The 144,179-nt window shown below is 39.5% G+C and overlaps 3 protein-coding genes across 11 annotated transcripts; 1 reads left to right on the top strand and 2 right to left on the bottom strand.

Annotated features, from left to right (window-relative positions):
* Positions 1–4,802: 4,802 nt before the first annotated feature.
* LOC137259898 (potassium voltage-gated channel protein Shaw-like) lies at positions 4,803–23,812 on the bottom strand. The gene is made up of 3 exons (XM_067797543.1): positions 23,684–23,812; positions 13,648–15,104; positions 4,803–7,589 (listed from the first exon to the last, which is right to left on the bottom strand). The coding sequence occupies exons 2-3, from the start codon at positions 14,218–14,220 to the stop codon at positions 6,534–6,536; spliced, it is 1,629 nt and encodes a 542-aa protein (XP_067653644.1). The 5' UTR covers positions 14,221–15,104; positions 23,684–23,812; the 3' UTR covers positions 4,803–6,533.
* A 15,519-nt stretch (positions 23,813–39,331) lies between these two features.
* Positions 39,332–95,881, bottom strand: LOC137259221 (pyruvate kinase PKM-like). Of its 9 annotated transcripts, none has more exons than XM_067796835.1 (14): positions 95,789–95,877; positions 90,301–90,378; positions 70,361–70,517; positions 68,960–69,051; positions 67,234–67,353; positions 66,313–66,499; positions 62,699–62,841; positions 61,329–61,456; positions 60,893–61,043; positions 60,013–60,165; positions 58,659–58,825; positions 57,894–58,012; positions 47,600–47,617; positions 39,332–42,506 (listed from the first exon to the last, which is right to left on the bottom strand). In XM_067796835.1, exons 2-14 carry the CDS (start codon positions 90,376–90,378, stop codon positions 42,217–42,219), a joined length of 1,803 nt encoding a protein of 600 aa, XP_067652936.1. In that variant the 5' UTR covers positions 95,789–95,877; the 3' UTR covers positions 39,332–42,216. The 9 variants fall into 9 exon arrangements, with proteins under 9 accessions (XP_067652936.1, XP_067652937.1, XP_067652934.1 ...); XM_067796836.1 differs by lacking the exon at positions 95,789–95,877 and adding an exon at positions 95,564–95,643; XM_067796833.1 differs by lacking the exon at positions 95,789–95,877 and adding an exon at positions 94,841–95,027.
* A 9,963-nt stretch (positions 95,882–105,844) lies between these two features.
* On the top strand, positions 105,845–115,979 carry LOC137259218 (uncharacterized). The gene is made up of 7 exons (XM_067796827.1): positions 105,845–105,981; positions 109,958–110,085; positions 111,273–111,408; positions 112,536–112,709; positions 113,572–113,770; positions 114,241–115,137; positions 115,457–115,979. Exons 1-7 carry the CDS (start codon positions 105,909–105,911, stop codon positions 115,902–115,904), a joined length of 2,055 nt encoding a protein of 684 aa, XP_067652928.1. The 5' UTR covers positions 105,845–105,908; the 3' UTR covers positions 115,905–115,979.
* Positions 115,980–144,179: the final 28,200 nt, after the last annotated feature.

The following is a 144,179-nucleotide window of genomic DNA, read 5'->3' as shown; positions in this document are numbered from 1 at the left end:
AGGGTTACATGTAACAACAGGTAACAGTAAGTATATATGTATACAATTACGATACGTACATTGCGTAAATTATGTGTATATGTTAAAATTGCATTTTCTGCTCGTACAGTTAGCTAATTAGACCTGAACTCTAAATGCGTTCTTCCATATAGTCATTGCTTTCACGTTGGGAAATGAACAGAAGGGAGGTAACTCCTACATTCTTGTCCTGCCTTTTGCTCTGATTTTATTACTGAAGAAACTTATTTTGATGTCACAGAGATTTCCCAACACAGAGGTAACACGGAATCACGGTAGGGGCGTGGTCATAGACTTCTGGAAAGTATTCCAGAGCGTTAGGTTAATATGTAACCTAAAATGGTACCGAGGTTACAGGGAATCGAAAGAGTGACTAAATGAGTTAATATTTATCGTCATATCAACACTATTTCATCCATATCGTGACGAAATCAATGAATTATCAATAAAGATCAATAATATTTAGGTTATAAATCTGTTATAACACTATTGACATTGAATAGTAATACTATTTGTGTATCACATAGATAGAGATATAAAACTAGCATGGAACTATTGGTAAACACATATAAGATGATCCACGACCTGCCAGATGACCCCAATTTGCATACTTGAGAACGCCCCACAGAACGATCCACTTGAAACAAGAGGGAGACAGGTTGTCTGATAAATATCGAAATCTGTTTAACAGTATTGAGATAGGTGTAAAACAGTAGCGAGACAGGTGTTACACGGTAGCGAGACGGGTGTTAATCAGTAGCGGTGTTGATTTCATGTCACGGTTAGCATGTATTGCACGTGCATAATCGTCAAACTACCTGTAGCAGCCAAGTGTACTCCCCCAATTCTTTGTACCGCCGTACTATAATGCTAACTATTATCATTATATGGACAATGCAATAAAATGTACACTATAAATACGGCCTATAAATTATCAACACCTGAAGGTAGGTCATCATAATGGAAGATCATGGGTACTTACAGTGTCTTTCATAAATGCATGGACCCAAACTGAATTCACACCGTCCCTTAGACGCTGGTGATTCTAGGACAAATTTAGCCGTATTTTAAAAGAACAAACAAACTAGTGTTACGGTTAAGAATTTACCGTGACAACAATTTAAGAAATCCCCTGTGAACCAGCAAAACAGAACAAAGACAAGTCACAAACGTTCAAATTCTATTATTATGAACTGAGAGCAAGGTATACAAAGTCACAAGTCAATATAACAATGCTGATTACAAATAAAATTCAAGAGAGACAAAATCTAAGTCAGTGGGTCACAAAAATATAATATATCAAACTCACCAAAGTCTCAGTACGAGAGGTAATCAACTATGCAGAATGTCAACACAGCGATCTGTCTGACAGCAGAGAACGTAGGGCAAGCGTTGACGGGTTTCATGATCAAGCGTGGCGGTGATGTAACTCTAGCAAATATGAATGAGTGTGTGTGTGTCGCCCTCAACACGGCAACCAGCCTTTATATATATTTACTAAGTCATTCCCGAAAGTTCGAGCACAAACGAAGATCGTCAACACTGTAGAATGCCCTAGAATAAGTCCCCTGGAAGTAAACACATCGAAAACTAGGAGCAGATAAATCCCGGAAAACCAGAATCCTAAAAGTGTTGACAATCAATTAAAACGAAATGTGACCCATCATAATTAATATTCAAAACTCGAAATGTTGTGACCCAGTAATAATTATTACTGAATTAATAACAAAATATACAGAAAATACACGATAAAAACGACTGTAAATTGTTAAAATAACTGTCAGTCTGTTTATAAATAGCTAAAACACATCTCTTGTACACAACACGTCTATTCCCAGTGAATACTTGCAATTTCATTTCGTATTTAGTAAAAAAGAAACCTCGAATGTATACGAAATGAATTGGAAACTGAACATAAAGTCAGTCGTATCAAATTAGGGGTATAAAAGCTGGCCAGATTTATCCTCTTACACCATGCTAATCTGTTACGGTAAATGCGTCAAATCAGGAAATGTTTAAATTTCCTTGAATATTTAGGAAATTTAAATATTTCCGGATTCACTCAGTATATGTACACATTTCCTAAATATTCCAGGAAATTTTACAAATTTCCTCATTTTAGGGCCTGTCTTTTTTACTCATTTCCTGAACATTTAGTTTGCAATGGACGCAGGAGAATGAGCCAATGCGAATTCTTTAAACGCAATCACAAAACATACAAGTCAAAACGAAGTAACAGCAATGTTTAGAGGATAATTAGGTTATAATAACAAAGTGTTTAATCCTGTTGCCAGGGAATGTGCTAATTATTTGAAGCCAGTCATACAGGCAGAAACTGTAGAGGTCATCTTTCGTCGCAGCTGCCAGAAAAGAAACAGTCTGATGGAAAATCAGTGCTCCTCGCCAAAGGAGAGCATTTTTCATTGGTGGATTAACTTAGCAAGACTTTAGTACTGCTTGTAAAAAGTCGAACTACAAGTACGACATCCTTGGTCAGTCTGAAATCCTGCACTGTGGATGCAGAAAAGTTGGTTCGAGAGTGTTCTGATCCTTCCCAACCTCTTTGGAAATTTGCACACACTGATGGCATTTTCGACATCGTGATACGTGTCCGCATTTTCACAGGTCATGGTGGGAGAGACAAAATGATCAAAGAGTTAGATATGTGTGCCAAATCCCTACGTGTCCAGTGCACGTAACCACCAAGGGTATGTTTGTAAGACCAATTTTCTCTAAAGACTTTGGTTTACGTCCACAGACTGACCTCACTGATATTCAGTCAAAGGCTAAATGTAACCACCTTTTGATCATGGTGTACCAGGGCCTTCTAACAAAATATCATGGGTGTGATATTGGATAGAAAAGAGGACTTGTATCGAGTTGCTGTGAGATCTGGTATCCTGAAGGAGCGTTACTGCAGAAGCCAAAACAGAATCTTTTGTCCATGTCTGATGTACAAACTGACAAAGAAATTGGGCTGCGTCAAGCCGTGCAACAAGGCTCAATCTGTGGTGGTCAAAGACACATTAAGTGCAACTGTGCACAAAGTGTTAAGCAGTGCGAAAACAACAAATGTAAATGTTGCATAGCAGGACTTAGGTGTATGAGCCGTTGTCTTTCAAGCTCGAATTGCCACAATAAATGAGTTCGTGTAAATGGATGACTTTGTTTGCCCGTTAAGAACCTCAAGCCAGGAAATGTATAAAAAGATCAGGTCCTCAAATCAGGAATATTTAAGAACTGTGTACATTTACTGAGTGATTCAGGAAATGTTTAAAATTCCTAAATATTCCAGGAAATTTACGTATTTCCTGATTTGACACATTTACTCTGTCAATTCGCTTGACAACCAAGACTATGCCTCGTTTAACACCAGAGTAGAGGGAGAGAACTATCGCTATGTTACAGATGGAACAGACACAAGAGCATGTGGCTAGGACCATGGGACTGTGCCAATTCACCGTCGGAAGACTTGTCACACGTCTACGACAGACTGGCAGTATTGCAGGCAGGCCAAAGAGTGGTAGACGGAAGGTCACTACCCAGAAAGGGGACCGGTACTTACATCTGTTTCACTTGAGGAACCGATACGTCACTGTGACGTCACAACATCGATGCTAACCATGCCGTTATACATCGTCGGCGGCGACGTCATTATCATCATCGTCGTCGTCATCGTCATCATCATCATCATCATCATCATCATCATCATCATCACCCTCCTCCTCATCGTCATCACCATCATTATCATCTGAGGTAGAAAAGAAAGGGTACACCTGGTGTTTTGATATCAATTCCACAAACACCAAATTTAAACATGACATTCCCCATGACTTGTGTTCGAATTGTAGCATTATCATAGCATATCATTGCCGGAATGAAATCACTACATAAACTTAATACGGGAGCGGTCAATAACAGCTGACCGAATTATATACTGGTAGCATCATGACGTTGTATCTCGGAGAACCAATCGACTCGAGTATGTGTCTGTGACTCGTTGAGAAGAGTTGCGCCCCTTGGCGTGCCAGGAGCATATGATCTTAATGTCGAATCCCTTTCCATATCCGTGCCAAAGTGGTAAACGGCTAAAACTGGCATCACTGGACAGTTCTGTGACATTATTCCTACTAGTCGGGGTACTACTGTATACGTCTAACGTTCTAAAAGGCGGTGGATCACCGGGGTAGCCTAGTGGGTAAAGCGTTCGTTTGTCGCAATGAAGATTCGATTCCCAACATGAGTTCAATATGTGAGGCCCATTTCTGGTGTCTCTTGTGATGTTGCTGGAATATTGCTCAGAGCGGCGTTAAACTAAATTCACTCACCGGAATATATAAACACTGAAAGGATTACGATTTCGTGTCCACAATACCCGGTTATATGTAATGACCTTCTTGGACGTTTAGCCAGATAAATCCTCTTTAGGGCGGCCGGTTATGCCTTGTTCGTTCGCCAGGAGAGAGGAAGGTGGGTGGGTCGATCCGTGCAGGGTTATACGTTAAACTATGTAACTTGCTGGCATTAAGATGATGAAAAGGGCTTTGGGCTCGAACAATTGGCCTAATTGGGGAATATACGTTAAACGGCCTGGCAGTAGAAAAATCGAGGAGTAGTACAATCAGCAGTCTCCATAACCCTTCCACAACCATCCATCCACACACACACAAGCGCGCGGACGCACGCACGCACTATACGCGCACGAATGCACTCACATATGCGCATGCACGTCACTGTTTTGACACGTGTGATTACGGCTTAAATTACGACGAATGACTCAAAAGTTCTTTCAGCACTGTTTATTTGGCAGTTTAAATGCATAGTAACCATGGACACAATACCTCTGGAAAATCCGTACAAAAGTAACCATCTGTACAAAATGCATAGATTGTGTGTGTGTGTGCGTGCGTGCGTGCGTGCGTGTGTAAGAACCAAATTGGTTCACAAATGCACAAACACTATCATTGTATATCAAATCTGAAGATGTAGCAATTCATTTAAAACAATTATAGTGAAAACATTTTCCATAAAACGGTTGCATGACGTAATTGTGTGGATCGGTTTTTCATGATGTCTATCACTGGTCCAGTCTCGATCATTAAAACAAAATTTCAGTCAAGACCTTCACGTTGATGGACGTTTTAGGGAGATAGTGTCTATTGGTTTGAAACATGCCACACCTACGTCCAATCAGGGAAATACTATTCGATATCGCATGCTTATCTGAACAGTACAATAATAGTAGCACTCTCTCTCTCTCTCTCTCTCTCTCTCTCTCTCTCTCTCTCTCTCTCTCCACGTGTACAACAAAGAGACAGATACGACGTCATCCCTCAATTCAAGCACGTCGTCAATTACGACGTCACTCCTCAATACGCGGACGTCATCAATTACGACTTCAATACAATGACGTCACCGTGAAAGCATCATTGGCAAGCAACTTGCTAACGCATTTTGAACGAAACAATTTCCAGGGTAAAAATCTGTTTCAAGCAATCCGTGCGTGCACCACTTACATATGTTTTCATGGACCGTCAGACCCTTTCTGGGTCTGTTAGTCATTCTTCACCACACAAGGCTGATGGCAGATATGTGGAGACATTTCGGAACCTGAATCATCAGTATAAACAATGATGCAATTCTATTTTATACCTGTACACAACTGACATGTTTTTGAGACGGGGTGGACCAGAATGGAGGATAGGCTCACCTTTCAGTGAGTGAGTGAGTAAGTTTAGTTTTACGTCACACTTAGCAATATTCCAGCTATATGGCGACGGTCTGAAAATAATCGAGTCTGGACCAGACAATCCACTGATCAACAACATGAGCATCGATCTGCGCAATTGGTAACCGATGACATGTGTCAACCAAGTCAGCCAGCCTGACCACCCGATCCCGTTAGTCGCCTCTTACGACAAGCATAGTCGCCTTTTATGGCAAGCATGGGTTGCTGAAGGCCTATTCTACCCCGGGACCTTCACGGGTCGCTCACCTTTCGGCGAACAGCTTGTATCAGCACTATTTCACAGTGATCTATAGTATCTCATCATGATATCTTCCGAACTGTATAGTTCACAGCTTGTAGTCAGAGATCCCATGGGATCGTTTTCACTTTTGTAAGTCAATTCTCATATTAAGACACTATTTCACAAATCCTGACACGACCTTATTGAACAGCTATACTGTCGAGTTTTCTGCTTTGTGATACTTAACGTAGTGTGCAACAACTATTGCCAATAAATGGTCTAGATTGCCAAGCAGTATGATGCTACATGAGTTTGCAGGAATGACTTCATGAGTGAGTTCGGTTTTACTCCATTTTCACCAATATTCCAGCAATATCACGACGGTAGACTCTAGACATAGACCTCACATATTGTACTGATACATGGAAGCGAACCGGGCTTCTGCGCTAGAAACAGCAGGACAGGATCGCCTCACGCGAATATTCATTAATGTCTGACAATTAACTGACTCTTGTTTTGTTTCCTTCGAAAGGGTTTGTGCCTTAATCAGTTTTGCGGGCAGTTCGTGTTGGAATCTCTCATCAGTAGGTCTGTTTCCTCTCTAGGAGTTGAAACCGGCGAAGAAGATTCCGAACAATCTTCCTCCAGTTTCTTTGACAGGTGCCTGGAGGCATTGTCCGCCATGGATGCTAGCCGCGAGCCAACATCATCATCATTGGGCTGAAACTTGGACCGAATAGAGAGTTTGAACAAGCTGGGTCTTCGTCTTTTGGTCTCAGCTTCCAGCTGCTTTTGTCTTCTAACTCGCTTCCGTTCTCTCACCAGTGCTGACTGGGTGTGGTGATAGTACATGACGAAATTGTTGACAAGGATTGGTACAGTGAACCCAATCATGAGTAACCCAGACACGGCCGTCACTGAACCCACCAGGTAACCTAGGTTGGTCACCGGAAACATGTCACCATATCCGACCGTTGTCATGGTGATAAGCGCCCACCAGAATCCGTGGGGGATACTGGTAAATGTGCTTCTGTCGTCCGCAAAGTAGATGAGGGATGAATACACAAGCATCCCCACGAACAAGAACAACAGCATGAGGAGCAGCTCTCTTAAACTCGCCTTGAGGGTGTAGAACAGGATCCACAAACCTGGAATGTGACGCATGAGGCGGAAAATACGGAAGATCCTTGTGATGCGCAGAACCGGAAGTACGTCGAGAGTGTCACGCGAGTAATAGTTTGAAGTAGACAGACGATACAATATCTCGACGATGTCTGGTATCAGAGCTGTGATATCAATTATGGTCATTGGTAGAATGAAAAAGCTTCCTTTCTTTGGGGAAAACACAAGTTTTAAAATGAACTCAAGCAGGAAATATACTGTACACACAACGTCAATGATGAATAATGATGGATGGACCTGAACTGCCGGTTTACCGACACCGTCGCCCTTACTGTCTGAGAAACCGACGGAGGTGTTGTTGGTACGACTGACGTTAGTGCTGGAGTTTTGGAAAACATAAGTCTGGAAACTTCTGTGTGTTTCGGCGCAGAATGAAAATATGGAGAGGACCACAAACAGCATCGAAACTGCCCCAAAAACCTGGAACAAATAGAACAGTAGATGCTTAAAGAGTGAGTGAGTGAGTGAGTGAGTTTAGCTCACCTTATCAACAGACTTTCAAAGAACGATTATATTCTCACGGTATGTTCGTAATACATAATACTTCTTGTATTGAAAGGTGTTATTATTATGTATCTTGCCACACACATAAATGTCATTTTCTCATTGGTTGAGCGTTTTTCTATCATTTTCAATGTACCATCTACACCATTTACAGTACACTGCTGGAAATACCCAACTCATTTGGTACTTCATGGTAGTAATTCTTTACCTCAGATTTATACATTGATTCATGATGTACGGAAATTACCGATGTTTTGCAAATGCAAATCGATGAAATGGAGACAACTCTAAATCATTTTTCTCTTACTGTCTGCAAAATCCAGCGACCGCTAAGAAAAGTTTTGTACCCGGGCTTCAAACAATTCAAAATTAACATTGAGGTGGTCGGTAAGATGAAAATGTTGTTCATTGGTCCCACGGGGGCCCATGGGTATTCTTGAAAAGGCTTGTTGACAAGTCCTCAGTACTACGGAATATATAGCTTTGCAACCTAAGCAATAACAGCACCAGAAGGAGCAAGTGAATGTTGTTTTATCACTGACACGTTTGCATGTTGGTCTTCAAGAACAGGCAAACAATCCCAAGTGTGATTTCAGTGGGTAAGACACTTGGCACAAGCGTTTGTTACCACTCAAGTACATGGCAAGACGGCACCCAGTCGCCTTAAACTTTTCTGGGTAATGAAGTGTTGCGTCCCACCCCTTTCTCAAAACGCTGTACCCGACCCTGACCAGATGCATTCCCGAGCTCGAGGAGTTCAATATCTACGTTACATCCCGCCTTACACCATAGCATGTGATAACTGAGGGGAATATGATTTCATGCCGCTTCCAGCAATATTTCAGCGCTACATCGACGTGGAAGACTGACATGAGCGTCATAGACAATTAAGGGATATTCTTTAAAGCGACGTTAATCCTATCCAGTCAGGTTTACAGACAAACGTATGTTGAAGTCAAACGAACTATATCTCCTCCGGAGCTAGGACGAGTCCATATATTCTACCCGGGTACCTCACCCCCTATTACCATTTCCTACCCGGATACCCATTATGTTACTTCCTGACATAAAATTTGCAAGAAATAGCAATATATTCTTCAGTTTCAAGGGTTTTTTTTGAAAAAAGATATTTAACCATGTAATAATTTTACATAATGCCCGTATATTAAGTAAATCTCCAGATACCATACAACCTTTTAATCATGAAAGAATAACATATTCCATAGTTCAATCTTTGGTCGCATGATCATAACAGGTCGGGGTATTGCGACGGTTACCCGGGTCTATCTCATGTCCCACCTCACCATATCCACCTCAACTTTTGATTTGGTGACTGAGTTATTTCATACTGTTAAACTTCAAACAGCGGATTAAATGGCATAAAGATTGCATAACAATTGTAAGAATGATGAAAATGAGACTTCGCCAAGACAACGATATCCATCCATCCATCCATTCATTCATTCATTCATTCATTCATTCATTTATATCAGAGAGATCAGTCACCCTCAGTCCCCGTCCGAACATTCCTATGAAAGACTAAGGCAAATAAGTTCGTACCACACAGACAGGAGTATGGGTTGGTATTATTACACCTCGACAAGATGATATCATATATTATTTCACCTTTAAGGTGAACGACACATACAGAGTTGTTTCCTTAAAGGGTTCGTTTGGAATCTCGGAGATCTTATCGTGATGGAAAATTATGTATAAGTATATTATTACTGTGTTGGTGGGGGTAATTGACCTGTTTACCTCAGTGACTGTATAAAGGGGCGCCTAGCACAGTTACCACCCACTCACGGAAACATCGTTTGAAATAGTTCCATGGTTTGTGATTTGGCAATTCACGTGCAGCAGAAAATATTAAGAGTTAAGTGTTGTATTAAGTTAGGAGTAGAGTCGGGTGGGGTAGGATTGGTGTGAGCGGGTGGGTAAGGTGGACTGGATGTGTGGGTTGGGTAGGGTTGGTGTGAGCGGGTGGGTAAGGTGGATTGGATGTGTGGGTTGGGTACGGTTGGTGAGGAGGGGATGGGTGGGTTGGGTAGGGCTGGTGTGTGGTGGGAAAATATCTAAACTAATGATTGATAGCATGAACACATATTGTCGTCTATGGGTAACTCTGTATCAGTGTCACAGCTATTTAGTTGTGTGACCATAATAAACCACGACGACGACGACGATGACGATGACGGAGACGAAGACGAACCTAGTCTCGGTCACATGCTCTATATTTATTTCGAAATGCTCACAACTAACAACGTTTACACTGAACTAGGTCAGGTGATAGTTAAATGTCCTGTCGTCAGAGTTCGATTCCTCACATGGGTACAATGTGTTATGAACAGTTCAGGTGTCCCCAACCGTGACAAACCTGGAATATTCCTAAAAGCGGCGTAAGACCCATCCTCCATATCTCCAGGGTATACCCTCCGATAACTCTCCACTACACCCTGGACGCATCCACGGCCCTGCCAGATGAATTTATTATCTCCCTTGGCTGGCATTTTACCCAATCAGGTGTCTACGCTGGGAAGTTGAACCAACCAATCACAACTCACTTTCGCTTTGTAAATTATCTAACCGATTAAACTTGGCAGTACAAATGATGCGGATGTACTTTTAAAAGTTTCGATCCTGTCAGTTTGTCTGCCTGATTTCCCCCAAATTTGAGTCGCACTGCAAACAAACCTTCGCAGTTATAATGGCTATCTTTGTTGACACCAGAGACCATCTATTAAATGTTCTCTGTTGACACTGACAAACTCAGGTGTAACGGCGGCTTAACTGATTGGCTACTGTGAGAATGTGGAGCCAGCCAAGGGAGATAATAAAATTATCGGACCGAGTCGTGGATGCATCCAGGATATAGTCGAGAGTTATCGGGACATATACGCTGGAGACATCGAAAAAAAAAACATGTTCACTCACTATAACAAGCTGACATCCGTGGTCCGTTTTGTTTCCTTATAACCGTAGTCTACTGTATCACCTCGCAGTGTCGAATTTTACCCGGACCGAAGGTCTTAGTGTCAGTCATTGTTATTTTATGTTTTTGTGCTATATCATTCAGACTGCTAGTGTTCGGGGAACAAACGATTCCTTCGTTCCTCATTGCCCCATTACCCTCTAAGTACACCTGCATAGTAACTGGCAGCCAGTTTTTGACTTCCCTCTCCTAATCTCTCCTAATCTTCGGTGCGTACAATAACTGCTTGACCTAGTGTTATGTACCATAAGCCAAATTAGCGTGTTACAATTTTGCGAAAGATAGCAGCAGGTACTTATGTACTCAGACTTAACGCAACAGTAGACCGTGAAAAATTTTGAATAGCTGTCAGATTTAATATAACATTCGTCACTGCGAGGCGATAAAGTAGGCTACGTTAATAAGGAAACCAAACGGGACCACGGATTTCAGTCTGTTATAGCGAGACAGTATGGTTCTACACCGCTTTTAGCAATATTTCAGCAATATCACAGTGTGTGTGTGTGTGTGTGTGTGTGTGTGTGTGTTGGTGTGTGTGTGTGTTGGTGTGCGTGTGTGTGTTGGTGTGCGTGTGTGTGTTGGTGTGTGTGTGTGTTGGTGTGTGTGTGTGTGTTGGTGTGTGTGTGTGTTGGTGTGTGTGTGTGTGTTGGTGTGTGTGTGTGTGTGTTGGTGTGTGTGTGTTGGTGTGTGTGTGTGTTGGTGTGTGTGTGTGTTGGTGTGTGTGTGTGTTGGTGTGTGTGTGTGTGTGTGTTGGTGTGTGTGTGTGTGTGTGTGTGTTGGTGTGTGTGTTGGGGGGCTGGGGGATTAGTTATGAGCTTTTCGACGTAAGTATAGAGCAAATACTCTTAGTTTGTTATAAATAAAGTTCCAAACTTTTGTCAATGTGTAAGGAACTGGGCCCAAGTTCGAAGCTTTCTCAGCGCTAAGAAAGTCGTAAGTGCCATACATTAACATTAACTTACGACTATCTTAGCGCTAAGAGAGCTGTGAAAACCAAGGCCCTGCATTATTCACTGTATGAACGTAAAATACAACGTAAATGCAGTTATCAACCCAACCAATGTACTGTGGGTAGATGTCAACTGTCCTTTTCACAATACTGTATGCTGTTATTTCAAAATATAATGAGTGTAGAATGATATCATATGTGAGCCTAGGTTATGGATCTAAAGAGTCCATACCAGACAATAATCAGCATCGATTATACCAAAAAGGAGATTCCGTTGGGCTGATAATAATACAGTGGATGTCTGAATGTGTTCACGCAAGGAATAAGCTCACACCCTCAATCTCTCGACCCCACGTCCCTCGTCCCCCTTACCAATCCCCCTCTCTTTTCGTATTCCCTCTCTGTCTCTCTTCTCTCTGTCTTTGACTCGTTTGTTCTGTCTCTCTTTCTTCCTCTTTCTCACTCTTTTTCTCTTCCTCTCTTCTCACCCTCTCTTTCTCTCTTTCTTTCTGTCTCACTCTCTTTCTCTCATTCTCTGTCCCCTTTTCTCTTTCACTCTCTTTCACTCTCTCATTCTCTTTCTCTCTCTTTCTTTCTCTTTCACTCCCCCCTCTCTCTCACACACACACGCGCGCGCGTGAACTGGGGTAGCCAAGTGGTTAAAGCGTCCGTTTCTCACTCCGAAGACCTGGGGTTCGTATATTCACCACGAGATCATTTCTAGTTGATGTTGCTGGAACATTGCCAAAAGCTTCAAAAGCCATATTTCCTCCCTCAGTAACCAGGATATATCAACAATACTGCGTGATGACGTCATGCAAGCTATCAAAACCAAATCATAAGGTGAGGAATCCATTACACGATAGTATCAGTTACCCGCCATCACGTCAATGCATACATGATCAAGACACCGAGCCCAACACCGGTCTTAATATAATATCCCTGTAAGCTGATGATTTATGTTCAATGTTATATTTGGTCTAAATTTCCGCAGGCTGGCTGACTTGGTTAAAACATGTCATCGTATCCCAGTTGCGTAGATCGAAGCCTGTTGATCACTGGATTGTCTGGTCCAGATTCGATTATCTACAGACTGCCGCCACATATCGCACACATGTGACGATTCGGGTCTTAGGCTTGACGATTGAATACTTTAACCACTAGGCAACCCCACCGCCTCTGCGTGGGAGGAAAGAAAATCCGAAACGATGTCTCAAACGTTTACAACCGTGAAACCACGAGCCCGGGTGCAAGCAAACCTAGAACCGTGAAACCACAAGCCCGGGTGCAAGCAAACCTAGAACAATGTAACCACGAGCCCGGGTGCAAGTAAACCTAGAATCGTGAAACCACAAGCCCGGGTGCAAGTAAACCTAGAACCGTGAAACCACGAGCCCGCGTGCAAGCAAACCCAGAACAGTGAAACCACGAGCCCGCGTGCAAGCAAACCTGGAAACGTAATCGCAACCATCCGGTATGGGAACCCACGGGCATAGGTTTAAGGCATATTGAGTTTCACATAAATCTGGGGTAAAACAATAAGTCAAATGATCGCGCATCAAATAAGCTTAATACATCTCCAGACGTTTCATTTACTTTCAGTCAAGAAAGCAGAGTTTGCACATTTGTCATTTCTGAATTTGTTTAAATTTAAACAGTGTAGAACTTGACTAATTTGAGAAATTCCTCTGATGTATTAACATGAATATGTGCAGTTACTTTAGTTTCAATATATTTGGAAATATAAATAACCAGACGCAGATATTTATCCTGTTGTTCACCGAAAAAATAATTTAGATCATTATAATCGCCTTATCATTTCCTTTTAAAGGGAACTATACGATACTCAAAGGCTGGCAGGCATATCCCACGTGATTTCTACAATCGTACTGTAATGTTTATTAGTGCCACGTAGTCCTAATATTGCATAAAAGACATTGCCCGGTCCAGGCTTGGTTATTAGCAAGTCGAAGTCACATAGCAAGAATATTTTAAAGGGATACTTTAAACAATTCAAAGTGTGTAATATTTACCCAAGCCCATCCCGAAGCTCTTGGGTTGTTCATGAGAGTCCATCCACGCTGGCAGAATCCCTTCCAGGGAGTTTTTGGACTCTTGTTGTTCTCATCAACATGTCCAAGTGCCCCCTTCCGGTTCTTCTCCAACTTCCTCAGCGCCTCCAACGTCGTCGTCCACGAGTTGTAGTTCGTCCAGCAACACTCCTCAATTTCATCCTCCTCAACGCCCCAAAACGCCAGCTCATTCTTAATCGAAGCTCCACAAAGCCAGGCAGGGAGGTGCAGCTCCCCAGTACGGAGGTAGTTCAATATTGCCTTGAAAACATCAGGATCTCTGTCGAAGAAGTATTCTTTCCTATCCTCCCTGTAATGTTTCTTCAGAAAGTCCTCATCCGCAAGAGGACTAAAAGGAAGGCGGTTTAAGGTGGATCTATATGTTTCAAACTGGGATCCTCCAACATTGAAGAGGATTGTTTCATTGGACGTTCCAACGTTAATGGTAATCTTTTTGTTGCCTTTGTTAATCCTCGCTCCTGGCATCAAAGCATGCAAGACATGTTCAGTGTCCTTGTCCCTCATCCTAAACATGCTGGAATCTATTTCAAATATCCTCTTCTGTGAAAAAGGTCCCTTTTAGAAACGTCAGCCGCTTGCTTGATGTCATGACGTCATGACGACTTGCCTGCAGCGCACCTGCTAAGGCGTCCCATACTAACCTGTATCAGATAACACGGGCATACGAGATGTTTTAAGATCCGTACAATAATATCGATTCAACAAGAGTCACATAAACATGAAATAATACGTTATTCAAAACATATCATTCACAGATTATAAAGAAAGAGCTGTTCAAGGCTATCCACGGGTATAACGGAGGGAGACCTCGAACGTGTCTTGAAGCTGAAGCAGAATACAATGAACAGCCAAATAACCGAAACGAACGCATTCGACGAATCACTATTATGTATGCGTCCTATTGCTTTAATTCATTCATGGCCTTCAGACGTTCTCCTGCATAAACTAACATGTCGGCGCAGTCAAACCGTATTGTCCATTCATGTCGTGATGGTACACATTAACATAGGTCCATGTGTTTGTTCGTCACAAAGTTGCATAGTCACTTCATGAGCTCACTCCTCTATGCTGGACCCGGATTTATGTTCAAGATAAAAACTTTTGACGGGAGTTCATGCACACACAGACACATACAAACACACATGACGTCCCGACCTTCTGTCCACATGTACGTTTCGGACAAGTATTATGTTGAAGCGATGAGGGTGATCTAAGGTCATACGTCAACTATCCCAGCGTGACTCTGTGGTCGGTGGCTGACTCCCACATCGAGGGAGAAGAAAGGAGACAGAGGACCAGAAGAAATAGCTGTTGCAGTCATCCACGGCCTTTAACCTTGTCGACGCACGCTTCAGTAGTTTCAAAACAGACGCACGGGACACTGGAGATTCAGCCACCTGAAAAAGGAAAGTTAGAGATGTTGACAAACGCATGTTTCACCGAATGCACTAAACAACCACCTCGGCTCTTAATTTGTTTCGAATTTGAATATTTTTGCTAATTTCTGTGACGGCGAAGGAAGCCAAAATGACATTCCCTAACAAGCAGAAGAGTCTCACCAAAAACCTTTGCAACCAAAAAGAAAAAAAAAGAAACAAGAGAAAAAAAAACACCCTTCACTCCAACACACACTCCCAGCTCCGTCACATCAAAGCATGTTCCAGGTTAGAAACCAGCAACGAGCAACGTTTTTCTTTCTGTCAAAAGAATGACTGCTTAGTAACTAACGGAGCAAGGAATTCAGTCTCACTAGTTGACACATGCCACCGTATCCTAGTCGCATAGTTCGATGCTCATAATGTCAGTCACTGGTTTGTCTGGTTACATAGCAAAAATAACGACTGTACGTGTTATGACCCTATCTGATACCTGGCACTGATCTAGGTTAAAATTGGTCTTCAGCAACCTATGCTTGTCGTAAGCGGTAACTAACGGGATCGAGTGGTCACGCTTGCTGAATTTTTGACACATGTTATCAGTTCCCAGTTGCGCAGATCGATGCTCATACTGTTGAACTCTGGATTGTCTTGCCCAGATTCGATTATTTACAGACCGCCGCCATAAAGCTGGAATATTGCTGAGTGCGGCGTAAAACCCAACTCACTCACTGACACACTCACACTACAGATCGCCGCCATATAGCTGTGCTGTTGCAGAGTTCGGCGTAAAACTCAACTCACTCACTCAAGTACTGGGGTTTTACATTACGCTGTGTCATCTTCACAGTCGCCTCGCCCCACAGAACCAGCACTATGTTAATGTAACCTAACTTGAACCTGTTACCACTATGCACGCATCTCTGAACAACAGGTGCACGCAAGTGCACACAACCGCTCTTTCAATACGTGTGGAAACTTTACCATATAATGACACAGTGACACAGAATGCGTTCATCCCTGGCCAAGAATGCATCTTGGAAATGTTTGAACAATTTGCACTGATTCCGAACACTACCTCGGATAATCGACAACAACTGTCTATTTTAAACACCCCACAGATTCGGTAGCTAGTCGAGGACTGTCGGAAGCCGTGTGGATAAAGCGTTCGTTCATCATGTCGAAGAGCTGGTTTGTTTGTTTGTTTGTTGCGGCCTATATGTGGAGTCCCAAGTATCCTGAGAATATTGCTGAAAGCGTCGGTAAAAGCATGCTCACTCACTTATTCACAGTGGTAACGTTGTGAGAGATATAAGGTCAACTCCACTTGTTTTCTCTTTTCATCTGTCTCGCACTTCACTGCATAGAGACTGGTCGGCTATCTTTCTCTCGGACAGTCTCAAACTGAAGCTTTGATCATGACCGGTCGCTGTGTATTTATATTAATAGAACCATTATATTAAAGGTCACATGCAACGTAAACCACAACTTTGCAGATTCTGGTACCTTTTGGTATGCAATTACCGAAACGAATAATAAAAAATGCCAATTCAATCTATAAAGTTGAAAAAAACGCGATGAAAAAAAAGCCCGCGAAATCGGAGTTCAAACGTTTCACTAAATTCCCCCCAGCGCTGGGGGGAAAACTGGTTTCAACAGCTGTGCTGCGCTGCGTCCATAACGCATGCGCAGTGAATAGATTCGCGGAGCTTGAAACAGTATGCATACTGAGGTCGTGAGCAGTAGTCTAATCTTGGTTGTGTACACAAACAAGTAAATAATCTGCTCGTTACGTAAAAAAAACATGTTGATTGTGGTGAGCAGTCTCTGTCACAGAGAAAGCTCAATGTCTGGTTTATTCACACCTATATGTCTGCCTGCCTGTCTGCTAAAGACAACATGCAATACACAGCTTCAGTCATTGACCACGTACGATTTGAACTTAACACCTATCAGACTATACGACATAAAGAAAATAAGCTGATTTATGACTCGTGCACCCGAGTCCCGTGTCTGCCACATTATGTAATTAGGCACGTGTGATACACATGACATGTTTTTATGTCTGTGGGTTGCAAACAAACTACATCCATTTTTTTCGGATGACTGGATCTGACGGAAACTGGTGTAAACTCTTGTCAGTTTCAAGTCCTGCCTTGTACTTGGACGAATGACAGATTCCAGCCGTGCAGTAGTTTACTATCTCTACTGACATTTTTTTTTTATTGGATAGAGCGCAAATTCAGAGAATATGTATTTTCCAAACCCAACATCTCTATATACATTCTTCATGGATAACAACTTCTTTTTAGTGTATATGATTTTGTTTGACAATTGTATATGAATCCATACTGAAACGACGGATCAAGTACACTAAAAGAAGTTGTTATCCATAAAGAATTTTACTTTCTGGTGACTGGCTATACTTCTAAAATGCCCATCAAACAGATCATCTTTCTGTACACACAATGAAACCTAGCATATCAGCAAATGAAACAGCCAATCGGAAGCCGTCGTTTCACTTGAGTGCATATCCACCCGCTATGGCTGGGTTCGGTCTCCCGAGGGCTTCGTTTCGGGGGAAGTAAGCCCAAGTACAAAATATTGCTCTTTTGAATCGCGATTGTACGCTTATAATTGTGTTTATCTGTTTTTTTTAAAGGAGCAGTGTATATTATATGTCATGAATAAGTGATATATGTGTTTAATTATGTTTGATTTTTTGGTTGCATGTGACCTTTAAAGACTGGTTCATGGGGATGAGTAGTATTCTGCAGAGAATACCTGTACTGCATTCCTAATCAAAAACACACTGTTTGGGCGTTCGCTCTTCACGCCGAAAACCCGGGTTCGATTCCCCCATAGGTACAATGTGTGAAGCCCATTTTCTTGTGATGTTGCTGGAATATTGCTAAATGCGGCGTAAAACTAAACTCACTCACTCACTCACTCACACGCTGTTTGGTTTGGTGGAGTAGCCCTGTGGTCAAAGCGATCTTTCTTCATTTGGATTCGATTTCCCACATGGGTCCAATGTTTGTCATCCATTGCTAGATCATACTCACTGCAGGGTTGTGCACACTTCATCTTCACCCACTTTGACGAGGGTTTCAATTAGGAGAATATATTTGGAACCGACGGCGTCACCCAGAGGTTTCAAATGAAATATTCATGTGCTTCAAATACTCAATAACACCCGGAAATTAGCCAACACATGTTGTTTATCGGCATTGTAAACAAAAAGTAAACTAAAGGGTTTTACTGTCTGTACTCTTTCACATCGTTTACAGCTGGCCGTTTCAGCTGGTTCCCATGGCAGCATCTAATTTGTGACGTCATTCCAACTTTACGTCACAATATGATTTGAATGACATCACCACTGTTGATGACACAACAAAAGAATTATATGCGATGTTTCTACGTGTCAATACGCAGTGAATAGTTTTGCAGTTTCCGGGAATCTAATACCATTTGATCATGTTTTTCAACCAAACAGATTACAGAACACAGTAACTTTTGGTTTACAATGGTCATTTAACAAATCAGGACAAAAGCGGGGCTGCGTACCACTGCACACCCACTCCCCCCTTTCTGGATCCGCCCATATATTGAATAATAATTTCACATGAGGTTTTGTGATTATCTCTGTAGTTTAAGGGGAGTTTCATTTCACCCTGAAGTTTTTCATCATAAATATATACAAAAAAATACAAAAATATATATAAATATATATAAAAAGAAAATTCAATGCTTCAAAATCAAATTTAAATTTGAGATTTCTGTTATCACAGCTAAATCATTTGCAAAATGTATTTGTAGTGCTTTAACATGCAGAAATTAGACTGTCCATGTACAACCAATATGACTAATTGTACAACATTGAAGCTCCTTATATATTGCACTACTGGGAATACAGGTACCAGAGTCACAAAATATTACAATACAAGCAATTCAGCAACACACATCTCTACATTTACATATATTTTTAGAAACACCAACGGGTTTCGTGAACTACATGACCTCCAACCTTTCTCAACACCTTCAGCCTCTGAACGCGTCTCAAAAACACATGATTACCCACGCTCCATTTCCTGTCATGTGTCGGGAACTAAACGTCACATGCACCGCCCTCAATATAACGCGCCTGTGTTGAAGACTGTGACAGACTCTTCAAGCAAACTGTCTCTTTAAGACTTTTATTTCTATGGCGATCTGTCAGTAATCTCATAAATATTCACAGATAACAGAATCTGAAAGACGGCACATTGCCTTATACTCCTGGTTCAAGTCGAAGTTTGTTCAACGTGGTTACAAAGAGCAAAATGTCAGCGCTGGATATTAATATTTTTCAGTTAGGATTATAGGCCAAATCAGACAATAGAAAAACAACAACAAACAAACAAACAAGCAAACAAACAAACAAACAAGCAAGTAAGCAAGCAAGCAAGCAAACAAGCAAGCAAGCAAGCAAACAAGCAAGCAAGCAAGCAAGCAAGCAAGCAAACAAACAAACAAACAAACAAACAAACAAACTGTGATCAAATTTATCTCAATGGATATCTGAAAAGTGTCTGAGTGAGTATGGTTTTATGCCGCTTTTAGCAATATTTCAGGAATCGAACTCTGGTCTCCGGCGTGAAGAGCGAACGCTTAACCACTAGGCTACCTCACCGCCCATGTTGGAAGCAGCGATGACACCGGGTGTTGTTTGCTAAGAATGAAGTGTTGCGCACTCTTTCGGAAGTACTCTTTTACGCTGCGGGGGATAGCGTAGCGTGTTGTTTCGGGCGAAGAACTGACTTGCCTCTGCATGTGTTTATGACGGGTGCTCACCTTACATAATACATACATGTACATACACATAATATAGTCGGAATTGTGCAATCAACTCTATGTCTAACGGGGCGGTGGGGTGGCATGATGGTTAAAACGTTCGCCGAAGAGCAGGGTGGGATTCCCAACATGGGCACAATGTGGAAGCCAATTTCTAGGGTCCCCCGCGGTGATACTGCTTGAATATTGCTAAAACGGCATAAAACCATACTCACACACTATATTTTTAACAGAAATGTATGGATGTGATAAGCGTCCTGTCGCTTGTATTATCCATACAGTTCTGCATCCATACAGTCCTCTCCCTGAATGAATCAGTTGCAGTTTTAGTTGATACTTTTGCCAGCCACAAAGGGCCTCCAAGGCGGTTTACCAATGTACATCGATATTCTGTTGGGCCCATTCTGTCCTTGGTCTGTTTAATGGGTAAGGAATGTAAACATTCGGCTAATCGCTCTAACCGTAAGCCCTTTCTAGGCAGGACCCTTAATCCTCGGTGCTGTATATAAATGCCAATTAACATGTATCCTTGCATGTACGGAAGACCTTGCACAGACTGTGTTATTCATCTACCTACAAAACCTGACTGACACAGTCAGTCACGTGAGTGAGTGAGTGAGTGAGTGAGTGAGTGTGAGCGAGTAAGGTTTTATACTGCTTTTACCATTATTCCACCAATATCTGGGGATACCAGAAATGGGCTTCACACCGGTCTACCAAGAGACGGGTCCAGATCCAGAGATGCGGTCGATTTCTTCGGTAAGCCACTGTTCTATAAGCATAAGCCACGAAGAATAATATACCTGTGCATAAGCCACCGTTCCATAAGCATAAGCCACGAAAAATAATGTACCTGTGCATAAGCCACCGTTCCATAAGCATAAGCCACGAAGAATAATATACCTGTGCATAAGCCACCGTCCAAATTAACGGCTATTTCGACGATGAAGAATAATATGCCTGTGCGTAAGAATAGTTTGGTTTGTTGTTTAACACCACGCTCAGCAATGTTACTGCTATATGTCATACAAAACCCAGTCTGCACGTGACAATACGGTGATCACTAGCATGAACATCAAGCTACCTAACAGAGATACAATACAGCGAGTTTTACCTCCCGATCCTGCTAGTCGACTCCTATCATTCTTGTTACCAGGTATATTGTCTTCAACGTGTACTTTTTCGAACGTCGACTACCATTTGAAGTGAGTGAGTTTAGTTTTACGTCGCACTTAGCAATATTCCAGCTATATGGCGACGGTCTGAAAATAATCGAGTCTGAACCAGACAATCCAGTGATCAACAACATGAGCATCGATCTGCGCATTTGGGAACCGATGACATGTGTCAACCATGTTGACCAGCTAGTCTGACCACCCCGATCCCCGTTAGTCGCCTTTTATGGCAAGCATGGGTTGCTGAAGGCCTATTCTACCCCGGGACCTTCACGGGTACCATTTGAAGAAATACAACGGCCCGTTATTAAATGACCTTAACATGATATTATTCCAAGGAGCCAAGATAATTAATCTTTTCATTTAAAAGAGACTTTGAGTAACGTCGACTAGCATGGACTTCGCTGTCGTCTTAAATTTCATTAATGAGTTTTGTCTGTCGTGGTTGTCCTGAGCTAACATCCGAGAGCAAACGTGTGCTCTTAGACAATAATAAGAGCTCGCGCCAAATAAACAACTACGACAGACAGCGTCTGTGTCAGTCGTGGTTTAAATCGGTGCATAAAAATTCGGGTGTTGGACAAGGTTGTTGCATATCCCCGTCTCCTTTAATGTTTACCGCGCACACTTGCAAGAGTTAAAGCTAAGGGAAATCGCCTTCATTCTCGTTGACACCTGTCACGCAGCTTTCTCGTTGGAGGTCTTCCTTCTGTAAACTCTGCAGGTTTTTTAAACTTTCCCGTTATTCAACTACGTCGGTCGCTTGTGATAAATGGATTCACGTAATTTTATCACACACGAAGAAGTACCATTATCCTGGAGGATTTCAAATTGAATTTTCTTCGACCTATTCGATTCTACCATAGCTATTCATATATTTGTGTGTTTGTGGTCAAGTTTATATTTTTTCCCCCTTCATATACCACTGGCACTATCAAATCGTTTTCTCAAGCGTTGATGCTTCATGCTTTTATGGCTGTAGACGTAATGTTGTTGTTATGCTGATATAAGGGGCTGTGGGGCAGCGCACTGGTTAAAGCGTCACGCCGAATATCGATTCGTCTCAAGAATACAATGTGTGACACCCGTTTCTGATGTCCTCCGTCGTGATATTGTTGATAAACTCCCAGGGGCGACATAGAGTCATACTCACTTTTCTGGTATAGTCCTAACCTAAACTGCTATGTTATTACAAAAATATAAATTCAGTGGACAACATACAATGAAAATGTTATTTTAGTCTGCTGTAACAACCTAATAAAAAAATACCATTATGATCTATATCTCACATTTGTAACGTCAGTGAACTAAATAGTTTCGGGGTGGACAAGGCTCTCATATGGGTGTTGGACTGTGATTGCAGCGGGGAGGGGGTGGGCTGTGCTATTCATGTCAGGGACATTGTCCGATTTCTATGCTGTCTCTCATTCAGCACAAAAACATTTATTCTCTGAAACGAGAAGCCGAGATACATTTTGCCAAAAGACCCTATTCACATTCAAATAAAATCTCTGCTGAAAGGAGTCGAGTGGACGATTCTGACTAAACCATGTGCATATGAATCACTATGGAATAGTACTGATGCCAGGTGTTCGGGAATAGGTGAGCGTCCACCCTTCCGCTGGCACCCGTCAGAAACTCAGTCAAAACAGGTCAATTTTTCAACTAAGAAAACACAGGCAAATCAGGTAGTAGTCAACACAGAGCGTTGCATCAGACATAATTTTTGTCAGCGTGGCGTCAAATTTGGAAATGTCACCATGTGTCTGAACGAAAAACGTTTTTCAATCTCTATCGCGACCATGAGTTTTGTTATCTTAAATAAACAACTGATATTTGTCATGACATCCTACACATGAAATCATTTTTGTTTCAAAACATGAAACAAAGGTATTTTTTCCATTTCACGCGCAAATCCCACCCACCCCTGCCCCAAACCACCACCCGGAGTACTAAATGTACCGTCTCGTAGCATGGAGAGTAACACAACCAACTACCAACCTTAATGTGATAAATCCTTCAACAAATGTAGCGTCTCGTCAGCACTATGTGTTTAAGCCTTGCCTGTACATTACAACAACGTGATCCCGTGACAAGGACAAAACCTCTCCCTAAATCTACTCAAGGCAGGAATAAATTGCACACATGTCAGTCATTCAGCTCGTTAGACTTACAACGGGCGTTGCTTATATCACAAAACATTCCTTTCCCATGTATGGGCCTTGTTAATGAAACCGCGTCAGTTTCATATTTTAGAAACAGCTATTACTCAGTTTAACATTACCTACGTAGTGCATTTCGATGCCCACGTCATATCTGATTTACATGGTAGCTGATACACAGTGGTGACTGTCCGTATTAATATGCGTATCATATATAGCATGATAAAGAAGGATAAGGATGTGTTAAATGAGGGGTTCATGGAAGTCGGTTTCAGGCGTTTAACACATTTAGCACATGCTTAAGAGGCTATATATATCATAAGACCAAATGTGACTTTCAAGCTCACAATGGTGCAAAATACTAATGTATATGTGACATTTTGTATAAACATTATTCAACCAAAAATACAAAAGAGGATTTATGACTAACCTTCGTCCAGCCAGGATGATAACAGGTAGGATTTGTGTCACGTTTCACTAACTTTGTTTTCCGGGAGGTGGCCGTGATTTGTCGCTACAGGGCACTTCACTGTGGACGTCCGCGCGCTCCTCGCAGTTTGTGCTACTGTACGGCAAGGTTATCGCTTTCCTCCCCCTCTGTTACCTCTTTTCCCGCGTAGGCTTAGCGACTCCCACAATCCATTGACGCTCCATATTACATTCGCGGAAAGAAAGACGAGAAACTATTTAACAAATTCTCTACCCTCCTTACTCAGGGTACCGACAGATTAGAATGCAGGTATTTTGTAATCTTTTTTTGTCACTGAATAGTTGTTTATGTTAAATGTGAATATCGAGAGAGTGCAGTAGGTATAGCAGGCCGAGAAAAACCCGACTTTCCAAATATACGTAGACGCTATACAAGTTGTGGTTTAACAATGCAAATTATATGCGATGTTGAAGTTATTGTGCCTCACTGCATGGAAGATAGGCAGTATTAGGTAACATGCTGTTTATAACAAATGGATCAATTCCATTTATTTACAATACGCAAAGCTGCACGTAAAGCAGAATTTGGGAAACGATTGTCTGCTAAATATATACTGATGGTAAAATCTGAGGCAACACTTGATTGACCGTAATGTAAATGAATACATTCAAACGAATATATTGAATGAATACCAGTTTTCATTGACCTATATATCCGTCTCTCCAGTTCAGAAAACAATATGCACGTGCATCACATGTTTTGCTCGTACATGCTGGTGAAATGCATGCATGTGCGCATTTAATAATACACTGCCACAGCGTCATCAGCAAGTTCGTGAAAAAAAACAACAAAAACGCCAGACAGTTGAAATCAAGGCTGCCGCTGGTCGAGGTCGACTGAAAAAGACCGACTTGATGGATGATAGACGTTTGCTACGAATGGCAAGTTAAGGAACCATTTTGGACTTCAAATTAACTCCGTGAAAGGTGGCAGCCACGACGGGAGTGAATGTGACACTGGAGCTGGTCAACGCTGAATGCAGAGAAGTATGGCCGTGACATCATCGAGAACATTTTGCTGCTGTCTACCATGACGACAATGATCGTCCTCATCGTAGGATCATCACCGACCTTAAGAGGCAGCACAACATTGAATCCCTCAACTGACCAAGCATAAGTCCGGATCTTAATCCGATCGAAAACGTGTTGGGCGCGATTGGTAGGCGTATGTCCGACAGGAACCAGCCCGTAGCTAACATTCGAGAACTCAGGCCGTGCTAGACGCATAGAGCAATCTGCTCAGGCCTTTTTCCGTGAACTCATGCTATCGATGAGGAGACAATGTCATAGGGTGATTCGGGATCATGACAAATGCACGCACTACTGATGACCCAGTTATTGTTTCAAATGTCAATTTCAACGAATTCCATTTCAAGAGATTCTATTGTTCCACAAAATATTAAAAGGTTGGCTAGATGAAGACACTTTCTTTATCAAAATGTGAATACCTCTTGGTACGGTGTGTCCGTTTTGTGAATTTAACACAGTATTTCTCCACGGAATAGATGAGTTGATTTAAGTGGACTTACCGTCATTTCGGCATTAGTCCATCCCACTGACGAGATCAAGTTGCATTTATTAATGTTCTGTGTCCAAGGTCCAAAAACATTTTGTTTCAGAAACATATATTTTCAGTTCACTATCATTTAAGACAGAAAATGCCATAGCATCAAATACAGAAGCAAACAATTTGTTACTTTCTTTACAGTTTATGATACAGGTCAACTTCCTCGAGGTAATTTACGATAAGATGCCCGCTCACACGGGAAAACAGATCTTTCAGATTTTTCGCAACACAGTGGGTACCCCCTGCAGTCGAAACGTTCACACAGTCAAGCAAAATATGCTTGATGCTGAACACTTCCTAGCAAGAGACACACATGGGAGGTCCCTCCCCATCCGTTTTCAACAGATAGTCATGAGTAAGACAGCTGTGACCAATACGATATCGTCGTAAAACTACTTAATCACGTCCTGACTAACAACCCTAGTAGGTACAACCGATTTTTGGCTTCATTTGATGAAGTTTATTTCTTCTTATCAGGGTGTCCCACCTTTTTCTGCATAAGGCTCCGAGTAAAACTCTTGATAGTGGGTTTGAAGTCACGGTACGGGATCAGCAGTTGATATATGGCTTGTGAAGAGCTACTTTAGCTGCAGCCTCTGCCTTTGAGTTACCTGCCATGACGAACTGACCTGGCAACCAGCAGAGGACGATGTTACACTGGCCAGTGGAAAGATCATTGTAAAGTTCTAAAATGTTTAGGAAGATAAGGTGACTTGAAGTAACATTTTGAAGTGCTTGAAGGTAAAATAATGAATCTGTAAAAACGATGAAGTTTCTCGATTGATCAAAACTGTGAATATGAACCTGTTCTGGGGGAGAGTGTTTGGGGATCTAATGACTGTAGCACTTGCAACCTGGCCATCATCCTTGGATCGGTCTGCGAAAATGGATCTGTTTGGTTTTATACATGGAACCTAGCTGGTTGTAATCCTGTTGGATCACCAGGAAAGGGGGGTTGTTGTTTCTAACTTTTTGAATGGTGACAAAATCAGTTAGACCACAGATATGTTCTAAATATTTTACCTGACGCATGGAAAAATACAATAACAAATCGCATATATATATATTAACAATATTTAACAACAACAATGCTCAGTATGTGTCATAAATGGGAAAATAATTTAGATGATACAAATTTTGATTTGCCAATGACTTTCTAGTTCTAAAGACAAGACATTAATGATGTAAAACTCTTAGATTTCCAATTTAATAAATTAGCCATGGTATTATCTATACCGGAAAGGAACCTTTAAAATGAACCTTATTCAAAGTGTCTTATGCAACTTTTGTAAAGATTAGGACGAAAACTTGTGCCATATTTATTGGGAATGTTGAGAAACTAAGAACTTCTGGAATCATCTTCAAATTTGATCTCTTATTTGATGCAAAAACGTTAATCTGACAAAATATTTGCTTAATATTGGTGCCTTAAGTAAAAACCCATTACTTAATCATATGATTCACGTCTCTTCTTTGAAAGGAAACATTCCAAAATGTAATAACTTTATAAAGACTTTGAAAGATATTTTAACTGTTGAAAGCTTCATTGTCAAAAGGAAGAATGAAATAAAGAAATTTGCAAATAAATGATATCATTACTCTCAGTGTTTAAAACTACCTGTGTATGCAGCAACTGCTTTTGTAAAGTCTTGAAAAAAACCCCCAAAAAACACAACATATTTTTGATATACAGTATCTGTCTGATAACAATATATATAACACGGTTGGTTGGACGTGACAGTAAATACTATATGATATGTCGGGTGTCGTGCTATATACAACAAGATATGTCAGATGTGGTGCCAAGTACACATGGTATGTCAGATGTGGTGCGGTATACGAAGTCATATATCAGATTTGTTTTGCAATATACAACATGATATGTTATAGATGGCGCTATTAACAACATAATATGCCGGAAGTGCTTGCAACATGCAACATATGCTTTGTTTGATGCAGTATAGCAGTAGAACATGTTAGATCAGATGTGATGCAATATACAATAAGGTATGTTGTATGCGATGCAATATGCAGCATGATATGTCAGATGTAGTGATGTAGAGAATATGATATGTCGTACATGATGTTATATGCAACATGACTCATCTCATGTTAATGATATGATGTTAAGATGTGTACTTTGTGATATATCAGGTGTAACACTGTTGTTAGCATGATATCATAGATGTTGTGACTATGTACAACATATGTCGGATGTAAGCCCATATACCATTGTATACAACATGATAAGTCTGATATGGTGCTATATACAACAATGCACCTGTGTGTTATGCTATATACAGTGTGATATGTCGAATGTAGCACATTAAAAAAATTAATAAAACAGAGGGTTTGTTTCTGACTGTTTGAGATTGGCGAGGGTAAAATCGATCTGTGACTTCACCATCTGCCAGAGTGGCGAAGACAAAAGCCGGTAAGGTGCTAAGACATCGAGATCAATTGTAGCGGCAGATATGTGGGGTTGAACTCTGATTCCGAGTGGTGGAACCAGACTTGGCACTTTAGAGAACAGGTTTTCAAATAGAGGATTGAACACACAATTGTAAGATGGACTGGACTCATTTGAACGCAGTTTAGTGATATATTGCAATGCAAATTTAATACGGCGTTGTTCAAGGGAGGGTTTGTTAGTCTCCACATACAGACTGTCTTCTGTCGAGGTCCTATAGGATCCAAGATAGAGCCTAAGGCCTTGATAGCAGATAGAATTCAATTTTTTAAGATTGCTTTTGCAGGCTCCATCGTAGACAAAGGAACCGTAATCTACAACGACCAATGATCTGTACGGGTTAAGGAGAAGTGATCCCCATCTGTATTTGAAACGACCTTCAGTAAGTCGAGGGCATTCAAACACTTTGTTTTCAAATATATTGTGTGTGGCAAGAATGCCAGGTGACGATCGAATATGTTTCCTATGAATTTGGCCTCGTCTACAACCTTGATAGGCGCACCATCGAAAGACAGGTCTGGATCATTGTGCGTGCGGTTTGTATTTACGGTACAAGTGAATACAGTTTGTTTTGGATTTTGAAAACTTAAAGCCATTTTCACGGGCCCATTTGTTTTATTTTGTTAAGGCACAGTTGTAGCGGCGTAGTATTGCATGCATATTCCTACCACGGCCCATGATTAAGCAGGGCTTCGGGAGTTGATCGTACAAGTTTTGAAGATGTGGAAGGGGGACAGTTGAGGATGGGGTAGGATGAACATAGTGTAAACCCTATATTCAGAGTGATGCGGATAGTGGCAGATGATAGGTTGATGTTTAGTGGCTCTGGGGGATACAATGCCTGACCAGAAAAAGTGCCTGCTGTAGCGTTTACACAGGAAGGAGAAAAGGAGTGGTAGGAACTGTACCTGCAGATGTCAAATGTATCAGATAGTTGCAGTATTGACAGAAGGGCGGGAGACGGCAGATGAGTAGAAGATGGTTGAAGGGGTTACAGTTAGCTTCATAAAAGTCGACTTTTTGTTTATGTTTGATCCCTGGTTTACGTTGCCACACTTGACTGAGCTTGAGCACTTCATTTGCTTAGTACAGTCATTGTCCTCACGACTGTCACCACAGCAGTAGCAGAAGCACAGAGGAACGACAGGACTTGGATCCATGTCCAAACCTTTTACTGTTGTAGCACGGGAGTGGATTGGGGGCGTACATCTCCACACCAGTGCTGCAATAACTATCTTTAATTGAGTTAGTATTAAATGTTCTCGTCACGATATGGCTGAGATATTGCCGATGTGACGTTAAATATTAACTCACTCACTCACTCACTCTTTAATTGAGTCAGGAATCTTTGCACGCGCGAACATAAAGGGATGGGTGTTTGTTGGTTGAACAACACCGTCCTTCTTGAAAATGAATCTTTTACAGCTGTGACAGACTGCTCTGAGAGATCTCGGATAATTTGTTCTCCAGTCATGTCGACGTCAGACAGCCATCGAGCTCTGTCCCGTACAATGCCTCTACACGAGGTAGTATTTTACCCTAACTTTGCCTAGACGGATGGCAGAATAGGACCGATTCTACCAATCGGCTGGTCACGCCGTGCCCTGAGCATGGAATGTTTATACAAAATTTGGTATGACATAACATTTTTGGCTTGCTCAAAGTGTTAACTGATATTCCGCCAAGACAAATCAGCTGTGCAGACCCATGCACAGGATGCGGTTGCTCATGGGCAATCTGGTGATGATAACCTCCGATTAGTGTACGCCTCCAATTGATTGTCTCTGACCGAACCATCCCGACCTTTCATCTTGTAGACAGCTACAGGTTTTCGTTTCAACATTGCAGGAGTATAATACCCCCTTATCCCTGGCCCTTGCAGCTCGGAGATCCGCTGCAGTACAAGATCGCCCCTATTCAATCTCCATGGTGGGTGGGGAGAGGGGATACAAGCGTCATGGATCTCAACAGCCAGGTTCAAAACGATAACACGTAGACTCCCACAATTCCTCATCTGATGAGAGTCCCCCCCTCCCACTACCTCTCCCCTCCCCCTCCCCCAGCCCATTTCTGATATACCCCGCCTGTTGAAATATTGCTAAAACTCACTCACTCACTCACCCACCCACTCACTCACTCACTCACTCTTTAAAACATCTTCTTAAATCTGATACAGAGCGAATATAAGATCCTGGGCCTTTGCAACGATGCACTTGAACAACACGGGACACACAAGGGCATAGGCCACTAACGGGATCTGGGTGCCCTTTTCACTTACTGGATTGATGCATGTCTTTAACAGATATGTATGTCTCAAGTCATTGCTCTTATTTCAATTATCAACAAATCACCTTCATGAAGTGGAGTGGAGTAAAAGTAAACTCACTTACTCACTCATAAACTGTAATATTGCAATGAACAAAGAAACAGACCACGGGTGCCGGGAATGAAAATAAAATTTGAAAAATTTAACAATGAGGAAAATAAACAGATACGTTTGTAATTCGAGTAGTACTTATCAGTGGCTAATCGAGATTGTAGTGTTGGTATGCTGTCAGTAACGTTATATTTAAGACCCAACTACGCTTTTCCTGGTGAGATACTGGTGGCGGATGTGTTCTGTAATGTACGTGTAAGGGGTTTACTGTGCAAATACTCACAGATGCAGGTATCAGTCCATTTATCCTTACATCGATCTCTTACATTTCCACATTTATCCATGCCCACGCCTAAGCACCACACCCACACCCGCACCCGCACCCGCACCCGCACCCGCACCCGCACCTGCACCCGCACCCGCAACCGCAACCGCACCCGCAACCGCAACCGCAACCGCACCCACACATCCACACCCATGGCTACTTCCCCTCACTGTTACACTCACACAAGAGTTCCCACCCCAAGTATTCACACCCACCTGAACACCTAAACCCACATCAGCATTCAAACCATTCTGTACATGCATACCATCACACGAACCCGATCCTAAATCCAGCCACAAAAATCACCGGAAATGTAGCTCAAAGCCAGTACTCCTACCCACATTCATAGACACGCCCAAACCTACATTAACCCCACGCGCCCCACAACACCTAAACCAGTATCAACACTCAAACTGACACCCACATCCGAACCGAACCAACATCCACAACTGCACCTTCTCCAACGTCAACACCTAAAGCTACACTCACAGCTACGCCCTATTTTGATAACCACTCATATACTCGCACCGATACCCATACAGTATAGCCACACCCACTCTCATGACAAACGTTTCACTGCACACTCATTCATATACTGAGAATAAAAGGTTAAGCGTCACCCTGTATATTTTACCAATATAGGTTGTCTGATAGGAAATCTTGCAGAAAAACAGACCCCAACTATTATCATATATTGGTTTAGTACTTTTCAGTTTAAAAACAGAACCATTGTTTTGATTTAAACAGGATGTATGCGCTTTGGGAAAACAGGCATTTTGTTTTCTTCAAACGAGTCACCTTCTTTTGAAATTTAAAAAAATAAAAAACATAACTATTACAGTCACGCGATTGTCATTTTTTAACTGTGTTGCATGAGCAGGATAGGAATAGTGTTGCTTTGAAAAGCAGAACCACATGTCTTTAAAAATATTTGCTTTAGTTTTAAATGCAAATGATTATGATATCCCAAAATCAGTCACTAGATCGACGAACCGTAATGAATATGGGTCGGTCTTCCCGATTGTTTTAACCTAACATTTCCACAGCATCACATCTTAGTTTTGCAACAGTCAGGCGCTTAACTTCATATTCTCGTTATATATGCGCACAAATATCCACAGTAAATCACTTTCATATTTTTCATCCATACCCACTTCAATGTGCCCACATCACCATCGTTACAGATATCCTTTACCCGTGAAACTGAAAGTTAAGAATTGATCTCAAGTAACCCATGCCTGTCGGGATAACCTTGTCAGACTTAATGACTTGGTTGACACACCTCATCGTATCCCAAATGCGGTCTGCGAAGCCCATGAAATCAGTCACATGATTGTTTGATCCAAAATCAATCATATACAGATTTACAGACATGAAGAAGAGAACTGCTGAGCCTGTCTTTAAACTACATACACAACAAAATACCAACAAAATACCAACAAAATACACAACAAAATACCAACAAAATACCAACACATGCAACTACTCGTACTTTTACCTGCAGAATAATTCCTACAGGCTAATTCAATATCTCCTTGCTTGTATACCTTTCCCTTTCTTACACCCGTGAAGATCCGGGTTGGACTGATCTTCAGGAACCCATGCTTGTCGTCAGACACGACTAACAGGATCGGGTGGTCAGGCTCACTGACTTGCTTGACACACATCGTCGCTTCCAAACTGCGTAGAACGATTGTCACACTGTTATCACTGGATTGCCATGGCAAACTAGATACAACTGATACAGACTAGATACAGACTAGATGTAGCGGAGTTAAACAACAACAACAACAACAACAACAACAACAGCAACAGCAACAGCAATAGCAGCAGCAGCAACAAAATCAACCTCTTAGACGAGGAGGCAATCGAATCAGTTAGGTAGGTAGTTACGTAGTTAGTTAGGTATGTAGTTACGTAGTTATTTAGTTATTTAGTTAGTTAGTTAAGGAGGTAGTTAGTTAGTTAGGTAGTTTGCTAGGTACTTAGTTAGGTAGTTAGTTAGTTAGTTTTTGTTTGCATTCAAGTTGTATACCTTCTTAAAACCTGTGACCGACATTTCTAAATCCAAACCTCGTCTACACTGGCTTGCTCGGAAAGTAATCTGTGAACACTCATTATTCATTTATAAAATATTCGATTCTCACTCAAATTGTTGTGAGAGATTTATGTACAGTTAATCTAAATCTGGCCATATATGTATTGGTATTTCTTCAAGAGAGAGTGATTATTGTTTCCAGGTATTTGATTTGGAGATAGCACGATAAATTTGACACAACTATTGTCAAGGCATTGATGTGACATTTTCGTCGGTTAATGATAGCCTGAAGATTACAAGTAGTTTAACAATGTTTATGTGTGCTGTAGTTGAAGTTCCATCAGAGAAACAAGAACAATGAACCATATATTTCTGGTCTTTTTGGTTCATGGCGTCCAGTGTATCTGCACAAGTCAGTGGACTGTTTTATCAACACTCAGCGTTGACACTTTGGGTGGCTTCTGGAACAGTTCAAGTTCAACCTTAATCGAGTGTGTCTTTGTGTGCTTACGCTCTTCGGGCTGCAAGGCAGTAGCTGCCAAATCAACTACCAAACCAAGAGAACGACTGTGCGTGATTCTGAAGCATGGACGTCTCCAGGGCAACAGCTCTATGTTCCTCAATCACACCAATGATCCAGAACCAACCGCAGAAGACTTTCTCCTCTATGTTCCTCGACACACCATCACCACGTCGAACAATCCGCTCTCAGCAGACATCATCAACAAAGCGCCACCTAGCACAAATAACAACAACTTTGATGGACTGGCACCTGAAGGACATCCAGGTGCCCAGGGAACTCAGAACAGAACCGTCACATCAAATCCTTTGGATTCATTTACGGAGCTCGGAAAGGCAGAGCAAGATCTTAAGGCAAGCCTATCTGGTTTGGTTGTAATTCAGCAATACAGTCATAGACCTAGAGGAAGAGCATTGTATACTTTAGATGAAGAGACGTGGACATTTCTTCGGCACAAAATGGACGTTAAGGGTACGATCACTAAGGTTGAGTTTGATCTCAAGAAGAACGTGATTTATCGAGTTGAGTGTGGCAGGTCCGGTAGTGACTGCAAACTGAAATCAACATCATTGAAGACACTTGTTGAGAGGCGCCTGTTTGATCTACCTTCAAGAAATGTGGATATTAATGTGCAAGATAATGGTCTGTACATTGTTACTGAAATTCGCATGGGGAGCATTTTGATGAAAAAAGAATTGTTCTACACAGGAAAGCATGATAGAACACTTTACACCTTTCCCTATAAAACTAATTTTGACCAAATGCAATCCCTTAAGGTGGACCCTATCCAAAACAAGGTCTACTGGTCAATACTGTCCAGAAGAAAGGCTCTCTTGTATATGGCTGACTTCAGCAGGAAAAGTAAACCAGATCGCATTAAGCTGGAAACAAGGAATGCGTACTTGTACCCATTTACTCATCTGTACTGGGCTGATGACCGGGGTGTATTGTCAGTTACAGATTTCAAAAGGAGCAAGCAACTTGCACGATGTGGTCGTCACGTTAACACTATTTCCACAGTTGGGAGATACAACGGCTATTGGTATCTGACTTGCCACGGTAAGAAAGGGACCAGGATATGTATCTATGATGGTGAAATGAAACTAATGAAAGAACTACAAGTGAAATTTAAAGGTATTGTTGCATCTGAATAGTGGGCCGACGTCAAGCATCGAATAGCATCGACCACGAAGACGTTGTCATAACATCCTTACGAAACAGTTAAGTCAATGCTCTCGAACTGTCTTCAATGTAAGCATTTCACAAGTTTTGTTGTACAATCTTGGGTCTTCTTTCGAAAATAGATTTCACAGAATTTTCCGTAGTAAATAATTTGATGTTGGTTTCTTAAGTAAAGAAAAAATATCAATGGCATTTCCAAAATTATGATGAAACTAGTGATGTCCGATGTATTTCCTTGTTTTGATGTGTAGAAAATGTTTCATTTCATGAGATCATATGACCTCCCTTTACATCTGTACACATGTAGCACCCAGAAGCGGTGGGGTAGCCTTGTGGTTAAAGCGTTACTTGTCAAGTTGAAAACTCGGATTCGACTCCCCACATGGATACAATGTGTGAAACCCATTTGTGGTGTTCCTCGCCGTGATATTGGTGCACCGTAAAACCCAATTCACTCACCCATTAACCCATTAACCCAGTGTTTTAAAAAGGCGCCCTTGTCTGCAAACAACGATATCACATTAGGGCTCTTTGCAGGGCAAGGGAGAGCATCAATAGCATTATTCCGCTGTGTCTTTCCCACAGCAGGGAAACGATGTGGAATTGCGTTGTCGTCCATGTCGTCCAAGGTATCCAATGGGTGGTGATTAAAATGAGACAACACCTACATCAAGAATGCCCATGATGTAGTGCTGGCCAATAAGATTTCCCCGTACAGTCACATGATGTAGTGCTGGCCAATAAGATTTCCCCGTACAGTCACATGATGTAGTGCTGGCCAATAAGATTTCCCCGTACAGTCACATGATGTAGTGCTGGCCAATAAGATTTCCCCGTACAGTCACATGATGTAGTGCTGGCCAATAAGATTTCCCCGTACAGTCACATGATGTAGTGCTGGCCAATAAGATTTCCCCGTACAGTCACAAGTGTCAGCTCAGTCAAGGAGACACCCCCACCCCCACCCCCACACACCTTACCGGAGCCTCTAACCACGGGAACAGTAAGATGAATGCTCATCGGCACACACACAGAGTAAAATTACATGCATTGTCACGACGAATTCCGCGTCAATGGAGGCAAAATTCGTGGAAGTGTCTGGGTGGCATTACACACCCTCAAACATCCATCCGTAACACCATAGACAAATGGATCCTTCACCAGAAGAGTCCAGTGCCGTCGATCAAAACACACATTGCCTTGTTCACGAGACAGTTGGACGCCTGTTGACTCCTTCTTACATCTAAACAAGAGCCGGTCATGGTTTTGGTTGAAATACATCTGTTGCTCACCCAGAGTTGTTTCAGTCGAGTGCTCCTTACGGAGGGTTCACGTCTCGGGCAAGAATGTGACCTTTAACTGCGGAGTGGTCTTCGTGAGCTTGGTCGATCCTTGACAGCACCTGTCTGCTGATGTTTTCAGATGGGTCTGCTGATGACAGGGTAGCAGTGACAAGGGGGATGGCCGATAACCTTTAATGACATGCCACCCACTATGAGTGGCGTGCAGATCGTTTGCGTTTTCACAAATGTTTTCAAAGTGAATGCTTGTTTTTCATTACCTGAATTGTGCTACAGTAACTGAACACTCGTATCATTAACATCATCGATAGCAACATCACTATGATGAACATTACTATGACGAAATGCATTATGACTCATTGCGTTCACAGTGGGTTGTAGCTATGGTAATGGCATATACAGTGTTCCCAGAAATTATTGAGAAAATCTTTGTTTTTTTTCTAATGATGCTAAGATTGGAAAAAGGGCTTTCACTATGCACTAAGCATACTAAATAAGGGAGACAACTCTTGAAGGCTTAGAAGGCAGCTTATTACGTCAAGAGTTATCTCCCTTGTCTGAGCAGACGGCTTCCTGTGTTGACATGGCAGAATTTACAGCAAGAGAGAAAAGAAAGCTCATTCTGGATGATTTTGAAAGGGGTGCAGCTGATGCTAAAGTGATAGCTTGTAGACATGGTATTCCTCTGTCTACAGTATACAGAACTTTGAAGAATATTCAAACAGGAACCGGGATAGAGCACAAAGCGGGGGCAGGTCGGCCTAGGAAATTCAGTGTTGTGGATCGCCGAAAACTTGGGCAGATTGTGAGTAGGGGCAAATTGAAAAGTGTTGAGAACATCAGAAATGAAATGATTAGCAGAGGAAGTCCTCAGGTATGCAATGAAACAGTTAGGCAGGAATTACAGAGACTTAATTGGGTGAAAAAACGTGGAATTCCCTCGCCGTTGATGAAAGATGCACAAAAGGAAAAACGTTTAAACTGGTATCGGGCTCATGAAAATCAAGATTGGGATAATGTTTTCTTTTCAGATGAAAGTTCTGTTTGGCTTTTCCCTAATTGTGTGAAAATTTGGACCAAAGATACTGTCAAACCCATCTACCAGCGACCAAAACATAGCCCGAAGTTTCACATGTGGGGTGGCATATCGGCTCGCGGAGTGACGCCATTGTGTGTTTTCACGGGAAACTTGACAAAAGAAAGATACGTTGACATTCTAAATGGTCACCTTCTTCCGACAGCACAAACATTGTATGAAGATGATTGGATTTTCCAGCATGATAATGACCCAAAACACAGTGCGCGCTACACAAAACAGTGGTTGTCGGGCGAAAATGTTCAAGTTTTAGACTGGCCCAGTTACAGACCAGACCTAAACCCAATTGAGAATGTGTGGGGAGTCATGAAGGACAGAATAAACCAAAAGGGACTGAGAAATATTGAAGATATGAAAGCCGAGGTGGTCCAATATTGGGATACCCTGTCACACGATTACCTACAAACTTTGATGGGTAGTGTGCTTAGGCGTATTCAGGCATGCATTGCTGAGCGAGGAGGTCTAACAAAGTACTAAAACAAGACTGAGACTGTAAAAGGATGATGTTTTAACATGTTTATGTAAGTAAAACGCCAGAAGTTAATAAACGTAATGAGTTACATGACTCAACATGATTCTCAATAATTTCTGGGAATACTATACACTGGTGCATTCTAGTAATGGAAGAGCGACCTTTCGTAATCGCATTATGAGGACCCGTGAAGGTCCTGGGGTAGAATAGGCCTTCAGCAACCCATGCTTGCCATAAAAGTCGACAGTGCAGTCGTAAGAGGCGACTAACGGTATGGTTGCCACACGTCATTGGTTCCCAATTGCGCAAAAAAGATGCTCATGTTGTTGATCACTGGATTGTCTGGTCCAGACTCGATTATTTACAGACCGCCGCCATATAGCTGGAATAGTGCTGAGTGCGGCTTAAAACTAGACTCACTCCCTCACTAATCGCATCATGAGCGTTTCATAATACACTCAAAGGTAAAAGTGTTTCAGGCCCAAATAACAAACATAATCAATGTTCAGCTCACAACAGAGTTTCAAAGGCATGTTCAAACGGTTATTAGCGTATGTTCACGTTGCGTATTGAAATATAAGCACGTCACTTTCGCCTCTTTGAGGCCACTAAATGTCGATAAAAAATCCAGTGGAAGATCATTCCATATACGAGGAGAGATCTGGCAGAGTCCTTGCAACGCTTCTGGAAAGATCGGCCGACGTGGTACACGTCGCTCCAACAAATAAGCGGATCCTGCTGGTCAGAGTAACAAATTAACTTCGTGATCGACAAGAAGCTGTACAACTAGCCTGGAGTTATCATTGTGTTTAAACGTTTGTTAGAAAAATGGTAAACTGCTAGTTGCCAAAACTCGACAAGGTTCTTCAAAGCATTCAAGGTCCCCTCATTAAACCAGCAACGGGTCTCCATTCACCAGCTGTTATCTCAACCCAAATCAAAACGCTAACATTTCCACTGCATGTTGTGAGGTTCATGCTCTGTAAACATCCGGGGTAGAATAGGTCCTAATGGGTAATCCATGCTTGCCACAAAAGGCGACAATAGTTGTCAGAGGCAACTCAACGGGATCGGGTGCGCAGACTCGGTGGGCTTGGTTGACCCATGCCATCGGTTTCCAGTCGCGCAGATCTATGCTCATGCTACTGAGCACTGGACTATCCGGTCGAGACTCAGTGAAGAAGAAAACGTGACCTGTTGTCTGGTCCAATGGAAATGTCGACGTTGGTGTTCTGGCATCGAAATTAGCTTTCTGGTTTGGCGTCGTGCATAGATGCTGTCTGTTGTCACAAATTTAAATCAGTTGGCCGGTATGCTACAGGCTGTAAGAGATGTTGACGTCGAAGGTTACATGGCCATCGATGTACCTACCTGAAACATAGTTCACCATCTCTTAATTTCTCAGAGTTGTGGCACGCCGAACTTGTTCCAGAACTTCTGCACTGTGTGGAAATAAGTGTGAATCCATTCCTTTCAAGGGGTTTAGCGATAACACGATCCTAACGCTATGGTCCTCGACACACAATGTACCTTATGTGGTGGGGTTTTTTTTGTTTTAAAAATGTGCTTCTGATCACTGTGAAGTGAACACTATGCGATGTCTGTGTGGTAGTTCACATTTTAGTGTCTTCCAGACGATTTGGGTAGAATTCTCAGTAAGGACTGAAAAAGAACACTCAGTGCCAGTGTTCAGGCAATAATGCACTGTTTTCAACCAGCCTTTGTCCATGGACCCGACACATTCCAATTAAGCACAATACCATTGGTTTCATTTTTGTTTGGTATTTTTTGTCAGGAGCACAGAAGGTTAAAGTGAACATGTCAGATGCGTTGGATCCCAAAGATTTTCATTGCCAAACTTTCTTCATCTGATAAAGATTTGATAACAAAACCACAGTGCTTAAAGAAACTTAATATATTTTATTTAAGATAATGTTTTTCAGTGGTGAGGTGGCTAAGTGGCTAGATAGCTGACATTATGTCACAGTAGATTAATGACTCTAGGTGAGGGTTCAGATCCGAAATGGGATTCAACAAAAGTAATAAAATGTGTAATTTACTGAGAAAGTATAATCCCAAAATATAACACCTTCGATTTGATAATGACTTTGACCCAACAAAATGTGACTGAACTGGCTACAATTAATCACCTTTATTACCAACAACAAAGACCATCTCCTCCTTTGTCCTGATGAAATAGTACCACTGAAGGGTTGAATGAAACAGAAAACGCAACACATATTTGCCACTCACTATAATGTTTATTTATGTTTAGATGTGTTAAGACTAAAGCAGGAGATAACAGCATAGGTAGTGAACTGTCTTATACATTGCACCTCTTGGTAAAACAAGCTCAGAGGGAGAGACACCAAAACATGTACAGATGCATCCAAAACAAGAGTGAATTCCTTAACTTGTCCTTGTCGCTGGTGAACTCACCCTCCTTGCTGTATCAAACACAACAAATAAGTCAGTTCTATAGATAACCAACAGCACTCATTAGATGACTTTGATGGATAAAAACAGCTTTGTCAGATATTGGTAACAATAAATTATCAGAGCCTAACCTGGTTTCCTTTGAGGCAACACCAGGAACACATAGTACAATATGTATTCAGACAAACCAATCTTTTTTTCCAAATCTTGAAATTAACATAATTTGCAACATCATTAGACACAGAATGCCCTGAAGTTTTCAAAGAAGTAATGAAATTGATTTTGTTCATTCCAACAGAAATGACAAGAAAATCATAAAAACAAATTGGGTTTGCCTGCCATTTTACAAACAATAAGCTTCTCATAATGGCGATTGTCCTTCCACTTGCTGTCACTTCTGTCCCCAACTTTTTGCTTGTGATTAGCTGAACTGTGAGCATAGTGCTGAACTGTGACAGTACATCTGGGAGAACAACTAAAATCTTGCAGGTAAAATATGTTGATAAATTCTTTGTTCAAAATGGCAAACATGCATTCTGATAATCTCAAGTCAAAAGTGTCAACAAAATAAACACACAATAAGAGTAAAATAGAAAAGATTGAAGGCTACTTCACAGATGAGATACTGACAACTATATTAAATCCATTAGTAGGGGTTTAAATAAACTTCAGTAATGCTAGGCAATGAACAAGTCTCCACACATAAAATGTCCTGAAAACGACTAGCTATGGCAGGTTATTTTGGAATATACACTTCTACAAGATGTACAGAATGTTCCACAATCATTCATATTCCATTATGCCATTCACACACAGACCATGTCCACACAATGGACTGACACCCTTCACTTTGAGGTATTAGATAAAGAAACTTTGGCAAATGTTTAAGGTTATTAAATGAGGAGTGTTGCACATCTGAAAAAACCAAACACTTAGCTGTAACAAACAAGCTTGCATCATTTGAAAACACAGGTTAAATAATTAAATCTAACCATCACCAGGTGTTTGCTAAATGCGTTAGGATAAGTCAGAAGAAAAACAGAAGTTTCATATGCAAAAAGCCTTTGGTACACATGATTTATACAAATATACAACAAGAGCATTCTAAAAACTGAAGTCTTCAAGAACAATGTAATTCTAGTCCAGAAACATAACTGTCACTGAAGACAACTTCTCAAGATCGAACAGTTACTACAGTCTCAGGTTTCTAGAAGAACCAAGCAGAGGAACTTAAAACTCTAGCAAAGTGCCAAAGTTACATATGCTACACCTTGTAAATATATATTTACAAGTCCATTTAAAGGTAACCTCAGAATTTGACCATATAAAATCATTTCACTTGAAATTTCAATTTGACCTTTCCAAATCAGTTCCCCATTTTAGAAAGTATAAGTTTTAATTTTAATTTTGGATGTATTAAATAGAAAGTGTAACTATAAGTGACCTTTAACCTTGCCAAAGGCATTCCCATTTGAAAGAATGAACAATAACCTTTATCATCAACTATTTTTGTGTAGCGGTCATTACCTAAACTGGCTGAGGTTCAATTCCAACAAAAAATTGTGTCATGTGGCTGAAAACAATGACATAAAACATAAACAAACAATTACTGAATCAGTTTCTTTTAGTGCAGTTCCTTTAGCAGTTGAATCTGCAAAATTTGTTCTCATAACAAGAAAATAATGACAATATTGATATCATGATAAAAAAAGAAAACAAATATACATGACATGTATGTTGCTTCATGTCTCCCTTTGCACTGATTCATTCACGTTATATCTTGTTCACTGATCCTCTATCACAGATCGTATATTCATTTCACAGGTTCCAGTATTCAACAACTGAGCAGTATTATTATCAGTGACCAACAACTAAAAACTTCACAAGATCAATCATCGTCTTTTGTATATTACTTGTATTGGTCAAGATACAGCCAGTGAGTCAAGACTAATCATCTAAACCTACTGACTTGCCAACAAATCAGGTTCAACTGTTTCCAGAAGTTAATTTCACTGTACCAACACTTCAAAGATCCAGCTTATATGAACAACACTGAATCTTGACAATCAAATCTTCCATTAAAATCTACCTCACTTACGTATTATTGACATTATCTATCAATGTTTTGTGAATATTGATTCAGTTCAAAAGTTGAATGACCCAAGATGAATTGTCAGCACAAAGCACATCTTTCACTGCCAGTTTCACATGTGAACCGAGCACGTAGACAGGATAACACTTTAAGAAATGAACCTGATCCATTATGACATGCCTTCAGCTACACACTACAACAAAGATGTGACACTCCTCCAAACCTTTCTCGATAGACACAATACAACATAGGTGTGAAACTCTTCCAAGCCTCTTCTCTGTGTAGCTTTAACAGAGAACCTACAACAAATGGCATCCTTGATTAAACGTTAAAACAGCACTAATTGACATGTAACCTAAACCACAATAGGGTAGGTGGGGACATATAGGCTATGGAAGTGGCTTGTGGGTGACATGGCTAGCAGAATCATGTGCCCTGAAGACACTGCAAGATTCTTCCTTCATGAGTACCTGATTGGACAGTTGGATTCTGTATACACTGACATGTTGTGCTGAAAAACAGTTACCAGCAAGGATACGGCTCCACCACCCAGGACATCCCCAAGCCAGATTTCAATGACCTACAAAAGATTTCTCCATTAGAAGAACTTGACATCCTTTCCTTTCTCTGCACTGGCACCTGCCTCAGACGCTTCCTTGCCGAAACTAGGAATGCTGGAGATGCCAACGATGGGTGGCAGGAGCTCCTTGTCCTTCATCTCAGTGGCAGTGATGATCCTCATGGTGTTGGTGGATCCAGACCCGGGCTTCCAGCCGGTCATCACCACAATTGAGTCTCCTTCTTTGATAAAGCCACGACCCATCCCAGAGCTGATGGCACTCCAGATGCGACGGTCAACATCGGCAGTCCATTCATTCATGCGTTCATCTGCAACAATTTGAGGACATTCTTCTTTATCGCATGCATACCTTCCCTCATACATTACAATATCTATTGATCTTTTGATAGGAGAGTGAATGAATGACATCTGCAACAATATATCCACAATATCATATTGAAATAGCACTCTTGACTTAACAAACCTGTGGCTAAAAGGATGAGCGACAAACCACATCTGCAGGCTGTGATGACAATTCGAAACAAGACAAAACCTCAAGTCATATCCCTTCACATGACAGAGCATCTGTATGTACCAAAGGGTGACTGAGGAATGGATTGTCGACGGACCCGTGACATGTTCACAATGACTTCCTGTGTCAGTTATTTGATCGCCTCTGTAGAATGTGTCAAGGTTTTGACAGGAATGCAGAGCATTCAAACAAACCACACAAAATAACATGGCCAGTTATTCACAGCCTGATTCCCTTTGTGTTGAAAGAATGCATCCTACACAAACACATGACAAACAGACATTGTAAACCAAAAGTCACTGTGGTCTATAATCTGATTGATTGAAAAACATGATCAAATGGTATTAGATTCCTGGAAATTGCAAGACTATTCACTGCGTATTGACAGTTGTTTCCAAATGCATTCACATGCTTCAAATACTCAATAACACCAGGAAATTGGCCAACACATGATGTTTACCTCCTAAATGTTATCATTTATCATTTGCTTAAAACTCTGGTTCCCTTGCATAATTTTGAAAGGAACATCTTCTACAGAAACAAATGACACTTTGGCAACTACATCAGGAATCCACTTTTCAGCAGTTGGGTTACCATACACAAGTTTTGGATGAACGCATTCTACACAAAGAAGACATACTGACAATATCATGGGTTAGTGTCAGATTACCATGCAGAGGTGATGTTTCTGGGTTCCACAACAACACATGCTACGCAAGCCTTTCTATGAGCATAAACAAAATAAACACCGACCAAAAGAACAGTGAAATAATGTTTACGTATATCACTAGCAAAAACTTGTAAGTGTATCTCATTTTTCAGAACACATGGAATTTAATGTAATTCATATCTATTGAAATGAATTTTTATACATCAGGCAAATCAGTGTCTACTTCAGGATGTGAAAGAAACAACAGACCAAGCCCAAAATATAACGATTGTGATTGTGATTGTGATTGTGATTGTGATTGTGATTGTGATTTTGGACAATTTTGGCATAGTAAAATATGCTGGACTTAACTAAAGTCAAACAGGCATTCATTTCAAAAGCCAACAGAGGATTCAAGGCTATCCAGCTGAATTAAGAGCTGGGTCCACTTGTAGAAAGAAAGGTCAGTACTAAAACTATTGTTGAAAACAGGAGCACTAACATCACATTGTGCAAAAGTACCCTGACCATTTGTCTAATTAGAACTGCAAGCTGCTGATCAGTCTGACATTTAATCATTAGATATTTTCCATTACTCATCATCAAACAAATTGGTCATAATAAACAATAAAACAAACCAAAACATTGGAACATTTCAAGCAAAGTTTGAATGTCTGCTGAAAGTGATATTTAACAATGAATAAATTATTCTTGGCTCTCATTGCTCTTTAGGCAAAGTACTTCTCTGTATTTTTCAGAGCAAACATGTAAATTTCACACTTTCAAAGCACTTTTATACATTTTACAAACAAGAATAGCTGCCAACCAACTGACATTTTAAAAGTCTTTAGCTGAGAACCAATGGCTATTCTTCAACACTATCTTCAACACTTGTCTGGAGTGACACAAAGGAACGGCAGAAGTTACAATCAAGCAAAACAAAACCCCAAAATAGAACAAGGCAATGTAATTTGGCCCCACTAGGAACAATGACAGTGAGACATGCATCAGCTATAAGATGTGGAGATCAATAGAGGACACATTCCGCAGCGTTTCTTTTCAGGAAAAACTTAGCACATCGGAGCATCGATTCTCATTCTTATGTGGGGAATCGAATTCAAGCCATCGCCACGTCGAGTGAACGTTACAAGGCTACTCTAGCACTCTGTCCATGATAAATGATGGGCATGATGACTGATGTGTATGGACACAGAAAAGGCTACAGTGGTCCGAGTGTTAAGCTTGCACCCTTAAGTTTGTTCAGTTCCACTAACTCAGCACAACAGTCAGGATGTGTTAAACAGAGAAGTGTATGAGTAAAGGCAACTGGATCAGCCATGTATCTTTAGTCCACCTCTGTCACAAAAGTCAGGATGTGTTGAGTGAGTGAGTGAGTGAGTGAGTTTAGTTTTACGTCGCACTTAGCAATATTCCAGCTATATGGCGATGGTCTGTAAATAATCGAGTCTGGACCAGACAATCCAGTGATCAACAACATGAGCATTGATCTGCGCAATTGGGAACCGATGACATGTGTCAACCAAGTCAGCTAGTCTGACCACCCGATCCCGTTAGTCGCCTCTTACGACAAACATAGCCACCTTTTATGGCAAGCATGGGTTGCTGAAGGCCTATTCTACCCCGGGACCTTCATGGGTCAGGATGTGTTAAACAGAGAAGTGTATGAGTAAAGGCAACAGGATCAGACTTGTATCTTTAGTCCACCTCTGTCACAAAAGTCAGGATGTGTTAAACAGAGAAGTGTATGAGTAAAGGCAACAGGATCAGACTTGTATCTTCAGTCCACCTCTGTCACAAAAGGAATTCCACGTTTGTGAGAAGAATGTCCATCAGAATATGACAAGGCAGGACTGCAGAAGGTGTGTTCTGATACTGTGTGGGCATAATGAAAACAGGCCATCAACAGCATCTTATACAAGACATTCAATGTGGCTTGTAACACTTGGCAACTTTCTTCACTACCAAAATCACAAAAGGGTCAGTTACCCTACATGAGTGTATTGACAACTATTAGTACTTATTACTGTGTGTAATTGTATATTTTCAGGTTTGTTTCATCTGTACTCAATGCAGAAATAAACAGTTCTAAGATGCTGGTAACATGCATACCTTACCATAACCACAGTTGTTGTGCTTTGGTTGCTTAGAGGAAAAGGGTGCTAAGCAGTAACACAAAACATGAACCTTCGAATGTCCAAACATACAGGTGTATGTTCATAATGTTTCCTGAAAAATTATGTTAAACCAGTTTTCAAAGCATACTCACAGTTAATCAGTCCTGGATTAATGTCTGATAAGCCAAATACAAAAAAGCATCAAATGTTTATGACACTTGAAGCAGTATTCTCCAACAGTGGTGGTAAGGGTGATAAGCAGGGAAAGAAAGGACAGATGGAAGTAAACGATTCTCATTCAATATTCAATCGATCTCCCCCAACTAAGATGAAATATGGACAAGCGATTTCTTGCGATAATTCTTGGAATTGTATTCATATATATGGAAATGCATTTATAATTTCCTTGGAACTTTTACCAAAAGATTCTTAGTTTTACTGTTCTTGATAATGATTTTGTTAACTACAGCTGAATCTTAAAACAAATTTAAGTTCTTATGAAGAGTTAAATAAGTACCCGATTTGTCAATTTTCCGAGAATCCAGGAGACTTAATGTGCCAAAAAGAGAGATTGACAAAGTTAGCATGGAGACCACAGACATGATAACTAGAGATAGTGGAGGGATGGTATAAAGTTAAACAAAGTCACTGCAGCTGGTCTTACTCTGATTGTAGAAGAGAATCTTGGCTCCCTCTGAATAATCAAGCATGTTCCGCAAACAGCCTTAAAGTGAGTGCTTAGTTTGATGAGGGAAAGCTTAGCCTCCTTAACCAGCCACCCCATCAGCCCTGTCACAATCTATATCCATTTCACCTGGCTCTGTTAGAAGGTATGAAGTGCTGTTCATGTTTCATATGGTCACAGGCAAATGTTTGCATTATTTGCTGGTTGTGATCCAGCTGCGTAAACTATTTGACCAATACCTTCTCACTTCTGGAAATGGTTGTGCAACTATCCAAAGATCTGCATTTCATTTTTCAGAAGGGTGTCATTTTGCTATCTGACTGATGATGTGGTTCCATAGTGCATGCTAGATACTGATGAGCAAGGGTTTGAATCCCAACTGTTTCTATTTCAGATTTTCTCAGTACCACACCTGTGCTCGTTGTTCGTGTTGGGAATTATTGGTCATTATTGATGATTGGTTCACTACAACCAATCAGTCATTGAGAATAATTGGTTAGTAGCATTTACAAAATATTTGGAAATTTTCTTTGCTCATCCTTGGCTATGCTACTGGAAAAAAAAATAAAGATAAATATATAAATAAAAAAAATTTGTTCTTTGCACAAATTACATTTAAAAAATTCACACCGTTTATGGATGAATGGTAGGTTATAGGTACAAGTATCTTGGAGTATTCATGGTAAATTCAATCTTGCCTTGGAACAAACTTGTACTGCTTATGAAATGAAATGAAACAGACAATACCAACCTTGTCAAAAACACTGTAATGCAAACAAGTGTTCTCGAATTGTTTGTGCTCGATTATGAGAAAACATGATCCATTGCTTGGTAGTTTATTCACTGCAACCACTCTTTGATTATTTTGATTATTTCAATTAATCAGACAACCACAAGTACTTGCTGGCTTCACCCAACCACCAGTACCCTCACAATTTCTCACTTTTCTCCCACATCAAGCTGATATGTCATGACATAGATGAAACATTGCTCAAAGCTCCATTAAATGCACTCACTCATTTCCATCATATGTTGCAACAAAAACAATGTGTATCCCCAAACCACAAAGCTCACAGGGTTAAATAAGTCTCCTGTTTCACACAGCTTTGAGCAATATTCAATCAATGCCACAGCAGGGGAAACCCAGGTCAAGAAGAGAACCCAAGAAATCAACATGACAAGTAATCACTTAAACCACGAGACCACCTGACAGTTGCCATGATTTTAGATGTAACACATGTTGTCATTCTGACTCCAAAGGTGGAAGTAAGACAAGCACAACTACACTAGATAATTCTTGTGACATAGAAAAACTAATTCTAAGCAGGCAAGACTCAAACAATTAATCGTATTAATCAGAGCATCCAAAGCTAGGGATTAATGAAGACTACATATTTAAAAAAAAAAAAGTTTCTAGTTACCCGAGCCGGCTGCTTCGTCTTGATTTGGGGGAAAAAGAGAGAGGACATGTCAATAAGCGCAAGTAAGGTCTTATCACTAAGGACACAACTCCATGCATTAACACAAAAAAAAAACATGTCATTTCTGTTAGGATCAGGTTCTGATGAATTAGGAGCACACAGGCAAATGACCGTCCCATTCCACAAAGAAATCTCATGTACTGTCACAAATTCAAAACGGCAAAAACAGAGGATTAGTCAGTGTCAAATACCTGTGAAACAAATTTCATGGGCCATAAAAGGACAAGGTGAAGTAGTGTACAGCATGTAAATCACGGAAAGTCAGTTATGACACCTGGGCCATATTTCACAAAGATCTTGTAAGCCTAGGATCTTGTAACTTTTCTCTTAGCATTCATACTTTTACTGTAACATGAGAGGTACAAATGCTATGGGAAACGTTACGAGACCTTAGGCTTCTGAGAGCTTTGTGAAGCGGGGCCCAGGTGTTTGCCAAGAGGTTAAGTATGTATTTTGTAAGATGATGAGACTGCTGTGTGGAACAAGCCAGCAGGATGGCAAGATAATGATGATCATGATGATGAAGACCATGATTCAGCATGTTGTTTAAAAAGAGAACATGCCACAGTCATGGTATCATGATTGCTATGCAACACAGACCCAAGAATTGAAGGCTTATTACAAATTTTGAGGATTCAAAATGTTTCCTGAAATACTTGTTTACGAGCTCACAATAAGCCGAGGTTGTTGTTTTTCGGGCCAGCACACCCATTTACACACTATCAAACTGCTTCACAAACCACAAAAGGGTTTGTAAACTCCCATCATTTGGCACAGGTTTACAGTCACCCTAGCTGAACATCACCCCGAGGAAAAGGGACCCGGTACACATATATGCATTACTGCACATCAGCTCCAACTGAACAACTTGTATTATTTAGTAATACTTGATTAATGTTTGGACACCGGAAATCACTGTGAAACCAACCCAAGACCCCTGTCCCCGCCAATAAAATAGATAAAACAAAATAAAAAACAATACCAAACAGTCCAAGAACAAACAAAACCCAAACATGAAACAAATTACCTGCAATCCACTTAATAATCTGGTCTTGCAGCATGATATTGTCATAGACATGAGAGTAATTGATTCTGAAACATACCTACCATTTAATACTAGCGGATGATCTGGAATAATTTGCTCCATGGGACTACTAATGCCCTAGGTTTACTCCCCCAAAATGTAAGTCCTCAGTGGATGTTGCCAAATGAAACATATTCTGATCTCCAATATATTATTTGAACTCCCTTCATAAAACAAAAAGAACTGTTTTCATGCAGCAGCAGCAATAACCAAGGCTATTATCCCATGGAAAGGTAAATCTTTTACCACTTTGGGCACGCTGACTAAATATTTCCCTGTCAAGGTTTTCAAGCAGAATTTACTTTCAACATCCGTGGTATGTTGTCAGCTAGAAATTCCACAGTACAGACCTGCCTCAGACCACATACTTGCTTCATTTTACCTAGTGGTTTGAATAAAAACTATCATGAGGATGCTGCAGATGATATGGCAATGCAATGAAATTCTCTACTCTGATTGCTTGATGAGATGGTCATGAGATCCATGCTGGAAAAGAATGTGCAATCAGCCAATACTAATTCACAACAACAAATACAACATGATGGACCTGTGAGTGAGTCAAGATCCTCCGGGATGAAGCCTCGATCTGCTGAAGAAAACATCTAGTTTAGTAAGTAAATCGATTGCTGCAGCCAAAAACAATGCAAATGCAATTAAAACCAAAAGGAAAAAGTGGCATAAACTATATTTTGTTTACAATGAACAAGATTATTAGCACCCGATATTTTTGTGTGTATCCTGTTTCCCCTAGCTGTTCACGTTAGTTTAACGCTGAACTGCAATATGACTGTGGTTTGTCTCAACTCATCAATTCAGGGCTCCATTTCACAAAGGTATCGTAGCTTTACAACTGTCATACCTCTTACACTGAGTGAGCGAGTTTACTTTTAGTAATATTCCAGTTACTTGTAAATAATAGAGTCTGGATCAGACAATCCAGTGATCAGCACCATGAGCATTGATCTGTGCAACTGGAAACCAATGACGTGTCAACAAAATCCTGTTAGTTGCCTCTTTTCCAACATGCATAGTTGCCTTTTGTGTCAGGTGTGGGTTGCTGAAAGCCCATTCTACCCGGGATCGTCACGGGTGTCCTCCCATACCGACACAGAGGCTTAGATGTGACACTTGCAACGCTACGACTGCTTTCTGAAATGGTGTGCTGAACTATACAATACAGCTGTTGACATGATGAGCATAGATATGTTCAACTTGTGTGAGATGACAAGCCTCAGCTGAGGCAGTCTGACTACCCAGTACTTTCTATACATCCTGACGCACAAAAACAGTCTCGGGATAAATTCTATAAAATTGTGTGTTCCATCATCACTATAAAAAACACCACCTACAGCGGTTATTCTCCATTGTCCATCCGTGATCGTTGACACATGTGAGATCAGTTGATCAATCATTCCAGCACTAACAATTACAACTTCTTGTTTGTTGGCCACACAGTAATGTTCCAGCTAAATGACAGTGTCCCGTAAGTAATCAGACAATTCAGTGATCGCAACCTAGATCTATGATCCACGCTAACATTACAGTTTCTAACCAAGGTCCACCTGAATGCCCTTTGCAACCAGCATGTATTACAGGGATGTTATTAAACACATCGATCACCTACAAAGATGTAGGTAAGAACTGGTCTTCAGCAAAACCCATGCAAGAGGCGACTGACTGAGACTCAGGTTCGCTGAGTTGGTTGGCACAGGTCCTTGCTCATGATCATCACTGGATTGTCTGGTACAGAACTGAGCACTACGATAGAACTGGAGTACTGTCGAATGTGGGGTTAAAAAACAAATCAAACACCAATCTTCAACAGCAGACTGAAACCTCAGAGAAGCTGAACCACCACAATGACCACTGGTAATCCTGTCAAGACTATTTCAAACCACACAGTGAAATAACAGATCAATGAATGCTTCCAAGTTTTATTTTTTCAATATTTGTGTTTAAAAAAAAGTTGCTGGTAAAATATTTCTAATGCAATGACCATATAAGAAAAGATATGTGATGAAAAAAGACCACTAAAAACTGTGATGCTTCACAAAATGCACTGAGCTATTTCTTGAGATTTCTTACGTCTAAGAAACTAACAAACAAACAAGCACACAAACAAACCCAGGGAACAGAATCATCTTCTACACCACAGAAGGACAAAACAACATGCTTCAAAACTGTTATATAAGCTACCTGACAACTCTGCTCCCATGTCCGTGTCATTTTGGTTGGTTGGTTGGTTGGTTGTTTTTAAAGCCACCCTCAACAATATTATAGCAATATGGCAGTGGTCTGTCTGGACCATACAATGCAGTTCTGACCCAATCCTTCTGGTCGCTTCTTATGACAAACATGGGTTGGTGACGCCCATGTCAAGTAAGATTTATGACCTCCCAAAATATGTCACAACAGTTCCCAAATAAGGTTTACACATTTATTTTTAATAGAACTGTAATTGTATGTGCTCCCTATCCATAACCTAACCAAACCACCCACTCACCCTAGCAACAATAAATGACCAGTACATTATTCCGTTTGATTTCAAGTCTGCAGTCGCCCTTCTTCTGTATAGCACATTTGTTGTTTCATTTTATAATATACAAGGACAAATAAAGCCTGGAAATTCTGACAAAGAACACCTTCAACAGCTGTACACAAACATACTATTTCCCTTGACAACACCATTGCAACATTAAAAAACATGGCTAAATTGATACTGGTCCTCACTGTAAACTTCAAACAAGGACCCAAAAGCTGGTCGTAACAAAGGAGCAGAAGGCAAGAGCTTTAGTTATGGTGCGGTGACAACAGAATATTGTTGTAATATATTGTTGTAAGTGAGTCAGTTTAGTTTTACTCTGCTTTTAGCAATATTCCAGCAATATCACTGCAGGGGACACCAGAAAAGGACTTCACACATTGTGGCCATGTGGGGAACCAAACCAGAGTCTTCAGCATGACAAGTGAATGCTTTAACCACTAGGCTACCCCACCACCCTGTGTTTGTAAGTACATGTATATGAACTCAAGATGTGAACCTTTCCATGCCAATATCTGACCTACACTCACTAAAAACATCTGATGATTCACCAGGATACTTCACGGGTATAACTGCCATTATTAAGGAATGCCTTTGACAAATCATATTTGCTAGTGACAAGTTATTGCAGCCTACTAGGTATTGCCAACACCTGGCCGTAGTGCTTGCATGGACAGCTTGATCTTAACTGGTGTAGCCTATCACTTTTGTGATGTGTCAATGTGTGAAATACATTGGAAGTATAATTAGGCCTTCCTTATTTGCCCTGAAACAAACACTGCACTCAACAAGCAAAAATGACACAATTTGTTGCTTATCCCAAACAAACAGAAGCATATAACTGAAGCCTGAACATATCTGAAGATGTCTAAAGATAAATCTCTCTATTTTAGCTTCAATATAGACCAAATTTTTGTTTCTATTGCTGCTTTACAAGAAACAGCATTCTTCAAGGTCAAGTTCATCAAAGACCTTCTGCATCAACAATTTCTAAACAAGTTTCTCACAAGATGCACATTTTAACATTCATAGCTGCACCCACCCCACAGGCCCTGTTGCAGAAAACCATCTTATCGCTAATGTAAAACCATGCTTAAATATAGGAGATACCATCAGCATAACGCTAAGATAGCTTTGTACAATGGAGCAAAGGTCCTTTGACTTTGTCTGAGCTCTTGGTCAGCTAGTCGTTGTAGTTCTTTACAATGGGTGTTCCCACGATGGGCATCCCATCCTGATCTGGGACGGTGATGATCCGCAGAGTGTTGGTGTATCCAGATCCCTGCTTCCATCCTGTTACAATGATCACACAGTCTTCGGGATGCAAAAATCCTCTGTCGCGCCCTAACTTGAGACAGCAAGCGATTCGTTTGTCCATGTCTTCGGTCCACACAGGTGTGCGGTCATCTAGTGTAATAAGCAGACACATGGAAGAAGGTGAAGGAGGAGACATGCCAAGAACTGCCCTGAGATGTCAGTCTTTTCTTGATAACTAAACCAGATATTTGCTACTGTACATTACAAATCCTTCATGGGTTTAATTACAATACATAGTCCATCATGATTCAATATATATCTTAATGTATTGCTTTGTCAGTGAAGCATGTCTATTTTTAGTCTGTTAATGAGCCTGTGATATACAAGAGGAAGTCGAAATAGCTCTACTTGTGCGTGAACTCTCGGCTAATCCGACTATTGCTAAGGTTAAGGAACATGTTGAGCAGAATGTAAGGCCTAGCTAACATATTCATGACTATATAGATCGTTTCCCACAAGAATTATAAATGATTGTCAGCATAAACATTGTGTCACCGATACTATATTTGCTAAACTATTAAAATGTGATTGCAGTTTTAACTTACAAACACAATACACAAATTTGTACCTATATTCACGGTCAGTTCTAAATTATGTTCATCTGAATTTTGTCTTTTCAATTTATCCATGCATAAATGTGTCATAACTCAGAACTGAAATGAAAAATGCCTTACAAAATTTTCTTGAATTTCTGCTTAGCATCTCTTCAGTACTTATTGATAATTGATGCACTTAGTTAACAAATATAGATTCATATTCATGACCAGACCTAATGAATACAATCTTGATTCCTTCTTACTGTAGCAAAACAGCTGCTTGATTTAGTGGTCAAACACAGACACCACAACACAGCAGATACCTGTTTGTGGGCAATAGAAGGATGTATTATATAAAAACCCATGAAGAACTTAGTAAACGTGCAGACTCAGCAATAATCAATCAATGTTTATGCCTCATTTTGTTCTGTTTTCTCACTTCCAGAAGCCTCATTCATTCAATTTTCATTCTGACATGGACAATCAAAACTTGCGTCTACTACTTACCTCATCACACTGGCACAGCTGACAACTTACAGTCAGTATTTTGTTATAGTCTCCAGACTGGGACATAAGAGCCTGAGCATGTTTAACCAATCAGTGTTAATTTCAACAGCAGCAACTTCTGAACATAATTCAGTGTCTCAACTGGACAAATTCAATGTAAGACTTCATACAAGTCGACAAACTAATGGGCTTGGTACCGTAGCTGCCAACATCAGGCTAAAGAATGACCCTCTCATTACAATACACCTTTGACATTTTCTCCATGCAGCTTGGCATATTATTTTAATGAAATCTTACTCCCTTTTTTGGTGTAAAATACATAACCTAAAACAAATGTGAGACAGTACTGTTGGTAGCTATGTTTGCTTGAAATGAGGTGAAGTATAGCTCACAAGATTAATTCACTTATACTACAGTTCTAATTTCAATTCACTAGTTTATTTAAAAAAAGACTTGACAACTCTGGGCAGTTCTTGAGGCACAATGAGCAAGGTAACACTGGGTTTGGAAGACAGATACAACACAAACACTCTCTCAGTAAGGTTAGAAATAAACACAGTAATCCTAGTCCAAGGTAGTTCAGGAAGGACAATTGACATTTTCGTGTGAAGAGCCAGTGTTATATTGATGGAATCGGGAAGTTTATGTTAATTTCTAATGATGTTTATTAAAACAAATGACAGTTCATGTTCATGTTGATGAAAGAAAGTTTGACTTGTTCTGAAATAGATCCATGACCCGATCAAGGTGAGACATGAAAATGGTGCTTTTTATGTCACCTGTTGTATTAGTGAGCACACACACTTAACCAGATTTGTACAGAAAAAATATAAAAATCCTCATCGCCCCCCTCTAATGATAAATTATGAACGGTCCCTAAGCTACAGTGGCAAATTAAAGCAGACATTGATACTACGGGTATGCTCATGGTGTCAGTCAGTGTGTTAAATACTCATGAATGAAGCTACTACCCCTTCCTATTTTACCTGCGTATTTCACCTCAGTTTTATTAGAACTACCCTGAACCCATTTGTCTGTATAGGTTGTATAAATCTCCAAACAGCTATGTTACCACTGGAGTCAAACTGAACAACGCTACACATTATTCTATATCTTACATCACACATAAATATTTGCTTTCTTATTGGCTGAGTGTTCTGTTATTTTCAGTGTAGCCCACTTACAAGCTAGTAACATTTCTTTGTTAAATTTGCACAGGTGCCATATTGAAACATCTGTTTACAGGCAGTCAAACCGAACATGTTCTGTAGCCCATTTGGACAAGCAATACACAGGATATTCAGGAAGAAAACACCCACACCGGTGAGATAGGTGAGGCAGGTAGGGTAAGTGAGACAGATAACAGGAGGAACAGAATTGTTAGTGCAGGTGTTAAATAGGCACTGTGCTTCACAGTCAAGGTCCAGACATTGAGGGTTATCTCCCTTTTCCAATGGTCCATGAAAGAAGGTAAGCCTGCGATGTTGAAGTGTGTTGTGATCATGAAGTGACGAAAGCAAATTTAAGAGAAAAAATTCAGATGGCAATATTTACTATTCAGACTTGAACCTACCACACTGATACTTGAGACAAGCATGGTTCGCTGGATACCACTTACCAGCCAGATCTTCACAAGAATGAAATTTAATGCAAGCAAGATGTGAATTAAAGTTTGCATGGCTTACGTAAGTTTCAAACTGAAAAAAGAGAGAGCTGACAAAAAAACTTCCTACATTTTATTTTTGGAGTATATGAGTGATAGTGTCACTTACATCAGTAAACATGATGCACACAGTTTAACAAGATGTCCTACTGAAAATGCAACAGAGGTATGTATAATTGCATTCAGGTATTTGCCACACACTTGCAACACAACCTATATAAAAAGCCTCAAATGAATGCAGATAAATGTTCCAAATAGTAGCAACAACAAAGGTATCAAACGAAGCAATGGAGTTTTACACCTTTGAACCGTGTTGGGAGTCTGGATAAAGAGTAAAGTGATTATCTCCCCTGGAACATATCCCCACTTTGTTGAAAGTTTGGTCAGATACCAATTTACCAGTAACTAATACTACACTTGATATATATGCTGCAATCACCTGCCTTTATCTAGGACAGTGACGTGACTAAACCCTCCCTGGCTGGCTGGTTGGTTTGTTTGTTGGTTGGTTGGTTATTTAAAGCTGCACAAAGAAATTTACCACCTATATGTCAGCTGTATGTAAATAACTGAGTCTGGACCGGAGAATTCAGAGATCAATATCATGTATTTTGATCTTCCCAATTAGGATACATGATGTGTCAACCAAGTCAGCTAACCTGACCCCTCTTACAATACACAAGGGTCCCTGAAGACCAATTCGAACCCGGATCTTCATGTGTCTGCTGTCAAGGTTCAGCAGGAATTGAGTTGTACTAAGTAATGATAAGGGGTACCAAACTAAGTGTCCACAAGACCCACTTAACTTCTTTCAGAGGCATTTATAAAACCCCAATTGCCTGGCCCCTAACTTTCAAACAAATTTGAAGTATAAAGCACAAATGTTCTTAGGCATTTTCTGAGTAGCATCCTCAAAAGATCCAACAAAACCATTGCAATCTAATGTTCAGATTACTCAGGACTTGTCTTTTAAACTACTACAAAGTAACAAGGTGTGTATGTACATTTCATCTCAGATCTCAGCCCTCCACTAGGACAAAAAAAAAAAAAAAGATAAAATAAAATAAAAAAAAGTCTGTATCTGCTTACTGCACTAACTGCACGAAGCAGAGGGTAAATGTGCAGAGTACTGAAAGAAATGTCAATTACTTCCTTTCTCATCTGAAGCTGTCATGGCGGATAAACTGAAAAAGAAAATATCCATTTGCATATCAGATGTAGTAATCTTGATTGTATCAGGATAATCATGTGACAACCTGCACATGTCGACAACCTTGAAAGAAAGAAACAAAACTTCACAGCTGCATGGATAAACGTCACGGTTGATGATAAAACAAACCAAAAACAACATCATAACCATACAAAAACAACTATATCTGTTTTACTGCCAATGCTTAGCAATACACTACATACATAGGATGCAGCAAAGGTAATTACTTCACAAATTCCAAGAAATACAGCCCTAATAAATCCAGCCCTAATGCATCATCATCATCAAACAGTTTGCACATCTCTATGCTTTTTAAACATTTTGATCAGTCCAATAACACCCACAAGAAGGACCACTCAGTTCTGTCACATGAACAACTAACAACACTGACATGAAAAGGATCATGTGGTCCTTCAAGGAGTCATCTATGGCAAAAGCAGATGGAAACTTGACACCTATTGTAGCGTTATTTGGCTCAGGGCCTAGTTAACCAAAGCTGTTTTAGTGCTGTAAAGACCTAACAGACATTCTTTCACACTTACATTTTGTGTATGAAGATCCAGGTATCCAGTACATATAACTATAAAGTCTATTCTCTGATACTATGAGGGACAAAAAATAATCACGTTTTTTAAATAACTTTGAACAGTATAATTTTCCATTGGGTGAGAAAGCAACGTACCCCTTGTCTTTTTATATAATTCAAATGTATGAACTGACAAGAAATGGCTGGTATCCACGAGAGCAATCTTTTCTCATTTGAAGTGCATAATTCAGATTTATTTGCTTAATAGGAAAGAATCAAACAATGTACCTCTCCTTAAATACCATCCCATGGCTTCTGTGTTTTGATAGACTGGATTTACATGATGACTGCTCAGAAAGTACATGTAGGTGTTTCGTCAAGCAACAGTATATGATGACAAGCAGAGCTTTTCTTTTCTCTAGGTATTTGGCCATATAAAAGCAAACACGGGAGGTGTTTCTACAGAAAAGTGAACAGTGAGGAAATGCAAAGTTAGGCCTTTTATTTCTCTTTAGCTGATTCATTACAAACAACAATTGAGTTGATTTTCTTGGTTAGTACGCATACGAATGAATGAAAGGCAAGATTTAAGATGGCAAGATATTTTGTGTTGTCTCGACTTATACATTAGTAAAAAGAACTTAATATGTCTTATTTACCATTTTTAACATCAGTGGCAATAATGTCTCACAAATTTCATTTCACCTAACAGGTTTTCATTTTGTCTCATAAACCTACTAAAGAAAAATATAAGGCCTTGATTTACAGTTTATGCACTAATAAATTTCAAAAGAGAATGGACTTGTGTGCTCCCACGTAAAGTAGAGTGTGTTATCTCCCTTGACTTACCACTGTAGTGGATGGGAAAGATACCCCTGTACAAGTGGCACTGTCGTGCAGTCTGAGCGTTGCGTGTAATTGCCAGGATTGGGCAGCGAGGGCGGTAGGCTGACACGAGGTAGGCAGATCTGAGGACATCAGTTTGAAAATCAGCACATTTTCCAAAAAAACGATCTAGAAAGTGGTATACAGTGCTTTTTAACTCATTTACAAGCAGGCAATAAAACTTAATATCAGGACATTAAATTATTAATAAAAATAAATGAACTGAATAAAAACATGATCATGAACAACAACAAAATCCAAACTTGGTTTTAACAGGAAAAAGACAGGCTAATGCACAGAACAATGACATCACTTAGAACCAGGACATGGTTTTGTAAATGACATGCAAAAGTAGGGGTCGACAGGACCCCTGTCACTGATTTTAAACGGCTCTTGCTGGCTTCATGAGAGTCATGTAAAGTACTGACAGGGTGTGGTGTGGTGTGGTGTGGTGTGGTGTGGTGTGGTGTGGTGTGGAGGGGTGGAGTTGATGAGTTGAGTAGTGCATGTTCAGAAAATGACTTCCAAGCATGGAATGAATCAGTGATCATGTGGACAGTGGTCATGATCAATGGGTGAAATAACAGGCACAGGCAACTACTCCTGATGCTGTAGTACACTAACTGAGGGTGTGGGTTTGAATCCTGGTTGGGACCCAAAAAGAACTAGAATCTGCACTATACTAAGAAAGAAACCAAAAACTGATGGCACCCCCTATGAAACTCTCACCTGCCCGACGTTGTGATGACGATGATGGCAGCAGCCATGGCTGAGAAGGAAGCCTCTACAGCAGCGATAGCGATGGTGTGAGCAGCATCAGTGAATATGGGAGTCTCCCTGCGGAGTTCCTCAAACAGCTGGTTGTGGAATACTGCTGACTCAGCTTCTCTACAGATCTACAACAGGCAAAGTCAGCAAGAAATTATATATCTGAATGTAAGAAATATTTGATAATATGGATGCTATGATACATCAATCCTTTTTCTAAGACCATCTACAACAGGCAAAGTCAGCAAGAAATTATATATCTGAATGTAAGAAATATTTGATAATATGGATGCTATGATACATCAATACTTTTTCTAAGACCATCTACAACAGGCAAAGTCAGCAAGAAATTATATATCTGAATGTAAGAAATATTTGATAATATGGACGCTATGATACATCAATACATTTTCCAAGACAATGCAATTACCAGTATCGATACATTCAAAACTGTATCGATATTTAGTTTTGAACGTACCTGTTTAAAAATGTTAATGTATCATTCACATTTTGAAACTGTAAATGTCTTTTTCATGTTATGAGAGTTTTGAATGATTATTTTTCATGCCCAAAGATGGGATAACTTTTTCATCTCTGAGAATAAAAAAATTGATCTTTTCATAAACAATAATAAAACATGCTATGTTAATGTTTAAAATGTAATTAAAATATGTGATAATGCCGCGATAATAGGTATCATGATACATATTGAATTGTGACATAGCTATCGTGATATGGATCCATTCATGAAACTCATGTATGGTGAAGTCCCTATTTGACGACACAGATTACCTGTAATTTCTTATTTCCTTCCTTGGTTAATCGTCCTTACTGTATTCTAGTGTTTATTAAATGTTCAGATCTCATGACAATGTTATTTCCTTCTCCTAGGGTTAACCATGTCATATATCTTTTGATGAACACAACCACATGTAGTGTGTGGGGGTAATGTCTTTGGGGATAATGCCATTTTGATCACTCTTTAAGTTACGTCAAGGCAATTCAGCTAGCTTGGGAGGAAAGTCTGCATTGCTGCAGATCTCACATGTTTACCACTTTTGTCAGCCAGCGAGCAAGGGTTTTGAGCTGATGAACTGAGAAACAAAATGCCAGCTAACTGAGATTCAAACCTACAAAGAAAGGCTTTTGATGTGCCGAATGTGCACAGATTTGCAAAGAAAACTGACCCCATATCTTATGTACAGTTTCACACAGACTAGTAATGATGCATCACTAGGCACATTTGTACATAGCTGATTCAGAGAGCCATAAAGTGTCTCAATAAAAGTGATGAGCTCCGGTGAGGTTTACTTACATGGTGCATCATTTTCACTGACTCGAGAGGATAGGCTCCCTTGGCTGTCTCTCCAGACAACATCACACAATCAGCACCATCAAGCACAGCATTGGCTACATCACTCGTCTCTGCACGGGTGGGACGGGGTTTCTTCACCATACTCTCCAACATCTGTTAACACAATCAGGCATACATCTGATGATCAGATCATCACAATCCCACTATCCAGCATCTGCTCACAGAACGCGACTTTTATTTCTGAAGTAAAAAGGAACGAACATGGAAAGAAATGGGATTGTACGTAATGGCCTTCTTTTGCTACCTGACTGAAGGAACGGAGTATATTTTGATAACATATTTGCACTATGGCAACTGGATTCATTCTTTTGGTCATAAATGTCCTTTTATCATTATTCCACGCTCTGAAGTCAGCTAGATGTGGGAGAAAAACCAGAAGATGTTTCCCACTTCAAATGAACCCACAAAAGTTTGGGGGTAAAAAACACCCAATTAACATACTGGTCTTGAACATTTTTCGAAACTAACATCATGCAGATGTCTAGCATGCTGGAGGGGTACAATTTTGCACAGAGAACTGCCAAACCTTCAATTACTGAGCCACCCGTACTAGTAACATAGTAGAAAAGCTAGTTGTTAGATAAAATCATTCAATGTTTGACGAAACAACAACTTTCTCAATTTTAAGTGGAAAGAAAGAGTTCCTTTTTCACTGCCCTGCCATCTGTCTAGTAGTTATCCCAGTTTTGTGTTTGTGTTTGTGATTATCACATAGCTCTTGTAAGCCTAAAACTTCGTAACTCTTCTCGGAGCATTTGCTCTTCCTATGTCCCTTCTGTGGCTGCAACACAGACTGCATTGAGGTGAGAGCAAACCCTACCTGTGTGGCACAGATGACTGGTTTCCCAGCACGGTTACATCGGCCTATCATCATCTTCTGGGCCAGGAAGACCTTCTCTGCTGGAATCTCAATACCCAGGTCACCACGGGCAACCATTACACCATCGACCTCCTCCAAAATCTCATCGAACCTGGGGACAAAGAGAATGTTTGTTAATGAACGTATCAAGTCCTATATTAGGTAATGCAGCCATCTTACTGACAACATCTAATAATGATCATTCGCAAAATCTTTGCCAAAGATCTGGAAGATATTTTCTTGCTGTCTAATAGATGTTATTCTAAACAGATGGTTACAGTGGTTCCAACACGACAGGGTGCTATGTATTCACCTTAATGACACAATCCAATCCTGACCATTTGCAACATCTTTGGGAAAGATCTGGAGGATACTTTCTGTCACGAAGTAATTTTACCTTTTCACTCCCTCATGGTTTTCAATCTTTGCAATGATCTTGATGTTCTTGCCTTCCTCCCCAAGAATACTTCGGATCTCTCTGATGCCAGCGCCACTTCGGATGAAGGAAGCAAATACCATGTCGACCTAGGAACACACAAACAGGTCAGAAATCAACATTAATACTGTGTCACTCAGCTCAGGCAAATAGTTAGTATATAAACAAAATGTTAATGTTAATGTTTGATAAGAACATTGTTTTTCAAACATTAATGTCAGCTGAGTGAGTGAGTGAGTTAATATTTAACGTCACATCGGCAATATTGCAGCCATATCGTGACGAGAACAAGTAATACAAATGAATTAATAGCACACACATTGTAAAACCCTGTCGACGAAGGACAGTAAAAGTAACTAGGATATCAGAGTAGAATAATCTCATCTGAATCAGCCCTTCTAACCAGAGGTGGTTATAGTGATTTTCAAATGATAAGGGGATATTCATTCACCATCATTGGAAAATTTTTTGTTGGCAGCGAAAGACACCTCCCCAGAAAGCAACACAAATACTGAAGTTTTACCTTATTTATATTATGAAACCATGATGTTTGGAATCTACAGGGTGAATAAAACACTCACAATAACATAATAGCTCTACCTTCAGTATCTAATATTGGAGTTTATTACTCACTCGTGGAAGATGCTGCAGTGTAATCTTTCTACGGCAATATTACACTAGCGTGATATTGCTTGATGCACAATGTCATAACACTTGAGAGTTATGACGTCACAATGCTAATGTTGCTGTAGCAATGGTACTAGACCTTGCTTCACTTGCAGAAAGCAGAGAGTCATCACACTGTTGGCAACTTCGCCACGTTTTCTATCAACTTGTGATGTAGAGTAATACAAAATAACAAAACAAACAAAATACTTAACTCGCTTCCATGAAATACCATTATCATTAAACTTTTGACAGATTTAGTATCAAATTCGCTCTTGCTCATTTATACCAAATCATTAACTCGTTAAATAAAAATGGTATTACACGGAATATAGTTTAGTATCCTCTATTTATGCTGCATACTTGTTTGCATGTTTTTGTCATTCATTAAGAATTTACATGCTTCAGTACCAACTGGTCTTCAGCCACCCTTGCTTGTCATGAGAGCCAACTAATGGGATTGAGTGGCCAGGCTTGATCACCTGCTCACTGTGTGAGTAAAACTTATGACGCTTTTAGCAATGTCCCAGGACACTCAGTCATTGTGCCCATGCACGCAACCAAGCCTGGGTCTTAGGTGTGACGAGCAAACGCTTTAACCACTAGGCTACCCCGCCCGACCCTTTTAACAGGTAAGATGAGTACTGGTGACATCTCTATCATACCTTTTGCTTCACGCCAAACAAAAGATCTTCCTTGTCCTTCTCGGATACAGCTGGCAGGTCAACCGCTACTCCTGGGAGATTACAGCCCTTCTTCGAACCAAGGTCTCCTCCATTCTCAATCTCACACATCAGGTAATTGTCACCTGCAATGTAAGCAGCATTCGTACAACAAACAATCAGTAAACATGATGCTCACCTACAATACAACCAGTGTCAGCATTACAATCTCTAACTTCAGATAGTATTCACCAACAACAGGATTCCCTTGGTGAATGGTAAATAGGGTTGGTCCAGGCTTGGTTTCAACAAATTCAAGGCCATTCCAGAGTACCTTCACACAAAGAGTAAATAAATAACAGATATCCTAATTCAACACATTTAAGATTCCAACATTTGATAAAATGTTTCCTACTGGTGCCGGTACATTCTCTTTCCACAGAGGTTACTCGTCAAATCTTCCTTCAAACATCTACTGGCTCTTTCATGAGGCAGTGTTCAGGATTCGTAATTGGTTGCAATCAGATTTAGTTGTGTAATCAGCAATGTTTCAAAAGTGATCATTCGCAAGGCCTCTACAATTCTGTATGCTTTGGGAAAACTAGAACCTTTCCCCCTTTGCGACGTGTGAACGTTATATCAAGATAGAACTCAGTCACGTAACGGGAATCAATGGCGTCCGTTCAATGGCGTCTCCAACAAACACGCGAGCCATTAGTTGTCTTGTTTCACATCAACACAGGTTCTTGGCAGAAGAAGGATATTTGTGTCCACATATTTGCTTGCGTTAGAGTCAAGTTGATCTATGTTGATGTAATGTGTAGTCTGAATGGATCGAAAGAAGGGAGATAATTCGTGTTGTGATTTTTTTTGCTGCTAGGGGATTTTACGAGAACCAGGAAATATGGTCGTATTTAAACAAAGGTTTGTAGGAAGATGTGACAGGGGAATACAGAACACATCTGTCTCAATCATATCATGTTTTGATTCAGAATATGTACATGGTGTCTGCTAGAGGTGGTCAGATTTCGCTGTAAAATAATTAGGAACTTTTGACAAGTCACAACAGGCCCATCATTCATTTGACTGACGCAAACCACTTCATGTGTGGAACTTTGAAAAGGAAAATTGGTGATCACTGCACAATACTTTACAGCAGTTGCCATCACATTATACTTTACATACCACACCACTGTAAATCAAACAGAATACTGCCCGTGATGTGCAGCCAGTGATTCATACATTGTCCGACACAGACACCAACTAATAATTATGTCTTGAAAATTTGGGCACAGACTGCAGTCCACACTGTGAGCGCAACGAAGACGGTTCTGTGGAGTAACTTTCACAAAATATCACAACTGGGATAAAGTTTTTGACATACAGACATCACGAAGAAACCTCACAAAATAATAAGACCAGACCAGACCAGACAGTAGTTGAAATTATTTCACTTATCCACAGATTTTGTCACCATTCCTGCATGACTGGGGTAAAAAGTTAACAGATGAAGCTGACTTTTATTAAGGAAACAGCAACTAGTAAAACAATATTGCTACTATGCGTCATACGCTATATGAAAGGCCCAATTGTCTAATTTTATCACATTATCAAAATAATACCACTGAATGAAAGTGTAAGCTCTAACCATCAATGATATTACAGCAGCCCTGCCAGGTGTACTGAGACTGTTATAACAAGTGATTTCGTTGTGTATATATAGGTTTCTAACAACCCAATAACCCTTCCTTACTGCAAATGCTGAGACCTTGGGGAGATAATCAAAACACAGCAACAGATATCCCTTGTATGATCATGTTATATCAGAACAGGAAGTTACTGTTTCAAGAACATGGGCTCAACCTGTGACAAAAATTTCTCATGCATATGTTTTGACATTAAACAGTATCTGAGCATAAATTCTGATGCGTCATGATGTAAACTATGACTTAGGGATCGTTTTGCTTGTCCATTTTTTCTCTATGTGCCTCTGGTAACCACACAAATAAGGCAACCATAATCCAGAGAAATATTTTTGCCTATAATTTTGTCATTTTCAACAACACTGTCTGAAATACTTGCAAATAATAGGTGTCAATAGAATTCATAGTGAATTGGAATTAATTGAAATGACTGTGTTTCCAGACATTGTGGAAAGTGAAAGAATTAATAAATGAATCAAGTGACTGATAGGTTCCTAAAATAATCTCTCATGATATGGCGGTGAACTGCACTGTCTAGGCACGTGTGATGTCATTGTCTGTTTCTACTGCGAAGAGTTAAGCACTGGCCATTAGTTCAGGGCCTCCTTGCACACTTCAATCATTAGACTACTCTCCTGCCCCGAAAAAAGCGTGAAACAACATACTTTTTTGATAATCAAGGCACGGATAGTCAGAAAAGGTGTCTGAATGTGATTGGCAATGGCAGTGGGTTCCAAAGGGTACGGGATGTGTTTTTACAAGGTCTGCAGGTCAGATGAAATACATGCCATCCTTAAGAGGTTAACTGAACGTGTGCACAGTGTGAACTCATCTACAGACAGTACCTGTAAAAAGTGAAGTGACCTTTTCAATAACTCAAGGGCAACTAATCTTGGTTTCACATGGAATGCCACATGTTGCCATATATAGAGTATGCACTGCCCAATACTTGTGGGATATAGTATAGATTCTCTCCAATCGTACTGAGATCAGCTTTGTCCAAGTGGTTTAGGGCCATTGTATGGCGATTGTAAATAGAGAATCTCGCCCTAGTGTCTGATAATATAAATTATATCAACACAAGTTGATAAAGTTACAAGTATCCAAGGCTTTTCCTTTATCAATGAGTGTTGATATAACTGATATCAGTAGACATGAGGGTGAGATTCTATTTATCAATGAAAAATGTGCATCTCTCAACACTTTACTACCATTAGACTTGCACTGCACCGATGTCATAGCACTGTGATGTCATCCAGTGTTCATGAATAGTGTCTGACCCTCTGACAAATCTGGCAGATTTGGCAATGGTCAGACAGAAGTCCCCAACCTGCTGGCCCCAGTGTCTGACTAAATATATTACAATGACTTTGTCTAAAGTTGTTATTTGTGGCATGTGACACTTATTCACTGTTCATAAATTCATGTTTGTAATGTTTGTCATTGTATAATGTTAATAATTTCAATGCCAATTATGAGAAATGTTATATCTGAAATATGTGTTTAATTTTATTCTGTAGGTCCTGTGAATTTTCAGTGGGTCAGACAGACATCTGAAACTTACAGGACCCAATGTCCTGTTGCTTTGAAACACCATTCATAAACACTGTGATGTCATCAAATTCATGACATCATAGCATTGTCAGGGGATTGTACAAATTCTACTCTCAAAACAATATCTCAGAGGGGATCTCACATAAGCAATGTCTCCTGCGGAACACAAACTTGGATGACAAAGTTGATTGTAGGATCAATCTATGAGAGCCCAAATCTACAGTCTTCAGCAGTACTACCATCAGTGGACTTCTGCTTCTGCTTGCCATAATTCAGCAGCACAATCAAGCCGAAAGTGAAGGTTCTAATTCTTACTAATACTTAATACAATATCTACTTATGCACACTGCTATATCGTACCAATTTCTCTGACAATGACAGAGATAAGGCCATCATCGATGAAGACTCTCTCGCCGACCTTCATGACCTTTGTGATGTTGACATAGTCAAGGTAGAGCACTTCATCGGAGCAGTGCTCGTAAAACTGGGGGTCAGTTGTAAGTTTGATTGTGTTGCCTGTCTTCAGAGTTACCTCAGCAGTTGGGTCCTGGAAATAAAAGCACAAATCATTTTGACAAGGTCACTCTGGTCTGCTATCCCACCCAGGGTCTAGATTTTTGAAACGCTCTTAGCGCTAAGATAGTTGTAAGTGCCATGCATTAACATTAACTTATGACTATCTTAGTGCTAAGAGAGCTTCGAGAATCTAGGCCCTGAGTCACATGCTTATCTTCTGTTTCATATAATGAGTCTCTACATTTAGATAACCAGCTACCATGAGAGAATGTCTTGTTGAGGCTGTACTAGAAAATATCCAAAATTGTGAAACATTTTTCTTTTTTGAGTAGTCATCCTTAATTTATATTCTTTGTAGGATGCTGGAATTAAATCCACAAAGAGATTAAATTAGTGGTCATAGCTTTTTGCTGCTTCTAGCATTAATCGAGCAATATAACAGGAGGGGCCACCAAAAATGGGTTTCACACATTGTACCCATGAGGGGAATCGAACTGAGGTCTTTGGCATGGTGAGTAAATGCGCTTATCATCAGGCTAACACGTAAGAAATAACACATCCTTGCCAAGGCTGTACTAGTGTGACAGATACTTCTACCATTGTTGAAGTTGTACTGATGTGACAGATAACTCACCCCTTGTTGCGGCTGTGCTGATGTGACAGATAACTCACCTTTTATTGCGGCTGGATTGGTGTGACAGGTAACTCAACCCTTGTTGGGGTTGTACCGATGTAAGAAACTCAACGTGTTGAAAAAGAACTCACCCCCTTAATAAGTCCTGTCCTGATCTCAGGTCCCTTTGTGTCCAGGGCGATAGCGATGGGACGAGGCTGCGTGAAAGAACTGGCAGCAGCTCTCACATTTTCTATGGTGCCCAGATGATACTGAAACAGAGTGAGTGAGTGAGTGAGTGAGTTGGCTGGATGATATAGCTAGAACTCACTTTGCATGAGAGAGCCAGTGGTTGAAGATCAGAGCAGGTGGCTGAGTGAGCAAGTCACAATACCATTATTTGAGACAAGTTTACGCAAAAACAGAAATGTATTATAAAGCTACATGTATATACATTTACTTTGACAGACAGCCAACATGATCTGTAAACATTATCAGTGACAAACACTGTCAATATATGCAATACAACTGTTTCGCCTAGACTTTTAACAGCCTTATCCTTTGGGAACGATGGCATGGCCAAGTAGAGGGAGGTGGCAACAGAAAATGTAACACCTCCCAACAATAAAATCATGCAAGGTAATCCCATAGGGCCATGTCTACTAATAAAAAAATTATATTCATTCATGAAATTTTACAAGAGTGGTATTTTTAGTTAGGTCAACGAACAGATTTAAACATGACCTACTTTTGTCCTGAGATCTTGTGTTCAATGGAAAATAACAATGACTGTACTGGCAATTGTAAACCAAAGTCTCTGTGTTCTGTAACCTGACTGGTTGAAAAACACATGATCAAATGGTATTATTCTGCAGAGACTGTCATTCACAACTATTGTCTCCTTTCTTGACTAATGTACAAATCAGTGTACTTTGCATTGCCAAAATAGGTCCATGGATTACAGACAGTGTGTGATGCAGAGAACTACACTCAGCCAGAACCCGTGAATGAGCATGGTGTCATGCCGCTCTTAGCAATATTCCAGCAATATCAAAGTGGATGGCACCAGAAAAAGGCTTCACACACTATACCAAGAGAATCCCTGAAACCTGTCCTTCGAACAAGGGACCTTATGATCTGAAGCAGTGATAATTCTAAGAATTCAACTGAGACATGTGACTAACTGACCTGAATATCTGAGTCTATGATTACATAATGCACAATGCAAATGTAACATGTTACATTTGGGATTACACAATCTTAGTAAAGTACAAATTCTACTACTTTTTTCAGCTGAGTCCCATCTGGGATTTGAACCCACACCCTCAAAGTCAGGTACCCAATCCCAAAAAATATGCCACATCTATGAGTCCATCCTGAAATATAGAGGTCACTCTGAACTTTTTCAGTCCCTAATAAAAATTAATGCCACAAATATTATTGAAACTGGTTCATTGTTACTGCTTTCAGGTTGCACGGGTAAGTCTGACCAGTCTTGGATATTGTACCTTCCTTGAAAATTTCCAAATATGTTTAGTTTCAAATTCATCGAAAAAGTCATTTCAGTACATGGTTCACAAAACATTAAATCACCTTAGAAAATGGTCATATTGCCTCTCCACAAAAACTACCATTCATGTCTCATAAAAAGCTTGTGTCCCAGAGAACGCGGATGTAAAAAAAATATATGAATCCTGCGAGAATTTATTGCATCAGAGACACGGATATATACTGATCCCTGTGATGTCAGATGACGTGTTTCCATGATCAAAGAGGTTACTTGTATTGGCAAGATGACATGTTTATTATGTCAAATTTGGGATGGCTCCACACCCTGATAAAACAACACAAGTCAATTTGTCCACTGTTGTTACATACCTCATGTGTTCCATGTGAAAAGTTTAGGCGGGCAACGTTCATCCCTTCGTTGATCATCTTCTGGAGCATGGGTACCTCACGACAGGCTGGGCCTACAACACAGGTTGTACTGTTTGTAGGGGGGACACAGTGCTGAGAGTCGCACACGCAATAACACACAGGAATTACACACCTACAGACATACTTAATCACATTCCTAACTACTCTTATCTAGCCTCATGTAAGAATGTCGAGTTTTGATTGGTCAACGTGACTCTGACAAAATACCATGTACATCCATCACGATCCGCCAGCGGGAGTATACGACTTTTATACTCCCGCTGCGAAAGTCATATCCTCCCGCTACGCCTCGGTGATGACGCAAGAAGTGAGAAAGCGTGCATCGACAAGCCTTTAGTAACGTGCGGTGCATTGAGGTCAAACGATCAGCTGGTGTCAACATGGCAGCAAGTCAATTCGATGCGTGTTGTTTTGTTTTGATTTAATGAAAACATTCAGCTAGATAAATGCCTTATCACGTCGTGTCTCGGGAAATACAGGGTTTTATCAGTCCCTTGCAAGGTTGTATTCCCCTCGGCTCGGGAATACAACCTTGCGAGGGACTGATAAAACCCTGTATTTCCCGAGACACGATGTGATAACTTATAATGTCATTCCGGCAAAGTGGATGAAACCTCGTACCCATCTCGTGGCCATGTTCATGAGCCTTGATTAAGCACAAACTGGCACAGAGATGAAAGTATTCTTTTTCCAAGGAAAGATAACTCTGAACTTCCAAACAAGGTTACTACTAGAAATGCCAATGAATTTATCATACAACACGAAAGTCACTTTTTCTTATGTCATTAACAAATATCAGTAACAAGATAATTTTATAATCATGAATAATGAAAAACGATAATCGCAAAGAAACTATTTGACCAAATTGACTACATGCGACCTGATTGGTATGCAATGATTCTTGGCAACAATGTTGTAATATACAGGTACACTAGTCTTCTTGTAGGTCATGGAAAGCCGTGACTAGGTACGACATTCAGACATTTGCATTCATGTATGGATGACAGAAGCTGACATACCTCTACAGATGCACTGACACACAAAGATAGTTTGACAGACTCTTGATACAGACAACACATGTGCAAACACACTACACCTAAACACATTCCCTTGCTACCCCAAAATGCTCAACACAACGCACCATCCCACATCCCACCATGGGCACATATGCCCACACTCACATGCATGCACACACAAACGATCATGCACACTGGGAATTATGAGAAACTAGAACCACACATGCACACTGAAACAGACAGACAGACAGACAGACAGACAGACAGACAGACAGACAGACAGACAGACAGACAGACAGACAGACAGACAGACAGACTGGCTTACCAATGGTACAGATGATGCCTGACTTCCTGACCATGTGTGGCTCTGAGTCAATGTCCAGGCAGCACATGTGGTCAATGTGGGAAGTAGCCTGGGCGGCCTGGAGCTGCTGACACTGCAGGTAGTAGTTCCCCTGACACTCCTCATCCTTGATGTTGAACTGTAACACAAACAACACTATTACCATGGTTACATCACAGGTTGAATGGGGACACAAACAACACCATTACCATGGTTACATCACAGGTTGAATGGGGACACAAACAACACTGTTAACATGGTTACATCACAGGTTGAATGGTGACATAAAGAACTCCATTACCATGGTTATATCACACGCTGAATGGTGACGCAAACAACTCCATTACCATGGTTACATCACAGGTTGAATGGTGACACAAACAACACTCTTGCCATGATAACATCAAAGGTTAAATAGAGACACAAAACTTCGCACAAAGTTTACTTAGGTGATGAATGTACAAGATGGAATGCCCAAGCTGACAGTGTTAATTTGCCAAAACAAAAGCTAGTGATCTCATGACAATCAAATTTGGTATGTCACAGTTATAGTCAACTACCCTGTGCAGCCTTTGCAAGGCAGTGTTCATGAATAGTGTCTGACCCTCTGACAAATCTGACAGATTTGGCAATGGTCAGACAGAAGTCCCCAACCTGCTGGCCCCAGTGTCTGACTGAATATATGTTACAATGACTTTGTCTGAAGTTGTTGTTTGGCATGTGACACTTGTTCACGTCACTGTTTATAAATTTATGTTTATAATGTTTGTCATTATATAATGTTGATAATTTCAATGTCAATTATGAGAAATGTTAAACCTTAAATGTGTGTTTAATTTTGTTCTGTGGATCCTGTGAATTTTCAGTGGGTCAGACAGACATCTGAAACTTACAGGACCCAATATCCTGTTACCTTGAAACACCATTTGTCAACACTGGCAAGGTAACATGACTTGCACTACTGCAAGGCTAGATTCCATTCTTGCATATGTCACTTTGAACAAATACATAAGAGTTCAAGTAACACTAACATCCTTTTGCTAAAATTCATTACATTTGCCTCTGGGCCCCCTTTCATGAAGCAGCCTTTACTGAGGTTAACCTTAACTCCCATTCTTTCACAATGCACTAAGGTTACCTAGGTCTAAGGTAACCTTAGTGCAGTGTTAAAGAATACGAGTTAAGGTTAACTGTAGTAAAGGTTGCTTCATGAAAGGAGGCCCAGGTGATAACAAATACCGAATTGAATTCATGAAGGGTGTTACGAGAGTGTATTTTCCGTGATTTCAGTTGTTATTAATTATTATTGTGGTAGTTGTAATTGGGTCACAATATTTAAGGTTTTAGTGTTAGTTAGTACTTGAAAGTTCTTGAAACTATGACAGTATATATATATGCTAGTTTCAGTGTTGGTCGTAAGTACTCGAAAGTTCTTGAAACTATGACAGTATATATAAATGCTAGTTGCTGTGTTGAGACAGACACGGACACATTTACTGGAGTATATAATTCAATGCTTGATCTACATAACCACTGCCTCACTGCAGACTTTGTATAATTCGCTCTCTTTGCTTAATAATACAATATTTGAATGTTTCAGACATGTCTTTGTTCTGTTTTGCTTGTTCACAAGTGATTTCTTACACCTTTTGTCACGGCAAATTCTTAACCGTAACAAGGGCTACAGTTCGATTCACTGAATATGCACGCGAGTCATAACAGCTGTAGTGTACATACGGACATCAAAGTAAAATATTTGACCATGTAGTGTTCTACTGAGGCAACTACTTCATCGGATGCCAGCAGTGATTTATTGATTAGACTTAAAGTTTAAAAACTCTCTGCCAGACATCAGGCTCGTGTATATGGATTTTACATTCCTTTAATTTCACATTGCACAACAGCTGTTTCAATTACTGAATATATAACATCCAGATTTTTGTTGCCTTATGTGTGTCAGTCCACTGTATGCCTTTCATTTGCAGTAATTCACAACTGGTTCAACCCAACGCTTGGGACAAAAAAGGTAGTTTCAACATCTACGCTGCGCTGCGCCCACAGTGCATGCGCAGTGATCAGGTTTTAATGGAGAAGGACACTTGTGAAAACACAGCTAGTGATGCGCACGAGGGTTATTGCTGTGGTTGAAGTTTGAGACCATCAGATGTTTCTTGTGATTACAAGCATCTTGGGTCAAAATTAATAAAAAAACCAACTGGTCCCCAGTGTTGGCTCAAGAGACGGTTTTGGAGTGTTTTGACTCATCAAATTCAGTGAGGACCCACTCTATTCTACATCTGCCCATCTATTTAACATAGGAGGGGGTCCAGAAACATTATTTTCATCAATTTGGACCCACTCAAAATTTCACCCAAATCTAAAACTGGGTCCCATAGTTGTAAATTTAAAGAAAGTGTTGAATTAGAAATAATACTTTCATTGCTGAAAACTGCTCAGTTTGAAAACGGAAATCTTTCAATACATGTCCTAGGAAACATAGAAAAATATGTTGATTGTGACTAGCAGATTCTGTCACAGACAAAACTTAATGTCTGTTTATTGACAACTATGTTTCTGCCTGTCTGTCTGCTTGGTGAATGACAACATACAACACACAACTTCAATCACTGACCACATACAATTTGAACTTAACACCTCCCAGGCTTGTACACCATAAACAAAACACATTGATTTATGACTTATGCACCAGAGTCCTGTCTCTGTGACAATATGTAATTACACAGACAGGCAGCAGTGGTACTTCTACACATGACACGCTATATTGTCTGTGGGTTGCAATCAAACTTCATCCATTTTTCACGGATGACTGGATCAGCTGGAAACCAGTGCAAGCTCACATTGTCAGTTTCTGCTTTGTAATTTGACGAATGACAGTTTCCTGCCATGCAGTAGGTCAACATATCAAAATGCATCCAACAATATCAAATTATAGACAGTACAGCTTTACCCAAGTGTAGTCCAAAAATTTTGGTCTATACACCTTTTAATAGTAGCACAATCACAAATGGCTGAAGAGATGGTACAAATCCAACTAGGTTCCTTGCAGGTAGCCATAGTACTGTAAGTCCCCATGGTTCCAAGTATGGTGATCTACCTTCAATCGTTGGTGATCCTCAGCTTCTTCATATTGTATTGTTCTAATTTGAAATTATATTTTAGAAATGTATGCTATTTTTATTTGTTATTACTGTGATATACTAATGGAATAAGTGTATATGGATGGCAACTTCTTTAATAATAGAACACGTGTCGATATAGGTTCTTGTAAACGATACAAGAATCTGTATCAAAACGTCGTGTTCTAGTACTAAAGAAGTTGTCACACACTTGAAAACGATACAAGAACCTGTATCAAAACGTTGTGTTCTAGTATTAAAGAAGTTGTCATACACTTATTCTATTTGACTTCCAACTTCTGAACAAGCCACTCAAACAAGTCATGTGATACAATAGTCGCTTTTATAATGTCATTCGTCGACAGGAGTTTAGAATTTGCCCATTTATCTTAAGTTTGTAATCAGTTTAAGTCACAACATGGCAGAAGTACTGCTGCTGTGATGATGAACTTTAACTCCCTCAATCAGCTGCTCATTACCCATGTGTGCTGGAAGAAATACTATTCGCCTTAGTCTGCATCTGTTTGGTTGTAATACAACATACCATGACGGCCATTAAATGATATAACAGTCATGTCTTCATTTTAAAATTTGTTTTTTTTCAAAACCTTGTTCCCATTGTGTTGTTTCACTTCCACGCTGCAAACAGTTAATGCTACAAGTTCATTTCAAATATCACTGACAAATGATTCTGATTGTGAAACACAATACTTGCCTTTTAATTCCACTAGCAGTCCTAACATGAAGTTGATATTTGTTCTGTTTGTAAGGTGCTAAAAACAAAATATTTTACTTTGAACATGTGGAAGCTTGAGGCTTGCTCACCATTTTCAATTTGTGTACAGAAAGAGGCTATTTGATTTGTCGTTACTTATAGATGGGCAGTGGAGGGTTAGCAAACCATGACTGGTATTGTATCCCTGTTTCACATTTCATTTGCCTCTGGAATTATTCAAGAAGTTTTAATCATGATACTTTTTTATTACTCATCATCATCTAAAATGCCAATCAAATAGATCATCTCTATCTCTATACACACAATGAACACTCTTTATGTCGGCAGATGGACAAGCCATGAAAAGTCTTTGCTACACTTGAGTGCACACCCACCCACTCTGACTAGGTCCGGTCTCCCGGTTGCTTTCTTTCGAGAGAAGTAAACCCAAGTACGAAATGTTGCACTATTGATTCGCAATTGTATGCTTATGATTTTGTTGAATTGTTTTTTCACAATCAGCAATGTATATTATATGCCATATGAATAAAGGGAAATGGTGTTTGTTTTTTTTAGTTGCATGTGACGTTTAAGTCAACAGGTCAAAAGTTGTAACCTGAAATCGCTGCTAGTCTTTTTTGGTGATAACTGATGTGGACTTTTACAAACCCGTATTTCTTTTGATTAACAAAAAATCCAACCATTTTCTGTTTATTTGACATAGACACTGGACCATTAGCTGTTGAGTTAGACTGACAGATGTATCACCAACAATGCCTTCAGTAAATGATGAAGACATCGTGCTGTATCACCCATCACCCAATAACGGCCAACTGTACAGTACACTGACCTTGACCTTGACCACAACAGAGCTAAGCCCTCAGAAAGGAGGTGCGATACAAATGTGATCCCGAGGCATCTAAATAGACAGTCTGAAAATGCAGTAGGATGGGTGAACATAAATTTTGTGACCTTGACTTTCCTGTTACTTTTGTAAGCGCAGCTCAAGACACCCTGAATAGACAGATACTGTGGAATGTTGACATGTCTTTTTTGAGGTTCCTAAATACAGGCCTCGACCTCATACAAACTATATTTAATTTATCACATGGCTTCTCATCCAAGGAAACTAAATAATGACTCAATCATCTATGCATTATTTGATTGTAAGTACAGCTAAGTAAAGATGTCCTCCAACAGCAGTCAAAATCCCGAAGACATTTAATCAGTCATGACCTGGTGGTTGATCTGAATGTGAACAGAACTGGCAAATCAAAGCTTTGTTGTATTATAAGACAATTTCGCCATTCTAATATTGCACCAAATGGAATTAAACATAATTGTACTGATGGTAAATAGAGCAGCACTAATAAGTACTGTATGGCACGCTTGGTAAGCAGCAGGCAAAACTGCATCATAGATCAATCTGTGGTTCTTGTTCTCCATGTTACAGATTCACCCAATCTGTCTCACACACCCTGAAGCAGTGCTGTAATGATGCATGAAACTATCGATGGATTGCAACTGTTGTGTCTTTTACAGCAATTAATTGATGGTAGAAATGAAAATACCCAAAAATATTATCTGGCTGGACCGTAGATGCATCCACTGTACTAGTGGATGCATCTGAATGTATACCTGGGAGATTACTGAGGATGTAGTCCATCTATATGAAAGCAGACTGCGAATAGTAGCGAGTGAGTGAGCAAGTTTAGTTTTACAATAGACTATTCCAGCTATATTGTGGAGGTCTGGGCCTATATTTTCGAAGCTCTCTTAGTGCTAAGACAGTCGTAAGTGCCATACATTAACATACAACTATCTTAGCGCTAAGAGAGCTTTGAAAATCGAGGCCCAGGACCAGACAATCCATCTGCACAATTAGGTACTGATGACACGTGTCAACAAGCATAACCACTCAATCCCCATAGTCGCCTCTTACGACAACCATAGTCGCCTTTTGTGGTAAGCATCAGTTGCAGAAGACCTATTCTACCCCGGACATTTACATGTCCTTTTCGCACTAAAAGTTTACCAGGATTTATGGGAGCACATGGGCCACCATTTTCCCAGATGTAAGTTTGGAATTGCCTTGAATGTCGTCTACTTAAATCTGCAAGTCATATTTGTCCAGTTGTGCTATACCTTCTGTAACTGTGCACATTATGTAAACATATCATCTGCATTAAAGACAAGTTGCTACATATCACAGGCATAAAATTCCCATTCATGGGTTTATCCAATTACAACTGGTAGAATACATTAGACATTAGAATGAATGCAAAAAACTGATCTGATACACAAAAAGACTAATTTCCTAATTTTCTTACAACCACATGCTTTACGAATAACTATCAAGTAGATGATGAACACTGTATTTACTGAGAGCATATTGTATCGCAAGATACCGTATATTACCGTAGGTAAGCCAAGCCTGTAGAAAGGCCGACCCCTAAACTGAACCCTGAAAATCAATGTCAAAATGCTATCTCTCGTACATAAGATGAGCTACTGAGATGGGTCACGGCCAAGTCACACCATAGGACATATGGCAGTTGGATATACCAGTAAAAGGTAAGTTTGGGAATAATAAAAGTTATTCTACATTCGCATTGTGCGTAACCGGTATATTTGGTGAGAATACTTACAATACTTACTAATAAAGATGATACTGAGCATTATTCTAGTTTGCTTTTCTTCTATAAGCACAACTATGACTCTCTGAAGGTATCAACAAGGGGCGGCCATTTTGTGGAATCGGTGCATATAGAAATATTATCACATGAGTATTATCTTGTGGATTTATTGTGTTTAAATAGGTATCAGTAATAATGACTAAGAGCAAAATATTTTAATAATGAAAACTATATATTTTAATATGTACTTATACTTGTGTATCCCTTGTGTGTCATTACAAAACAAGCAACAGTCACCCTCTTCTTCATATGTGATATCACAGGAAACAGCTGATCACACTGGCACGTCATTTTGCTAATGGGGACCGTACAGGATTATAACTTTTATAATGGATGTAGTGTGTGTAAATAGGTAGGTGCAAAACTAACAATATGTATTTTATTGATTTTATTCACTCTTAACAAATAGTTTGTAGAGATTCTTCTGTCTATAATTGATGTAAACTCCTAGTGCTGTTCCAGGCAGGTGTACCGCTAACCTGTAAGATCGTTCTGATCGGACACTGACCACCTGAGAAATACTTTTGTGAAATTACGTCTTATAGATAGGCCAAACCCCTACTTCAGACTGCCTTTTTCAGTTCTCAAAATTTGGCTTATACACGGTACATTTTGTCACGTAACATGGCAAAGCTTACCTCTCAATGTTCTCAGTAAATTTATCGTAAAATCTCGAAATTAATATTGCACCTACTCCAAATTTATATATATGTCTGCCATTTCATACTTCTTGTTGAATTAATGTTCAACAGATAAGCTCATTGAATTTAGATCGAATTATTTCTAAGTTTTACCCAAATGTAATTAAACTTCAATAAACTGAATAATCAGTGTTTAATTTTGCAGCTCCTTTTTTAGTCCAATCAATTAAAAAAAAAAAATCATCAGCGGGAACAATTCATTCACACTAAACTAACAATGCGATCTCAGGGATTGGGAAAGAGAACTATGACAATGGGCCTTTTTCAGGATTATTAGTCATCTTCTGAATTCGGAATGGGCCACTGCCTTGTGTCAATGGTAAACTTCAAAATTCTAATGGTCCATTCTAATGGGCCATTTTTCATTAAAATGTGCAAAATGGCCCCTGGCCTCTGCCTTTCCCAATCTCTGTGATCTACTTGAGACACTTCAATATGTTTCATAGTGGTCAGCTATGAATGTGACAACTTGACCTGAAATTGGCTGTTATTTATTGACATGTGATCATTCGGCAAAACTGTTGTCAACCTGAGTGATCTCACATGAGTTGAGGAATGCATGCTATTATGAACACTAATGAAGACTGTGCAAAGGATCACACCAATTGCTATCCAGTTCTTCTGTGCTGCGTTAATTCATTTAAAATTATTAATTTGTTCAATCAAGTTTTTCATGTCATAAAACAATGTAAGGTTCATTTAGGCTCTTGTCAATTTCCTGTATTATGATCATATCTCATGTACCAACCTTAAACGGACCAAACCGAAGGCCTTGTACCGCAATTTTTAACATGCCTAGCGATGAGAACTATCGACAAAATAATAATTATATCATCAGACAAATAAAAGTATAGTTTTTTTTGATGATGTGACAATCGCATTACATAATCTCACTGTTTCCCATTGCCCATAGTCATGCGTGTCCATGGTAACATTTGATCTGTCCATTCTGTAAACAAACATGGTGTATCCCTATCACCTATCGCTTGGCAATTATGTTTCTTTCAACAAAAAATGAGCAATCAATTAAAAGCCTCATTACCTCGCCATCAGAAGCTTAACGAAGGGCATACAGTAACATATTGCAGGGCAACAGCAGTGCAATCTCTTCTGCCATTTTTGTCAACAGATGACGTTTCATATCAGGTCACGGAGCCCTGGAGTATTTGCAACGTCGGTTCGAGTAAAACATTTCTGCCTGATGCTGTGTCATACACTTCCGCAAGTACCCCTTTTCATGGTATACAGCTCCTGCAAATATTAGTGGGGGTACTTTTTTACTTCAATCTGTATGACAGCAGCAAGTACTAGATCTAGTTGAGTCTGTTTTGAGTGCATCACCATGCTTCCTACCAAAACATTACCCATAATTATGTTACGTTATGTCACATAATTATCCATATATGGATAGTGTAGAGTTAACTGCATGATCATAGAACATAAGTGCTTGAAAGTAAAATGTTTTAAAAAACAGCAGTGTTTGTGTTCAATATTACTAGAGGCAAAAGGACAAACTGACAAGAAAATAAAATCCAGCATCAAATCAATTAACGAAAATATAGCTAATGAAGTTAACCATTTAAAGATGATTTTACCGTAAGGGTGGCTTCTATGAATGGAATAGCCGTCAGTTAGCCCTGTTCATGGATTAATAGTATACGATCTGAACAATAATTATTAAAAATAATAAAATTCAGGATGGTACCTGTAAATGTCATTTAGGATCTTAGAAAAGATGTAAAGTTTGCTTTACGATGACAGTAGTGTGAGTGCTTTGATGTTATGATAGTTCAGGCCCAAAATATAGTTTATTATAAAACACAATGGGGTAATGGTGAGTACACTATTTCCTAAATGCACTGTACTTTGGTGAGAGTGCACTGTTTCACCCCTTAGAAGCCCACTTTCGATGAGTCAGGCTTTGCAAAAAGATCTTTAATAACTAGAACTACATAACTAGAACTAAATATATCATGAAGGAAAAGAGACTATTCTGAATCTATTGTAATGCATATGAACATTCCTTCCCAATTACAATTACAAATGAGCAATTAATGCATTATTTATCATGCTCAAAAAAATACCAATAGAAACTTTGCAATATTGATGCTTACAGGCTGACGCTCTGGCTGACATAACTGTGCATGGCAAACTGATAAAATGTATGCAACTGAAAGGCATATACATATTTCACTTTGAAATTAAGTATATCAAAACATTTCAGTAGCTTGGCACTACTATATCATGGTAAAGTTTGATGTGGATAATACTTGACTGACAGCAGACTTCAACTCTTCCCTATGTCGGCAACGGAATGTTTCAATAAATAACAGAACAGCTGAAGAACAAAAACATTTGATATCAAATACATCAACACAAGTTGATAACGTAACAAATATACGAGGCTTGCCGAGGATATTTTTATCTTTATCAACCAGTGTTGATATAATTGATATCAGTAAACAAAAGGGTGAGATTCCATTTATCATCCAAAAGCATTCTTCATTAGGTTTTAATGAAAAATGTACATCACTGAACACAGCACTAGCATTAGATTTGTAGTGCAATGATGTCATACCATTGTGATGCCATCAAGGTCATGACATCATAGTACTGTCAGATCATTGTGCAAAATCTACAGCCAAAAAGGTATCTCTTGTTAGAAAATTCACATTCATTACCTACAAGGGTGAACATACTCGGGTTAATATTTTTCATACATTACCCTAGGGCAAAATATCACTTTGTCATGGTGATGCAACGTCATGAACAATTCTGTGACGTAGCGTTCTACAAGTGGCGACAGCGGGTTTTGTTTGCAAGTATAATAGGGTTTATTTTCCTCAATTTATTAACTTTTGGTACTAAACTGCATACATATTCTTGAAAAATTTGTAGCCCTATGAACCTCCTCAGCCCATCCTTAACATACTTAAATGTTCAAGGGTCCAGAGTATAATATTCGTGACAATAAAATGCTATGTTTATGCCACTTGTGCCTAAATATAGTCTGATATGGGCACTCATATAATATTTTCTACGTCTGAACAATGACACATGATTCTTTCAATTATCTTAGCAAATACTTCAGAATCATGCTTACTGTGTTGTACTGCATTACGACACAATCTCCACACAGCGTTTGTGTCCGTGTTTGAGAAATATTGCTGTCAACTTCAGGAAAAAATAACCATGATCCTTTACACAGAAGATAGTTCAAAGCAGAAGTGTCCTAATGTTCACAAAGTGTCAGTGATGTCATGCCTGACTGTCAGGTATAGTTGGGCATTGCAATCTTACAGGAACTCACTGATGTGTGGATATTCAACTCTATTTTGAGTGACCAGATTGTACCCATCAATATCTATCATATAACCTCTACCTGCGATCAGGCAGTCATCAGATACTGAAAAAATATATAAACTGTACGGTCGTCTGGACGAGACCTACCTTCACCTGTCTGCCTGTCTTTTTGGTTTATGAAGTATTTTCAAGCAATGTGCCTCTGAGCCCAGCCATTTACCACTAAATTATCCCTCCATGGTGCTTTCAAAACAAGAAACCTTAAATGCTGTAGAGCTGGGTGTCGTTTCACAAAGCTCTCGTAAGCCTCCGATAACATTTCTCACAGCATTCGTACTCCCAATGTTACAGTATAGGAGGTACAAATGATACATGAAAAATTACAAAATCCTAGACTTATGACACCTTTGTAAAAGGGGCCTCAGGATCTAGTTTACTGAGAAGTGATAAATAATCTGCATTGCAAAGGCCTGTCAGTGAGGGAAAGTGTCCCAGAAACACTTTTGCACCGAAGTGAGCGTGTGAGTTTACTTTTATGCCACAGTCAGCAATATTCAAGCTTAATGGCAGCGGTCTGTATATAATTGAGTCTGGACCACACAATCAAATGATCAACAGCATCAGCATCAATCGGTGCAACTGGCAACCAAGCCAGTGAGTCTGACAAACGAATCCCGTTAGTCACCTCTTACTACAAGAAGAGTCACCTTTTATGGCAAGCATGGGTTGCTGAAGGCCTATTCTACCCCGGTCATTCACAGGTCCTTTTCACTAAAAGGGTTACGTGACAAGCAATTGTTGATATTTATCAGGATTTATGGGCATATATGGGGCCCAGAGTGGAATTTACGGGACAGTATATTCCTCATTCTGTACTTCATGCTACTACTTCTCTATCTGGCAAAACACTGAATCACGTATGATGTATGGAAATTACCAATGGATTGAGAATGGAGGGGAGATAACTCAAAAACTGTTTTTCCTGTTGTCTGAAGAATCTAGCGATGGCTACAAAATGTGTATTCTACTTGTGCCTCAAACTATTGAAAATTAAGATTGAAGTGTTATCATATTATGTTACCTCAAACATAGCACTCTTCTATTATTTTCAAAGAACACTACTTCCCAGCGAAGTACACTTCAATGTACCCCCTGCCAGATGCAACTCATTCCGTACTTCGTCGTAGTATTTCTTTACATCGAATGACACTGAATCACGCAGGATGAACAGAAATTACCGATGTCTAACAAGTGCAAATCAATGGAAGGAAGATAACTCTAAATTTGTTTTTTTTGTGTTTACAAAATCTAGTGATGGCTTTTCGAAAAGATCAGCCTCGCATTTCAAAAAATAACTTTTGACAAAACATTCAAATGTAGTCCCTGTGAATATTAAAAAGGAAAATGTTCAAATGTGGTCCCTGTGAATATTAAAAAGGGAAACTACTCCGCAGCGATTTTACTAAGACAATACCTGCGGGAAAAACAAGAGACAAAATTTGAAATCGTTTGATTCACACAGGTTGGCTGAAGGCTACTATCCAATACCTGTGCTGCACTTAGTTCAAAATTAACATTAAGGTGTTCAGTAAGATGTTAAAATATGTTTAAGATGGTGAAATATGTTGTTCACTGGTCCATGGATTGATGAACCCTTGATGTGAACAACTTATTATGTACTCTACCCAGAACCTATTTCAACCTACGACTGACATTCCAATAGAAGTTAGAAGTAATCTGGTATTTAACCAGGACAGTGGAGCCTTGACTATCATGTTTAAGTTTCAACACTGTGTGCAATCATTATCTGGGCCTGTGTATGTGACAGATTACATTGCACCCCTGCCCACGTATCAGCACATAGGTATGTGACAGGACCAGTAGATGCCAAGCAAGTGTATAAACCATGGACCGCAAGCGTGCGAGTACTGCAGTATCCCCATAAGTAGCCTTATCAACCCAACACTCCACACCTTCCTGACTGTACCATGTCATGTCCTGTGTTGTAACCTCACTGATCATATCAGTGATATAGTGGGCACGTGCCACCTCACGCCTCTCCCATCCAGCCTGATACAAGGCACATCATCACATATCATGTCAACATTCTACAAACTCACCCCTTAAGGCATGGCTACTTATCAAAATCCCATACAACCAACCTTGCCAGATAGATATTTCATGCCCTTGTTTTATGACAGGTATTTAAATATTATTGAAATGTATCACTCTGAACCAATCATTCTATTTTCATAAAAAGTAAAGGTGCAATAACTGGCGGTCTTGAAAAAACGACAAAGAACAGGTGCTAAGGCTGGGTCTGGTTGGGGTTGGGGTTAATACAACATTAAATTATGTATAAAATGGATTAGTTAACAAGCACTATGGCATTTCAGAGGTGCCAACCCTTTGCAGCTCCAACAGTAATGTTTATTATTTTCAGTTAGCTAATATAGCATCACACATAAAAACAGTAAAACTATGCCTATTAGCTTAAATAAGGGTATATCAGCAAATCACTTAACATAGTAAGTTAATTCATCAATTATCAGTTGTAATGAATGTTTATCCTATGCTTAAACATATTTTTCAGATTGGCTACCAAAAGGAGGGCTTCTCAGTAATTCCTGCTTATCGATCAATTTGTACTAATCTTGTATCTGCTTATAATTAGGTCGTAGCTTTACATCAAGTTTATAAAAGAAACTGATTATTAGTGATATTGAGTGTTTTGAAAGACAGGGGAGTTATCAATGATGTTTACACCAAAGAATTAAGAGATAAACATGCTGTGTTGGAAAATCAGAGGTATATAATGAAATTATAATAGCTCTAAATTTGATCTAAAACCGAATGCATAGTGTGAAAGACCATATTAGGGTCTTGATAGTGTCAAATAATCACATGCACAGAATTTCAGAAATTCATACAATCTGAGAAGACTTAACTGTCATTACTGCAGGTGTTAAAGTGTAATTGTATTAGTTTGCACCTCAGCCTATATCAGGACCTCTCTGGTAAAACAATGTCTTCACACACAGACACAAATGTTCAATAACAAATATCAATAGTGAGTGAGTGAGCTGAGTATTAAGCCGCACTCAGCAATATTCCAGCTGCATGGTGGTGGTCTGGACCAGTCAGTCAAGTGATCAACAGCATGAGCATCGATCTGCGCAATTAGGAACCAATGACGCGTCAACCAAGTCAGCAAACCTGACCATCCGATCCCGTTAGTCACCTCTTTCAACAAGCATAGTCGCCTTTTATTGCAGACATGCGCTGCTGAAGGCCCATTCTACCCCTTTACAACCCCAATTATTAATAAACGCCGACAAGGTTTCTGAAATACTTAATGCATCATACAGGTAAGATATGCACTATATGAAACGGATTTTGATATTTGCTTCAAGTCACAGAGATGAATTTCCAAACAAGAATGTTTCAAATAATAATTTGTTATAAAGAAGAGACATTTTGATTTTACTTCCATACTTTTAATAGATACTGAAAATAACCTTGTAGGAAAGACAACAATCATATACTGGATCCAAAACGATCGAATTTGTGTCTGTTAAGGCCTCTACAATTGAGTCCAATTCAGCAGGAAAATATGGAAACATCTGTACTAGGCAAATCTTTTGTACACAAATACCACTTCTCAGAAAAAAAAGAAAAAAAAAAGAAAGAAAACTAGACATACTTTTTGTGTTCTCTCCCTTATAGTATGTCTCTCAGTCACAAGAATGTAGACAAAAGGGCTTGTTGAACTACGGATTCTGATTTATAGTAGTGTAGCCTTCAGTGAATGATGTGTATCTGTGTAGCGCCATAGCACTGAAATATAACATGCTCAGATATCAGCATTAAAAGGCTTTACATTGCTGGAGACACATTTTTTTCATAAATCTCTATACATTCTACAGTCTAAGTAAACTTAGTCTCAGTGTATTTCGTTACCTTCCACCACTGAGTCTAACAAAACCTAGTAGAAGGTCTCGTCAGGTAACCTTTGAGCGACCACTCACCATCCAATCAAATGTGAGATGGTTAATTAGATTTAACCAATCAGACAATGGTTACTATTTAAGGATCGGAGGGACTTTCAAAATATTCAGGCCACCGACACAGATCTCTCTCCACAAACAAAACTCTGCACAAAACACAGTGGTATTTCACCTGCAGTATATACGCTTTTGGGTTTCTGTTGACATGGTTACTATTGGCTAATATTACCGCAAGATAACATCCTTGAATATTGCAAAAAACACTATTTCCAGCGACTGTATACTCACCGTTGTCATGGTTGTACGTACACAGTGTACGTACCCAGAAGTAACTTACGTTTCATGGCATTCAGAATTGTTCCAGATAAAAAGTTCAAAAGGTATGTGCAAATGTGCACTTTCGTGATCTGGTAAGCTGTGTTCTGATTGATCAATCTCAAAGGTTACCTGACACAGAGCCTCCCATAAGGTTTTGTTAGACTCAGTAGTGGAGTGTAACGAAAAGCACTGAGGATAAGTTTACTTAGACTGATACATTCTACAATGTAGTCATCCAACATATTCCAGTCATGATAACAGGTGTACTTTGAAACAGCAAAATATCCATAATAATGAAAGTCTATATTAGTTATGAAAAAAAACATATAACTGCGTGACAGTCATATCTGCTTGTGCTTTGCTCAGGAATGATTATGTCAGATTAGAGTTACCTCCCTTAGTAATAGTATCAATAGGGATAAGATCTTTGAGATTGTCTATAGTGTTTCCTCCAGACCACAAAAAGGGCAGGGTGAAGTTTCTACAGAAAAGGGCACTCTAGTTTGAAAAGGGCACAAACCACAATAAAAACCGAAACAAAATGACCAGTCTATAATAATTGAGCCCCCTGTATTATTAACCTACAGTCTCCTTTGCTTTTTGTCTCAGGAAGCTTCCAAGTCAGTGTCATTATGGCTGTCGGTGTTTAGGCTGATCATAAGATGCTTGTAACAGTTGCTGACTTACAGTCTGTTCCTGTGCTCAATCACAACTAGCAAGTACCGGGCAGGGTGCAGTAAAAAGGGGCAGGGCGCCAGAAAAAAGGGCAGGGTGTCAGAAGAAAAGGGCAAGGTGCCAGAAGAAAAGGGCAAGGCGCAACGCCCTTCTAAAACGCTCTGGAGGAAACACTAGTCTACAATACTCCCAGATGCTAAAACGAAAGTATTGCAAACAGTAGTGCTCAAGGATTATGAATAGTAGGTTGACCATAACTCCATTTGTCAACTAAATGCTTATGACACTACTCAAGAGTGAAGCATTAATTTCACAAATATCCAACGACAGCTTTCCAAATCATCAGCATTACATTTCTTCTTGTCTCGTTTTGGCAAATATGTATTTAACTGAAGAACATACACGTTTTCATCAACACATTCAAATTTTAATGAATTTTCTTCAAATTTCATAGAATTTCAAGTGTAATTGTATTGGCGAGGTTTGAAATTCGTGGTGACGACAAAATTGTAGGGGTTGCCATCTCTAAACACTTCATTATTTCAATGATATTTTCAAGCTGGTATATTACTGAAGCAATATTGTGCAAAGAGCCAAAAGGTCATCCATAGCATGCATGTATAGAGTGACAGGGTGGATGAGTGAGGAGGCGAGTGAGTGAAGAGGCCAATGAGTGGGTGAAGGTGTGAGTTAATGAGGTCTAATGCTGCAAAATCATCCCAGAGAACATCAGAAAAGGCTTCACACATTGTACCTAATGTGGAAAAATCAACAAGTAGTCATCAATCAACCATTAGGCTACACCCTGTCCTGAAAGTATGGTGATTCAACTAACAGACATCCACCTTCTTGTAACTACTTTAGGGAATTAATAAAAATGCTTTGACTTATCTTCCAGAATTGAAGTGTGCAAAGAATATCTTGTTCATCTTCATTGTTACTGGACTTAAACGATGCTCCTTATTCATGCAGTCAACAAGTCTGACCAGGACTTCCTGCTGTGGTCCATGAGTGTGTCTTTTGTTTACATTACAATTAATAAATCAGGAAATTCAATCGTCTGTTTAGGTTTTGATTCTCAAAATGTCTTGAGAAACATGGTGTTTGAGGCTTATTTTGTTGCTTCATTTCATAAACTGAGTAGTCCCGGAGCCAATTAACAATCACTCACATAACCAAATTGATTGGAAGGATATCAATTATAAAATCAACTTGGTGACAAAAGTATTTCTCATACTGACGAAACCCGAACCTTTGTATTGACATTATGACTGGTTTGTTGGCAGCCTTATATTGTTGGCTTCTTCGTCTGGTATGTTTCTTGCTTCTGTAACTATTGGAATGCTGTGATGCTGTAAATTTTGCTGTTTCCTGTCATGCATGCAATCCTTAAAAAACACATCCTTAAAGAATTTTTCAAATGTGTCCTGGAAATATGACTAAGCCCTGATACGATCAAATCATCCTGCATGATGCATGCATGGATATCAGGCATAAGTGGCTCAGGTGACATTACAACAGGGTGCGGAGTTTTGGCTTAATGGAAACTGTGTCTTACCAACTTTCGTCAGCTCATTTCCATGCTATGTTCAAGTTATTTTCTATCAAAATAAATGTCACAAGTATATACAATGTTGCACAGTGCTACTGTGGATAATCCCAACATATTGCATCATGTATCATCTCATTTCTTTCCAATAACTGCCGTACAGCTGGACTAATGCAGCATCCAGAATTAAACGACGATATCTTTCTAATTCACCTGAATCTAAATGAAAATGACTTTTATTCTGTGTTCCCCTCAATGTGGAAAGCCTGTATACATGATACAGTGTAAAGTGAAAATATGCATAAAGGAACCACTGCACCTCTTCTGATGCAATAACATCACTAATCGAAACCACAAAATTCAATGCTATAGGTAATTAATGTAACTTAACTAATATTTTTACTTCAAACTGATTCGAAAATACACACAATAACTCTTTAGAATTCGGACTACCAGGCTCATAGCTGAAAGAAAAACAAATTTTTAGCAGAAAATTGATGATCTATGTAAATCGTTTGACCCTCAAATTCTTATTTTGGAAATATCTGCCCACTTTTAGATATACTCTAAAGTTGCATGATGGCCATGATCCCCTCTCAATATGTCATCTCTCAACCAATGAACAAGATTGTATGTGTTTCCTACAAGATAATACTATACATCAGAGCAGGAAGAGCACTGGAATTAATTTTCCAGCTATACAATGGTCGACTGAAAACATAAAAGAGGGGGAAACCCCTCTAACACTTTCAACTATACATGAACACCCAGGTGGGTACACCCCTCCAACATTCTCAGCTTCACATGAACAACCTGGTGGGAACACCCCTCCAACAGTCTCAGCTGTACATGAACACCCATGTGGAAACACCCCTTCAACACCCTCAACTGTACAAGAACATCCAGGTGAGAATGCCCTTCAAACGTACTCTACTGCACTTGAGCACTTTGTGGGAACATCCCTCCTACAGTCTGTTGTGCTTGCCAAGGTCACCTCTGGATTGTGCACGCTTCGGTCAAGGACAGAGCGTCATGTAACGTGTAATTGTGTTTAGGTCTTTTTCACTTGCGGGTAACAGGCTCTATTGTACTGACCTATGTAACAGGTTTCCAGGCCATTAATCAAGTAGTTTTATAACCTAAAAATAAAAACATATCTAACAAAAGTATTATATACAAACTGGCAAAGCACAAGCAGAGTGTCTCCAAAACCCAAAATATCTAAAGTCCTTTCTAAAAACGATATAAAGATCCCTCTGACAGACTGGCATCCTTAGATACTGTCTGCTTATAATAATATATTCTAATGTGAAACAAAGTGAAATATTATAATTAGTTAATGTCAATATTTGAAAACATACACTCATTTTTCTTACAAACCAAGCATAACAGGCTTGAGTTACCGCCCACTGATTATGACATAATTGTTCTAAAACTAATGAGCAGCGTTGTTTCAAAGGCATTCACTTCACCTGAAGAAGAGACCAGAATCTGTCTCGAAATGTTGTGACCTTGTATAGTAAAGAAGGTGAACCATAAAGCACTTTTAGTTTAATCAGCAGCGGTATGCAACGAAAGTAGGCGAATGGGTACAATGCGTGAAATCTGAGATTTAAATTTGTTTACATTTCAAACAAGTGGTCTTTTCCAAGTGTAGCATCGGATCCATGTGTTTCATTAGATTTCACTGAAAGACTTGGTATTAGTGACAAAGATCATTTGCCATTATATTTTGAACTGTGTGAGGAATTCAGAGATTTGTGTGAGGCAGATGGTGTTGAATTATACAACTGAATTTATGGGTAAAACATAATTGTTATATATGTGTGACATGATTTATAAACAATCTGCAATATGGCTGAAAATTCACTTTGATGTTTACTGTGCGTGTTTTTCAATACATTCTGAGCAATTCTTGATTCATCAATGTTTCAGAACAAGCAACAATAATTGAATGATAAATTCAATTCTCTCAGTAACACTGGACATTTGAAATGAGACATGCTATAAATTATGCAAAACGCAGTGAATAATACTTATGTAATGTGTCAAAATTGGCGAGATTTACGATGCACATAATTTTCAGTAGACATGCCGAATGATGAGCGAATGATATCTTTCTTGATATGAATCTGCTTATGTAACTGTTTCAGGTGATTGTTAGTTTCCACCTGCTAATTACACTGCTCCTGATGTGTATATGTATGAGTTGATGCTAGAGTTATCATTTTACATTTGATTATGTAACATTTTCAACTTAATGAAAAATCAATAGTCACAACTGAGTTAGGCCTAAATTAGTAACTTAGTTTGTTTAAAATCCAAACGAGCATTGGTGTAGGTGGATGGGTGGATGGATGGATGGATGGATAGGGGACTCATTCATCTATCAAACCAAATTCCTGTGTAATCTGGACACCTACCTGGAACAGACGTTAATACAAGTCTGGTTTAGAATGATTGTTCTGTATGTGAGTGAGTTTAGTTTTATGCCGCACTCACCAATATTCCAGCCATATGGTAGATACATCAGTCAACCAGACAATCCAGTGATCAGCAGCATGAGCACCGATCTGCGCAATTGGGAACCGATAAGGAGTCAACCAAGTCTGCGAGCCTGACCACCCAATCCTGTTAGTCGTCTCTTACGACAAATATAGTCACCTTTCATGGCAAGCATGGGTTGCTGAAGGCCTATTCTACCCCGTACCTTCATGGGTTTGTGAAGTACACAAAATGACACAAATAATTACCCTGGAAGGCAGACTGGGTATGAACTGTATCTGGAAGGTAAGTTCATGATGATGAAGTTAATACTTACAGATCCAGCTTTGCCTGGTCGTGAAGGTAACCGGGGTTGCTGACCTGATGATCCTGGCTTAGCTAAAAGTTGTGCCATCTGCAAATATAAACACATAATCACTAGAAATATTGAATCTCTAGCAGGGCAGGGCATCATCCCAAGAATGATGCCCCGCCTTGTCTGGCAGTGATATGTATTTGATTGGAAGGTTGCTGGTTTGAATCCCATCATATCATATGATTGTAAAAATAATGCACAACTGTAAGCAATTTCAGTTTACAAAATAACGAATAGACAGATCGGGTTAAAATGTATACGGTATTCTGTCTGGCAGTTCCTGAACCGTATCAATTTTCCTTCAGTCTCCCTGCAATGCCAAAGATAAATGAAGCAAGTCTAGAACTCTCTGGACTCACTGGGGCACCTTTCTGACTTGAATGGGTTTATTTGTTAAAAAAAAATATCTATATATTATTATGTATAATATTATGACATGACAGCACAGCCATTATTGTTATGCATCGGCTATGATGACACTTGGTTTTCACTGCACACCTGAAGAGCCGTTGCAAAAGATCTTGTGCAGATATAAAGATTTGGCAAAAAGAAATATCAGGACTCATCTTTTATATATTTATTGTATATACACCAGTAGAAATCACTTATCTCAGAGACTAAGCATTAGTCTAGCTACAATGCTGCTGCACTGAACAGTAACCAAGAGAGATGTGAGTGAGTTTAGTTTTACGCTGAGCTCAGCAATATTCAAACCATATGGTGGAGGTCTGTAAATAAACGAGTTTGGACCAGACAATCCAGTGATCAACAGCAGGGGCGCCGATCTGCACAACTGGGAACCTATGACAAGTCAACCAAGTCAGCAAGGACCTTCATGGGTTCACAGAAATGTCTTTTCCCTGGAGCATGTGGATGTTGAGGTTGCCTCATGTTCTTATTTTTTCACTGCAAAGCCTACTTGTGGTGTGCAGCATTGTGATACTGCTGGAATATTGCCAGTGGCATAAAACCAGACTCACACAAAACAGCATTCCCCTTTCATCACTGCATTTTCAGCTTTGTCATTGAGGAAAGGCTTTGTAATGCAGGTTCCAGATGTTTGGCAAAAAGAACCACAGTCAAAGTAAACATGGCCTCCGAATTATTCATTACACAGCTCTACCAAGTCTAACAAACCATAGTAGGAGGTTGTGTTACGTAACTTTCAAGCGATCTATGACAGTCAAATCAAATGCGAGATGGCCGAAAGGACTTAACCAATCAGACAATGGAAACAGTTTTGGGTTTGGTGGGACTTACAGATTCCCCAGTCACTGACATTGATCTAGCAAAACAATGGAAATCTGCATAATACACAAACATACCTGCAGTATATACGCTTAGGGCTTTCTAATTACACGGTTACCTTTAGCCAATACTTGCTCCATGTGCATCACCCGGAAGTGACTGGATGGAAAGTAGCATTCGGAATCATTCAGATACAAACGTTTTCGAGGTGAAAGTTCAAATGGCATGTGTGAATGTCCAGATTCACGATATGGAGAGCTGTGTTCTTACTGGTCAATCTCAAAGGTTGTCTGACGCGACCTCGACTAAGGTGTGTTAGACTCAGTAGAGGAGTGTAACAAATAACACTGAGACTAAGTTTACTTGACTGACAGAACCACCACCAGTATGGTGCTGACAAATCTACAACCAAAATCAAGGCGAACAAGGATTCCACAGTGAACTGAGCACAGTGGACATCTGGGCATCGCATTCCAAAAGAAAGAGACCCAAATAACCACTTCATGCAGTGACAAGACAACCTTTCTAGGTAAGAGTTCCTCTCATTCCCCCATCCCAAATAATATTTATAACTTGGTATATACTAGAATTATTAAAACACCTAACACAACGATTACTACAGGTCTCACAAAAATAACAAAAAGCCCACAAAATAAGTACAATATATAGGGGTGAATCACTTAGTGTTACCTCTGTTAAACTGAGGACGAAAGAATATTGCCGAACGGAAAGAACACTTTCCCCTTTCCGTGACAGAGATATTTTACAATGAAATGAATGTGTACGTATACGACAATCTGTTTGTAAAATATTGAGAACTGGGACCTTAGAGGCATGTTTTCAGAATTTCAGAATTTTTCTTAGCAAGTGCTTCTTTTTTCTGAGCCTCAAATAATACCTATATGTGCCACAGGCTTTAGCACAACAGATAATACATTAACTTGACTTTATAATGTAACACTGGCTTACAGTCCCTTTCATCTCAGACCAAAGAATTGCTCACAAACACAAAATCTAATAATTGCAACAAAACAATATTTTGTACAGTCACATGAAATCAACAGACCACCTCTCATGATTCGTCTCAATAATTTTGGACACCCAAATAAAATAATGTGTTTAACAAATGATCATTATTTTGTTGGCAGTTTTTGCTGTTATCTATAAGGCAGGACTACTTGCTGGTATACACAAGTTCTATAACACACACAAGACACACTTCTATCTAGATTAATTTCCAAATTCTACTAATCAGGAATGTTCAACTATCCAGCAAAGTCTGACATAGCATGGTTTTCCACAGTTTCAAGCAATATTCCATATTTACCCTGGCAGACAATACCATGCCTGCCATTCACTATAAAGGGACACGTAAAGTCACAGGAATTTAACAAGAGTGAGTGAGTTTGGTTTTACGCTGCACTCAGTAATATTCCAACTACATGGCGATGGGAACTTATCGAGATGTGCTGAGAGGACAAGAACTACATGGCAACCAATGGTATGGATTTAAAACTGAAACGTCACCTGATAAGTGAATGAAACATCATCGGATGAATGGGCAACAACAAGTAGACCAGAAACGTGTTGTAAATGTTGTAAATAAGAAAGGTACCAGACGCTATTACATTTCCATCCAACTTCTAAATTGCTAAATGCCTATCAAGCTTCTGACACCAAGCAAAACACAGTAGGATATTTTCACAATGCCAAGAGTCAAACTGTGTGACAGTTCACATGTGGAAATTACAATGATTTGACAAAGTCAAGATTTAACACAATATACAGATCACAACAGATACATAGTGTAACACATATATTTACTAAAAACTGTAAGAAACCCCTTGACTGTATACATATTACAGCAGGTTCAAAAGGAACAGCTAGCTGAAGAAACATGTTAGTACTAATGATTATATTTAGAAGTAAACTTGAAATAACTACAAAATGTTTTTCAATATTTGAGTTTTTTGACGGGGAAAAAATAATGCTAGAGGGTTGTTTAAAGGGAGGGTACAAATCTATAATAGCAAATATTGCTTTCTTCAAAAAAAGACATCCTTTAGAACATCATTGTAGCATGGTGCACTGATGTATCATTTCACCCCGAATTTACAAAGCCACTATACTGTAAATGTGCTCTATGATTTGCTCACGTTGTTGGGTTTGATATCTAGTGGAACATTCACCACACTTTTTGCATTCTTTCCTAACATCAAAGCATAAACCTCAGTGTCTGTTGAGTACAACTGAAAAGGGTGGAACCAAACAAGACTTTTACAACATTCCATTTAAAATATGGTCAAATCCCAATGAGTCAAATTGCTGGGGAGCAAAGAAGAAATGTGACTTATTGATGCATTCGAGACATAGGTATATCTATGCTGGTAGAAAAGATGATGATTGTATATGTAATGGTCAACAGCTGCATTCCTGCAGCAGACCGTAAAGTTACTATTCTGCTTTTTGAACTCACTTGTCAAAGGCAGAAATTTGTGAGTCGCACAGGTTTGTTAATTGGATCAGAGGTACAGGATCAGTTACCTACACCAATTAACTTAGGCTCATGTATATTGCTGTTTTTTTTAACCTCATGGGACCAAATTTCCTTCTCAAGTCATGGTGTGTATTTTAGAGACAAATTCATGTAACTGGACATCAAGTGATGACAAACATAACAGGGAATGGTCTGGACCAACAGGAGTTATGTTATGCATAATATTCAATACACCAGCATTACACTTACTGGGATTTGTCTGTACTATTTCATTAGTCTTTAGTCATTTGCAATTTTGACAATGTTATCAAGATAACAAGCATATATCCTTAATTGTTATGAAACACAACTATATATCCCTACACTAAACCCTAACTTATCATCCAATACATATAACTACTCTGCCATGTGACTTATAATCTATTATTCTGACACGTAATGACTGATTATACATATCTTCAGCTACACACTATTTAATTTTGAAACACTGACAACACAAAATTTGAAAATAATAGTTAAAGTTGCATAAACTAGGCCTTTGAGTGTTGTTTCATGATAATTTGATACACACTGACATTTCAGCTATCATGTGTTGCATTGACATTTAACAGTATGTAGGGGTTGGAAGTCAAACAAAACTAAGACAAATAGACGTTAATAAATATTGTCACGACTGACCTAACGTGTCGACCTCAACGTTATTGTAGGTGACATGAGTGTTTCCGAGTGTTGACAAGATAGCTTATTCATAACTACCTGGCTATTTCCTTTTGATGCCATTTGGTCCTGTCAAGAGATCAATCAATTTGAAGTTCTCGGTTCTAAAAAATGTATTTAAAGTAATCAGCTGATGAACACAGGTAAAACGTATCTATTGCCAATGATGTCGTATGCCGTTTCAGTCACAAAGTCACCACGAGCACGGAAACGACCTTGAGAAAATATTTTCCTACAAACAAATTCGACCTTGACATCAAGACGACATTGAGACCAGGCAGGGAGATAATATTGTATAAATCTGGTAATTTATTTATGATCACTAAACGTTGACGGCAAGATAGAAATATTTGGTATAATATAAGGCTGGCTTTTGCTGCTAAAACAGAAATATTACTTTACCCAAAGCTTGATCGCTGTAGGTAAATAGCATTTGAGACATCGTCAAATGTCGGCACGCCTTGCGGCGCTCACTTCATCTGTCAAAACATTTTATCTTTGGTGGTATTTATGAATTAAATAGGTCATTGTAAATACAGACAGATACTATTCGAAAGGCGTTATCCTCCCATTGAGGCTTTCATGCGCCCTAACGACGAATACATGCTTTGAAAAACTTCAAGCGAGTATCATCTGCAAGGTCGAATGGAGGAAAATGTGTTCTGCTGATTATGCGACGAATCAATAGAACACTATAACTGTAATTTGCACATGCATGGTACTCAGAATGACTATGTTCATGGCAACAAATTCACACAATACCTTGCTTATAATATCATGTACAAACACTCATGAATAGCGACGAGAATTTCTTCATACGCCGACCAATGCGGATGGAATCATGCAAAGCGGTGTATATCCAGACTCAATTTTTTGGTTAATTTGTGGGAAACATGCCAACTTATTTAACAAACAGCAGACACTGACGATATAAATCTTAACAAATGCACAAATAGCAGTTCAGTTTTGAAAAACATTGATTGTCACCTTTTCAAGCAGTCAGGGTTAGTCCGTCTTCGAATGACAGCCGACAGCAGACAACCGAGTGTCTGCTAACTATGCATTGTTCGGGGCTTAGTCGTCAGTGCCAAATATGGCAGGCAAATTTATTCCCGCCCTGAACTAGAATACGTAATACACGCCTTTTTTTCACACGCTCAATCAAATTACAGAATCGTTTTCAGCATGGAGCATGGTCGCACGCGCATTTGTTTAAAGTGCCTTAAATACCGAGCTGTTAAGGTAGAAAATTGGTCTCACGCACCACACCAATATCGAATAGACATATATACCGGGACTTAACATTCATATAATACAATTTTTTAGTTAATTAGGCTGGTGGGGCTGAAGATTAACAGGTAAACCTTTGAATAGGTAAAGTGTGCATGCGTGTCTTGCGTGCACTCCCGTGTGAGGAGAATGTTAATTAATACCATATAATGACTATTTGTTGATTTCATAACGTAATATTTTGTGCTGCAGGGACAATCACGATTCCACTTGAACGTATTTCAACTCGGTATTATGATATTTTAGTAAACTGATGCGTTTATAATCTTCATGAGCTTATCTCTTATCTCAATGTTTTATGACGAATTCCGTCTGTTTCAATAATCTCCTTAAACATTATTTGTCTTGGCTTACGATAACATAGACTATAAATGTGATAATCCTTTGTTAATTTGTAATCCAACTTTAAATCGAGTTGAATTAATTGAAGTTCACGTTTTGTAACTATGATCTGGTTTCAGAACGGTAATTAAAGAGTATTACATATAAAGTATGTTGTTGACATATATTTATTGCCAACATTCCTCTTCAGTCTTAACTTTGTCTGTGCACAATCGCTGCATGTCGTTTACAATCACTATTAAGAACAAACGAACTGCAGATGCTCAGAGTAGCTGCAAGCATGGCCACAGTTATACATAGTTATACCTAGTGTTATGATAAGGTGATTCTATCATAATCATCAGTACTACAGGTGATACACGGGATATACTGATATTTAGACATAAAGACGCAAACACGGTATCTCTCTCCCTCTCCCACACACCACTCTCTCCGTTACAACGCGATCAATCGCTGATTTATGTATTTCATGACAAACATAAAATGTATAATACTGATATTACATTGTATTCACAGCTTACTGTCTGAGCTCCAGCGGTGTAATGAAATATTTGCAGTTTCATACAAAAATACAAGGATGTCCTTTCAGACACTGACATAAATCAGGTGAACAAATCCATTTTATATATCATCATAAACTATATAGACAACGTACCTTTCAAAGGTTTCGCCCCGTTTCGCGTTTCATTGTCAACGTAAATATATATTTCAACATCCACAAGGGTTGGTATGCAGAGGCTTTACAAGGTCACGTGACGTTATGTGATAGCATGTCGCATCGGTGTAATTCTTTCTGTCTACATTGAAAGAAAGCACCGATCACGGCTTCTTGTGGGTTGGTAGATAGGAATGAGTGAACACTATTTCAGTTCTATCGGATTCTGTCACCTATTAGGGGCAAGATTTCACATAGATGCAGGTCACAGTGGTCACACCCACAATCATAGATATGAGTAGAACGGTTAAGTGACTGGTGTGTTGAGGGCCGACCTATTTGTTGGTGAGTCAGTTCGTTTGTTTGTTTAAAGCCGCACTCAGCGATATTCCACATATATGGCGGTAGTCTGTACATAATCGAGTCTGGACCAGACAATCCTGTGATCAACAACATGAGCATCCATTTAGTGAGTAGGCGAGTGAGTGGATGGGTGAGTGATTGTGTAGGTCACGTGAGTGGAGGAGCTAGTTGGTGAGCGGGTGAGTGATTGTGTAGATGGATGGAAGAGCTAGTTGGTGAGTGATTGTGTAGATGGATGGAAGAGCTAGTTGGTGAGTGAGTGATTGTGTAGATGGGTGGAAGAACTACTTGGTAAGCGAGTGATTGTGTAGATGGATGGAAGAACTACTTGGTGAGCGAGTAACTGTGTAGATGGGTGGAAGAACTACTTGGTGAGCGAGTAACTGTGTAGATGGGTGGAAGAACTACTTGGTGAGCGAGTGACTGTGTAGATGGGTGGAAGAACTACTTGGTGAGCGAGTGATTGTGCAGACGGATGGAAGAACTACTTGGTGAGCGAGTGACTGTGTAGATGGGTGGAAGAACTACTTGGTGAGCGAGTGACTGTGTAGATGGGTGGAAGAACTACTTGGTAAGCGAGTGATTGTGCAGATGGATGGAAGAGCTAGTTGGTGAGCGAGTGACTGTGTAGATGGGTGGAAGGACTACTTGGTGAGCGAGTGACTGTGTAGATGGGTGGAAGAACTACTTGGTGAGCGAGTGACTGTGTAGATGGGTGGAAGAACTACTTGGTAAGCGAGTGATTGTGCAGATGGATGGAAGAGCTACTTGGTGAGCGAGTGACTGTGTAGATGGGTGGAAGAACTACTTGGTGAGCGAGTGACTGTGTAGATGGGTGGAAGAACTACTTGGTGAGCGAGTAACTGTGTAGATGGGTGGAAGAACTACTTGGTGAGCGAGTGACTGTGTAGATGGGTGGAAGAACTACTTGGTGAGCGAGTGATTGTGCAGATGGATGGAAGAGCTAGTTGATGAGCGAGTGACTGTGTAGATGGGTGGAAGAACTACTTGGTAAGCGAGTGATTGGGCAGATGGATGGAAGAGCTAGTTGGTGAGCGAGTGACTGTGTAGATGGGTGGAAGAACTACTTGGTGAGCGAGTGACTGTAGATGGGTGGAAGAACTATTTGGTGAGCGAGTGACTGTGTAGGTGGGTGGAAGAACTACTTTGTGAGCGAGTGACTGTGTAGATGGGTGGAAGAACTACTTGGTGAGCGAGTGACTGTGTAGATGGGTGGAAGAACTACTTGGTGAGCGAGTGACTGTGTAGGTGGGTGGAAGAACTACTTGGTGAGCGAGTGACTGTGTAGGTGGGTGGAAGAACTACTTGGTGAGCGAGTGACTGTGTAGATGGGTGGAAGAACTACTTGGTGAGCGAGTGACTGTGTAGATGGGTGGAAGAGCTAGTTGGTGAGTGAGTGGATTGATTTGTGAGTGACTGTGTAGGCGAGTGCAGGGATTGGTGAAGGCAGGGGCCATGGGCCATGGGCCATTTAGCAGATTAGAAGAAGAAATGGCCCATTAAATTCAGAAAATTGCTAACATTCCTGAAGGCGGCCCATTGTCAAAGTTCTCTTTCACAATCCCTGCGAGTGAGTAGGTTGGTGAATGGATGGGTAATGTAGTGAGTGAGTTAGTTGGAGCTGGTAGCGATATTGCATTGACCCTAGACGTGGGTCTTAAACGACTCCGGCTAGTGAGTGGTTTAACCCCGTTTTGATCAGTATGATAACATGATTATCGAGGGATGCAACCCTGCACAACGAATCATAATTATAAAAAGGTTCTTGCCGCCCATAAATTCATATGCAATACGATATCACAATTACGAACAAATGGCACAGAACCATTCAACCAGTAAGTGAAGGTACACTATGACAGTGCAACCATGCCTTAACGGTCTAACATAACTAAAACAATTCAGAAACACTACTAGATATGAGCTCAATGCATTGTATCATCAACTAGCTCTTCCACCCACCCACACCATATGTATATATTCATATATTCGATGGTTACTATTTATTGACACACATAAACGTCTAGTGTGGAAGATAATATTTATAAAATGTCTTATTAAGAATATTGGATATTTAATAACACTGTATAGGGGTATTCAGTTTATTATTATTATTATATATATACATAGTTTCCGTAGATAAACATCATGAATTAACGTGATTATGTCTAGTACCAATAATATTTGATAAAAGGGCCTTTCCACAGTTCAAGGTTGGTTGGTTTCATGTTTAACGACGTACTCAGAAATATTCCGGTTATATGGCGGCGGTCTGTAAATCTTCGAGTCTGGGCCAAGCAATCTGAAGATCAACAGCATGAGCATCGATCTACGTAAATGGGAACCGTTAAGATGCGTCAGCCATGTCAAAAGTCTGACCACCAGATCCCGTTCGTTGTGTCTCATGGCAAGCATGGGTTACTATGGAACAGTTCTGGCTAGGATCTTCACTGGTGATTGTAACTAGGAGACATAAATAGAGACATGTGACAGTTGTGAAAATCGTGACACTTGTAGTGCTGCGATCGTAAACTGGGACACCTGCAGTGCTCCGATCGTTAATTTTGGACGCTTGCAGTGCTGGTATCGTGAACTGGGTGCAGGTCTCTACCTCAACGCTATACACTCTAGCATGGTCTCTTTCCATTCGTAACTACTCGCCTCTTTCCGTAACCTGCAAGAAGGCGATCCGGCTTTCCGGAATGACCCGAGTAGTTACGAATGGGTCTCTTTCGACAAACTGATCTCAGCGCTAAGACTAGTCTGTCGTACAAACCCTGACACAAACTTATCTAAGCCCATGTAAGTTTAGAAAATGTTTCAAGTCAAGATTGCCACGGTTTCTGAAAGCGCATATAGTTTCTGCGCTCTACTAAATATCAAAAGCTTATGTTGATAGGAGGTCAGTTCACTGCTACGACTGTTTATGTTTAGTTGATACAAGTGAAGTCTAATAAATGCAGCCTCTTGTGCTCAACGGAAAATCTCGATCATCTGGACGCGTCGACATTTTAGGACCCACTTGCATATAAAAGACTCTAGTCTCCATTCACTTGCACAAAGCAGTTGTCGTTCATTGTAAGACAGTTCAGTCGTAAGTACCCAGGATGGTTGATGTACGTGAAAGACTTGACAAGTTCAAGTTGGGGTATGTTTTATGATTGCCTTTCTGTTAAAAAGTTTAGATTCGCATCGACACTTCTACACATAAGCAGAATGGACTACATACTTAACGCCAGAAACATTCTTAACAGCGACAGTGAAGAACATAGCTATCAAGTCGATACACTTGTGTCTACGTTGAAAGAATATTTGATCCGATTCAGAGATTTTGTCTTCCGTTTTTAAAATATAATCTACAATTAATTAAACACAAGTCGGCGTGCAGTCATACAAGTTTTTGTCTCATTCTAAAATGTAAAATTGAGTCGGGTCTCTTTCTTAAATTCGCATGTCTACGTAAACACTATGTACAATGTACTTATAAGTCCTCATCTTGCCATCAACGACTGTTAAAGTTCCCACACTATGTTTCTATTAAAACATTTTTCTGAATTGGTCTAGGATTTATGCCTGTTATGTTGTAGCTAGTTTGACCTAGTTGATTCAACTTCACAATTAGTTTTATTTGGTCAGGTGTCAATTCTCGGTTGATTGGGCGGCATGACAAAATGTAAACAAAGCAAGGGAGGTAATCGCTTGTAATAGGTGCAACACATATTTTCTGACCTGTGAAATTTGTATCCTAAACTGCATTACAAGTGGTGTCTTACCAGCCCAGCGAAGCGCTTTCAGAATCAACCTACCGCTCAAAACATGGGCAACGTAACATGATTTGCGAAGAGACTATTGACCACTGACTGTATATATGAATCGTAAACTCTAATAGTTTCACCGACATGCATCATATATTTTCTCTGCCTGCACTAAAGTGTACGAGTGTAGTCGGTTGCCAACTGCGCAGATCGATGCTCATGCTGTTGATCACTTGATCGCCTGGTTCAGATTCGATTATCTACAGACCGTCATATATATCGCCATATAGCTGGAATATTGCTGAGTGCGGCGTAAAACTAAACTCATTCACTCTCGGACTCCAACATACATTGAATTCCCTCCAACACACACACATCAACTAAAATGAACGGCATATAGTAAAAGCATTAACAAACATGGTCGACAGGTATCCATCCTCTTTCAGCATAGGTTACTATGACCTGAGTAACCTCTGTGGCAAGAGAATGACACGCATCTTATATTTGCCTACGCTTCAAAAAGTAGGGGATAATGAACTTTCAATTTGCATAATTTGCATTTGTAAACATTAACAAACGTTTCAAGGATAGACAGCTTATGACCGCACCACCATTTCCCTCTATTACTACCCCTAAACACAAAGCATGATATCCACGTGCACAACGCAGCAGCCCCATACACGTGCATGGGGTCCCATTGTTGATTTTGACGTTTTTACAAGAAGGTCGAGAAATCACTTAGAACATTAATTTTGACACTCATCTTGCACCTTACATTTGTTAGTGTTTCCTTCTAGTCGTTTGTTTTAAAATGAAAATCGTATACATGCAAATTAGATGCCATACACCAATCATCTTTCAAAAGAGACTGGTTGTAAGGAAGTGGTGATGCACTCTCATAACATTCAATAATACCATATCAACACTGATTGACTCCGATAAATCTCCTGAATAAAACCGACGAATAAGTATTGTAGCCACCAAAGTTCTGAACGTTACTGTAACATCGGTTTGAGCACCTGCTCAGCTCACCTTGTGAAAAGTTAGGACACCGCAACGTATCATAAATGTTCTGTTTTGACCATTGCAGAAAGAACAAACAGTTGAGTGGATTAATGACGTCATAAGAAACATGACGTCATCCGTCGTTACGTTACATTATGACAGCATATACAGTTACGTATATTCACGAACGTAATATTGTGGAAGTATCTATCGGGGTTATAACAAAATGTACAGGGTATCGTTGGAGACCATGGAATCTATAGTTTTCCAAAACTAGTGTTGCCAGACTTGAAAGTGTCAGATAGCATGTCGTTTTGGCGTGGCCACAATGCTATTTCTCAGAGCACACGAGTGCTACATATGCATACTAGACTTTTTATATACTAGACATTTGTATAGCGCCGATATCCAGTTCGCCAGTTTAACTGCTCAAGGGCGCTTTGCTTTCCCACGATCACTGGATGTCCATCACAACGGCACATCGTATTTTCAATCTCAACTCCCTGGGGAACATACAGCTCTTGCAGCCTAATAGGCGCACCGAGTTAATGTGGCTTTCCCATCCTTATGAGGTACCCAATTCACAGCTAGGTGGACTGGGACAGATAGTCACAGTACTTTGTTCATGTTTACTGCACGTTGCAGTACCGGTAACTAGGTGTTTTCACGTATTCATGTGGCCACCAATCTGGTTCTGCTGTTTGATTTGTTGACAGTTACATGGACAGATTCTTTCATACAAATACATAACATCGGTGATTTATAATGTGATTAGGTTGTCTGACAAAATATCCACTTGCGAAGTTTGAGATCGATTGGATCATTGGATGAAGAGTTATTTAAAAAAAACAAAAAAAACGGGTCCACATGCATTTCATGCCAAACTATAGTGATTTTGCCATATTTAAAAATGTACGTGCTGGTAAGAGCTCTGCCCAAACCAACTGCTCTGATGTCATTGAAAACAATTCGTGTCTGGTTTGATGGCAAGTACTCCCGAAGCATAAGCTTATATAAAATTATTGTGTGATGATACACGATTTGTCTTAATGGGAAATATATATAGAGGGATTGAGATACCGAACTTTAAGAATGTGCCAATTTCAGGATTATTAGCTATTTCTGAATTTAGAATGGACCACTGTCTTGTAGTAAATAGTAAACTTCAAAATTCTAATGGGTCTTTTCTTATCCTAACGAACAAAATGACCCATGGCCACTGCCTTTCCCAGTCCCTGTGTATATTAATCTGTCTGTTCGAATAACTAATTATAACTGTTGTCTCCCGAATAAAATATGTTTTAAATTTAATTAGTTTACCTATTTCTGAAATGTGTCAAATCCAAATATCCAACTGAAACCAGATATGATTTATATATTTATCTGGCATTATTTAACACAATATATTTCCAGACCCGTGAAGGTCTACCCGGGGTAGAATAGGCCTTCAGCAACCCATGCTTGCCATAAAAGGTGACTATGCTTGTCGTAAGAGGCGACTAACGGGATCGGGTGGTCAGGCTAGCTGACTTGGTTGACACATGTCATCGGTTCCCAATTGCGCAGATCGATGCTCATGTTGTTGATCACTGGATTGTCTGGTCCAGACTCGATTATTTACAGACCGTCGCCATATAGCTGGAATATTGCTAAGTGCGACGTAAAACTAAACTCACTCACTCACTCAATATATTTCCATCACTCCAAACTCACATGGTTGACAATGCCACTGCTGCAGAACTAACAGAACTGGCCAGCAATACAGGCTATAATGAGTGTGAAAAAAAGCAAAAGAGGTGCATAGATTATGAACAATTCACTATAAATCTATGTCTTAGCTCAGATGAATATTAATAGGAAGGCCGACGCTCTATGAATTCTCATTTGCATGCTGCAACCAGTCAATATCCAGAGATGTACTTACATGTAGAACGCATTAACACAGTGCTGATATCCTGGATGGTTTCCGCACACAAGCTAGACATTTGGGATTCCAATTATGTACACGATGCTCAACCTTTTTTCGCCTGCCTGCGTTCTAATGGAACGTGTGTTTATACTGACTGTTACAGACGAACTTGTAGCCTCTGAGAATAACATGATTTACAGAAAAATAATCGTTGAAAAAAATAATTATGACATATCTTTAAAAGGAGCCTGAAACTTGCCATATATTATAGACTTGCATGGGTTTTCTTGGATATATTTGTTTGTCTGTAGACAGACTATGACTGTTACGAACCCATCACATACAGATCACCGGATTTTCTGAACATTTTATGTACTTATGCATAGACATATCAGAACCTACAACCAAATGGGAAGTTTGTGGTCTACAGTGGATCAGTTTAAGCTCACGAGTCACGAGTCACGCACGTGGGAGGGCGGAGTGCTATCATACTGGATCAGAGCATTCTTGAGTGTTTTGAGTCGAGGACTGAGTTCGAGCACAGACTGGAGTGGCCCCAAGATGGGCATTTAGTCTTGGAAGAGTTATCTCCCATCACGTATCGCGTTGCATTATGTTTCGTGTGTGATACAAGGTGAAATAAAGCGGCAGTAAAATCACTGATTACTGCACCTTGTCAGATTATCATATGTTCTAAAAGTAAATCCTGTAGGTTGAAAAACTATTTATTATGTGAAAGAAGCTTCTAAAGCGTTGATTGAATATTTTAATAAAAAGAGGAAATAGATAATAAGACAGAAAATTCCCCTCGCGGTGCTATGGAGCAGAGCATACTTACTGGCCCAGTCACCAGTGCCAAATATGGCAGGCAAATTTATGAGGCAACGGCTTTTAAGAAATTGAGTCTGTGCCACACAGCATGAAAATCGACCTACGCGATCAGTATACACTTACATGTGTGAATCAAGGCAGCAGGACAGGCATGGGTTGCTAATGACCAGTTAAACGTCAATCTCCACAGGTATGACCATGCGCTGTAACTCCCATTAAGATTGAGACCAGCATAACGCCACCAGGACCATCTACAGGTTCAGCAGCCAACAGCCAGCACACTCTGGACAGAGTCTTTAGTTTGACAGCATGGAGGTAGACCCCGTACGTGCAGGCCCCAAAACAACTGGCCTTTGCGCCTGTTTATAAACATAAGGGACATGATTAATACCACTGTAAAATACATTTTGAGTGATGATTGACACAGCAAAGTCTTGCCCTGTCTGGCAATATAGTCATACAAAGCGATGGTTAAGTGAAGTATTCACACTTAGATCTAAGGACAGTTGGAGAGTTCAGAAATGTTATGTCATATATTTCATGTGTCCTAAAGACGATAGCTATAAAAGCAGTTTCGCGAAATTGGTCGGCATTTGAACTTTTGTTCTTAGTACCCATAAATTTCAGTGCTAGCTTAATGTATAAGAGAGACTTGCCATTATAGATTCATTACCAATACATTTACTGTATCTTATCGGGAGTGTTCAGATGTAGCATATATTGTGTTACATTTATCATACACTTATTAAGGAAAGTGCAGATTCGTGTACATTTTTAAAAATATTAAACATTGTTGATGCAACAAAAGGACGTCAGCGTGCAGTATGCCAGAACCAATCCTCATTTTCCACGGTACTATTTCTGTCTTATCTCTCGTGATAAAGGTCGAGGTCGTGATAACCTATATGCAAATGTTACAAACTGTTACAAAGTTACACAATGGACAACCGCGGCATGAAGATGATATATTCATGTATTTTGATCACACTGTTTCTACGATATTCTTCTCAAGGTAATTTTATTTTCCAGTCATTAAGACTCATGAAGGTCTACCCGGGGTAGAACAGGCCTTCAGCAGCCCATGCTTGCCATAAAAGGCGACCAAGCTTGTAAGGGGCGACTAACGGGATCGGGTGGTCAGGCTCGCTGACTTGGTTGACGCATGTCATCGGTTCCCAATTGCGCACATCGATGCTCATGTTGTTGATCACTGGATTGTCTGGTCCAGACTCGATTATTTACAGACCGCTACCATATAGCTGGAACATTGTTGAGTGCGGCGTAAAACTAAACTCACTCACTCAGCAAAATATTACTTCTCATGCAGACTAATTGGGTAGATCGATGCTCATGATATTGGTACATGTTCACCCAATCAAAAAACAAAGCTGCAGTGATATTTGTTCTTCATTTTCAAGTATAAAATGAGAGTGTAGCGGTTGAGAGATAACACTGGTTCAAAGAGAGGTATATCAGAACGAATTACTCTCGCGTGAAGCATAAAACTTACAAATGCCATCGGGATATTCGGTAGTCATTCTTTAGCTGGCTCTCACTTGACTTTTGAACTTGAATCGACGCTGCAGACTCTGTCAGATCATAAGTTTGCTGACGGCAAATTCGCGCTATAACGAGGCAAGTTGCGCAAATCTGAACTTGTGAATATTCAGGTCATGCCTTGTTTAAGATAAGGGTGTCTTTAATGAGACTGTCAGTTTTTGACAAGTGCGTGTGTGATAATTGAGACGACAACGGACTTCTATAAGCGTCAGAAAACCTATAAGACAATGATGCACAGGCAAACTGCAGCGCAAATGGGTTGCGCAGCATAGAGAACATGCGAGCGAAGTGGGAACCCCATGTTGAACAATTACTTATTCTATATTACTAATTTTTTTATTAAACATTTTAAGTGCAACTCCTGGTATGTCAGATCGTTCTTCTCCTCCATTCCCCCTTCCAGCTTCCGGTTCAAGGAAGTGAAGGGACAGGTGGTTATTATTCTATATGGAATACTTACAGTTACCTCCACTGCTTCATTCGCCCATTACGCCAGAAGTGATTTTTATGCAGGATAAATGTTACGAAAATTCTAACAATAGAGACGACAGATAAGACAAATGAACTCCAACAGGTTCACGATAAAATTGGGCAATAAGGTATTTCTTTTAATTTCTGCTTATTCTTGTTCTGTCACTCCGTTAACCGAAGCTGGCACGGGTAATGGAGGCGAAGACCAATCTGAATACCACGAGTGGCGCTTAAAATGTTGAATAAAACGTATTTCACGTGAGGAATTATTAAACATGGGGTAGGAAACCTGTGAGCACAACCAAGTGAGGAAATGGCGATATTTTATTTTGACATGACAAACACGTTTGGAACCGAAGCGAGGGAAGTACGTTGCCAACCTTTGCTCGCTTCGCTTGCATATAAGAAGACTTGTCATATTCTCTATGCTGCGCAACCCCACTGTTTGACTGTGGCAGATGTCACCTTGAACTTTGAACTTTGAGCTTTGAAGTTACATGTTCTTCGTGCTAAGACCAAATGAATAACACTTACTCTAATACTGACAAAACCGAATATCATTTGATGCTGAAATGTCCCATTTGGCCGTGACATTTTGTCATGTTTAACAATGGTTACTGTAATAATCTAAAGAGACGTGTGTGAACGTCGGACAACACACAAGTTGCACGTCCCTTTATACTTCGAACTGCTCTCCCTGTCAGCTAATATTACTTACATACTAATGTTGACAAAGTGGACAAGCTCCGTTTTGTAAGCCACCAATATGACTGCTAAACATGTTCCTTTTCTTCGCTCTGTTTTGTGTGTTGTGAATGTTTCAGGAATTTCATCATCATTCATCTCGGTATTTCTAAAAGGATCACGAGTGGCGTTAGGGAGGGGATGGAAGGGGGTGGGGCATTGCTCGGAAATAAGCTGGAAATGGGAAACACACGTTAAATAAGAACGTACCTCCATATATTCGAGCAAAACATCACTACGACGGTCAAACTCAAAATCGCGTTGCGTCGTCTGCTTGAACGAGGGTGCACAAACCACAGCGCCCTCTACGAGAAGTAGCGTCCCTTGAATAAAATTTCCGCGATACGGCCCAGAGTTGTAACAAACTCCTTCGCATTTTGCCAGAAAATAACAAATAATATAAAATTGCAAAATCAAAGGAAATGAAATATACTCAAATGAAATAAAATTACAATAATACAAACAATTAACAATCAACAAACGTCAGTTACAATGTATTCAGCAAGGACGTAAGTATGTAACACATTACTTGCGATAATGTATGCTTTCTATTTGCAGTAAATGCCACATTCAGCAATATTCCAGCTATGTCATAATATGTTCGTACAGTGGTAACATTGAATGGTCCTGTAAATCACCGTTGCTTCAATGTTTAAGGCATTTTCTGTGTCATACGTTAATGCTTCGGTTTATGCTAGCTTTGACACACAAAATATGTATAAAGGAAAAATATGTAGGAACTTGGCTCATATCTCGAGGAAACCATGTCTGATTGCATGTATATATGACAAGTTCGCCAAGCCATCAGTCACGTTCAGTCCCTGCACAGACACGCAGAGAATCCCTGCCCAAAGTTGAGTGGTATATTAGCAACAACGTGACGAGCCTGGGTGATTATACACCACCTATATCAAACCATGTCTTGGACGCTCGAAGGTCGGAACTGGTCCCCAGCAGCCTATCATCGGTTTGTTGTAACAGGCGACTTACGAGATTTTTACATGTGATCATATACAACTTACAGACATGGATGCTCATTATATCAATCATTAATTCACTGAAAGTGTCGGATCCAGGCTCCATTATTCAGCGACATCATATATGAATGCAATTTTGCTAAGTGAGGCGTTGACAAATAAACCAACAAAAATAGTGAGTGAGTTAATATTTTTCACATCGGCAATATTTCAGCCATATCGTGACGAGAACATTTTGATACTGAAATGAAATATGTATACATTATAAACACCTGTCGTCAAAGGACAGTAAAACAACTAGAATACCACAGTTACAATTAAAACTAGTGTCGAGAGTTAAAACAAATACCACTATTTGGACAGTACAATATAAAATACGGACAGTAGATCGCCAACAACTGAAGGTAGATCACCATACTAGGGACCATGGGGACTTACATTACTTTTGCTACCTTCATGGACCCTAGCTGGATTTACACCATCCCCTCAGCCGTTGGTGATTGTAGGAAAATGTAGCCGAAATTTAAAATGACAAAAATACTACGTTTAAAAAATTGGTCAGTTTAGATTTCACTTTGAAAGTTTTGGGACTTACGTGTCCTCTCAGGGGGACAATAATTTTACGCTACTTTAACCCCCTTTGAGGGTACAGCCACTAACAATCGCAGTTGACAATTCTTACCACATTGGTTAAAATATCAGTTTTCTATTTACAAAAGATTTTATTCAAAATTTATGTAATAATTCTCTTTCCTTTAAAAATTCAATGATTAAATGATAATTAACATCAAAAAGACCCCTCATTGTTTTGACATTAATATATGAATGCAATTTTGCTAAGTGCGGCGTTGACAAACAAAGAAAAACAAAAAAACAAAACAAAAACAAACACATGCTTGACATAACAGGCAAGTAACGAGATACTTCTTGTTATCATGGCAAACAAACAAACAAACAAACACATGCTTGACATAACCGGCAAGTAACGAGGTAATTCATGTCATCATGGCAAACAAACAAACAAACGAACGAACAAAGACATGCTTGACATAAGCAGCAAGTAACGAGATAACTCTTGTCATCATGGCAAACAAACAAACAAACAAACACACACACAAACACACAAACACACAAACAAACACATGCTTGACATAACCGGCAACTAACGAGACACTTCTTGTCAAACAAACAAACAAACAATGCACACATAACAATCAACACGCTTTCATTCTGCAGTCTATGTCGGATGCTACAAAGATCTGTCGAATCACCGTGTTTTTCCTCATGCGAAACCGTCTTCCACTGACATGAACGTTGAGATGTGCATTAAGGCTTGCTCTGGAAATCGATATGCTGGCGTTGAGGTGAGTGAAGTAACATGCACCATCATGGTGGAAGATATATTTCATCATTATTAAAGAAATAGTATCTAACATTATTTATGTGGTATTGTGAAAACACTAATAAGATTCCACGGTATTTAGACAAAGAGTGAATACAAACCATTTTTGTCTTTGAAGATTTCATATAGCTATCCATATCTTTGGTTCTACACCAATGTATGAATGGACATTTCTTCTGCGAGAATGGCAACGAGTATTGGAGTGTAGCTTTGGTAGACAATGAAGCACTTTTGGTTCCACCAGGGATTCGAGGTAGAGTCTGAACATTGCTCCGAAAGAATTATCCCAGATATAATATACTATCCCAAAGAGAAAACGCATGGGCAATTTGTGTTTTAAAAATCTCTTAATGGCCGAGTTCAAACACTCGTCAAATATGTAACAAAAGTGTTGATAACACACAACTGCACAAGTAAAAAGTCGATTTTACGTGAACATGTTGATTTTGATGAGATTTCCTATAAGGATTAGAAAGGCATCGCCACAACGCAACAGAAATCCTAATTGTGCAGGAAAGAGCATTAACTGTTTGGCAATAAAAATCCAGATTACTTTCAGAAGTTGGGATTAATTTTGAAGGACTTTGAAGGTGAAATCACTATGTCACGTCTTGACTCTTCGACACAGAACATCGCCATTGAATGCATGCTGGAGATTACCAATCTTCTGTTGCCAGGCGTCTGAATGTTAATCTGATCAAGATATGGCTTGCAGCTCGTTGCAACCAAACGGGTATAGCAAACGACCGTCCCCGTACAGGCAGACCTCGAGTTAACACAGCAGCCCATTATCGGTACATCGGGTACTACAGTTCTGGTCAAACTGTACGAAACAAGTTGAAAGAATTTGATCTGAAAGCCAGGAAATCCGACGTTGGGGTCGTGCTACGTCGTCACCATTGAGCTCAGCGTCTCTGGTATCTGAAAGTATCCACTTGGCTGTATAGACATTGCCCTCTTCTTAACTGGAGTAACATGCCATTCATTATTGTATATTTATGGGCGAGTTATATATGTTTGGAAATACACTTTGAAACAGATTTCTCGTCTATGCGTTTCTTTTATTTTTGGATAGTATGTATGTTCCATCGGGTCAGTTTGCAAAAGGGATTCTATAACGATGAATACAATGCTGTGTACTTCTACTAGAATGGTGACGAGTGTTGGTGTGGGGCATCAGTGGACGATGACACGAAGGTGACAGAGGACCACTGCAGGATGCAATGTTCAGGCGACCATGGTCAGATATGCGGCGACGCATGGTATATATCGGTGTATACAACAGGTACAGTTTATCTGGTTTATTTAAAGCCTCTTGAAATTATTTAGAAAATGAGATATTTTGAAAAGATGGCACCTGGTTTATATTGGTGTATTGAAAAGGTACAATCAAGCCGTTTTATTTATTGGCTCTTGAAAGTATTTAGAAGACGTGTTTGAAAATTACGCCTGGTGTATATCGGTGTATACAATAGGTACAGTTTTTCTGATTTAGTCTAATACTTGTGAAAGTATGTAGAGAAAAAAAATCACATTCATCTAAGAAGATGATACCATAGCAATATTTCCCAGATTTTAATGAAATTTGTTTCATAAGCATTGTTATATTAACTAATATGCACATACGCCATATTGTTTTCCTATTTGTAGGAGGTTAGTTCTTGATGGGGACGGTAGTCTAGCCGTGTCATCTTTAAAGTAGTTAAAGCATTTTCTCGTCATACAGTATACCCTGATTCTTGGATTATTAAGTATTATTGTTAAACACCTTCATGTCAGCTTCACAAACGCTTCAGTAGGATCACCATTAACATAGAATAAAGAAAGAAACTGTCATTTAATCTTCCGATTTCTCCAACGCTTAAAAAAAAAATCAGCATTAATATAGAAAAAAGAAAGAAACTGTCATTTAATCTTCCGATTTCTCCAACGTGTTAGCAGGATCAGCAATAATACAATTCAACTTACCCGTGAAGGTCCCGCGGTAGAATAGGCCTTCAGCAACCCATGCTTGCTATAAAAGGCGACTATGCTTGTCGTAAGAGGCGACTAACGGGATCGGGTGGTCAGACTCGCTGACATGGTTGACTCATGTCATCGGTTCCCAACTGCGCCGATCGATGCTCATGTTGTTGATCACTGGATTGTCTGGTCCTCACTATATTATTTCCAGACTATATTATTTATATAGGTGGAATATTGCTGAGTGCGGCGTAAAACTAAACTCACTCACTACAGTTCAACTGTCATTTCATCTTCCGATTTCTCAAACGCTTTAGTAAGATTAGCATTAATATAGTAAAAGCCCTCACAGTTCAGATGTCATTTCATCCCTCCGTCTTTTTCAAACGCTTTAGTAGGATCAGCATTAATACAGAAAAAAAAACCCTCATAGTTCAAATGTCATTTCAGCTTCCGATTTCTCCAACGCTGTAACAAAAGGCTACATTTCCTCTGCCAGTGGGCTTGATAAGGTGTCGGGTCTGGCAGCAAGCAGGGCACATCCTGGTTACCTCTATGCCATCAATGACAATGCGGGGGCAGACAAGATCTACATGGTTCATGATGACACAGCTAAAGTAGCAGGTACTTCCAATGAGTTGTGTGTTCACATGCCCCTCTCTGTTACCTCTTCCGATTTCCTTGTGTGTATGCAGCTCCAAGCTTTGAAAACACACTAGACAGACACCGTCTTACTAGCGTTCATGAAAGGTAATTTACTGTGAGCTTCTTATTGTATTTCTTAACCAAATGATCTCAATTCCTGGGCTGCAAATAGAAAATATGCAAGAAAAAGATGACGGAGAAGACAGCCAATAGAAGAAGAGCACATACCGCTCCTCGGTCCGTTTCATCGTTTCCAGATACTTGCCACTACCGTGAGTTCGCGGAAAGAAGAGAGTTAAAGATAAGAAAACAGACTATTGACGAAGACAGGCTATAGGATTAGAAGAAGTGGACAATGACAAGGACAAGAAGGCAGGTTATAGAGGAAGACGAGCTGTGGAAGAACACAGGCTAAGAGAGACAAAAATAGAGGACAGAGACGAAGAAGGCAGGGTATAGAAAAAGAAGACAGGTTTTGGTAGACGATAAGCTATGGGAGAAGAACACAGGCTACAGAAGAAGATGGACTGTAGAAAAGTACAGACAGTACAGGAGAAGAGGCAAAGTAAAAGAATGCTGGCTATAGAAGAAGAAATAGAGAAGAGGAAGAAGGAACCATCGTAAACATAGGCTATTAAAGAAATAGAAAGAAAAGCAGCAGCAGCAGCAGCAGCAGCAACAACAACAACAACAACAACAACAACAACAACAACAACAACAACAACAACAACAACAACAAAAATCCAACAAAAAATAATCAGTTTATTGTGTTGAGGCTCTGACAAAATGACAAAAGGGTAAAATTTCATTTTGATAAAGGCCTTCTTTCTTTGTAATCCAGGTGTGCTTACTGTTCAGCACAGTCATGAGTTCGACTGGGAGGACATTGCTGTTGGTGACTGTCCACGTGGTTCTGGCCCATGTATCTTCGTGGCAGATACAGGATCCCAACATCACAACCAAGCCACTGTGTATGCTATCATGGAGCCTTCAGCAACACACACTCAGAATGTTCAAGTCGAAGCTACCTATGATTACAAGTACGTGTTTGTTGCATTACATTCCTGTGTATATTCCATATATATATCACAGATTACATTATACGTCATATGGAACATCTACGTGTTGACTGGTAATTGGTCACTATTGGAACTTGGTTTGTATTAAACTGAAAGGCAACGAAAAATAAACCTGAAGGATGCATGAAAAGCATTATGAAATTATTACTTCTTGATTTAACTTTGTATTCATCCAACGTTTGAATGAGATAAGTACATATAAATAATTCTCCAATCATTGCCTTTGATTTTAATCACAAACGTTAAGGAAACGTTGGATATATTCAAACAGACTAACAACGGCAAAGCTCATTAGGTCGAATACCATGGGTTGCTGAAGGTCCATTCTACTACAGATCTTTACGTGTCTATTCGTTGTGAGCGTAGAATACTGTAGTTTGTTGGTAGAATAGAATGAGGTATGGCTGACGGAGGTTTTGGTTGTGTTGTAGGTGGAGTGAGGGTTCGTCAGAAGCAATGGTGGTAGATTCGTCAGGAGACGTGTACATGTTCTCAGAAAAGAGTGGCAAACCTGCTCACATGGCTAAACTTCCCTCACAGAACTGGAACAATGGGAAAATCAATACCATTTACTCAACGTTGACTCTCCCATTCACTTCGTCCAATTCAGGTCCACTTGCAGCCGACATCTCACCAAGTGGCACGGATCTGTTGATAAAGACACTGAATCACATCTATTACTGGAGCATGCCTGACAAATCTGTCACTAATGCCCTGCAACATTCTGGTATTGGTGTCCCTAGTGTGAATGAACATCGTGGAGAGTCTGTAGCCTGGAAATGGAATGGTAATGGTTATTACACAGTCGCTCAGGATTCCCACCAGGCGCTTCACTTTTTCCAGCGCAACGTGCCCACTCCACCTACTCAAGCAAGTCACGCCACACCAAAGCCAACTCATCACACAACGACAACTAAGCCAACATCTCCTCACTCCGTGACTCCGTTTCCAGATACTGGTTACTATAATGAGTTGGTGGAGATTGGTCACGTCGATTCCTCAAAGGGTCTGCAGATGACATCAGGTCTGGCAGCCAGTCGCAAGCATCCGGGGTACCTGTATGCCATAAATGACAACAGCCACTCAACCAGCATATACATTGTGGACGAATGGAGAGCGTCAGTGGTTGCTACACTGCATGTGATGTCTGCATCAGCGTCGGATTGGGAGGACATTGCAGTAGGTCCTTGTCCGGGGTATGAGACATGCATATATATCGCAGACACTGGGTCTGGTGGTCACCCAGCCAAGAATACCGTGTACAAGATCAAGGAACCCAAACACATAAAGACACAGAATGTTCATCTTGAAACATCTTTGCATTTCACGTGAGTATTAAAACGTCTGTACAAAGAGAAAAAGGTTGTTTCCCTGGATTTTATTAGTATGCATTACCAATGAATATCGCATAGGTCTCAATGAACCAACTCCTTCAGACTGCAATGGTAACCACTGGCATCACTTGTCTCTATGTTCATATCAGTTGTTCCAAGGTGAAGGATTTCACGAAAGTAGTGGCACGAAATGATTATATTATTATAATATATATATCAGGTGTACTCATTGTTGATTTCAGTTGGAGTGAAGGATCATCTGAGCACAAACACTTCATAGACTATCAATAAGTGTGACCATCGTTTGTTCCAGTTGGAGTGAAGGATCGTCAGAGGCTCTGATGGTAGACAAAAATGGTGATGTCTACATTTTGTCTGAAGCAACAGGATCAGGAAGCAAACTGGCCAAACTGCCCAGCAATGGATGGGGCCAGAGCCATCCAGTGGCCTTATCCCATCTACTGACCTTGCCTCTTCATACAAGCACGCTGGGTCCCGTTGCTGCTGACATCTCACCAAATGGGCAAGACATGCTGATCAAGACAGTGAACCACATGTATCATTGGCACATGTCTGACGGGGATGTGGAGAAGGCTCTTCAGCATCCAGGGGAGCAGGTGGCATATCACACTGAGGATCGAGGAGAAGCTGTTGCTTGGAACACTGATGGGAACGGGTACTTCACGTTTGGGCAAACAGGAAATGATATCCTGTACCTTTTCCGCCATCGAGCTGATCCAGTTTGCAATTGGTGCCACTGAAATATCTGGACCTCTCACAAGTCACTACTGACATGGAAATGAAATCTCACAATAAAATATTTGTCCAGATCCTTTTCTAACTATTATTTATTCTCAGCACTGGAGAACACTGATGTCTACCCCAGTGATATTGAGGGAATGTCACCAAAAGCAGCGAAACATTATTCTCAAAAAGCACTTTCAAAATTAGAAAGGTTCTGTGAATGTGCTGAACGTGATCGTGGATTTCGGTAAACACTTGCTTGAAATTATGTAAACGAATGCATTATTATTCAGCAATATACAAAAATGCATGGTTCCCAAACATGATTCAGCACTGTAAAATATTATTTGCATTGATACAAGTATATATCAGATAAATTGGGTATATCAAATAAGCCCACAATGCATACACCACTCCAAACTGAGACCCTATCGTGGATTTTGTCTAGTAAACAATAATTTGCTGAATTGTTTAATGTACCTGTTACCTGACTTTACTTACCTAAAATGAAAATAGAAACTTGGAGTCAGTAAGCCCAGCCAATGTCATATTACGTCATACATTTGCTATAGATCTTCCTTGAGTAAAGCCTTTTTCATCCGCATTAATAATAATTAATATTGTCGTCTTAATTGTGTTGGATATAACTGCTGAGTCTAATCTGTAGGAGGTATTTACTAGTGAGATTGGTCTCCAGTTATTTAGCAATTTTTACTTTTTCCAGACACATAATAAGACCATGTTTTTGTGATACAGACATAGACTCATTTTCGCAAGCATGAATTTAGGAGTTTATAAGAACTTTGTTTAAAACATTCCAAAGACACTTTAGAAGTCCACTGGAAAAGCCATTTGGGCCATGAATTTTATTATATTTCATTTTCTTTAAAGGTGTTTCTCTGTATGTAATTCTTCCCTCTAATGATACGACAGCTTCTAGTGACATTTTAGGTATTTAATTTTCAATGAAAACTTCTAATTTTCTTTGCGTACAGTCTTCACCTGAAGTTTTTCGTAAAATGTTCTAGTCTCTTCTAGCAGTTCTTTGTAAGCTTTTAGCACTGTGCCGTCCTGTTCTTTCAATTCCATTACTGACACATTTTATAAAAATCTGCTTTTAAATTGTAAGAAGTGCTTTGATTGTTTTTCCCTGTGTTTGATCCACTTTGTCTAAGAACCTGTGTATAAACCTCTTGAGTTTTGTTTGGTAATTTCTTATAGGTCATGTTCAACTGATTTGTTTCATTTAGTATGTCATTCTTCATTTTCAGCTGGTTCTATATCTAGGCCGATTTCTCTTAAAAACATTTCAAAAGCCTTTTCTCTGTGAAAAAGTCATTTTCTGTTTTGTAGATGACTAGTATATGGTCATACCTCTAACTTAGAACAGTATCATCTTCCACAGTAGTTGATCATTTAGGGGATATCTCTTTTTTACAGTTTATGCTACCTTGTCAACCTCATTGTTGTAGGGTATTCTTTATTGCAGTTTTTGCTTTTCCCACCTTTTTGTCATCGTGAGATAATGAAACTTCCAGAATACTTTTCCTCTTATCACCTATAGATATTGATAGTGAAACTACTGACTGATCTGAATTAATGCTTGGGGATATACTGGTTTATGTAACCGCCTGCATACGGTTATGTGGTACAAGGAAATATCTAAGCTCATCGTTTAAGTGGGGTTATTGTGAAACGTTTTTAACACGGGATTGATTCCCTCCAAGGGTCTTTTATGTCTAATACATTTATAAAATGTAATAGCTCTTGTCTGGATTTTGGGTTATTTCTATGTTTGCAATTATCGATGTCTAAGTCACTATCTAGTACCATGTTCCAATATCCTCAAATTATACATTTATCATTTTCTTGTATTTGTAGCATATTTTCGATGTATGTAATGATGTTTATTATAATGTTTATTATATTCACTAGTGAAGTGAACATCTTGAAGAACATGGTAACCTTTTTCAACTTTAAAAAACCTGAAAACCTGTTTTCTTTTAGGAATACTTTTAAGACGTCTGCAGTTGAGACACAGATTTTCAAAGATTTTCCTTACTTGCGTCTTGCTTCTTTAGGTACCTTACAATGATTATGTAGTAGAGGAAAGGTGGTTTGGATGACCTTGCAAGTTGTTTAGGGACAAGTTGACAAAACGTACTATTGAAACAAGCATAAACTGACCCCAAAAATGAATAGAAACGCAAAAATAAGATATATTCCTGATCAAAATCCAAAATGGAGAAGGGGAGAGAAGGAGAAGAGGAGAGAGTGAGAAAGAGACAGGGAGAGGCGTAGGTAACAATTCTGTGACGGCAATGTGGGAGTATCATATGTCAAAAAAGCTTCATGAAATTCAGACTGGAATCTGTGCATTTGCAAGGAACACCCACCGGGATGAAATTGCAATTTTATTGCATCAATGCTGGATAGACAATAGTTACTGATCCTTTTTACTTTTAGCTTTAGGCAAATTAAACACACGAGGCGTCACTACATAATAATTTCCGAATAATCTGAACCAACTACAGACCTCTTCAATTATGAAACACTGTAGAACCAGCCATCGTCAAATCAATATTGACACTTCACAGGGATTGGTGGGATATGGAGGGTGTGACGTTGGAGTGAATTAACAACTGCAGAATATTAAGAGTTTCCTATGACCTTCACTGCTTAGACCACGAAGACACATTGCACACTTGAGCGTCTAAACATGTTAGCAATGTACTGTGCGTGTCTAGTTCTCCTGATGTTCACAAGTCATCTTCATGGAGAAGCAATTGGACGCATCCAATCATACTTTGGCAGTCGTGTTAATTTAAGTGCAATTCAAAACATTAACTTCATTGAGGTCTCAGCATTTTCACGACTGAAAAGTTTTGCTCTGTGTGCAAGTTATTACAACTCTAAACATCTGGTCTTCTTTGACTGGACGATTGAGAAGGCTTTCCACCCCAGACGCCAGCAGCACTTTGAGAAGCACCGACTGAAATGTGGTATGTTATGACATGATCTTCAGTTTATAAAGTTCCCATTTTGGTTTTAGTTAATTTAGTGAAACATTTATAAAACACAGGGAAATGCTTAATATCAATAATTGCAAAGAGACATATTACTAAAATTTTCTTTACTGGACGAATTTGGTTTGTCACCACTTTTAACAATATTCATTCCCTATAAAAACAAGGACACTAGAAATAGTCTGCACACACTATACACAGGTCTTTGGCGCGCTGCTGCAACCACTTGGCGACTCCGTTGCCCCAAATTCAAACAAACGATACATAGTCAAAACTCGTCAGTTTCCTTGTAAATATCACTTATCCCACAGACATGAAGCGAAAATATCCAGGTTTAAAGAAAGTATATAGCTGCTAATTATTGAATAAGAGGAATCGCACTCAAACCAGCCCCATAACAAAATTGATAAAAAAGACGTGAAATATATTTGAGCATTTATATTGATATATAATATATATTGAAAACAGAAAAATAAGTCCTAACAATACACTCCTTGTGGCTCACATGTTCACAGTAGTACCATTACCGTGCTGGACCATGTATTTGATTTCGATTTTAGCGTAATCTGAAGTTACATAACGGGTGTTAAATAGATTACTAAATTTCACACAGACAATTTCATTCAACAAATATTAAATCCAATAAAATGTTTCATACTTTTGGAGCATTACATAGATCTCTATTTCTCTTTCACATATTTTAGTTATCTTGCATACAGAATATATATTGATATACTGAAAGAAACCAACTCTCGACATGGCTGTTTGTCCGAACTATCACGCTGAACACTGCCCAGTCCACTGTCTTGTCTCGCACTTTTCCATGGGGACTCACTGTCTCTGGCATCCTTTCAAACAGGCTGGAGATGTGGGGAAACGGGCAGGAACGACAAAGCCATTAACTTCTTGATGAACTTGTGGCTTGAGTCCTCTTTCCTACATGGAACCTAGTTAAAAAGAACAGTACAAACATCAGTCAGAAGAAACTCATATTTTAGTTCATTATCAATGAAAGTCTGACAGATTTTAGATTTAGTATATTGAAACCTCTTGCCTGAGGTCCAAGTGTCAGGTGGAATAAACATCCACGGAGTCATACGTTGCCAGCTCAAAATCGTGATGTCCGACACTGCAGATGAGATGCCGTTGAGATGTTGGAATATGCTGACCTGCCAATGTGAGCTGTACAGTACAGTAACCCCCATCAATAACTACTGTGCATCATTGACGCAGGAACACTATGCCATAGTCGTGAATTACAGGCTTATATTAATATTTGTGAACTACTGCTAATGTTTGTCGAAACACCAGCTCTGTCAGGATTCACTCGACAAAACAACCGCTACTTCACTGTTGTGTTAGTGACTGTATGTGTGACTTCATGGTATGAATCTGTTTTCAAGAACTAGAATTGTGATTCTGAAATCATTCCTCAAACTTAAATTCTAGTGAGTATTGTTAGACGAACTGTACATTATTCAGTTTGTTTGATTCATATGTTCTACACGTATAAACGTAGGTGATTATTTATGGAGCCGTTTTGACAAATATGGGACCGTTTACTCATGGGGCCATTTCATCCAAACCGTTTGGGGTTGTTTTAGGCAATTTGGGAAGGTTTCGACTTGGGGCCGTTCTGCCGTGGGGTCGTTTCAGCCATAACCCCGTACGGACTTGAGGTAAAATGTGACCAGACATTCCGCTGATAATATGAGTCGACCAAGACGGGTACCCCTTTTGCCGTGGGTTGCTCACATGCATGTTCGGCACTAGTTCCAGGAATAGCGTTCCTGAAATTCACTGAAACGTTGCTCACACTGTAGTAAAGAAGCTGTATGTCCTCAAATTGTCATCCTTCCTTAGCTTTGTCTTATGCTGGATATTCTTGGTGATGCCTGTTTCGGTGTGGACCCTAGCATTCAATCTGTCTTGACATGTGTATAAGATGCCATTATGACATTCAACTATATTACCTGCCTTTAGCTGCCTTTATCAATATTCCACACAATATCAGTGTATATGATGTCATTATAGCATTCGCCTATATTACCTATATATTTTAATTTAGACTGCCTTTAGCAATATTCCACACAATATCAGTGTATATGATGTCATTATAGCATCCGCCTATATTACCTATATATTTTAATTTACGCTGCCTTCATCAATATTCCACACAATATCATGGTAGGGTACATCAAAATGGCTTTCACACATTGCGTCCAAACTTGTACTGTTCATTTTCCGAGTTTCCATGCAAATCACTGGAATATTATTGTCGTATGTAGATTTAGATTGTAAGCAAGAAAATCCAACCAACAAAGTTTCCTTGTTCTGGAGAGGGAAATGATTTTCATCTTTTTATGAAATGTATACAACAGTTGGAATTTTGTTACTGATTTCTTTCTTAGCCCCCGTGTCAGCTAACGCTGTAACTGACTCTAACATGCGCAAGCCGAGTGAAGAAACCCATCAAGGTGAGACTTCTCAAGCAACAAATTGCAAAAACATGACTCGTCTAGGTCTTTGGCACCAGTTGCAGTGGTGAAGAAATATAGGGTCATCAGTTAATGAGTTAAAACTTATATAATTTCTTAACAGTTCTTACAATATTTCAGTTATATTACTCACTTACCATTTAATCTGAGAAACTTGAAATCAGGACCTTCAGATCAGTGAAGTGTGTTGAATGTTTAGCTTTGCTGTAACTTGACGAGGATATTTTTGCAAGTAATGTCATCATACTGCCACTGTGAAAATATAATACTTTGTTTATTCATAGAAAGATAAGGGAAGCCTTGCTTGTTGTAAACCCTCCATGTGGTACGGCTCTTGCTGGATGAATACACCGGTTGTGTAAATCAATGGTCTCATAATCCATATTGTATACTTGGTTGGTTGGTTGGTTGTTGGTTATAACACCCCTCTCAGTATTGCATATTGCATTATGTGGGTGTAGTGAGTGAGTTTAGTTTTAGCATCGGTAGACAATTTCATTTATATCAGTACTAAAAGAACAGGTTAACAACAACCGAAAACACATGTCATCGATCGCCACATTAGGGACCGAAGTGACGACGGGGATATGTTAATAATGAAATCTGGACAAGATGATGTGGTCATCAACAGTATGAGCGTTGATCTATGCAAGGGGAATACGATGGGATGTGTCAACCAAGTTTTACCACCTGGTCCAGTTAGACTCCTCTTATGACAAATATGGGTTGCTTTAGACCAATTCCATCCTGGATCTTAACGGATAGTTAAACGAGGGTTTTGCCTCACCAAGTGATCCAAGGTGATTGCGCCAAGGACTTTTAGATTGCTGAAGTTTCTCTGACTTCCGGTTTGCTTTATGATTGGGTATGTCATTTTGCAAGAAGCGCGCAGTGAGTGCTAGGTAATGTGAATAGTGAGTGTGTGGACCCAGGGCACTGGGGACCAAAGATCCAGGAACCTCCATTATTTAGTCATCATTCACGTACATAAGTTGGTCAGGTTAGGGTCATTCTATACCATTCTATACCGTGAAATACAGATTATCAGACAAATTGCTTATAGTTGTGCAGTGTTCGGGGTTATCAACAGATATTCCTCCGTCCTCAGAAGGTACGTCTTATGCCTACAAGCAGAATCCTCTTGTGCCACCAATAACAAATAGGGTCACTATGGTACACACGTTTCTTGCCTTGAATTGTTCCTAGAAGCAAACAAGCGACCACACATTTTAATCTTTGATCACTGAACCTCGACTTGGCCCTAAGGAATGGGTGGCGAAGTCATTGACCATTGTCCTGTCTTTGTGGATCTATCCCTCTTTAAACCCTGGGTCCCAGGCGCTCTCGAAGACGAACCTCCACGTAGTGAGTGGTTGGTAATGCTACTACATCCATTCTCCACTAATAGGTGACAAATCCATAATTTTGTGTTTCATATAAAAGAGTGTGAGATCTATCTTTTAGTGGGATAAAACTAGCAATGTTGTCATTGTACAGTTGTTTCAAGCTGGTCAGATGTATCAAATAATGCTGTCCCAAGAGCGCTATATGGTCTTAAATTGCATCTGTACGAGCAAGCTTGCAGACCATTCAAGTATTTGGTTTCATCCTTTTACATTTAGAATCTTGAAACGTTGCATGAGCGATCCTGCAAATGTATGGAGATTGCTAAAATGCCCAATGCACTAATAACAGGAGTAACATAAAAGGAATTACCAGAAGTGTACATGTAAAATCACACACATTCTCTATTGGTGAAAGGAGTCAAGTTTGGTGGGAGTGATGCATCTGGTTATATTCTTTGGTAAAAGAATGGAATGACATGTGGCCACTTCAGTCAATCTGGAAAGAGGAATTAGAGTAAACACAACGAAGAATGTAATTATGTGAGGCTATATTAGCAACAAATGACGATAAACCAACATGATATCCTGTTATGAGAATGAGTTAATTATGGCATTTTGTTTAAAGATTGTATTTACATGTTTACGAGTTACGAGTTGAATATTAAATCAAAGAAAAATATATATAAAACAAACGTGAAAACACAACCTGAGTGAGTGAATGAGCTACCATTTAGCGCCACATCTGCAATATTTCAGCCATATCGTAACGAAAACAAAATTTATTTAAAACATATATTTCCTTTTATAAACAAATTTTTGAGTGATAGTTACAGTGAAAATGTGTTAGGAACAAGGTTCAAAGATCATGAATCATACCAACATGCATGCCTCAACTGACAGCAGCAGTCGCATGCTGAATTGTGCCAGGAGGATAAAGTTAATTTCATTTCTACCACAATTATCCTTTTGTCTCCCAAGGATGAAAATGTATGCTGAATCTGACAACACCATACTGTTTGCGTTGAACTGGAACTGCAGATGAAACCCGCTCGGCCATCGCTACTTCCACAAAAATGGAAGTCGGACAGCTGGTGGTCTAGACTGCGGAAATGCGTGCACCCTCTGATGAGTGTTAACTGGCACAGCTCCCACGGAGGAAAGCAGGCTCTGATTACTCATTGTGATTTAGAAATAACAGCTTAGGATCCCACCTATTTTGAATTACCTCACATTGGCAGAACTTAAATCTTATCGTGATGACAAAAGAACAGCGGCAAAACGACAGTCTCAGTTAGTTTGTAATGACTTCCAAAAGTTTAGACTACCTTAAAGCACTCACTATGGTCACATCAAAGATGAATTCCTTAGCAAACTTGGGGAACCAAATGCAAACCTTATGCAGATGGATTGCAGGAGGAGTATGTACGAACTTGCTCAAAAGCATGTTAAGATATGGTGCATATGAATAGTTTTGTTGAAAAGCCTTATTAAGAAAGTCACCAATTTTGGCTGAGTTTCATCATTTATTGAAATCATGACAATAATCTTTTCAACGTTAAGAATTTCATTTATATGGAATACTGTAAGGGAGATTTGCGACTTGTCAAACAAGGCCTCAAAAACATGAAATTGCGAGAACACGAAAATGCGATCTCGCGTTTTAGACGCTGTGGTTGCCCATGGGTATTATCACAAGGTCAAGGTGCATGTGGGTATCACAAGGTCAAGGTGCATGTGGGTATCACAAGGTCAAGGTGCATGTGGGTATCACAAGGTCAAGGTGCATGTGGTATCACAAGGTCAAGGTGCATGTGGGTATCACAAGGTCAAGGTGCATGTGGGTATCACAAGGTCAAGGTGCATGTGGGTATCACAAGGTCAAGGTGCATGTGCATGTTAGTAGTTCTTTGGTCATGCTTCTTTCATGCTTTTCATTTCCCTTGTGGCATTCAGCATGTGATGTTGAATTGTACACCAAAAGTCACTGTGTTCTGTAATCTGATTGGTTGAAAAACATGATCAAATGGTATTAGATTCCCGGAAACTGCAAGACTATTCACTGCGTATTTACACGTAAACAATTGTTTTGTTGTGCCATCAACAGTGGTGACGTCATTCAAATCATATTGTGACGTAAAGTTAGAATGACGTCACAAATGAGCAACTCCAGATGCTACCATGGGAACCAGCTGAAACGGCCAGCTGATGACACTTTACTGCTGTACTCATACTCGATGTAAACGAGTGCAGACAGTAAAACCCCTTTGGTTTACTTTTTTGTTTACAATGTCGATAAACATCATGTGTTGGCCAATTTCCGGGTGTTATTGAGTATGATGTTTATCTCCTAATTCACACACACAAAGTGTGGGGTTGTGTATGTAATTCCACTCCCGTTGTTACAATTTCTTACGTACCTAAAATAATTTAAATGTCCTATATAATTTAACAAACGAAATTGTGAGCATGAATGTCCAATATAAGTGAAAACATGAAAGTGTCTGGAAGCTTTGAAAATATTTACGTCAATGAGTGATAAAATAATGGTTTAAACCGCATCAATTCCAAGCTATTCGCCTCAACGCCACCATTTACAGAAATAGTCACAGACCATGGAGTTTCTAGATGATGTAATATCATATACGGCTAGCAAAATCTGTCTCACAGTCCCTGAAGACATTTTTTCTCGCAGATGGGAGAGATGTTTTAATATCGCTCTCAGTTAGCAGAATTAAGTCAAAATGAGTTGAAATTTGTGTCAGGATACTTACAAAGATACGTTCATTGACTTACAAACTCCAAATCACGGAGAAAGATGTATTTTGAGTTAAAGTAACCTTTGTTTTCCATGGGCCAAAATGTTTTTCACCCATGGACGACATTTTTTAATATCGCTTGCAACCTCCAAAATATTAATTCTTGATGAAACTAAACACTATTGCCCATGGGCCTGCCCATGAGCGAGTTAGTTTAAAATTTGAGGGTTCAGGGGTCCGTACCTTTAGAGATATTTACCTAGAACTGCATGGATCATTGTATGTAGTGTCGCGATCTTGCGATCTCGCGTTCTCACGTTCTCGCGCATTTGTTCCAACTGCCCAATCAGTACCATGCAATGATTTATAAAAACGCGATAATGCGAGATTGCGTCACTATATAAATCTGGCGATCTCGGATTCTCGTGCTTTTCTGCTAATTACCTATACAGTTGTATGTAATCATTTGCAAGAACATGAGAACGCGAGATGGCGACACTTGTCGTGATCCCGCGATTTCGCGTTTTTCTGCCTGTAATCATCTTGAGTCGCGAGCGGTTTTCGTGAAGAGTTGACAAGCTGTGATATGACAAAAATAAACACTGTTCAAAGCGCTGCGAATGCGAATGTTACGTCTCAAAATAAATAGAGAGTTTGATTTTCACTTTTAACTTTTTCTAAGCGAGTTTAAGGCACCTGTGTACAATTACTGCGTTTGTAGAGTGTTTCATCAAGTAAAGGAATAGGAACGTACGATGGATGAATTAAGTCGCTGTATATTGAGTACATAAATGAAAAACTAGTTGTTGTTGTCATATTTCAGAAAATTTTGGTAAATGAGTCAGTAATCATCTTTGTCTTATTTCGGGATTTGGTGATCAGGCAAAAGGCGACATATTTATATATTTCAAGTACAATTAGTTGACAGTTCATCAGCCCCAAATATTTGCGTTTTTTGTACAGTTCTGTGCCACGGGGCTTGTCGGTTATGTGTTAAAGGGCATTGAATTAGTTCTGTTTTTATGTCATTGTCTTTAGTATGTTACGTTCATTAGCTTCTTAGTTATTGATCTAATTTCAAAGATATATGTCACAGGCCATCCTACTCCCTAATTCTACGCCAGCTAACACGCGACGTTCCCACAACGTTATGTTTACGTCAGGGTTTGGTTACGTCGGGAAATGACGTAACTAGGACGTTATTAGAACGTCCTGGGATAACGTCATATCACAACCTTGCCACAACGTTACACATTACGTTCTCGCTACGTCCTTGCAACGTATATTTCATACTTTGGTGTAACGTACTCGTAGCGTTGTGAGGACGTTCGTTTCATATACTTTGTTCACTTGATATATGTCATAGGCCATCCTACTCCCTAATTCTACTGCACTGTCATGTCATGATAAAAGGTAATCATTGAACACAACAGGTATAAATATGATCATGATAAACTAAATAAAAGTCAGTACACGAAATACCATTTAACTAGTCGTAGTTCGTGTTTGGTACTATATTCTCTATCATGTAAGAATGATACGTGTCATCAATCCTCTACATTGTCTGCACTATGGCTGAACACCATAGTGGTAGTTACAATTATGTATATATGTTACATTATTTCCTTGAGATAGAGTATATTTGACCAGTGTGTGGCACTTACACCAGGTTATTGTCCGGCTGCTGGATGTGTAGACACGCTCTCGTGTCATCCACGTGATAGGTTCTTTGTACAGTATTCAGAGTATATTCTACTTCAACTTAGTATGTAAAACGGCTTCTGACTTGTCAGTGCTATAACTTTCCGACCGTATAATCACCATATACGGTCGCAATTTGAAAACTGACTTACCAAAACCTTTGAATGAATCCCTACACTATTGGGGTAACGCTGTATTTTTCATACATTGTCATTTGCAGAAGTCATAGGTTAATTAACTCATCTATCCCGCAAAAAGGATAGAATCTGCGTTAAAAAAGAACAGAACAGTATCATAAATTTAGTTGTAATCTCAAACAGCTTACTCACAACCCATCACTGTGAGATCATGAAACAAGATTGATCTCGACATTATGGAGTGTGACGTCAGCCGCTATGACGCCATTTGACAAAAGAAATGTTTTTGATCCGTCGGTAAGGAACCAAGGGGCCACTGTAAACCAAACGCCACTGTGTTCTGTAATCTGATTTGTTGGAAAACATGATCAAATGGTATTTGATTCCCGGAAATTGCAAGACTATTCACTGCGTATTAACACGTAGAAACATCGCAAACGATTGTTTTGTTGTGTCATCAACAGAGGTGATATCATTCAAATCATATTGTGACGTAAAGGTAGAATGACTTCACAAATGGACAACTCCAGATGCTGCCATGGGAACCAGCTGAAACGGTCAGCTGATGACACTTCACTGCTGTACTCGTACTCGATGTAAACGAGTGCAGACAGTAAAACTCTTTGGTTTACTTGTTTGTTTACAATGTTGCCCTCGGTTCCAAATGCATTCCCGTACTTCAAATCCCCAATAACACCCGGAAATTGGCCAACACATGATGTTTCTCTCCTAATTATCATTTGCAGCTGCCCGCTCATTTCTGATAACCAGAGGGTGGTTTCATGTTAATTCAATTCATTTTAACTGTAACACGATGATTTATTCATCATGGTCAGATTTAGTCAGTGTGCACGTAACAAACGTGTTGGATCGAACTAATTTGTCAAGGACTGATGTGATTAACCTTTGCCCTCAAATGGGCTTGAATTATTGTAAAATTCTTGTCCACTTGAGAGGGTACGTACGTAAGTCCAAAAACATTCACAGTAAATGTAAACTTTCCACTCTTCTTAATCGTAGCATATTTGTATTTTTAATTTTCGGCTAGATATATCTAAATTGCTAACAGCTGAAGGGATGATGTAAATCCAACTAGGGTCCGCGCAGGTAGCAAAAGTACTGTAAGTCCCCATGGTCTCTAGTATGGTGATCTACCTTCGGTTGTTGGCAATCTATAGCCTGTTTTTATATTGTATTGTCCGAATAGTGCTATTAGTTTTAACTTTCCACGCTAGTTTTTATCCCATTTGTGATATTCTAGTCGTTTACTGTCCTTACAGGTTTTTATAATGTACATAAGATCGTTTTCATTGTTGCATGTTCTCGTTATACTGCATGGCGTGTTATATAAATATATATATATATATATATATATATATATGTGTGTGTGTGTGTGTGGTTGTTGATGCATTTATGTCCTCTGTTTATTACGATGACATGTTTATCAGATGTCATGTAATGTTATGTACATCGTGTACATTACTTTTGTTAAAGCGTGTGTTCTTTCTCGAAATATATGGAAAGAAACAGGTATCTCTCTCTTAACCCGTAGTGTGTGGTTAATAACACATTGGAACTCACTATATCATGACTGCCACGGGAACACAGATATCCAAATGTATTTCTATTTTTTCGAAACATGAGACAAAAGAATAATTTTAGGCAGGATGTTTAGTAGTCAGGCTGGAGTGGACGAAAATATATTGATTAATATTTTATGTCCCCGTGAAAATGGTGTCGAGTAAAACGTTAGACACGATCATTTTGGTCGATTGTTACAAACTGTTTTTTTAGAATTTTGCTTTAACGGATATACTAGCCTAGTCTAACGTTTTGTCTCTGAACGTATAATTTTGACTGTTACAAATATACCCACTTAAACTGAAAAGGAGCCCAAGAGAGACTGGACCTGAACCTGAGGAAATCAAGACTTGTTTCATTTAAAGCATTGCAGTGAGGGTTGGGCAGTAGAGACAAAATATGGTATTCAGGGACTGTGGGACTAATGCTAGCCGTATATGATATAACATCATGGAGAAACTGAATGGTCTGTGATTATTTATAACTGACGGTGTTTCTGATGCGGTTTTAAGGTAAATATTTTCCTCACTTTCCGGACACTTACATGTTTTCAATTATAGTTGACATTCATGTTCACAATTTCGTTTGTTTAATTATATAGGACATGTTGAGGATTTTTAGGTACATAAGAAATTGTAACAACGGGAGCGGAATTGTATACGCTACCCTACACTTTGTGTAGGTGAATTCATTTTCAAGATAAATTTGTTAATTCTACTTGGACATGAAGCATGACCACAACACCACTAGCCAGCACGTGCATGCGCCTTGACCGCGTGATGATACGCATGGGCAACGACAGCGTCTAAAACGAGTGATCGCGAGAAAATGAAACGTCGTATTCTAGTGTTCTCGTGATTTCGTGTTTATGTGGCTTTATGTGACAAGTCGAGATTGCGAGATTGCGAGATTTGACGGCATGCATAAAAGTCGCATTTTCGCATTCTTGACATATGACAAAAAAGTGCTCTCTACCAAAAACACAAGAATGCGAGAAAGTGAGAATGCGAGATTTTGGCCAAATCTCTAGCCAAGAGAATGCGAGATCGCGAGAATGTTCCTTACAGTATTTCATAGTTTTACAATATGTCCGTTCATGTCTAAACAGCACCTTTAAACAATACGGCAATACTGTTGCCTGATGCTAGTGGCTGCATTTACATTGATGGATAGTATAGATAGAGAATGTTACTGAATGTGGCGTAAAACTAAACTCTCTCTCCCTCTGTCACTCTCTCTCTCACACACATACACACACGCGCACTTTCGAAAGCGAATAGAACGGAAAGGATCCTTCAAATATACTAATTTGAAATATATATCCCCTGTGAGGAAATATGCATAGTCAAGCCTGTATTGCTGGACTGGGCCCTTTTGGATGTGGCGAAGGTAAGATACACCTCAGGCTTCACCATCTCTGCATTCAGACTCTCTACTGTCTGAGAGAGCAGCTCCAGGACAGAGGATGGCCAAACTAATATTCACACGAATTATTAAACTAATGTACAGTTCAACAACTAATTACCTAACGGTAGAACGGCATAAACGTGTGGTGAATAGGTCTTCACATAAATGTGTCAATTGTAACTGAGATCACATTGGGGAAATATGATGTAGATAACAGTAATGTGTTCCAGTACAGTTCGAAACTTGAGAAATAAAAATTATTACAAAGACAAATATCTGCGTGGGTATTAGCAATATCGGAACTGTAATTTATTAAAGAGGGTGAACTAGCGGAATAATTGCCCTTATCAGAATATGTACAGAAGTCTTAAAACTCCCATATTTGACTCATTTTGAGACTATATTTAGACAAAGCACTGACTTTCTACAGACGTAGCAGTCTTAAGGTCAAATGCAATCGAATATTTACACATTTGACACCAATACATATTTTATGTCTTTTCCAGTGTTGGAGAAATGACATTCGTGTGTTGATTAAAATAAAAATATGATACCTACCTTTAACACTAATAAAGTGTAGAACATACATGAAATATTATATTGCTCTTCCTGAACCTGTTTATCTGAATTTACAATTTTATTATTTCCACATCAGATAAACTACAAACTGGGTAAAGTTATCATTACCTTTCATCTTTCAAAAACTGCGGTGCACCCCTCAAATATGACACTTTCGGTTGTAAATAAAGTCATCACGTGCAGTGTGTTGTGGCCTATGTCCAGATAAGCTATGGATCATGCTATCAACGATGCATCCAAAACAAGAATGTGTGTACAAACCATCCGACACTTGCAAAGTGGCGTGTCAACTGACGTTGGTGCACACGATTTCAAGCAATAAATGTGAGATGTATGTATTATGCAGATGTGATTTGTGTTATGTTTGCTATTACAGTAGAGAAATCGTCAGAAAACAATCTTCGTATTCCTGCTTCATATGGTCCGACAGAACATAATGACAACATCTGTTAAATGTTTGTAAATCGAACCATACTCAAACGTAAAGTGTTTTTATGATAATTGTTCTCCATCGTTTCTTTTGTGTGTGTCAGTGTTTGCATGTGTGTGTGTGTGTTTGCGCGCGCGCGCGCGTGTGTGGAGGCATTGTGGGAGAATTATGATATACATTTCATTTCATCCCCGATGTCTTCACTGGGTGACAAAACGGGGCGTCTTGTGAGTGTGTGAGTTCAAATTTGAAGTCGTACTATTTCAGCCATATCGTACTAAATTTAAGCTCAATTCAAACTAAATAGAAAGCTTTGTACCTCTTCGATGTTTTCAACTTCGCACTGCTTCTTTCTTGTAAACAAAGAAACAATTACCCAGGTTTGAAATTATGTTGTCATTGTTTACACGAGGTCAATTGATGTAATGTTTTGACAAAGAAGCTGTTTTCCTGATTTGGAAACCCTCTTGCCAAAACGTTAACGCACATATATCGACATGCTTGATACGAAGTGAGTGAGTGAGTGAGTGAGTGAGTTAATATTTAACGTCACGTCGGCAATATCTCAGCCATATCGTGACGAGAAAACTTGAATGAACACTTAAATGAAATATATGCATATTGTAAAATTCTGTCAACGAAGGACAGTAAAACAACTAGAATATCACAATTTCAATTAAAACTAGCATGGAAAGTTAAAACTAATATCACTAATATACTATTTAGACAATACAATATAAAAACAGGCTATAGATCGCCAACAACAGAAGGTAGATCACCATACTAAGGACCATGGGGACTTACAGTACCTTTGCTACCTGCATGGACCCTAGCTGGATTTACATCATCCCTTCAGCTGCTGGCGAGTGTACAAAATGCTAGCCAAAATTAAAATAACAAGAATACTACAATTAAAAACCTGGTAGATTTAAATTTACATAGAATGCTTTGGGACTTACGTACCCTCTCAGGAGGACAATAGTTTTACAATACTTCAACCTCCCTTGAGGGTACCGCCACTAACAATTCAAGTTACTAATATAAACTACCGATAATTAAAATACATCTATTTACAGCACATACTACTCATAATTCAACCAACAAATCAATTTCCTTTAAAAAACCAATGATTAAATGAGAATTAACGGTGTTAAAAAGATCATTGACAGTTTTGACATTGAAATATTTATCCCTTGTGATGGATGATACGAAGTGAAATGTCAGCAACAAAAGTTACAAAATCCGCTTCAGGTCCGAGGGAGCCCACGTCAAGTGCACCATCTGGAGGAGACAAGACTTCTGAGTCTGATGACGGGAAAACATATGTTTCTGTATACAGTGACATAACATGGTGTTCATGAATCCACTTACTAAGACCGTGGGCATTTCTGCATCAATAATTCACAATGAATAGTATTAAAGGGTAAAGACAAGTTACAGTAGGTCACTTGGATATGTAGTCAACAATTTCAAAAACTGTCGTGAACTGTGTGATTCCAGATTCTTGTTATTAGAAGTGTCTGGTCATTGAAGTTTGTCTCATTGTCATGATGCTTACAAGTGACGAAACCTGTTGTTTTCCCGAAGATGGCACATTATACAATAGTTCAGTATTTTCTGTACATTGAGGTGGACCTTAAGTAAGCCTGACCATCAGTAGTCATTGTTTTTGACAAAACTACAAAACTTAGCACTGCATCTTTCCTATAAATAAAGTAAAACAAATCTAAATTTTCATCTGGGCATTCCCCCCTCGAGTTGAAGATATGTCATGTTTTTTTATACTTTTCAATGAATAAAGGATATCAATATTTTTCTTTGTGTTTCACCTCTCTTCTAGATATGGATTGCGATTCCTAATGTGAAAACAATCCATTCAAATATACTGTCCAAATGTCCCTTGGGTTCCTCTTAGTTCCAAATATGTAAACATGCAACTCAAAGTATGAAACTTTGCACAGCACCTCTTCACCTCATCTGCTGACAAAGAAGCAGTTTTCTTCATTTGAAAACACTTTGTCCAAGATGTGAGTTGACACATTGTATGAATTCGTGTATTTTTGTCCTCAGCAAGAAAGTTTTCAAAGACCGCTTCACGTCCGAAGAAGCCCACGTCAAGTGTACCAACTGGAGGAGGCGAGAAGTTTCAATCAAAGGACGGTAAAACATCTGTTTCCGTATACAGTGACATAACATGGTGTTTGAGTGTGTGTGTGAATCCATTCGCTAAGACCTTGGACCTAAGTTTCTGCATTAATTATTCATTCTGTGTAGTAGTAAGTTGGATATGAAGTCAACCATTCCAGAAACCGTAGTAAAAGTATGTTATTCACCTTAAATGTGTGATTCCAGAAGCTTGATTTGGAAAATGTCTAGGGTGAGACAATTTAAACCAAATAACAAATCTATACTGCGATCTTGCTAGCTTCTGGCGTCATTTGACGAAGGTCGCCTCTTATCACTTGCTATGGTAAGGGGAAGTTGGTCTAAAGCCGAAGCCATTATACAATATCACCTTTGATGTAATATTTAGATGTACATGGAACCATCAACCACAAATTGTAGATGTAGGTTTCAGGAGAAGAAGTACCAACCAAAACACTTCCAGGATCATACCATTCACCCTGTAATTATAGTGGATAGTTTGATCATTCACCAGCGTTGTTGTATCCAAAATATGTTTTGACAGGTGATAATTCGATTAAGACATCTTGCGAGAAACTCTGACCCTCACAACTTATTCAATATGTACGTCTACAATTTGTAAAGCACATGACTTTTACAAAGAATATTTTTTTCTGGTGGTTCATTCTGTGATTAAACTAATTGTTCCGTTATTGTATTTGTTATACCGCTGGACTACATCACGAGGTAATTTCATCAGCAATACGTTCCAGTTCCTTGCCTTGTCGTCTCTCTTTCCTGATACAATACCCCGGTCTCTTCCATATCTCTTGGATACCAGCGCAATAGGGACTTAGGCGCTGTGACAGGCTATCTCTTTTCATAAAGATTTTAAAGATAATCCAAAGACTTTTATTGAAATATTGTTTGATGTAGGTTACAACAGTCAATGGTTTTGCTGTAATGTTTAGGAACAGAAACATGGAGGATCTGTCCAAAATATTGCTTAAAACGTTTTTTTTTCTAGCAATTGTTTCAGGTATCCTGTGTTTATTATGATAATAATCAATGAGCCCAATACAGCCCTGAACTGAATGGTGAATGCTGCAAATGGAGAGGGGTTGCGCACGTTTGATACAATTTTAATCAAATCAAATCAACCCCAAGTATTTAGCTTTTATGACTTTTTCAAATGTTTCTAAAGAGATCAGACAATTAGGACAAAGCAGAAAGTCACTTCATTGTAGGTTGGGTGAGTTGATGTTTTCATACATTATTCGAGAGGGATAAGTGTGAGACTCCCACCCTGTGTTTTCAGTAAATCCGTCCGTCTCTGTTGATGATTTCTCTAAGCTCGCAAATCATTGTTTGTACTTTGTCTCAGAATTGAAGGAAAATAAGAATCATTGTCCCATAGAAAACACGGTCTATTAATTGAAAACATATTCCATTTTATTCAGGCTTTTGTTGCAGACTGGACTGACTAACATACCACATTTTCTGCTTCAGGAGACTGTGGAAAAAATGTGCCTGCAAACAAAAGGTGTCAGAAAGGCGAGACATTGTTGTTTACAGGAGATTATACAGAACACATCTCGTCATCTCACCCAGGTAAATGATGTTCTCACAATAATGTTCGCATGACCTTGTACCATCATTTGTATCAACGGATGTCTTCTCAAAGTGATGACATATGACTATGGGCGTGAATAGCAAATGTGTTCACCCCCTGGCTACCCACCAACATTTCCCAATGGCTTGCATGTTACTTGTTATGCCTGCAGCGCCGATAACACTTAAAGGTACGATTTACAAATGACATATTTGTCACCTCTCCTTTGTAACAAAGTCAGCCCTGTGGACTCTGAGCCAGTGACAGCAGTGGTCAGGGACAGGACGACAAACAAGCCGACTACTCACCAGTGTGTGATTTAAAACCGAGTGACCACCGAATGGCCAGGGAAGGACTCTTGAAAGGGTTCTTGAAATTGCAGACGACAAGGATCTACCAGGTCAGACCACTCGATCTCATTCGATCTCTGTCAACACCATCATTGGTTTTTGAAGATTCGTTCAACAGATTCGCCAGTAGATTGAAGATTCACCAGTAAAAGGGATACTGTGGTACAAATCATGCAGGATCTTGATTACAAGACCAAAACTTCTAACTCCCAAAACGTTTACGGAAAAAAATCTTTGAGTCAATTCCCCACATGGCCAAAATGTATGCAGACCATTCGGCCACATCAGTACGTACAAACATCTTGTTGTGGGTACAGCAATGTGCAGTAAAACTTGGCAAGTACTGTGACCATGTGTCCTAGTCAACTCAGCCCTGATTGGGTACCGCATAAAGATGAGCAAGATAAATGAACTCGACGAGCCTCGTTGCTTCACGAGTTGTATGCTCTCCAGGATGCTGAGCTTGGAAATATGGTGCATGGTTGAGACTGACATCTAATCATCGAGGGAAAATCAAACCGCTTTGGGCATGCATGTAGATGGGATGGGCAATAGTGCCATATAAATATCCAAATAATATAAAGATAAAATTATAATAAGAATAATGATAAAACTATACTTACTCACTCATTCCATTCTTCGGAGCGTCGATCTCAACACTTCACTTCACAATTCAAGAGGAATGGGGATCATACACTTCATACAAAATCTAAAACAGTGTTGGACTATGGATATAGTTTTCCTGTGATTCAAACAGTAGATCATACTTACATAAGCTTGACAGTATTCACTGCCAGGCTCTGCAGTTGTGCATATATAAAGTTTTCCATCGAAAGTTGGTAAGAACGTTGCACCAAAGCCAAGACTAATCTTTCAAATGGCTAAAATTTCAAATCTTACAAATCTACTCAAATACGGACATTGATCCTTGACATGAAATTTTATACAGAAGATTGCAGTTTAAACCTCACCTCGATAATCCAACTAATGTCCAACGCAAATGTCAGGAAAACCCAAACAAACAACACTATATACACTTATAATTGACAATATATACACTATACTTGATCACTTGTATATCATCACCAGGTTTGAATAGCACTGTGGGAGGAATGTGAACATCATTCAGTGTGTCTTGGTCATCTCAGGGCGTGGAGTAGTCTAGGTCTTAAAACATTCGTCGGGGTCTGAATTCCAACATGGGTACATTGTGTGAAGCCCATTTCCGGTATCCAGTACTGTGATATTGCTGGAATATTTGGACTTCCTGGAATTGGACAATACAACAAGAAAGGGATTCTCAGTCACATCATCCATTGCTGTAAAATAATCGCTGGCAATCTCGGTCGCGAGCCTGTGCTCTATATTTTATAGTCTTCTAAAGTCATTTAAAGTGTGTTAAATATCTTTACTAGTTTGATTTCGTCACTGTGTCCTTCCTGGGCATTTTTTTTATAATTTACCATTAATTACTATGCACACCGATTAACTGTTCCCGTCACGAAATGGCTGAAATATTGCCAATGTGACTATAAATTTTAACTCACTCATGTAGATTCAAGTTAAGCGAGGGTCATTTCTGGGTTAGAAGTGGCATCAATGCTCGTGGTAAGAGCCTCGACTGAGGGGATCAGATAGTCAGATTCGCGGGTGTGGATGATGCATAACCTGCTTCAGTTCCCTTTCTCGTAATGTCAAAAGCTGGACTGTCTCTTTATCTTAAGTCACTTAGCTGGGCACCGTTGAGCAGCAAACATACTGAAACAAAGTGCCAAGATTCGTTTGAACATTTTAACCATTCGTCTTCCCGTGGTATAATTCTAATCATGTGTTTTTCCTTGTTAAGTCTGCCTAGTGCCAAGTGTACCAGCTTCTATATGCAGCCATCGAATAATGCTTGTTACTTTGTAGTACAATGTTTCAGATCCATCCCGGGGGAAGGCTGATGTTTTTCTTCGAAGCAAATATATGGTAGTCACTCATACAGCAACTGAACCAGACGCTGATACGAATACTTATGTGTACCTTTATTTGATTGGAGAAGTTGCGACTCATAAAATATACCTGAATACCAAAGGGACGGGAATGACAAAGGGACAAAATAATACTTTTAAGGTAAGCGTCACTAGGTGTCTTGTGTGTAACATTTATTGCAGTGTTAAGTGTGGGGTGATGAGCAGATGACGCCTTTGTGCTGCAACTATATACTTCATATACGAAATGTGTGCCTATAATCATTACACAGTTGTTCACATTTTCAGTTCAGCTCACCCTGCAGCATTGGGAATATTACAAGAATGAGAGTGCGTGTAGGAGAGCTGATATTTACGGATCCTTGGCTCTGCTCCTGGGTGAGTAATCAGACACGTTTCCCCAGGGATATAGCCTTCATGTATATTTTATGTCTCTCAGCAAGACCGTAAATATGACACTTGCAATTTTGTAAAGTTGCATCAAATGTGTAAATGTGAGGTTTACAACAATTTACAATGTGTAAATATTTGCACGTGGGGATAACTGGTGCGTAATGCTTCTGTTTTATTGGTATGTATGGGCTGAATGCTGTTTTGTATATTCTGCTGTAGTGACATTGATCTGTCCCAGATCCTGAAAAATATAAACTCAATACACCGAATGTGGCAAGTAGAGATAACTACAGTTTCGGGCAATAAAGAGGTAAATGTAACAAAAAAGAGCACAAAGTATGAATATAATTTAGAAACCATTTTTTGGTTAAATATGTACAGAAGCCAGATATGCCCTGTCACATTAGTTCAATTTACTTAGCTGTATTGAGTATGCTCAGTGTTTAGTGGATAAGCAGCAGGTTGTTTGACATGTCACAATGTCATTATGTCTGTAATACGCCAAAAGGGATCTGTGAAATGGGTGGATTACACAGGTGAAGGTTTTATTGTATTGAACTGTGTGAATGAGGAACTGAACTTACAAAAAAATATACAAAAAATTTGTTTCACATTTTTTTATAAAAGTTAGCATTGCACCTAACTGTAGCTCCTAGCCTTTTAGACGGATTCACCAATCAACACAGCCCAATCTTATAAGTGGTAGTTTAGATTATCAACTTAGTTAGATTGTTAGTGGTTGTATCCTCAAAAGTGGTCAAAGAACAGTAAAAGTATTGTCCTCCAGAGAGGATACGTAAGTCCTAAAATTTTCAAAGTCAATTTCGCCCTACCGAACAATTAATCGTAGCATATACGTTGTCTTAAATTATGGCTTTCTTACAATCGCCAGCGGCTGAAGGGACGGTATAATCCAGTAATGGTCAATGCAGATAGCAAAGGCACCATAAGTCCCTGGTGCCTGATATGGTGATCTACCTTCAGTTGTTGGCGATCTATTGAACATTTTTAGGTTGTATTGTCCTATTTTCAAGTACAAGAGATCCTTGTAACATTTCTTGATACTGTGACCTCTAGTTGGTTTTACTGTCCTTCGACTTTGTAGTCGATATGACTATAAATGTTCACTCACTCATTCACAAAGCCTAATCCCTTGATGATGACTCAGCCTCTGAAAGTAAACTGTTGAATCTAATGCCATATTCAGTTCTCAAACATCCTGTCCACCTCTTCAACACATTGTTTGGATCAGCCGAGGACCAACCTCTCCATCCAATACAATAGTCTACTGGACAAACCCAAATGGCAATATTGACTTGGGTACTTCTCCAAGACCTCGCACTGTGCTCCACAATACACACCAGTGCGAAGAAAACCCATCTTAGATCGCATCTACTTGCTAAAGTAAGACTGTACCGAGAACGTCCAGATGACTTGACGTATATCACAGTGGTAAACAAGTTGAAGCCTGGCATCTGACAACGGCCCTAATCATGCCGATTCAATGAATCAGGAGTAAAATCATTAACATTGTCTGACAGTGTCAGATGAAACGGACTATGTTTTACTTGCGACTGAAAAATCAGACTGGTTAAAAGCCTGCCTACTATATTGTACTAGTTAAGAATGAAAATGAAGTCGATGTCTAAAGCACGTCATTATTCGCTCGTAAAATAATTAGCAAATAATTAAAAATAACAATAACGTCCCTTTCCAGGTTTCATAGTCTGCTCAAAGCCCACACAGAATGTCCAAAGTGCATACTTTGATTGTCGTTGTTCCGGAGCTGCCTGTGACATGACTTATCCCATCAGCTACTCACTTTCTGCCGATGATAACAGGCAGGTTTGAATAGAATCACTTGCCAGAGCTGTGACCGCATGTATCACATCCGTTTTGTTGTGTGGGCAAGACTGAAATCTCAGGAGTCAAATTGCAAAACACAGTCACCCATCCACGGCATCACGCACCCAATGCTGCTTAACTTCAACTGATTTGTGACCTAAGCCCTTCACAGAGGACCAAACGACACCACACAATTAACATATCTTATTATTGAAATTATTATTGCACTTTTGCTGTAATAAAGCAAATCTGCTGGAATGTTTCAACGTGGCATCCATCAATTCGGGAGGAAGCCGCTCTCTGAAAACACTATTGCGAACCCATGATGTTATTTGACACACATTGTATAGACATATCTCATGACGTGTCACGTGTAACATATTTGTCGTAAGGGAAGCTGCGTAGTCTAACATGTCAAACAATGTCTCAAGACACAAAACTTGCTATTTCCCCCATCTCAAGCATTTCTTGTACTACGAACACCATACTACTTGTCCGAGTGATCAGTATGCAATAATTCTATTAAAACTGAACACACATCGTGTGTATATTATACTCATCTATAAAATATAAAGAGGAAGTTGTTTGCAAACACTTCACGGATGGAATATTTGTGGTATGTGAAGAACGAAAATGATTTTGCACATTACAGTAAACTGGTACGGTAACTTTGTTTGATCATGCATTATCATATGCAGTTTTATTGAATGATGTATATATGCTGTGTGGTGAAATCAATCCAAGAATATTATCATGGCATATATGGCGTATTATTGAAAAGAGCGATGGTAGGAAATATGCACTGTATTCTTTAGCAAAATTATGACCAGAAACTACGTCCTGATAACGTGCATGCATGTCTGACATGTTAGCAGTGAGCATTTCTAAGTAACACAATGAGGTGTATAAAAACATTTAAAACTATCTTTGAATCTCATATCTATTTAGAGCATAGTTTAGAAAAAGACCAAAATGTTGTGACTTCAAAGGTTATATAAACACAGTTACAATAAAGTGATTAAAACTTTTACTTTTCAAAGTTAGGTCAATTCTAGCTGGGGTGCTGTCATACTCTTATTCATATATACTGGACAAAATTTACAATTATCCCGTATGTATTATGTTTGTCCAATATATTAGATCTATGGACTGATGGTTATACTCGAAAGACCTACTTGAAGATACTTGATAGAATATGTAATCTAGGACTACGAGTTTCAATACTGTCGCATTCAAAACATCGCCTGATGAAAGCTTGTATACAGAAGCTATTAAATTATCACTTCCTGACAGTCGAACTAAAGGTACGTTACAGTACAAAAGTAAACTGGGCTCACAGCAACTCACGCCATCTTTTACTTGCATTTTCCATCCACTCTGTACAGTCCTTTTCGAGGAAAGTGAAACAACCATCCCATCAGTAGGCTATGGGTGAAGAACCAACTCAAAGGTGCTGATATCAATATGAGACAACAAACGTCATTGTGGATTTGACACACCTTAAAAAGTGTGATGCTAATGAAATATATTTAAACAAGCTTCCAATGAAATTATACCTGTTCATCTGTCCCGCATATGTATATATACTGATGGTGTGAAATGTCCTAAGTGTTGCTACAGTGGCAGGCCAACATTCATATTATGCTCGACTTCCCCCAAATAGTTCCATACCTCGATTTGAAGCAAAGGTCTTGCTCTTAGTATTTAAACATACAGAAAACTTAAATATTAGGAAAGACATAATTTTTGTGTTTCCTTGTCTTGCTTAAAAGCTATGACGTGAATTGTCATCATCCCTTTAATTCTGACATTTGGAGCTTTTGTGATCGTTGAGCTACATACGACCATTCTTTGATTTCGGGATGTGAAGTTTTCAGGGACAAGATAGATGGAATCAAATGGCAGGAAACAAACTCCTACTCAGCCACTGGTTGGGAATGAATATACTGATATGGTTTATTGTAGCAGGGTCGTTTTTAGCAGATGCAATGGACCTTCATAAGTTATCCGTTCATATTTTTCAAAGGGCGAATATGCACCAATGGACACCCCTTGTAATAGTCACCTCATCTTAAATTTGGGACGTGCAGCTTGTTTACAAATTCGTTATTGTTTTTATACTGTTCAGACTATTTATGATTAGTTTACTGCAGCTTCGAGGCACGTATGGGAAAAGTCAGGCAGCTCTGGAACAACGACAATCAAATTATGCTCTTTGATACTGCAAACTGACGTCACTGAATTGTTTCCATAACATTCAGATAATTTGTTGAGTCAGCACATGGAACAAATGCGGGAATGGTATCTACGATGTCGTGCAATACTACCCTAACGATGATCTCATGTTTCCTGGTTGTAGATTGAGATTCGACGAGAACTGGAGTACACTCAGCACTTAGAGGTTGAAGTATTTTACAGCAATGTAAGCAGTTGGCTACCTACCCCGTCATTGCATAGAAGACTTATACCGCTATCTGAGGAAATAGCGTACACCCGCCTGGAGACATATAGGAAAGACTTTCGATCCGGCACAGTCACAAAAGGTTGTTAGTGTCGTCTGACATGGCGAAGTATGACCTACACTCACACTCACTATATTATACGGAAATAAGGAAAGAGGGGGTTCGGTAGGGGAAGTAGGGCTGAGTGTGTGTGTGGCAGTGAACGACTCCTATAATGTTAGCTAGAAAGAACTTTTAATCCTGTATTCTCCATTTTAGCTTATGTTTCACCTATGTAGGAATTTCATGGCAGAAGAACATCAGTGTGTGTCACAATTAAAATAATTACAGAGGAACATATGGGACGACAATCAGCATTTTCTGTCGACCGAATTTACGTTGAATCGGTGCCCCATAAATCATATGTTTCAGTTTTCCCTCACCCGAAGTATCGAATGGTAGTGCACGAAAAGCATATTAGAAGTATTAACTCATGAACTGAATCGGCCTAGTGGAGATGTCTTCTGCCAATTCCTCTTGTCACACCTCGACGGTATGGACTTTTGTTTTCACAAATTAAATCATTTTATCTGTGAAAAGTACACTATGTGGCTTGAATATTGATAATTGCGTAATGCCTCGTATCGTCATTCCAAAAACTTGAGTGTAATTCCCTTCATGAGTAAATTGTGTGAAGCACAATATTACTAAATTCATTATAACTCTTAACTCATTCTTTCACTTCGTTCTGTGTTTGTTCTGTGAGGCTTTACTTATATCAACCATTTCATCTTTCCCTTTTGAGAGCTTCTTTGAGTGGCATTATTTAGACGTTGGGGTGTAATATATGGACATGGTTTATGGATGAACAACTCTATTCAGATGATGCGATGTTTTGATAAGATTCTTGTATATAAAGATTCTTGTCAATAAAGAGGCTGTTCATCCACAAAGCGTATCTATATATCCTTTGTAGAAGGTATTAAGAACAATCTCAAATCAGCTGCCCTGCATTTTTGACATTGTCCATTTTGAGACTGAACATGCCAAGAACACCAAAACAATACTTCTCAGTAGTAGCGTACATGCATATAAGTGGAATGTGTTTCAGCACAATTTGAAAACGTTCAAGAAAAATGTATTCAGACGGAATTGTCTTGAATCAGGCAAATGTCAATAAAGGGGAACATCCTTGGGTGGCATTATTAAGAAATTAGGGAGGGAGTAAGATCTAGATGAAAAACTTCTTTAGTCAGATACTGCAAAGTTTTTATACAGATTCTTGTATCTTTGACAATAAAGAATTTGTTCATTAATAAAGCCTGTCTATATATCTTTGTGAGAAGTTATTAAGAACAATATCAAATCAGCTGCCCTGCCTTTTTGACATGGTTCACTTGGAGACTGCACATGTCAAGAACACCAAAACAATACTTCTCAGAAATAACGTACAGGCATTTAAGTGGAATGTGTGTCAGCACCCAAACCTACTGCTCTGTTGTTATTGTCGGGTCTCTTTTTCAAATTCGCATGTCTACTTCAATACTATGTACCATGTACTTACCAGTCCTCATTTTGCCATCAATGACAGTTAAGGTTCCCACACTATTTTTCTATTTTAATTTTTTTCTGAATTGGTCTAGGGTTTATGCCTGTCAAATTAGCAATTTTGTAGCTGGTTTGACCTAGTTGATTCAACTTCCCGATTAGTTTTATTTGGTGAGGTATCAATTCTCGGTTGACTGGGCGGCATGACAAAAACGTAAACAAGCAAGAGAGGTAATCGCCTGTTACAGGTGCAACACATATTTTGTGACCTGTGAAATTTGTATCCCAAACTGCATTACAAGTGGTGTCTTACCAGCCCGGTGAAGCGCTTTCAAAGTCAACCTACCACTCAAAACATGGGCAATGTAATATGATTTGCAAACAGACTTTTGGCCACTGACTGTATATATGAATCGTAAACTCTAATAGTTTCACTGACATGCATGATATATTTTCTCCGCCTACACTAAAGTGTACGAGTGTATTCGGTTGCCAACTGCGCAGATCGATGCTCATGCTGTTGATCACTTGATCGCCTGGTTCAG

The sequence above is a fragment of the Haliotis asinina genome, chromosome 13 (genome assembly GCF_037392515.1).
Source record: "Haliotis asinina isolate JCU_RB_2024 chromosome 13, JCU_Hal_asi_v2, whole genome shotgun sequence".
NCBI lineage: Eukaryota > Metazoa > Mollusca > Gastropoda > Lepetellida > Haliotidae > Haliotis > Haliotis asinina.
The sequence above is the reverse complement of the archived record's forward strand: the minus strand, read 5'-3'. Positions and strand labels throughout refer to the sequence as shown.

Coding starts and splice junctions, on each gene's coding strand:
- LOC137259218 (XM_067796827.1), top strand. CDS start 105,909: ATGGACAACCGCGGCATGAAGATGATATATTCATGTATTTTGATCACA. Junction 110,086..111,272: donor ATCGATATGCTGGCGTTGAG/GTGAGTGAAGTA, acceptor TACTTCTACTAG/AATGGTGACGAGTGTTGGTG. Junction 111,409..112,535: donor TATATCGGTGTATACAACAG/GTACAGTTTATC, acceptor ATGTCATTTCAG/CTTCCGATTTCTCCAACGCT.
- LOC137259221 (XM_067796833.1), bottom strand. CDS start 94,864: ATGGCATCAAAAGGAAATAGCCAG. Junction 70,518..90,300: donor GACCAGGCAAAGCTGGATCT/GTAAGTATTAAC, acceptor TTTGTGTTACAG/TTCAACATCAAGGATGAGGA. Junction 61,457..62,698: donor TGTTTGGCGTGAAGCAAAAG/GTATGATAGAGA, acceptor GTGTGTTCCTAG/GTCGACATGGTATTTGCTTC.
- LOC137259898 (XM_067797543.1), bottom strand. CDS start 14,220: ATGTTTAGGATGAGGGACAAGGACACTGAACATGTCTTGCATGCTTTG. Junction 7,590..13,647: donor GAGCTTCGGGATGGGCTTGG/GTAAATATTACA, acceptor TATTTGTTCCAG/GTTTTTGGGGCAGTTTCGAT.